The following is a 144,179-nucleotide window of genomic DNA, read 5'->3' as shown; positions in this document are numbered from 1 at the left end:
CTCAATTTCTTTTCCTGTTAAATGAGCATAATGGACTAGATGAATACTAAGGTTCCTTTTAGCTCTAACATTTCATGATTATACAAGTTAAAGATGGTAATTGATGTTCTCTTTGTAAATGTTAAAAGAGGATATAGGGAAGAAAGCTGACCAGGGAGTGGTGGTGGGGAGGAATATGGGGGTTCAAATCCCATCTTTGATACATACTTTCTGTGTGCAAGTCACTTAGTCTTTAGTGCTCCAGAGAACCCTCAGAAACATTAAGTTACAGAGATGGTGCCAACGTGCATAAGTAGAGGTTCAGGAGCTTCCTATACCGGTGAAATCAAAGGTTTTGTGCATATGCTTGTACACACATATATACATACACATATACATGTATACATGTGTGTCTGAACATGCATACATATACACATGGTGTTCCGAAATTCTTAGTGCTGTTTTAAGTCAAATATACTCAAAAGTCAGGGCAGTTTTAAACTTCAATAGCTTAAAACTGAACTGAGACTTTTGGGACATTGTATATACTTGTGATTATAATACTGTGCAGAATCTCCCTTAAGAACAGCAAGTATGTTGTGGATGATACCCCTGTCCTCTCAGGCTTTCACTTCTATGTTGTTGTTTTTTTCCTCCAAGCAACCAAATTAAACCAAGTCATCCTGTAGAAGATTAAAAAGGATATGCTCATTGGCTTAACCATTCCACTTCCTTAGAGTAAGCAAGCCTTTACTTGCATAAAATGATCTTTCAGTTCCTTCACTGATACCATTGGAAGATATCAGATCTCTTCCTGCTCCCTGAGAGTAGTAGTTGGCATTAAATAAGTTGGGCATGAAAAACCCTCCCTTTTTTTTTATTTAAATTTGAGTCTTATTTGATAAAATGTGACTATTGCTCTAGACTGCTACATGGTTCTTAGAATTGGCCCTTCAAAGTATGTTGACTAAATTTTCTGCCATTTCGAATGGAAAAATCTTTCATTTTTATGCATAAGAATCCTTGGTGGTTGAAAGCAGGACTAAAACTATGAACTGCTTACCCCACCAGATCAGAAAAAGCATTTTTTTTAATAAAAAAAGACAGCAACCAATTATCATCTTAAATGATGTCTGAGTAATGATTCTAATCTGTTTCACCAAGGAATACTGAAGGACTTTTTGGAGCACCCTCTTTTGTCCTTCTGCTTATGTTTTACTGCCTTAAGTATTCCACTGATTGTTAGATTTGTTGACTGACCACATGCAGATTGTGGACTGTCTTATTGTTGGTGGTATTTTAATTGTGCAGGGAAAGGTAATGTCATTCTGTGCAGAAAGACTAGTCGAGCTAAGAGCTGTGTGTGTGTGTGTGTGTGTGTGTGTGTGTGTGTGTGTGTGTGTGTGTGTGTGTGCCAAGACAGCTGAGAAATCATATAGGCTCTTCTTAAAACTAAAGCTGAATCTAAATCCAAAGCTACTTCATTGAAGATAATAAGAAACACTTTTAGGAAGAAGAAGATTTGGCAGAAACAAAATTATGGATGCTGATATTGACAGGGAGTCTTTTTAAGTACCAGCAGAGGAGGAATTAAATTGTTCTGTTCAAAATTTTGAAAAGATATGTTATTTAATTATGTTTTAGGGAGATTGGGGTTTCCTTAGCGCTGGGCTGCTGCTGATGCTAGTGGCTGTTGAGGTGGAAAAACTAGGCTGCTAACTCAGGCCCAAGCTTCTGATGAGTAAGCCAGAACCTAGGCCTAACTGAGGAAAAGGTCCCCTGGAAATGGTGAAATTGGCGTTTTTGTTTATAACCCAGGAACATCTATTCCCTCTTTACTCACTGTCTCCTAACCTGGCAAGGGAAAAGAGAAATAACTTTGTTGTCTATTAAATTATGTGAACAAAATAGAATATTACTGTACCGTAAGAAATAACGCATATACAGAATTCAGAAAAGTGTGGGAAGATGTATATGAACTGATGCAAAGTGAAGTAAGCTGAACTAGATAACAATATTAAAAAATTGCTATAATGAAGATTTAAAGAATAAATAACTAATAAAACTGAATACTATATAATTCTAAAAACTAATCTTAATGCAAGAGAATATATGAGAAAATGCTCCTCTCTTCACACTGGAGATGGAAACAGGTGGGGAATATTGGATATAATTTCAGATATGGCTCATGAGTTAGTTTTACTGAACTTTAAAAATAGTTCTTTTATAGCTATTTGTTAATCTTTTATAATGGAGGCAATATGGAACAGTGAATGGAGCTGTGGTTTTGCATCCAAAAATAACTGAATTTTTCCCCTTAACTCCCATGCAAATTCAATTCAATTTAATAAGTATTTATTAAGCTCCTTTTATATACCAGGTACTATCTCTAGATTCTGAGGCTATAAGACATAAAGATACAATATAAAAATAAGAGTTGATGTCTTGAAGGAGTTTACATATATTTAAATGGTGTTTGAGGGACATCATATGACATGAACCCACTACATATAAAATACGATATAGTGAGGGCAAAGCAAAGAGGCAGTGTTGAGGTCCTCTTTGGCCTGTATATCAAGAATCATTTCTCTTAGCTTAAATGAAGAAAGTGAGCCTGATACATGCATTTACTTGCATTAGCATGGTTATCCACACAACATAGTAGATTAATGGAATTGAATGAAGAAGTCAGACTACTCCTTAAGTGTGGGCACTGTCATTTCCAATTGAGGTATTCAACATTCAGCTAGGGAAGTTGAGAAAATCAGAAAAAAAGTTTGTACCTATGCCTATGTATGTGAGTTGATCACACTTTCAGCATTATTATCCCTCTTTTAGAAGTGTGATAGGCAGCTCCAGGCCATATTTCAGTCTGTGGTGATGTATAGATAATATTTTTTGGGAAAGCTGGAATTTTCTCTCTACCATTTTGAATGGAAAAATCTTTCATTTTTATGCATAAGAATCCTTGGTGGTTGAAAGCAGGACTAAACTATGAACTGCTTACCCCACCAGATCAGAAAAAGCATTTTTTTAAATAAAAAAAGACAGCAACCAATTATCATCTTAAATGATGTCTGAGTAATGATTCTAATGTATTTGTGCTTCCCCATCCATTGAGCAGAACATACACTGTGGTTGGCCTTAGTATATGACACTGAAATCAGGGTTATTTCTATTGTATAAGAGACCATGGTGAGCCTGAAAATGAGATTCAGCAGCAGGCTGAGTAAATGCTCTAAGGCCCTCCCTATCCCTAGCCCTGCTTCCATCTACAACCTGTCCCTATCCCCTAGTGGTATGGAGCCTCAAATATATCCATCTGGTAACCACTTGTAGTCATGCTCCCAACTGCTTGGTAATTAGTAATTACATTTACTTTAATTCATTCATTCATTCATTAATTTGACAGCTATTTATTAAGCACCTACTATATGCCAGTTATTCTGCTAGATGTTGATGAGACCAAATAAAACATGAAACAGTACTCACCCTCAAGGAACTTATAGTCTAATGAAGGGCACACAGATGAACAAAAATGAAAGAAATACAAAGTATTACAAATTAGACACAAAGTAAATACAAATTAAATGCAAAACAATTTTTATATTTCAGGATGGATACTAACAGCTATTGTTGTGGGGAAGATTGGAATTGGGAATAAGAGAAACTGCTGAGAATATTGCCAGGGATTCATCATAAAAGTCTGTCCCCTTCATCCAAGTATTATGACAAATCACTTTCCCATAGCCACACTGCACCTCTATCACATTTAGTACTACATTTCTCAAAACCATCCTGGGGTAGGATTGAGTTTTCTATGGTCGCACAGATGTTAATATGCCCAGGGTCTTTATCTTGTATAACACATATTAATTGCTTATGTTTATGTTTAGCATTTTACCACTTACAAAGCACTTTCCTAGGAACAGGAAGTAGAGGATAGCAGAGTATGAGACCTTGAATCCAAAGATCCGTATTTGAATCTCAACTCTTACACTTACTAAATTTGTGACTATGGAAAAAACACAGAGATTCTCTGAGTCTCAAACCCCTCGTCTATGGATGGTGAATGGATGATATACTATATAATTCACAGTATTGTAATGGGAATTATTTGTTGAAACTTAAGCATTGCAGATATCTGAATTGTCATTTAACAAGTGGGGGAAAAACTCAAGGACATTAAGTGACATACTTATGGTTACATGGCCTTAAGTGGTAGAACTAGGACCTAAACTTGTATCTTCTAATAACAGGATTAGTGTTTTGTTTTACTTTGTTTTTCCACTGTTCCACACAAATTCAATGTGCAGTTCCCTCAGTTCCATAGGGTAAATATGGAGAACTGGGCCTCATTTTCCTCTTCAAGAAGTAAAAGCAAAACAAAGCAAGAAAAGCCAAGAAATGATTGTTTCTTTTTTCCCATGACCAGTATCTATGTTGAGGAATTCTTGGGATCTGTCAAAAGAGGAAGAGTGAGAATGCCTAGAAATATATTGCTTAAAGATAACCAGGCTAGAACTATGCATCGGAGGTCACGCTTCACTAATCTGTTCGAGCTCTTTGCCGATATTACTGCCATGATAGATAAGGGAAATGCAGTGGAAGTGCTATACTTAGATTTTCAAAAAGCATTTGACAAGGTTTCACATCGGAGATGAATATCTAAAGCAGACCCATGGAATAAGAGGCAAAATAACAGGTTGGGCAAAAAAACTAATTTAAGAACCGTAGACAAAAGGCAGCCATAGAACGAAAGCTTCCAGGTTCAAAGGGGTTAGTAATAGAGTACTTTCAGGGGCTCTGAGAATAATGCTTACGTATTTGGGGACACATATAGAGAACAGAAGATCATTGAGTTTGTTGGTGATGCTAAAATTGAAGTCTTAGCAAATAATATGCACAATATTATCAGATTGAAAAGGATTTGAATTGTTGGGTGATTAAGGAAGAAGATGCCAAATGCAGTTCAGGTGCAAAGATACAAAACAATCAGTATAGGCTCAAGGAGGCAATTATGCAGAACATACACCCAGGAAAGGATTTGGAGGATGTTGTGGACAAATCTGCAAAACCATCAGCACGGTGCACAGCTGCATTAGGGGGAGCAACCTAGATTTAGGAGATTATCTTCAAAGGGGACAAATATGAAGAAAGTGAGTGATACTATAGATTTGTAAGGTATTTATTTGATTCCGTCTTAGATATCCTGTCCACTATTGGACTGTAGGCAATAGGAAAGATAAAAGGCTTTGGGAAGGATGCATCAAAGGAAAATACTGTAATTGGGAATAGACAGGAGTTTAGTCTCACTGGGAACCAGGGGGCTTTAAAATGGAGTTTTCAACTCCAAAAAGGATTCGTAAAGCTGGAAGAGAAACTAGTTAGTCTATGACAGTTCTTAAGGAAAATTTTGAAATTAAAAAGTTGGACAACTGACAGCTATAACTTTCCTCAACTTAAATCTCCCTTAAAGTATTGTATTTAGTGTTCAACATTCAAATAGTAGCTTAGTGCTTGCATATGAAGGTATGAAGTCTAATCCCAGTGCAGAAAACAACTCTTGTGGAAGCATTTAATGTTACATACATGGAGGGTGGGAAAGAGGACAAGACCTTCCAGGAAAAGCTGCCAGAAGCAAAGTGTGCAAATGGATCAAATTGTACTTGGACTTATTTTGGGAGAAGTCAACTGAAAGCCATTGTAAAAGCACATCCACCCAGGAAAGAGAAAAGTAAAATATTTTTCAAATGACCAGATGTAACAGAACATCTGCGCCAGCTTTCCTGATTACATAGCATTTTAAGATAGAAATTCAACAAGAAGCTTGTATCAATATACCTTGAAGTTGTTTGTTTGTTTGTTTATGGATGTGTGTATGTATGTATGTGTGTGTGTGTGTGTGTGTGTGTGTGTGTGTGTGTGTGTGACTTCAGGATTTTGCCTTAGGAAATATGGGTGTGTATTAATATAAGCAGCCCAAGTTCATCCAGCTAAACTTATAATCCTTTCTAACAGATTGATTCTGCTGACTGGAGGGGCATAAATGGGCAGAAAATAAAGTTCTGGCTGTGTTTATTCATGGTAAAGAGGAGAATTCAGGCAATTTTATAGGTGACAGAGGCTAAATTGCCCCCAGCCAATTTGCCTGAAATATCCACAGGATTGAGACAAAATATGAAATGGCTAGAAAATTTTAATTCTCCATTTCACTTTGCATACTAAAGCAAGGTAGGTCAGGAATTGCAAAGTAGGGGAGGGGGAAGCTCTGAACTTGGAGTCACAGGATCTAAGGGACAGGATGCCACATATTACTGGGGTGTCCTTGGGCAAGACATTGAACTTCCATGGCCCTCAGTTCCTTCAACTCTACAATGAGGGGTTGGATTAGCTAGCATGTGAGTTTTCTTCCTGTCCTAAATCTCTGTTCCTATTATCTTAAAGATCAACTAGCTCATCCCCTTAATTTTACTGATGAGTAAGAAAAGGTCCAGGGATGTTCAGTGACTTTTACTAGGCCAAATAACTGGTTAATGCAGAAGCAAGATTAGAACCTGAGATTATCCTTTCGCCCCAATTCAATCCAGCATATTTTGAACCAATTCATACCACCTATGAGCTCCATTTTGTTCAGCATAAAGACCGAGGCTACTCATTTAATGTTGACTGTATCCATCCAGTTACCTTTTTCTTCATATCTCAATTCACACCATTCTCATAGCAGTAAAAAGACATAGGAAGCAAGTCACTGTTGATTATGGGTGAAGACAGGATGGTCTTTATTCATTCTGAGCTGTATCTATGATAATTGTTGTCTTTGTTCAGTTGTTTCAGTCACATTTGACTCTTCATGCTTTCTTTTTCTTGGCAAAGTTGGAGTGGTGTGTCATTTCCTTCTCCAGCTCATTTTACAGATGAGGAAACTGAGGCAAACAGTATCAAGTGACTTGCCCAGGGTTACACAGCTAGTGTCTAAGGCTACATTTGAACATAGGTCTTCCTGACTCCAGACCTGGCATGCTATCCACTGCACCACCTAATTGCCTCTCTAGAGCATCACAGCAAAAAACATTGGACTGTGATTGAAAAGATTTGGATTCTCATTCTGGCTCTGCTGCTGACTTAGGCAAGTCATTTCATCTCTGTGGGCCTTGGTTTCCTCATTTGTAGAATAAGAGTGTTGAGAAAAAGGATTTCTAATGTAACTTTCAGATCCACGGAGTGAGGTGGATAGACCTTTATTATATTTATTTTATTAGGGACATATATTATAGACATTACGGGGACTAATCTTGAGTAAACATATTCTTAGTAGAAGCACCTCCCAGATTGCATCCTTCAAAGTATATTTCCTTGAGGAAACATAGTATAACAGATAGGGAGGCAAACTTAGAATAGGGAAGACTTGGGTTTAAATCACACCTTGGAAATTTGCTACTATGGCCCTAGGTAAATCACTTAGTTTCTCTTTTTCTCCATTTCCTCATTGGTAAAATGGGCAACTTGGACTTGACCTTTAAGAACCCAAGTAGCTCTAACTCTATAATCCTATGAATTTTTGAGGTGGAGCCTTGTATAGCTGGGTCCCAATTCTTACAATTAGTGAATCCCCTGAATTGGTCATATTATTTAACTTAATACTGCATGTTTCCATTGTACTGAAATAAGTTGTTATATTTTGCATAAGTATAACTTTAAATAGTGAAAATTATAATACAGGCAACCACTTGAGGGGATTCATTGTTTACACTAATTGGGCCTAGACATGTGGTAGAAAGAACACTGGCTAGGAGACATGGCTTCCATTCATAATTCTTATGGAGGGTATCCCCAAATTTTAATGCAATTTTAAGCTATAAACGCTCAAGACTTGTGGAACACTCTTTTTTTTTTGCTGTCTAGGTGTCCCTAGGCAAAATAGTATAATGAGACTCAGCTTTTGCAGCTCTAAAATGGAGACATGTACATACACATATATACATATATGTAAATAATTCATTTCAACAGACACGTTTATTAATTACTTGCTATATGCAAGATAATATGTTGCACACAAGAAAGCTTTTTAAACTGTAAAGTAGTATGTATGTAAATTATTGTTTTTATTCATAACAATAACTTGTATTGTTAGTAGTAGTAGTGCCAGTTGTTTTGAGGTGCCTAGATAGAGCTAATGTCAATTTTTAGATTTGAAAGTCCATTTGGGTCTCTAAGAAATAAAAATATCAATGTTAATGCAAATATAAAAGGTAGACTTAAGAAAACAACTACTATTACTTTTAGCATAGTACTATAACTATCATTTTTTTTTCTCTTACAGATTCTTTAAATGTTCTGCCAGTAGGACTTTGCTTTTGCTAATGAAGATCTGTTCAATTATTCAAATAACAGATTTGGAGAGATTTTCAAAGCATGAGGGAAGGAGTAGAAGCTTACAAATGAAATCTCATTATTTGTTACTGGAATGTGTGCAACTACAACCTCTGCATCACTTTGAACTTCACCCCATTATGACTTGTCCTCTTTCCCATCTGGGCAGCTTGAAAGAGATCATGATAAGATGAGCAGCAAAGTCATGTGGAATTCTCTTGTGCTAACAAGCTGTCTACATTTGGGACTGAGTCTACCACTGGGTACATAAGAATGAATGGCACAATTTATCCTGTAACATTTTTGAAGACTGCTAAAGGATTTCACAAAATATTTAGGGATTTATGCCTCTTGGACAACGTAATCTGAAATTAAATAGGGACTATTATAAGGCCTCACAGAAACCACTGTAATAATTTTTTCTCTAGTTTTAGGAATTTAAGCGTCAAATCTTGCAGTAGCCACTGCTGCTAATGACAACATAAAAGTTATTGGACATTCTCCTTTATTTTCACACAATATTTCTTCCCTTTTAACCTATGTTACTAGAGATGATGTTTCAGATATCACCTGAGGGAATTTGTCACATACTTTATGTGTGCATGGGCTTGTATTTACCATGCCTACATGAAGAAAATTGTCCCAGGACCAATTCAATTCAATTCAGTGCAACTCTCTTATATTACAATTAGTTCATGATGTCATAGACAAAGAAATGGAAAAGAACTAGTTTATGTCTAGGCCAACCCTCTCATTTTACAAACCAGAGTCATTAAGTGACTTGTGTGAAGTTACATAGGTAATATGTGGCAGATCAGGAATTTGAACGAAGCTCTTTTACTTCAAAAACAATACTCTTTCTACTATACTACACAACTCCCTTGTTTTGTAAATAAAGAATACCAGGCCCAGAGAAGTTCAGTGACATACTCAAGGTCATGTAGGTATTAATCAGATCAACCAAGATTCCAACTTAGGTACTCAAGTTATAAATCTTCAACTTTTTCATCAAAATCAATTTTTCTCCAATTAAATTTAAAAAAACCCATATATTGAATATAAGATAAGGGTAGGAGGTTTATATCTCTACCACAATTAATGTAAGCACCAAAAGCCCAGTCAAAGACAGAACAATTTTTTAATCAGTTGGGGAAGAGTGAAGTACTTGGATGAAAACAAACGACACTATACAGGACATATTTTATCACTGGTTGAAAAAATCAGACACATTTCTGGGTCTATGTACAATTCAAAAAGCCACCTTTGCAGTTTTCAGTCCAGCACTGAAGTAGTAAGGCTTTGGGAGCTTTGAGGCTCAGGAGCATCTTGAAGAGATTGACCCTTGTATCTGTACCAAAGGACAGTTCAGGGAGATGGGAATGAGTGAGCCTAGTGAGAAGTACTCTCCCTTCCCCATCGACAATGTCATCAGACTACACCGTGAGAGACAGTGTATAAAACTGAGAACACAGAGATACTGAGGAAAAACTAAACACAATAATAGGGGTAGTTTTAGGAGTTTCCACAGGACCACCTCTCAGAACCCAGCAGAGAGCTACAACTAACTGTAACTTTATTTATGTAAGGTTTCCATAAAGGGATAGAATAACTTCCAGTATTCTGGAGCTATAAATTACTGTTTTGCCACATATGTATCCCACATATGTCATTTACCATTATTTTGCTCTAAGTTTGAGACCACTCTTCCTGAGCATCTCTGTATACTTAAGAAATAATGATCTAGATTTCTGGGAGGAGGTGCTATTGTTATATCAATTGCTCTTACTACAGCACCTGACTAAATACCCCTTACTAAGTGCTAATTAACTAACTGATAGCAACAATGGTGTGCCAGTGACCCTTTAGGGTTACCTCTAATACCTGATAGGAATGTCATCTTCCTAATGGAGATGCCACCTTCTAGTGACCATAAGAATTGGGAAGACTGAGCCAGAATTAATACAATTCCTATTAAGAGCAAAACTAGGGGACTTCCAGGAGCCAAGATAGCAGAGTAATCAGTAAATCACTGTAGCTCTTCCTCATTCTCCTCCAAACAACCATAAAATAGTGTCCTAGGACAAATCCTGGAAGAGTGGAGCCAGAAGAAAGACCACATGGAGTAGTCTTTTAGCCCTGCAGATTTGGAGGATTGGCAAGAAGGGTCCATTTCATTAAGGTAAAAGGGAAGCACATTCTCAGACAGGAAGCATCCCAGCAAGCCAGCAGAAAGCCCCATCTCAGCAAACCAATGGGAGATCCTAAACCCCAGTGCAGTGGAGCAGGCAAAATGCTTTTTTTTCCCTTTTGATCTTTTCTTCTTCCACAACTGTGATGGATATGGAACTATGTTTTACATAATAGCATATGTATAAACTATATCAAACAGCTTACCATTTTCAGAAGAGGGGAGGGGAAGGAAGGAGAAAAATTTGGAACTCAAAATTTTCTAAAAATCAGTGCTAAAATTCTTCTTGATGTGTAATTGTGGGGCAAAAATACTATTTAAAGCAAAAAAAAAAGGAAAGAGAGAGAGAGAGAGAGAGAGAGAGAGAGAGAGAGAGAGAGAGAGACAGACCCTGGGGATGAACAATAAAAGTGAGGTAAACTCTTCCTTTTAGAAATTTATTATCTACTAGATGGAATAATATATGTTTTCAAATAGATCTAATATTGTTAAAAATTAAAAAGAGTAACTTACAATAATTAAAAAAAGAAATGAAGGAAATTATTAGAAACATATTTGCCCAATAATAGGTTGAGAAAACTGATAACTTATAGAAAATTGATGAATACTTATAAAATATAGACTACCAGATTAGTAAAAGAAAAAATAAATTATTTAAATAACGCAATATCATAAAAATAAATTGAATAAGCTATGAATGATTTTCCAAAAGAGAAAAAAAATGTAAAGACTAAATGAATAAATTCTATCAAATATTCAAATAGGAATTAGTTCTTATACTACACAACTTGTCTACAATAATAAAAAATAGAAGCTGCCATTTCAATCTCTGTCTATAATGCAAATATATTCTTGATTCCTCGACCGGAGAGAGACAAAGCTGAGAAAGAAAACTGCGCAACGATATTCTTAGTGAACATTGATGCAAAAGTGTTAAATAAAAGTGTCTACAACAACATACTAAAAATTATACACTGTGAATAGTTTGAGTTTATACCAGGAATACAGGATTTGTTCAACATAAGGAAGTATATAAATATAATTAGCAATGTTAACAATATAAACAATGAAAACTACATGATTACCTCAATAGATCTTTAAAAGGGTTTAGACCAAATCCAATATTCAATTCTATTAAATTCTTTAGGAATCATAGGAATAAATGGATCTTTCCTTATGTAGCAAATCATATTTATATAAACTCAAGAACAAACATTTTTGTAATGAAGAAAAGTTAAAGTGCTTTCCAATAAGATCAGGGAAAAAGGTCATATATTCATTGTCACCACTAGTATTTAATATAGTGCTAGGTGTACTAGCTCTAGTAATACAAAAGAAACAGAGGAAATTGAAGAAATAAACATGTTATCAAATTTTCAAATGATATGATGAGACACGTAGAGATCCCTGAAGATTCAACTAAAAGTATACAACAGCATATATATACATATATACATATATATGTATATGTATATATACATATATACATATACATATATATACATATATATATATATGTATATATACATATATACTATATATGTATATATACATATATACATATATACATATATACTATATACGTATATATGTGTGTGTGTGTGTGTGTATATATATATATATATATATATATATATATATATATAAAACAGCATTTCTGTGCCTTACCAACAAAACCTAGCAAAAAGAGAAAAAAGATAAATTCCATTAAATGAAACTTTAGAACCAATAAAATTCTTGGAAGCATACAAGGAGAATGTGAATCTAACTACAAAATGCACTTTACAAAAATAAATTCACCTAAATAATTAATGAAAGGCTAACTGCTTATGGATAAGTTATGTCAACATAAGAAGAATGCCAATATAACTAAATTAATTTAATTATTCACTTGTCAAAATCCCTTGAGAATATTTTATAGAGCTAGAAAAAGTAATATGAAGGAATAAAAGGTCTAGAATGTCCAGGATAACAATGAAAAAAGTGTGAAGGAAGGGGATCCATCAGTACCAGTTCTCAAACTGTAAAAAAGCAGGAATCTCTAAAACTCTGGTACTGGCTAAAAAAAAAAGTTGGAGAAGAAATCAGTAGAACAGATTAAGCACATAAGATTCACATGCAAACAAATATTGTAGCATAGTGTTATAACTAAACACCCCAGTTATGGGGAAGGATGCACTCTTTGCCAAAAACTTCTGTGGAAACTAAATATTAGCCTTACATAGTCCAGCAGAATTTAGATTTAGACAGCCTTTCATACTATAGGACAAGTTTAGTTCTAAATGAATACAGAACCTTGATATAAAAAAAGCATATTGTAAAAATTAGAGAAGTAAGGAAGAAGTTACCTTTCATATCTATGGATAAAAGAAGTGATAGAGAGGATCATGACAAAATGAATAATTTTGATTATTTAAAATAAAAAGGTTTTCACAAAGTAAATAAAATATATTAAATTTAGAAAGGAAGTAGGTAATTGGGGAAACTAATTATTGCAACAGGATTCTCTAATAAAGATCTCATTTGTTGTATATGTGACAGAGGCTGCATTTAAACTCAGATCTTCCTAACTCTAGGCCTACCTAGCACTCTATCCACTATGCCACCTTTCTGTTTCTATAATGGAATGCTATCATAAAAGTCCAAATGTGACTACTGTAAACATGTTCTGGTCACAATTCGTATTAACCAGATTGACCAAGGAACTGTTCTATTTTAGAAGAATAACAGAAGGGGCAGAGCCAAGACAGCAAAGTCAAAGCAGGGACTGGCTTAAGCTCTCCCCCAAACCCCTCCAAATGTCTGTAAAAAAGGACACTAAACAAATTCTAGAGCATCAGAACCCACAAAGAGACAGAGTGAAACAAATTTCCAGCCCAGGACAACCTGGATGGTCGAAGGGAAAGGTCTATTGCTCTGGGCTAGAAGAGGAACACAATTCATCATGGGCTGTTCTATCATAGACCTAGCCCCAGCAAACCCAGAGCAGGCCTCAGGGGACTGAATCACTGGCATCTGTGGCAGTTCCCAGACTTCTCAACACACAAATGCCAAAGAAAACTTAGAATGTCAGTGGGAAAAGTCTGTTGAACCGGGGTGAGAGAGGAGTGCATCCCAACCTCAGTCTCAGCACAGCCCCAGGGCAGCAACAATGGCTGCACCAGTAGCTGCTTGCAGAGCTCTCAGTCCACAGAAGGTAAGGAGCTAGAACCACTGATCAGGAGGATATTACAGGGATCACTTTGCTGGCACTGAGACTTGTCTTCTGTTGCTTTGCCCATACTTCAATCTGGGTTGCAATCCTGGGTGGCAGTCCTGGGGTGAGGAGGAGCATTGCTGTGGAAGAGCTTCTGGTGGCAGTGTAAAGAAAACCCTCCTCACAGTTCTAAGGCAGAAAAGAGTGCTTGAGGTCACTTACTGACCAGAGCACAGGCCAGGAAAAGAGTAAACACTGAAAATTTACAGGTCCCTAGAAGTATCTCTGAAAACAGCTGCACAAAACCCCTGAAGTTTGGGGCAGTGTATTCTCCACACTGGAAGCAGAACCCTACCTTAACAAAGTTAAAAAGTCAAGTAATTGGCTGGAAAAATGAGCAAACAGCAGAAAAAAACTAAGAATATGGAATCTTCCTTGGTGACAAGGAAGATCAAAACATACAACCAGAAGACAACAAAGTCAAAGCTCCTATATTGAAAGCCTCCAAGAAAAATACCAATTGGTCTCAGGCCGTGGAAGAGCTTAAAAAGGATTTTGAAAAGCAAGTAAAAGAAGTAGAGGAAAAATTGGGAAGAGAAATGAGAGTGATGCAAGAAAATCATGAAAAATGAGGCAACAGCTTGCTAAAGGAGAACCCTCCCAAATACTGAAGAAGCTAACACCTTAAAAATAGACTAGATCAAATGGAAAAAGAGGTCCAAAAAGCCAAAGTGGAGAAGAATGCCTTAAAAAACAGAATAGGACAAATGGAAAAGTAGGTCCAAAGGCTCACCAAAGAAAATAATTCCTTAAAATTAGAGTGGAGCAAATGGAAGCTAATGACTCTATGAGAAACCAATAAATTATAAAACAAAACCAAAAGAATAAGGAAAAATAGAAGACAATGTGCAATATCTCATTGGAAAAACAACTGACCAAGAATATAGATCCAAGAGAGATCATTTAAAAATTATTAGACTACCTGAAAGCCATGATCAAAGGAAAAGCCTAGACATCATCTTTCAAGAAATTATCAAGGAAAACTGCCTTGATATTCTAAAACTAGAGAGTAAAATAGAGATTGAAAGAATCCACCAATCGCCTCCTAAAAGTGATTCGAAAAGGAAAACTCCTAAAAATATTATAACCAAATTCCAGAGTCTCCAGGTCAAGGAAAACATGTTGCAAGCAGCCAGAAAAATAATTCAAGTATTGTGCAAACACAATCAGGATAACACAAGATTTAGCAGCTTCTACATTAAGGGATCAGAGGGCTTTCAATATGATATTCTGGAGGTCAAAGGAGCTAGGATTAAAACCAAGAATCACCCACCCAGCAAAACTGAGTATAATCCTTCAGGGTGAAAAATAAACATTCAATGAGTTAGAGGACTTTCATGCATTCTTGGTGAAAAGACCAGAGCTGAATAGAAAATTTGACTTTAAAATCCAATATTCAAGAGAAGCATAAAAAGGTAAACAGGAAAGAGAACTCATAAGGGACTTATTAAAGTTGAACTGTTTACATTTGTATATGGAAAGATGATATTTGTGACTCATGAGACCTTTCTCAGTATTAGGGTAGTTGGAGGGAATATAATGTATATGTATGTCTGTATTGCACATGCATGTATACATATACATATATGTATATATGCATATATGTATACACATATATATATATATACATATACACACACATATACATATATATATGTATGTATATACAGAAGGCACAGGGTGTGTTGAAAATGAAGGGATGGTATCTAAAAAGTAAAATTAAGGGGTGAGAGAGGATCATACAGAGAGAAGGAGAAAGGGAAGGTAGAATGGGATAAATTATTTCTCATAAAAGGCAAGAAAAAGTTTTTACAGAGGAGGGGAAGAGAGGGGAGATGAGAGGGAATGAGTGAATCTTACTCTCATTGGATTTGGCTTAAGGAGGGAATAACATACACATTCAATTTGGTATGGAAATCTATCTTACCCTATAGGAAAAAAAGAGGAGGAAAGGGATAAGGAAGGGAGGATGATTGAAGGGAGACCAGATTGGTGGAGGGAGCAATCAGAAGGAAATACTTTTGAGGAGGGACAGGGTCAAAGGAGAGAACAGAATAAACAGAGGGTGGGATAGGATGGAGGGAAGTAAAGTTAGTCTTTCACAGCATGACAATTTTGGAGGTGTTTTGCATGAGTACACTTATATAACCTATATCAAATTGCTTGCCCTCTCAATGAGGGTGGGTGGAGTGGGAGGAAGGGAGAGAATTTGGAACTCCAAGTTTTAAAACAAATGTTGGAAATTGTTTTGCATGCAACTGGGAAATAAGATACAGAAGCAATAGGGTATAGAAATCTATCTTACCCTACAGGAAAATAGAAGTGGATAAGAGAAGGGGGTGGTGGTAATAGAAGGGAGGGCAGATTGGGAGAAGGGGTAATCAGAATGCAGGTTGTCATGGTAAGGGGGGAAGAGAGAGATGTGGAGAAAATTTGCAACTCAAAATCCTGTGGAAGTGAATGTTGAAAACTAAAAATAAATAAAGAAATTGAAAAAAAAAAGAATGACAGGAATTTCCCACAAGTATCTCTAAATTAGCAATGAAGCTGACCAATTTTATTCATTTCACATATGGGTCATATTTTGAAAACTCTAACTAGTAAGTGCATTCACTCTCTGTTCTATGACATTATTCAGCCAATATTAGCATTGAGTATAACTGAGACTTTAGCTATACTTCATTCATCAAACTGCAGAGTGCTCTTTGAAACATGCAAGTGGTACAACCCAGTGAAATAATTATTTGCCATGCAAAATGGGAAAGAAGTAAGCAATAACTATTATTTTTACCAGAAATTTTTCCCAAGTTTAGACCACCCTTTCCTAGGTTTCTGTTAATATTTTTTTTTTTACTAGAAACTATGGGACCAAATATAACCTACAAGAATAACAGTTTTGCTTCAGTTGCTTCACCTACACTGCCAGGGGGATGGATTTAATGATCTCAGAGGCCTTTTCAACCTTTGCAATATTTGTGAAATGGCAACTGTCAATGTTGAGCCAGAAATTGCTGAAATAGCACAACTTTTTTAAATGGGTAATATCTCCTAGGACAGGAGAAAACAGAAACACAAACTGCCGCAAATCTCATTGGAGTTTATATCTATAAAATGAGTTCTAACACCACCCACCAGTTAATAAACTAATGCCAGCCCAAAGAAAATTTAACTGTGAGTATTCTCAGACACAAACATTTGAAAATCATGCTTTCCCACACTTCCACTTTTTAATAACTTAGGTGTAGTTAATATTGGACTCACGTGTTGTTCTGTCAGCTGACATCATGAACAAAACCTATTGCCATCAGATTATTTCCCATCCATTACAACCAATTACTTGAGTAGAAGGACACTAACATGATCTAGGATAACTATAGAGTAAGTATAACTAAAACTGGTAGCAACATCCTTTTTTCAATCTCACACTAGTTTCATCTTAATTTTTCATTGTTCTTCAACTGACTGTGACTATTGACTGCTCATACTAACATTAATTTTCTTTGCTACCCAAATCTCTTGTCAATAAGTTACTTATATGTAATTAATACCTAAACAGGCAAGTTCACTCTTCAAACAAATTCTCTGGGGACTCCTTTTGTAAAACGAAGTTCATTCATGATACTAGCCATTATGTTGCCTCACCCAAGCTTTTCCCTGAAACAAAGATTCATCTTTCAAATGCTAAATTCTGTTGATTTGTTTTTTGGGTTTTTTTTTTTTGTATATCAACATTTAATGAATTAGCATTGGGGATCACTCAAAGAGCAATGAAGAAGTCCATGGTAGTTGTGAAGAGACTCCAACATATTTCAAATGAGGAATTAGGTATGGTAAAGCATATAGAATATCATTAGCAAAATGTACCACTGAAAAATAAAGGTAAACCTCTCATGTAACTAGAATGAGTGATCAGTTAATCAACAAGCATCTATTAAGCCCTGACTATTCTAGGCACTGTGGTAGACAGTGTATTAGTACAATATGGGAAAAGTATAATGCTAAGAGAGAGAATATTGAGTGGACCTCATAGAGCAAATGGGTGGAAGCACTTGGAAAACTGTTAGGATAAGCACTCACGGAGAGATTGCTGTCTGCACCATTGGAAAGAATGACCACATTGATGAGATCCAATATTTTGGGGGATGTATTTGGATTGGTGTATATTGAATTTGTTTAAGTCAATGTAAACCTGTGTTAGGGCAGCTAGGTTACACAGTAGATAGAGCACTGGGCCTGGAGTCAGAAGTCTCAACTTCATGAGTTCAAATCTGGCCTCAGACACTTCCTAGCTGTGTGACCCTGAGCAATTCACTTAACTTTATTTGCCTCAATTTCCTCATCTGTAAAAGGAGCTGGGAAAGGAAACGGCAAACCGTTCCAGTATCCCTGCCAAGAAAATTGCAAATGAGGTCACAGCTTCAGACATGGCTGAAATGACTGAACAACAACAATAAACTTGTTTCTGAGTGCAATATCTGTTTTTATCCAACTTTGACAATGAAAGTTACCTGTTTGTATCATTTGCTTTGTTTTTTTCCTTTGGCACATGCTTTCTGATCTTCTCTCATCATTAGTTAGAGCCTGAGGCACTTACTAGAAGGAATTAAATTGAATTCCTTTTGTTAATAGCAGTGATTTTGTGAGTCAGATTACTGCTTCTCAGTCAATTGATGAAGGAGACCATTATTTTAAGTAGAAATGTGAGTACTATTTAGGATAAAATGAGCCATATGTTTTCTTCAGTTTACTTCTGGCTCCCAGAAAATTTAAGAAATGACAAGATAGACTGGAGAGGCACAGGAATGGAGAGTTTGTGTAGAGATTTGAGGACTAAGATTCAGTTGGAGTATGGTTAGTGCTAAAGGGTAGGAAAGAAGGTTCTTGAATTTTGTGATATTAACCATAATTTCTTTTCCCTTATTTTGAGTGTTGCTCCTTACATTTCATCATGATCGAGGTCAGGACTAATGTAGAAAAAACTAGAATTTAACTGAATTCTTTATTGGTCTTGATACCTTCAGTGAGCAGCTGTTGAGACCAATATCACAGTGCACTGCTTAAATAAAAATACAACTTTTCCCAGAAAAAGATTTCATATTCACTGAGACCAATGGGTCTCTTTTCCCATATTGATAACTCATATAAGCATCACTTCTTCCTCATCTTCCCTAAATGCCAAAAAGGGCCCAAGATGTTCCTCGATTGTTGTGGTTCTTCTTATTATAAAATTGATGGCAAAATTGACACTTTGAGGAACAGATTGCCTTGTTGTCTGGGCAAAAAATTTCCCAATTTTTGCTTCATTTGGCCATTGTTATTCTGAGAGGAGGCCTTGAATTGGCAGTGCCATGGCCTTCTCAATTCCAGCTTCATTTTGATGCATCTCAAGTCTTTGAATACCAATGTCATTTGTCTTAGTATTTCTTAAGATGAAATCTTTGCCAAAATAATGAGGGTATAGACAGTCCTCAAGATTAGAGAAGCTAAACAAGAGCAAGTCCTCAAACTCTAGAGCATCATCCTTTCTCGGGGCCAGCTCTCTACCTACTCTAACTCTTCTCATTTGCTCCTTTTCTTCTGACAGCTTCTTCTGTACTTTAGCCCCCTTGCTTTCCATGACAATGACACTGAAATCTCCCAGTGGATTTGTGCTGCTGTGAGATTAACTATTGTGCCAATCACAAATATAAAATTCTTCATTCTCTTTGATAGCTCTGTGGCCTTTGACACTGTTGTTCACCCTCTCCTTATTAATACTGTATTTTCTCTAGGTTTTCAAAACATCACTCTTTCCTAATTCTCCTCCTGCCTATCTGACTGTTATTCAGTCTTCTTTGTTGGATCCTCATCTAGATCACATCTTCTAACTGTAGGCATCCCTCAGGCATCTGTCTTGTGCCCTCTTCTCTTCTCCCTCTATACTATTTCACTTGGTGTTTTCATCTCCTACCATAGATTCAATTACTATCTCTATGATGATGATTCTAAATCTGCCTCTCCTGCCCTAACCTTTCTGCTGGTCTCCAATCTTGTTTCTCCAACAGCTATCAGATATCTAGAACTAGATGTCCAGTAAACATCTTAAACTTAACATGTCCAAGACTGAACTGGTTATATCCTTCTTGTATCTGCTTTCCTAAATAGTTTAAATTCCATGGAACAAGATGCCTCCACATCAGATGACCCTTGGTGTTTCAGTCTTCTTAAATCTTACTTGCCAGATACTATCTGATCCAGTGCTATTGACCTCCTGGCTCTTTCAGAGATAAGACATGCTATTTTGAGGCTCCAGGTATATTCTTTTACTGTTCTCCATGTTCCTCCTCAATCCTTGTTTTGTACTTCCCTAGATTCCTTTAAGTTGAAAATAAAATCTCCTCTCTTAAAGGAAAGCTTTATCAACCCCCTCTTAATTCTAGTGCCTTCCCTTTGTTAAGTATTTCCTCTTTACTCTGTGTACAGTCTGATTTGTATATATTTGTTTCTATGTTGTCTACCCCATTAGATTGTAAGCTCCTTGAAGGTAGAAGCTATCTTTTGCCTCTTCCTTTATCCCCAGCATTTAGCATAGTGCCTTGGCACATAGTAGGCAGTTAATAACTATTTTTATTTATTGATCAATCACGAATAAACATCAAAGTTCAAACTTCAAATAGGTTTCTTTGACCCAGTACCTACATTGTTGAACAAAGAATGATTAGTTTGTCTTCAGTTCTATTAGTTGAACATTTATGAATTTGTCTCTGGAGTCATAGATGGTTAAGAAAGTTTTAAACAAGTAACACTATTGAAGAAACCATTGACATTAGCAGATGTCTCACTAAGCAATACTCAAATTTATAATTTTACAGTTTTTAGCAAAAGTGTTAGAAAAATTGGTCTATAATCAATGACATGTTTATGTGATACAGCCAGAGAAACTTCAGACCAGATACAACATATGTGAGAAATACTAAAAGTAGGTTTGAATGCATTTGGGGAAGGAATAGGGAGCATAGATTCATCTTGGAAAAGGAAAACAATTAAAAGAATGCATTATTTCCTATTCTTTTAGCCACATTTTATTCCTTGCTTTTTTCAGAGAAAAAATGTTTTTCAAAGTGTAAGCTGAGCTAGCAGACATAGTTTAGAGAATTGAACTGCCATGTAAGATAATTATTCTTGAAATGTCATAGAATCATAAAATTTGAGAGCCGGAAGGAATCTTAGAAGTTCCAACTCTAAGAAACATGTGGTTCTTTTTTATAATATCCACAACATCCCCAGCATGTGGTCATCTAGCTTAGGTTTGAAGATCTCCAGTGAAAATAATTAACTATTTCTCAGTGTAGTTCTAATTGCTGGCAGCTCTAATTGTGAGATTTATTTTTATAGTAAGTAAATGTCTGCTTCTCTATAATTCCCACATTTGGTCCTAGTTCTTTGATTCATTCTTTCATTCCTTCTTTCATTATTTCTTTCTTGCCTTTTTCACTCATTCATTCACTTACTCATTTATCAACCCATGATTTAATTCATCAAACAAATATTAAGTACAAGTATATAAATATACAATATGCAACATGTAGTAGGAAACATCCAATATGCTTATAACTATAGCAAATAAAACTTTAGATATGACCTAGTGCCTGCCCTAATGGAGTTTATGGCCTACATGTATAAAACTGACACAGAGATGAAAATAATCCACAATATTATACGCGTGTCATCCCCAATAAAGACATATACCAATCAAACTGATATTGTCCGCAACACTCTTTTCTTGTGGTAGTTTTCAATATTAATTGAACAGAAATGCACACAAACATTAAAGAAGGGGTAAGGTAACATTAGACTTAACATAAATATTCCAGATGAGGGTGAGGAGGGAGGCAGGAAAAGTACATGAGTAGATCAACAGTATCAGTCCCCTTGGTTGAAAAACTCAGTACCAGCTAGTCCACTCAGACAAACCTCTTGCCATTGGCCTCAAGCTTGTTCTTCTACCCAGGGTAGGTCTGGGTGGCAGCATCCGTGGCCAAGATCCAGTGACTGTCCAAATGCCAACAGCACTACCCTTATCTTTACCCTCTCCAGGTTTTCTCAAAACTTCTGTGCAGAGCACTTGACATCACCCTTGAGCCCCCCACATCTCCCTTTTTCATGAGAACTCTTTGACAGGAAGAGGAAAGTCATATTTTCTTTAAGTCCTCCTGCCTCTTTAGACAGTAAATCAAAATCAAACTAGATTTATGCTCTCCTAAACCAGCTGACTTCATCACAGCTGCTCCAAATCTTTCTGTAAAGGTTGTGGGGAAAAAAAGTTGGGGGCATACCAGGAAAGTAAATGTGAACTATATTCAAGACTTAGGTAATATAATATATATTTTAATATATAAAGGGGTATGAGACAGGGATTGTATTTTTTTAAATTCTGGTTGGCAATTTTCTCTTCTTCTCTCACAACCAAAGAATTTGCATCCAGAATTTAGCTCAGTGTCTATCATACAGCAGGTGATTGATAATGTTTATGGATTGATTGATTCCAGGTAAAAATGATAATATTTTGAATTCATATAGTTCTTTAACTTTAGGGGGCAGCTAGGTGACGTAGCTCTATCGAGCCCCAGATATGGAGTCAAAGGACCTGAGTCCAAACCCAGCCTCAGACACATAAAAATCTCTAGCTGTGTGACCCTGGACAAGTCACTTAGTCCCAATTGCCTCACCAAAAAACAAACAAACAAACAAACAGCAACAACAACAAAAACCTTTTGAAAAGAACTTTATATGTCTTATCTCATTAGAGCATTTCAACAACTGTGCAAGGGAGGTACATTTACAGCTAAAGAAATGGAGGCTTAGAGAAGTTGTATTGTTTGCCCAGGGTTGCACAGCTGGGCAGTATCTGAGGTGGGTTTTCAATTTTCAATGAGCTATGCCATGAATTGTACACTAACTGTTTTCAAGGAGAGGAGTAATAGAAACTGATCAATGTGTAAGAATGATTATTTTCCCACTGTTATGAAAAACAGATTAGACAAAGAACAAAAGTAGCAGTGGTAAGATGGGGAAGAGGCAACGATAATAGAGCAGGCAAGCAATAATGAGAGTCCTTAATAGGGTGGCAGAGGTAAGGACAGAGAGAAGGAAATAATGTGAGAGATGTAGAAATGAGATTGACAGGATTTCATACCTTACTGAATATGAGAGATGAGGGAAGGGGAAGAATTAGGAAGATTCCAGGACTATGAATAGCAGAGTCAGGGTGGTACTATAAACAGAGGTTTAGAGGGAGAGATAATAAGCTAGCTCAGTTTTGGATATGTTGAATTTGAAGCTGCCCAAGGGGAATTAAGGTGGAAATGTCCTGTAAGTAATTAGAGGTGGAAATGTCCTGTAAGTAATTAGAGATGTCTAATAAGTAATTGGAGAAACACGTCTGAGGTTGAGATGTGAAATGCAGAGTGGATTTAGAGTTTTAGAAAGCATTTGTATATAGGTAATATTTGAAAAATTGGGAATGAATATGATTCCCAATGGAAAAAAATATATCTCTATGTATCTTTCTGTTTGTCTGTCTATCAATCTATCTATCTATCTAGAGAGAAAAAAAATGGGCACTGAGGAATATCCACATTAAGGTGATGGGCAGATGAGGAGACACTGAAAAAAAGAAGCAGTTAATAGTGTAGCAGTAGAATCATGAGGTTGTACATGTTTTGAAAGTGAGGTAGGTAGGTAGTAACCAACAGTGGAAAAAAGTGTCAGGATAATCAAGGAAGAAAAGAACTGAAAAAAATCATGCCCCATGGCGTTATGAAAACAGACATGGTACTTTAGACATAATCACAGAACCAGAAGATTTCAAAATTGAAAGGAACCTAAATGATCATCTAATGCCAACCGCATTATGAAAAGAATCCTCCCCTAGAATTACCTAACAAGTATTAATCCATCGGTCACCTTTTTAGAATATAGTTTCGTTGGAATAGTGGAGCTGGGGTTGGGGTCAAAGTCATAGGGGTTAAGCAGCCTCTGCCCTTAGCCCTTGCAAAAGGCCAAGCAAAGGATGGATGGTGAGGAATATAAAAGCAGTGGGGCCTTACAACTTTTTCATTAAGCTTCTTAGTGACAGGGATGAGACACATGACATTATCACTAGAAAAGGATGACAGAGGGGAGAGAAGGATTTTGGAAGATAGATGAGATTTGAGAATATTTTAGATGTTGGGAGGAAGTAAGAGGAAGAACACAGTTGAGAGGGTGAGAACGACTGCTGGAGCTATGTCCTTGAGGAAGCAGTAAAGAATGGTAACTAGGACCTGGATGCAAGTGGACATATTGAGTCAATTAATTAGCATTTATTGGGCACCTATTACATGTCAGGCACTGTGCTAAACTCTGGATGTAAATTCTTTGGTTGTTAGAGGAGAGGAGAAAATTGCCAATCAGAACTTAATATATAATCATTGTCTCGTACTCCTTCATATATTAAAATATGTATTCTATTCCCTAAGTTTTCTTTTCTCTAAGTTAAATGCCTCCAATGACTTCAACCAATTTTTGTATGACTTGGCTTTGAGGCCTCAGCATCTGTATTGCACTCTTGAAAACATTTTCTAACATCTCAATAATTCTTCCAAAACATGGTAACATCAAAATGGACATGATTCTTTAGATGTAATCACAGAACCACAGGATTTCAAAATTGAAAGGGATCTCAAAGGTCATCTAATGTCAACCACATTATGAAAAGAATCCTCCCCTAGAATTACCTGACAAGTATTAATCCAGCCTTTCCTTTAAAATCTCCAAGGAGGAGGGAATCATTCAACTTTTGGGACAATTTATTAAGCTTTTGGAGAGATTTAATTGTTAGAATCCCAGCCCTTCCCCACATACACACACATCTTCTTCCTTTGCAAATTGTGCATGCTAGTTCTTTCATCAGGGACCAAATAGAAATAAATCCATTCCCTCTTCCACATGATGAGTTTTCGAATGTTTGAAGAGAGCTTTAATGTCCTCCTGAATCTTCTCTTCTGGATAAAAATTCTTAACCATTTAAATTGCTCTTCATAGTGAAATACAGCAAGATCCCTTCACCATTGTGGTGACAATTACTTTCTCTGTCTTAATAATTCTTTCTACAGTTTGGCGCCCAGAACTGAACACAATATTTCAGATGTGATCTCACTAGTACAAATATGGCACAATGTGGCTATCACCTTACTCCTGGAAGCTATGCTTTCAACAAAGCGCAGGATTGCATTAACTGTTTGGGATTTCATATCATACTATTGAACTAGCATTTCACTAAAACCTATAGATTTTTTCAGACAAAATGCTTTATTACCATGCTTACCTCCATTAAAAAAACCTAAGATTTTACATTTATCCACATCATTTTCAAAACTCTTTTTTATTCTGAATGGATTTAGCATTGTTGTATATGAACATCTATCTGTAACACTAATTTAAACATCTCTTTCAACAGCGTTATATCATATTGTATAAGAAATTCAAAATTTATCCATGACCTTAATATTAAAAGCTGTAACACAAAAATCACAAGAGAAACAGATCATCTAACGTTCAAAGCTGTTGGTAGGTGTCTTCTTAAACAAACAAGGGATAGAAGCTAATACAAAAGATTAAATAGATAATTTTGACTATATTAAACCAAAAAGCTTCTGCACACACACAAATTAAATACATTTTGGATAGGAAGGGACACAGTTCAAAGGGGGAATTTTTTTTTTTATCAAATTTCTCAGATAACACTTTGGTATTGAAGATATATAGACAAACAACATATCTATGTATCTCTAACTATCTATCATCTACCTTTCTATATATAAGCTAAATACATTGTGCAGTAAATAAGTGCTAAATGGATATAAACAAATAGTTCTCAAAAGAAAAATTTCAAGCTATTGAAAACCATATAGAAAAAAAGTTCCAAAACACTAAAAAAACTGCAAATTAAAAGAGGTTTTAATTCATACTCTGCAAGTTAAAGATGACAAAAGATTTGATATCAATATTGGAGAGTAAGTGTTGGAGAGATTATGGAAAAATAAGCACATTGATACATTGTTGGAGCTGTGAATCAATGAGACTGTTTTAGAAAAAAAGATTTGGAATTATGTAAATAAAGTAACTAAAATGTCCATAATATTTAACACAGAGTTTCTATTTTTGGACTTATACCACAAGTAGGTTGGTGATAAGAAGAAAGTTCCCATATAGACCAAAATATGCATAATAGCACTTTTTGTGGTAAGAAAGAATTAGAAACAAAGGAGATGCCCATTGTTTGGGGAATGGCTAAACAAATTTGGTACATGATGTAATGGAACACTATGGAACTATAAGAAACAAAGAATACTACTCAATAAACTCCTTGTTCAGTCCTTTCAGTCATGTTCAACTCTTCATGACCCCATTTGGGTTTTCTTGGCAAAGATACTAGAAGTCATTTGCCATTTCCTTCTCCAGCTCATTGTGCAGATGAAGAACTGAGGCAAATAGCATTAAATGACTTTCCCAGTGTCACACAACTAGTGTCTGCGACCAGCTTTGAACTCATGAAGATGAATCTTCCTGTCTCTAAGCTTAGCACATCGGAGGTTGGATTTGAACTCAGGTCTACCTGTTTCTAGTCCCAGCCCTCTATTTATTGTACCACCAGCTGCCTCCAAGGAAGTCCAGTGACTTCCTATTGCCTCCAGGAGCAAATACAAAATGCTCTGTTTGGCACTCAAAACCTTTCATAACCTAGCCCTCTCCTGCCTTTCCTGTCTTTTCACACCTTACTCCCTAATATATACTCTTTGTTACAATGACACTGACTTTCTAGCTGTTCCAACTAATAAGACACTATCTCATTGCTTGAGGTATTTTCTTTGAATATTCCTCATGACTAGAATGTTCTCTCCCCTCACTCTGCCTAATGGTTTCTCTAATTTCTTGTAAGTTCTGACTAAAATTTCATCTTCTACAGGAAGCTTTTCCCAAACCCTCTTAATACTAGTGTCTTCTCTCTGTCAATTATTTCCTATCCATTCTGCATGTAGCTTGCTCTCGTATATATTTGTTTCCATGTTGTCTTACCCATTAGATTGTAAGCTCCTTGAGGCCAGAGACTATCTTTTGTCTGTTTTGTATCCTCAACACTTAGCATAGTGCCTAGATCCTAGGCCCTACCACATAGTAGGTGCTTAATAAAAGTTTATTGATTGATATAATGAATACAGAGAACCATGAAAAGGTTTACATGATTTGATACAGAATCAAATAAGAATAGCCAAAAAAAAAAATCCATATGACATGAATTAATATAAATAGGAAAAAAATGCTGTCAAAAGTGAATGCTGTAAAATTACTAAGAACAATCAGGACTCCAAAGAAGATATGTGAGAAGACACCCTCCTCCGCCACACATACACACACACACACACACACACACACACACACACACACACACACACCACCCCACACTTGTTTGTACAGGTGAGAGTTCTATGGTTACTGTATATTACATATACATATAAACTTTTCTCAATGTAATTATTAGTTTTATTGGTTTTCGCCTGTTCCTCTTTTTCTTTAAAAATAGTATTTATTAAAAAGAATGGCTTTGGAGGACAGGTAAGGGAGGGGATCCTGGGAGAAATTATGGTGATATAAAATCCAGAAAGTAGCAAATTATTTTAAGACAAAAATCTAACTATAAGTCTTTACATTTATTCACATACTTTAAAATATTTTTATTAACAGTTTAATGAACATTCACAAATATTAACATTTATATGTGACACCAGATTTATATGTGACACCTTTCCTTCAGAGACTGTAGAAAGTCCTATTATCTTTTAACATGGACTTAGGAATCCTGAAGAGTCATTTTGGAGAGACAAGGAATGTTGATTACTTGAAGAAAACCTCTGAGAAGGCAGAGAAAAAGCTGATAAAGAGAAAGTTTTCCTAGAAAGAATTATTTTAAAGTTTGACTTGCAAAGATGATGAAGAGAATTATTGTGGACAGTTGTCTTGAGTGAGCCAAATATTGTGACTGTTGTTTCTGGAGTGACAGTTAGCTATGACTCTGTGATCTTTCACCCAGGTAAAACATTGTGAATAATCATTTATATTTGTGTTATTTATTTCATTCTTAATAAATTGTATAGTCAGTATGTTTGATACTTAAATCTAGGAAATTAGGGGATACACATATATACATACCTACATATGTATACACCCATACTATACACACACATGTGTGTGTGTGTGTGTGTGAGTGTGTGAATGTAGAGAGAAAGAGTGCTTATGGGAAAAGTGGTTCATCTCATTTATTAAATAAAACTATTTAATAATACCTCATAGGAGTTACCTATTTAATTATAGGGAAAGATATTGCAGTTGCAATTTTAATTGTTAATAAGAAAATCTCCAAACATATCCCTAGAACATACTTTAGAGCTTGATGTGATGAGAATGTATATTTCAGTGAATCAAGTAACAGGCTAAAGGTGACTGAGGTTACCAGCTATTTTAATCTATAAGTGTGATTGTTGGTACCAAAACTTTATGGTTAGCGATATTCAAAGAACACAAAAAGGATTATATATTTAGTTGTAAAATCATATTATTTTTGTTTAAATGTATATTAATGCAACATGATAATAATAAGACTCTCTTGCTTCCCTGTGCCTTCTTCTAAACTGCCTTGCTTCCTTCTCTCCATTTTTAAAATGTCATAGATGATTTTTTTCCTTCTCCCTTTTTTCTTTTGTTTTATCATCTATCACTATCCATTGATTTCAATTGACCTATATATACGTGTCATGAGGCAGCTAAATGGCTCAGTGGATAGAGACCTGGGCCCAGAATCAGGAAGACCCGAGCTCGAATTGAGCCTCAGACATTTACTAGCTACATAACACTGGACAAGTCATTTAACCTCTCTTTACCTTAATCCACTGGAGAAGGACAGAAGAAATCACTCTATATTTGCCAAGAAAAACTCATGGACATTTTTGATGTGTTATGGTCACAGAGTCTCAAAGAGTTGAACACTACTGAACAACCACAATACCTCTAATAGCTAGCATTTATATATTGCCTTTCAGGTTTGCAAAAGGGTTTATAAATATTATCTCACTTTATCCTCACAATATCCCTGAAAGGTATGTGCTATTATTATTCTCATTTTACAGTTAAGAAAACTGAGGCAGACACATATTAAGTGTCTTGCTTAGAGTCACACAAGTAGTAAATGTCTGAGGCTGGATATGAATTCAGGTCTTCCTGACTCTAGGTCTAGGTCTTTAGCCACTGAGCCACCAAGCTTAGTCAAGAGGTGGGAAGTATGTTTCATCATCATTCCTTTGAAGACACTATTATTTGATGCATTTATTAGAGTTCTCAGCTCTTTCAAAGACTATTTTCTTTACGTTATTATTGTCATCATGTAAATTGTTTTCCCATTTCTGCAAAATTCACTCTGCATCATTTTGTACAAGTTTTCCCATATTTCTCATATATGTAATATTCTTCATTTCTTATGTTACAACAATATGCCATTAAATGAATAAATCACAATTTCCCAGTCATTACAAAATTGTTGTGTACCTGTTTTATTTCCTGTTCTTCGTTATTATAAAAAAGCACATATATGTGTATATACATTTATATATGTATGCATGTGTGTATATAAACATATATTTTTTCACTCTGCTGTTTGTCTCCTTGGAATATATGTATGTCTAATAGATATATGAACCATATGAAGAAATATATAAAATAATTAATAATTAAATAAATGCAAATTCAAACAATTTTGAGGCCCTAATTCCCATTCATCAGATTGGCAAAGATGACTAAAATGGAAAACAGCAATTGCTTCAGGTATTGTATGTGGATGGGCACATTAATGTGCCATTGGTGGAGATTAGAATTGGTTCAACAATTCTAGAAAACAATTTGCAACTCTACCCACTAAGTCATACTTACTGACTTAATGATTGTTTAGGTATAGCTCAAACTAGATAGTCTCCAAATTCCCCTACAAATTGGAATCTATTAACTTATAGTCATTTCCTTCTCTTCTGAAGATAACTATATAAAATAAACACAATAACTATACAATGGCCACAGGCAGACTATAAATAAGAATCAAAATGAAATAATATGTGTTAGTATATATCTATATGCAATAAGTTCTGTATATATGTATGTGCATACAGGTTGTCTCCAACTTAAAATGTAAGCTCCTTGAGGGAAGGGTCTCTTTCATGTTTTTATTTTTCCTCGACTTGTTGGCAGTGTCGTAGAGAGGATTCTTGTTCAAGTAAATGTTGCATTGTAGGAAAAACTTAAGTCCTTTCCAGCTCTGAAACTCAAGGAAGTTCACTTGTGAGACAGGTTTCTGTGTGGTAGTTGATGGAATGCAGGACTTTTGAATTGGAAGAGGTCTGGGTTCAAATTCAGCTGCTTGTGATTAATTTCTTTTGTGTCCATTGACAAGTCACCTGACTTCTCTGAACTTTTGTTTCCTCATCTTTTAAGTGGGGGGACTACTACCTGTTGTATCTTTAAGCAATCAAAAAGTTACTTTCTGGAGAAAATATAATAATGCACGTAACAATTTTTTTTTCTAATCTGAGGGCATCATAAATTCTACTTATGGTTATTTTTCTGAGAAAAAGACTGGCAGATAAGTCAAGACCTTAGGGAGTTATAATCAGAACAACCATCCAAGTTATTTTTTTTTTTTAGGCAATTGGGGTTAAGTGACTTGCCCAGGGTCACACAGCTAGTAAGTGTCAAGTGTTGGTCTGAGGCCGAATTTGAACTCAGGTTCTCCTGACTTCAGGGCCACCTAGCTGGCCCTCATCCAAGTTTTTTGTCCTTTTAAGTTTGCCCACTAGCTGCAGTGCCACTTTCTGGAGCTTATTGGAACCAGAGAAAAAGCTACTAAAGCTGCAGTTGTTCGATCTTGAGGATTGTTTCTATGGCTTTTCTCACTATTCCATTAACACTCTGTAATGCCATTCATTACATTTGACTTGAGGCAGTCTTTTCCTAGCCTGCTCCTAGGCAACCCTGAATCCATCACTGTCATCACTGGTCATCTGAGCGTGAGGCTGTCCCCATTACTGTTCATGTGGAAAGGGACTGTCTCCCATTTTATAGACTTGCTTGAGACCATCTCTTATGACTCAGGGGAATACAATGGAGAGGTTTTTTTTTAGCAAAAAGCCCACAAGTCACAGAGTCCCTAACTACTTGCAGTTTCCCAAACAGCCAAGCAGGTGACAGCCCAAACTGGGTCTTTTTTGCAATGTATCCATTCTCTTACTTCTCAGTTACCCCCCTTGAACTTCGAAAAACCTCAAAATTGAAATCCAGGAAGGAGATATTTGAGAGATTGACCATTGATCATTATCTAGAAAGAGAAGGGGATGGGATGACACCTTATCATGCAGAGTGCTAAGCACAGTTTATGAAGAACTTTGGCTCAAGTTCAAAACAACAGAAATAGCATAGACAGAAATTGCTTTTAGGGATTTGCAGACCAAAAGATTTTGGTGGGAAGGCTGCTTCTGGAATTATTATCCAATATGACTTTTCTAATATTATTGAAGAGTGTCCATAGATAGATAACATATTGCACGGCACTTAAAATCCTGTGAGCACAAATCTCTATACTGACCTTACAAAGACTATCAGGAAACCCTCACGCACTTTGGATTCAATCTAAAATGTATTTAGAGTGTGGAACTTCCAAACCTTTGAAAATTGGTCCCCCAGCCTCCTTTGTCTCCCTCTTCATTAATACACCTTCAAATAGCTGCCAAAATAGACTAAGAGGGTATGATCATGACACTTTCCTGCTCAAATATCATCATTGGTACCCTACTATCTTCAAGATAAAATATATATTCCTTAACCTGGCATTCAGAGCCCTCCACAATCTGTCTCCAATCTAATTTCCTAGTTTTATTTCCTATTACTCCCTTCACACACTCTTATTTTCTAGCTCTCTGATTAGAGTTCCCTTTGAACTCTGATCCTACAGCATGAAGAGAGTTTAGTTACAATAAAATAAACTAAAACAAAGTTGATCTGACATATATCTAATGATATGCATAGAAGAGTGGGAGAGCAGGCAAGTTGTTGTAGTTACTATTACCTTCACAGCCAACCCAAACATCCCTTTGGTCAGCTGGAAGGATCAGAAAAGAGGGGAAATAGTAGCGTAGGAAGCTTCTCTGAGAACCTTTTGAAGATCCCTGCATCTATAAACCAAAATGAGATCATTTATGTGTAAAAGGGTGGACTGGCCTAAGTGAGCTGGTCCTTAAAGTGTTTGCAGATATTCCCTTCCTCATTCCAATCTAAGATACCTCATTCAAACTGGGGGGCGAAACTATTTCTGGCCATGTGTAACTGAGTGATTGGCGTTGTATGATAATGAAAAGTCTTCTCATTGACTGAAGAACTCAAAGGACTAGTGACTTGGAGGTTGCTGAACCAGAAATGAGTGCATATACAAAATCAGTGACCCATTTTTTAAAATCACATTCTTTTGTTTTCATCTGTGAGGAGTCAGGAGTATTTTGAGACATTTTTATCCCCAACAATTAGCACAGTGCCTGTTACATAGTAGGTGCTAAATAAATGCTTTTTAACTTGAGTTGGATGTATTTGACATGATCTGCCTTCTAGATCTAGGAAGAAAGAAGGGTGGTAGCCCAAGTTTCCTATGGACCATGGCAGGTATGAGCACATGCCTGCCTCAGTTCTTTATGCTAATACTTTTCTGATCTCAAGCAAATAAGTGCTCCAAAATGGAAGTACCCAGGTAAGCTTATATGTCCAGGAGATCCAAAGTTTCTCTCACAAGAAGGATCCCGAATGGTAGCTAAGGTGTCTATCCACAAGAGAACTAGTGGCCAAGGTCAGCAACTCAGCAGCTACATCCACTGAGGACAAAAGAACATCGACTGATGGTCACCAGAGAAAAGACAGCTTTATCCCTCCTGCTGGGAAGAAGAGTTGACTATAGACTTAATGAAGGCCTGGATCTATGAGGCTTAGCTGGGCTATCTTCCCAATAGGGAGTTCTACCTAAGGGTACTTTCATGAGGACATGGTAAAGGACGAAAAGGACTTCTAGTAATTAGGACTTATGAGTTATACCTTTGCCACATGTGGTCTCCACACATGTGCCTCACTAGCTCTGTATTGCAAGTTTGAACTCATTCTGTGCAGAGACCTTGTATACATGAGGGGAGAGGGCATACCTGGCTGGTGGAGAGGATGGTATTTTGTACCAACTGTTCTTACTATATCTGCTTAGTCAAATACCTTCTGTAAAAAACTTATTAAATCTGACTGGCAAATCATTAATGGGAAACCTGCTAGGGTTAGAGGATACTTGTGAGTTACAACCTTAGAAGTATATCCTTCCCCTAGCCTTACTCTTAGCACCCTTAGAGTAGTATCAGATGTCCCTCTGGGGATTCCAACTTGTGAGCTGGCAGAGTGAGCCTCAAAAAGGAATGGTATGCAATGATAAACTATGAGCTGGACAACGAATAAGCCCCCTCAAAAAAACCCAAAGAAATTCTATGTCAAATTCTTTCCTCAGTCAATGACAGTATCGCCAACAAATTTAGACTCCATCATTAGAACTACAATCAGCCAAAAGAGTTTAGTCTATCTATTCCCTAAGAAAAAAAGGAAAACGATACATATTTTCCATACTATACTATGAATTTGGATGTATAATCTAATAAAGACCACCTATAAATACAAAAATACAGATCTGTGTGTATATATGTGTGTGTGAAATACTATAGATAATAACAATACCAGTCCTAGCACTAGATAATTAATGCCAATTCTCAATCGCATTTGTAAAGTACTTGAGATTTTCAAAGTTCTTTACAAATGTTATTTCATCTAATATTCCAGATATACAGTGAACCAGGCCTGAAACTAAACAGGCATTGGGGAATGGTCTGGAGTGTCTTTGGGAAACATTCCAATGTTGTTAATGACCCTAAGATTCTTCATGAAATAAAGGCCCATCTTTGCTTTGATTTTTTTTTTTAAACATAGTGATTCTTCTAGGGATGCTTTGCATTGTCAACAGAGCATCATGGTCTCTCTGGAGATGGTAAAAGAACAGTAGAAAGGTTCATGGTAGAGTATATGTAGCTAAAACATAGTACAAGTAAATTTTATTTAAGGAGTGATCAAATGGAGATCACCAGTATAACCAGAAAAATAGGTGGGAACAGGTAATAGCAACAGAAAGGATAAATAATGAATAGCCCAAGTTCCCCACTGACATCTCCACAGTGAGACAGAGTTTAGGGGATGGACCTCAAGAAGAACCTCAGAGGGCTCCCCATGATGACTTTAAATGGAAATGGAGAAGAATCTCATAGGATGAGAGGACATTGGAAGGGTTGTAATATGTATCACTAGAAAGAATACCTACATCAATAAGATCAAAACTCATTAAGTTATACAGGTTCTGAATATTTCCTTTTTCTTTTTTTAATTTCATCATTCCAACCTGTCAAAATGATTTTGGATTGTCCCTCTACTTGAATATCTTTCCATTTCCATGATAAGCGTGCCATCTCTGTCTACATTCAAATCTTTGAACAATGTCAAAGATAGATCATTGGGGCACTCCACTGAAGACCTCCAAGTTGACACTGATCTATTTCATCAGTATTTTTTTTTTGTACACATAGTTACTGGGTAGAATCAGTTTCTTATTAGGAGCTATGGGGAATAGATCATGCTTTTACATTTTTTCCCAGATACAGTTATCTTCTGAGGTAAAAACTATTTTGTATGTTACAGTCAAAATAACAGTGATTTGCTGGCTATGTGAAGGAACTCTGTTCTAATGGAAACATATAAATTGTCTTAATTACACATGTTAGGATTTGTTTGTTTTTAATAGAAGTCCTACTCCAATGTCTTACCAGGAGTTGGAGGGGACCCTGTGGCCATAATAATCTTTCCTGATGAGCATCTAAAGAACCCAGTGTACCTGCCCTCATTTGACCCAGAGAGACCCCATTGCGGTCCCATTCTATTTTAATAAGTTTATAAATGAATTAGGAATTCAATCCCTGATAATGCAATGACCAATCATGATTCCAGTGGACTGATAATGATAATCCATGCTACACACCTTCTGACAGAATAGTGATGGCTTCAAGATACAGAATGGGATGTACATTTTTGGATATAGACAATATGGCACTTTCTTTTTCTTGACTATGCCTATTTACTGTGAGCTTCTTTTTTATTTTCTTTTTAAATGTAAGGGGAAGAGAGAGAGAGAGAAATATACACTTGTTAACTGAAAAATAAAATAAAATTTACAGAAGAAAGAACCCTGACTTTTTTAAACATTTTTTTCTTTTGTTTACACAATTCCTAGAAGTCCTCTGAAAGTGGTTTTATTTGTTCTTTTAAATATTTTAAAACATAATTGAAAATAATTGTTTTTAAAACAAAATTATATGGATATTTCTCCACAGCTACTCTAAATGCTACTATCTCAACCCTAAACTTTACTCTGTCTACTCTCCCTAAACCACTTCTTTTATAATATGAATAACTCCTCTCTGAGAATAACTTCATTTACATTGTGGACTTCACCTTCTTTTGCCTATTTAATTATAATGCTTAGTCTGTCTTTTAAGTAAACATGTATCCTAGCCTGAAAGTTCACTTACTTCAAGACTATAAATTTGGAAAACTTATAATTTGTCTACTTTGTAGATTTAGTTAATTTAAAGTTCTGTGTTTTGATTTTTCTTAGCATGGACACTCTCTAAGTAGTTCCTATTATATCTAGCTATCTACCGAAGATGCCATGTGCATAGAAGAAGAAAATGGGCCATTGGATGGAGGTGGGAGGAGAGGGAAACCTAAGGGAACCAACAGATCTCAAAAGTCAAGACAGGAAAGAGTCTGGAATGCAGACACAGGTAATTTAGGGCAGAAAATGCTGCAACCAAACATGCCAAAATGAATCAACTCTGATTGTGGGCTAGAGACTGTTTGCCCTCTTCCATTTTTCATTCTTCCTGCTGGATGTTAAAGGCCCTGGATATTTAAATGCATAACCATAGCAAAGAGGGACATTCATGTGACTACCATATTTTGTCAGGATAAGAAGCAAATAGCCTAGGATGGTGAAAAGATCCTAACATTGAATCAGAATCTCTCAATATATACAATTCTGCCTGGGACACTTATAAAAAGCATATTAAATTTTTTTAGGCCATTCTCATATCACTGAGTGCTTCCAGGAATAGGTATTCTGGAAGATTTGAACTCTCCCTCTCTCTCTCTCTACACACACACACACACACACACACACACACACACACACACACACGCATGCACGCACATATATAAACACACATATACATACATACATATATACACACATACACACATGCACATATGTGTATATATGTGTATGTATATATGCACACATACATATATAGGTATGTATGTATGCATGTATGTATATTTGACCTTCATGTGGCACCTACCTACATACAAGAGGAATAAGGCAACATTAGACTTGGGACCCTACTTAGCTTCTTTGGTTTTCCTTATGAGTCATTTCGCAGAAGAGAGCAAAATCAGGTCACCTGAAGGAAATGACATAATCTTTTTTTAAGAGACACTTAAACAGAATATATTATCACCACTCACTGCAAATTAATAAAGTGCTACAGTTTACAACACTTCTCTCAGTATAAATTCAAATAGCAAGTGATATTCAGTTATTTTGGGAAACTCTGCTCCAGCTAAAAAATGTGATTGGTGTTAATATATGAGTGCATTATCTGTGTTAAATTAGCTTTCAGAATTTCTTGTATTTGAGTATTAGCTGAAAGAGTAGTGAGAAGGGCACTAGAATCATGTAGTTCTGACTTCACCACTAACTGGCTGTGTGGTTTGGACAAGTTCCTTGAACTCTTGGGGCTAGTTTAAGATAGGCTGTTTGGATGAGAGGAGCCTTAAAATACTTAGTTCCCTGGAAATTCTAAAAGGTCAATAATTCTATGCATAACTGCCCCCATTTTTCAGCTTAATATTGTACATAGAGACATTTGGAAAATTCATTTAGTGGATTTATTTAATCTAAACTAGGTGACATTGTGAATAGCACGATGGACTTGGAGTGAGGAGATCATGAGTTCAGATCCTGACACAGACATATGCTCAGCAAGTAGCTTAACCTTTCTCAAAGATCAAGATAGGTAAAAGTCTCATGATTCTCAGCGACAATTTCTTCATCTATAAAATAGAGACCTGTAAAATAGCACCCCCCTGACAAGGTTGTTGTGACAATCAAATGAGATAATATATGTAAAGTGCCTTGACCTTAATCCACCAGAGAAATGTTAGCTATCATTACTATTAGTAATAAAAAGGGGACCACAAATTATTATTTAGCTATAGGTCTGCTAAATATAAAATTCTGAAATTAGAGTTCATGTGAAATGTCAAATAGATAAAGTTTAGAAACTACATTTGAAGTCATTGGTTTGTTTGAAAATAATAATATGGCCAACATTTATAACATTCCATTTTACAAAGGGTTTTCCTCACAGCTTGTCTTTGAGGTACATAGTTAACTCTTCCAATGTGCATAGCTTTTTAAGGTTTGCAAATTATTTTCGATGCCACAATAATGGTATGAGGGATATAGTGTGCTATTCTCATTTCCATTTTATAACTGAAGTTCAGCAAGATTAAGCAAATTGTTCAATATCATATAGCTACTAAGTAAAACTTACAATTGCTGCTACTAATATAGTATTTAAAAGTTTGCAAAACACTTCTAATTTGATCTTCACAATAACCCTATATGATGGGTTATTATCCCCATTTTACAATTGAAGGAACTGAGGCTGATAAATTACTCACCAAGGATCATACATCTAGTGAGTGTCTGAGGCAAGATTTGCACTCAGATCTTCTTGACTCCAGGTCTGGTACACTATTCCTCACAATACCTAACCACTTTCCAAATGCCAGAGCAGAGAATCAGATGCATGTCTTCTATTCCAATGTGATTTTTACACATAGGAAATTTACTTGTTCACTGCAACATGGCTAGTCAGTGCCAAAGCTTGGATTAAAATTCTTCTGACTCCATTCAACATTGTCAGACTAGGTGAGGAAATGCTAATTTTTACTTAGGTAAGTCTTGAGGTTGTTGTTGTGTATTTTAAGAGTAAATGTTTAAAGGAGAAAGTAATAGAAGGGTCTGAGAAAATAGTAACAACACATATACATATACAGATTAAACATTGTGCTTGAAAAATCCTGGAGCTTATCCTATATAGAAAAACACAATCAGAAAAATAGCAATAATGAAATGGCCCCAGCTCTGCATTAGAGGACACTAGAGGCAACCTATATATTCTCGTACCAGAAGAAATTTTACTTAACTTAGCAGCAAGCATTGATTGTGATGCTAGGTGTATGGGACCTGGAAAGTCTTTACAAAGAAGTGTTCTCCATAGATTCAGGTGAAAAATTTGGTCGTAAATAATCTTTGTCTCAAGGTTGTCAACACCTCCCAGTATCTAAAAGTAGTTTTCATTAGAGATTTGTTTCATCATAGATTTAGTTTTCTTTGATGTAATATGGTATGCAAGTGATCCTATCTCCCAGTTTGAGTAGCATATTGTATTCAGAATCAAAATGCGCTGCATTAAATATTTATGTAGGCAGCATGGTGAGGTGGATAAAGCTTCAGACTTAATGTCAAGAAATCCTCAGACCCTTACTAGCTGTGTGACCCTGGGCAAGTCACTTTAACCTCTATTAGTTTCAGTTTACTCATGTATAAAACAGTGCTAATAATAGCACCTACCTCATATGATTTTTGAGAGGACCAAGTGAAGTAATACATATATAATGAGCTTTGCAAACCTTAAAGGACTATATAAATGCTTATTATAATTAATGGCCACATTATTAATTTCAGGTAGGGATTGTAAAGGAAATACAGATCATATGCAACATAGAGAGTAAGTATTAATTGACTAATGGCCTGAAGTACTAACATGCCAATGATCCCCAAGAGGTGAAGCTGTTCACATCTTCTCTGTCCAAAATTCTCAGTCCTTGTATCCAAATATTCCAGGGTAGCTTAGAGGTGAATGGGAATCTGCCACAATTCTGGTATCTGAATCCTTCACCATGCAGGGCAGTAATCAGAGATTTGGGTACTTGGGATAAATAGGAGTAAGAAGGTGGAAGGGACACGAAGCACAGAAGGGAAAGACTCTAAAGCCACTTCTTGAGATTCTACTTCCAGGAAAAGGAGCTGGGCTGTGCAGGACTAAGGAAGAACATGAGGTATGGGGAAAATAAGTGCCTTTCATACATACTAAGTTCTAAGCAAGCTGAATAGATAGCTATTCCTCAAATTGGTCACACCCTCTCTCATCTCTTTATATTTTGTAGTCATCCCTTTGTGCCCAATAACCATTCTCTACTAATTCCTGCCCTTTCAGAGTTATTAGCTCCTCTTAATGCTCAGTTTAGGATTCACTTTCACAACCTTTATTGACTCTTAGAGAGTCTTTCTGGAATAATATTTCCTATAGATCAATTTGAAACAACATTCGTTCCATTGTCTTTAAAATTGGAAATAAGTGATCATTTAGAATCTGGCCTCAGACACTTGACACTTACTAGCTGTGTGACCCTAAGTAAGTCACTTCTCCCCATTGTCTTGCCCCCGCCAAAAAAAGAGAAAATGAATTTATCCCAACTTCCATTAATGTAAATAATGTAGGTGCTGTGGAACACTTACAGCTTGGTCAGACATCAAAGATGCCAAGGTCTTCCACTGTATCTCATGCCATTGCCAATCATCCTGACTTTTGTCTTACCATTGAACTTTAATTACTGTGGAACAGAGAGTGAGGCTGACAACTTTGTGCAACTCTGCCTCACTTAAATCCAATTCATGTGCAAGTCAAGATATCACTCTATAATGTCATCAGTCCTCTTTGGAAATGAAGAATGAACAACATTTGTATCATTATTGATTCTTAGAGAATCTTTCTGGAATACTATTTCCTACAGATCAATTTGAAACAACCTTCATTCCATTGTCTTTAAAACTGGAAATAAGGGATCATTTAGAATCCAGAACTTGAGAGCTGAGAGAGACATCAAAGACTATCTAATGCAAACCCAATATGAACATAAGATATCCAATAAATCACCAAGTAACTTCTGCATGAAATGCAGAATTTGGCATAAAAATCTCCAAGAAATGGGACTTCACCACCTCCCAAGGAAGTCCATTGCATATTTAAATGGCTCAAATTGTGGGGAAGAATTTCTTACCATTCAGTCTAAATTTGACTCTGCAACTGTTATGGGTTGTTCCTGAATCTGCCCTCTGGAAGCAAACGGAACAGTTTGAATCCCCTTTCTACATGACATACTTCCAAACACTGAAACACAACTCTTATGTCTATTCTGAGTTTACTCTTCTCCAGGGCAAACATTTCTACTTCCTTTAACTTATCTTCATATGGCATGTACTAATGGCCCTTCACCATCCTTGTTGCCACCCTTGGGATGCTGTCCAATTTATCAATTTCCTTTTAAACTATGTTGCCCAGAATTGAAGATATTCTAACAAGGTAAGGGTACAGAGGTACCATGATTTCCTTATTTCTGGAAGTCATGCCTCTCTTAATGTACCCCAAGATCACATTAGCTCTTTTGGCTACCATATCACACTGCTGAATCATACTAAGCTAGTAGTAGAGTAAAAGCTTTCAGACATGCTACAGTCTACCATGACTGCCTAGCCATATCACAATTTTTTGCTGGTGATGTTGATGGTTTGCATGCAGGAATAAGACTTTACATTGGGGGGGGCAAGATGGTGGAGTAAAAGCAGTGACTTCTTTGAGCTCTCCCCCAAACCCCTTCAAATACCTGTAAAAATGGCTCCAAACAAATTCCTTTCCCATCTTTGCCCATTTTCCTTTATAATATTTCTGAACCCAGCTCTCTCTCTCTGTCTCTGTGCCTGTGTGTGTGTGTGTGTGTGTGTGTGTTTTCTTCTTTTGTCTGACCAACTCAAAAGAAATATAAGGTGTACAAATTGAGAGACATCTGTACTCCAAACATTCATATGGACTCTTTTGGGTTGAACTGTGGTAAGGCATTCTGAGCTTCTTTTGGTCTGATCAGCCACAGTCAGACACACTGTACCTTGACCCCAACATAGTGATGTCATTTTGGTACTTTTTGAGTACAAAGGATAACAGCCGATCAACTCAGATGACAGTGAGGCTCATATGTCAGTTGGTTACCCTTTTTCCCCTCCTTGTTTATATAGACTTCTACTTTTGCACCCTGATGCTCTGAGATAATTTTCCTTAACTTTCAGGTCCATTGCCCTTTGTAGTACCCAAGTATGAATCTGGATTCTCTTCTTGCATTGTTGCACATTCTCTCCCTAAACTTGAATGCTTCACATAATCTGCTCCTGGCTATCCTAAGGATCTACAGGCTTCTAAGTCTGTTGCTGTAAAACAATCTAAAGTGGAAAAAAATTCACTCTATGTGACTTTTCTTGGATTTCCCTATCAAGATTTTGTCTGGGGCATTTTCTAGATCTTTTTTTGGAAGAGTTTTCTTTTTTGGAGTGTGTGTGTTTGGACTTCTTCATACAATTCTATCTTGAATCCCTCTATTCCCTTTAAAAATGGTACATCTTTTGTACTTCTTCACCCTCATGCTACCTCTCCCATTTCCCATGATACTCAAACTGTTACTGATAATGACTGAACACACACATCCACAAGTACATTCAGGCCTTGAAGATACAGTACAGCCAAGAAAGTTAAATTGACTAATGGCAATTAAGTGCTCTCTCTATTTTGTCATCTCTTCAGACATCCCCTCCCTCTTGGCCAAACATCTTCTGTATGCTATTATCAACTCCCTTATCTTTCTCTGACTCAATGTGCAAGCATTATACTTTTTCAAAGCATATGATAAAATTCTGATAAAATTAAATGTTATCCACCACATGGATAAATAAAACTCATTTATGAAGGATTCAATGAACTACAACAACAAAACATGAAGATACAAAATCAGTTCTGGGACTATGTAACAAAGCAGAAGGATTCAGGAGATAGGCCACAAGTGTCATGGTATAGCCTAGATATGGTAGACTTCATTAAACAGTTATCTAATATATCTCTTTCTCTGATAAAACAAAGCAGTGGATAAATTCTTTTCTTTCCTTAATGACCATTTTATCCCTTAAAATGAAGAAAGGAAACAAGCATTTATTAACCATCCACTATGTGCCAGGCATTGTACTTTACCAATATTATCTCACTACAACAACTCTGTGAGGTAAGTACCATTATTAACTTTTTACAACTGAGGAAATAGGAAAGATTAAGTGACTTGTCCAGGGCCACACAGAGTATAAGTGCAGGAGGCCAGATTTGAATGCATATCTTCCTGACTCCTGGCCCAGTGCACATTTTTTCACTCTGCTACCTAGCTACCTACTTCTCAATCTAATTTTCAATGCGGAATAGCTGCTAGAGTAAAAATGATGAGAAATCTAAGTTCAAGCATACACATCCTGATTTTTGGAAAGCAGATGTCAAAGGTTTCAGAGAAAAGGAAACTAGTATTATGGCTATTTGAATGGGGAAAAGAGAGGATATGATTGAAAAGACTTTGCAAGTCCTTGGAAAAGAAAAATGAAGAAGCAAAAATGATTCCATGGTTTTAAACCTTGGGAGACCAGAAGACTGGAAGTGTTCTTACCAGAAATAAGGAATCTATATAAAGGCATAAAACTGAGGGAAAATATAATGAGTTTTAATGATAATGTTATTATTATAAGGATATTCTTAAAGGAGGTCTGAAAGGCCAAGAAGCCTATAGAAATCTCAAAAACATCTTTGAAATATACAGTGTGAAAAATTATTTTTTAACTTTCATTCTATTTTTCAATGAACTAATATTTATTGAAGGGAAGGCAGATGGGGGAGAGGATAATTAGAAGCAAAACACTTTTGAGGAGGGACAGGGTGAAAGAAGAGAAAAAATAAAATAGGAGAGAAATATAATTAGCAATAGGGACTGTGAAAAAAATTTTGAACAACTTTCTCTGATAAATCCACATTTCTCAAACATGTAGAGAACTAAGTCAAATTCATAAAAATAAGAACAATTTCCCAACTGACAAATGATCAAATGATGAAGTAATCAAAGCTATCTATTGTCATGTGAAGAAATGCTCTAACTCTTTATTGATTGGATAAATGAAAATTCAAATAATTCTGAGGTACTACCTCATAACTATTAGATTGTCTAATAGGGCATAAAAGGAAAATGACAAATTCTGGAGGGGACATGAGAAAAATGAGGTATTAATGCTCCGTTGATGGAGTTGTGAACTGATTCAACCATCCTGTACAGCCATTTGGAACTATGCCCAAAGGGCTATAAAACCATACATACCTTTTGACATAGCAATACCACTGCTAGGTCAGTATCCCAAAAGAGATTTTTTAAAAAAGAAAAGGGCTTATATGTACAAAAATACTTATAGTAGCCTTTTTTATGGAGACAAATAATTGGAAATTGAGGGGATGCCTATCAATTGGGGAATGGCTGAACAAATTGTGGTATGTGATTAGGATGGAAAAATATTGTGCTATAAGAAATGATAGGCAGGATGTTCTCACAAAAACACAGAAAGAGTTACATGAGCTGATTCAAAGTGAAATGTACTGTGTACAAAGTAATAGTAATATTATAAGATGATTAGCTGTGAATGACTTAGCTATTCTCAGCTATACAATGATCCAAGAAAACTCTGAAGGACTTATGGTGAAAAATGCTATCCATCCCCAGAGAAAGAACTCATGGCATCTGAATACAGATTGAAGCATTAAAAAACAAGCAAACAAACAATAACAACAACAACAACAAAACCTAGTATTTATTTTCTCTTACTACCACTCTATCCCCAAATGAAAAAACAAAACAAAACAAAAATAAAACCCTTGAAACATATGTGTATAGTCAAGAAAAATGAATTCCCACATTGGTTGTGTCCAAAAATGTATGTTTCAATTCTGTTCAATAAAATAAAAATGTAGTAAGTGCTTACTATATATTGAGTTCATTTCCTTTGTCAGGAGGTGAGTAGCATAAGTGCACTAAAATTTACATTCGCCTTTGTGTTGATCAGAGTTAGTAAGTTTCTAAAGTTGTTTGTCTTTATAGTAATATTATTATATGATTTTTCCTCTTAATTCTGCTCACTTTACTTCATATAAGCTCGTATAAGACTGCCCAGGTGTATCTGAAACAATCCCTTTCATTATTTCCTATTATTTGTTTAGCCACTCCCTCATTCTTTTAGATTCTGCTTTTCTGTGGTTAAAAAAATGAAAAGAACATCATGATGATGAGTAACAATAAAATACTTCTTTTTTGTTGTGGTTTTTTGTTTGTTTTTGTTTTTTTAGGCAATTGGGGTTAAGTGACTTGTCCAGGTCACACAGCTAGTTAAGTGTCAAGTGTTTGGTCTGAGGCCAGATTTGAACTCAGGTCCTCCTGAGTTCAGGGCCAGGTGGCTGAGCCACCTAGCTACCCAAACAAGAAAATATTTCAGTACTTATTGGTCCTTTTCTACTTTCTTTGACATCTTTGGGGTATAGACCTGAGAGAGCTATTACTGAATCAAAGTCTAGTAGCACACAGTTTAGTAACTTTGGGGGCATAGTTCCAAATTGCTCTACAGAATGGCTGTGTCAATCCACAGTTTTACTAAAAATAAATTAATGTCCTGTTTCTTCCAGCCCTGTTAACATTTGTCATTTCCTTTTTTTTGTCATCTTTGCTAATCTGATGTGTGTAAGTTGTAACCTCCGAGTTGCTTTAATTTGCATTTCTCTAATTATTAATGATTTAAATAATTTTTTATATGACTACTAAAAGTTTAGATTTCTTCTTATAAGAATGTCTGGTTGTGTGAATTGGATACTTATTAATTCAGGAATATCTCATATTCTTATTCATTTGAATCAATTCCTTGTATATTTTAGAAATGGGAAATTCTTATCAAAGAAAATTGAGGCAAATATTTTCTCATTTAACTATTTACCTTCTAATTTTAGCTTCATTGACCTTGTGTAAAAACTTAAAAAAAATTTTTTTGTAACCAAAATTAGCCATTTTATCTTCTATGATCTTCTCTATCTCTTGTTTGTTCATAAACTCCTCTCCTATCCATAGATCTGAAAGGAAATGCCTTCCTCATTTCGTTAGTTTATTTATGATGTGACTTTTTATGTTTGTCTTCTGTTCATCTGGAAGATAATTTTGCTTTTTGAAGTGAGTTGTTGGTCTAAACCTAATTTTTACCAAACTGTTTTATAGATTTTCAGCAGGTTTTATCAAATAATGAAACCTTTCTCCAGTAGCTGTAGGGCTTTGGATATATATACACAAGTCTAGAAGGTAGAAAGTGAGAAAAAGAGAGACAGACACAGAGCCATAGAGAACCATAGACAGAGAGAGACAGAGACAATGAGATAGAGAAAGTCAGAAAGAGAGATACAGAGAAAGACATAGTAAGAGTAAAAGACAGAGACAGATATTTTGATTTAAAAAAATTTTGTCCCCTCTCAAATCAATTTGAGTTCATATAGTTGAAGATATATAACATGCAATAATGTATAACTGAAATCCATTCCAAAGTTTAGCATCTAAAAAGAAGGGCATTTTTCCTAAGGAAAGAGCTATTTGAGCTCTGAGAAATGGCCTTAATTGCATATATGCTTTATCCAAGCTTTAACACTGGCACTCTGAGTAAGCTGCCAACTCCTAATCTTGGTCCAGCAACTGTTGCCTGTCCTGATGCAGGTAGCCTTTTAACGGCCTTCTAGGTAAAGATAATTGGCTATTTGCATGCTTCTAAAGCATTCTGTTAAAAAGTATCTCAAGGAATAAACCCCATGTATCTTGGAGTGAATACATTATGGATGCAGATTAACTGTCACATAAGCTCCCATATTAATGAAACTCTGAATGTCCTGACCTGTGAATATGCCAGGTGAATACACTATTTCCCCAAAGCCTTTAATAAGAAATCCCAAGTTTAGGCAGGCCTAATTTGCCAATGGGGAAGTCACAAAAGCTGTAACACAGGTAAAAGTGAGCCTGACATCTATATTTCTTCAGTTGAATACCATGACCTCCAAACCATATTCTCCACTCCCCCCCGCCCATTTTCAAGAAAAAGAATGCAAGGCATTGTGAGGAAGTCAGAAAAGCTATAATATAGGTAAATGTGAGTCTGACACTTATATTTCCTTTTGGAAACTATCACAAACTCCAAACAAAAATTTTTGGCCTATTTTCAAGAAAAAAAAATGCAAGGCAGTTGAATGAATCTATTCTTTTTGCATAACATTGGTTATTAACCCTTGGGCACATCAGTCATCATTTAATATCTATGTGTGGCAAAGCTCAATGTGAACCCCTCACTTTCCCTGATTGGGTTATTTTAGAACCTCTAACAGAACCAACAGCAAGTAGTGAAGGCTACAATTAGAATGAGAGAGGATTTGGGAGGATTTTTCTGGTGGGCGCCCCCTCTGGTATCTTTCTGCATCCATATCTCTATGATATGGTAAATGGTGATTATATTGCTGCTGAATACCTCTGAGAAGAAAGAAAGGGCATGTTAGGGTAATCAAGGGCCTGGGACACTCGGTCTCTAACACTCATTTCACCAGAAAGTGAGCAACAGAAGACTGAGTGTAACATCCTTATCTACTGTTTGTCATTTCAGTGGCAGTGAACACAGATGAACACAGGCCACTAATGCCAATATATCAGCAATGAAATTGATGATCTGACCAGCAATCAAACATTATTACAGTAACACAAGGGAAGCATCTATATTTGTTTCCTAAATGAAGCACAGAATACTATTATTTAGACCATCTCTAAGAGTCCTGACACAAAATAACAGCAAGGAAAGAACATAATTTTTGCTCAAATCTAAATCAAATAGACTAAGGTCTCATAACAAGTAGTGATGAAGCTGACATTTCCCCCCCCCCCAAGTTCTCCTGGAGCTATATTTATCATAATGTAAATGCTTAATAAACATTTCTTAAATTACTTGCCAAATGTCAAATAACTCAGAAGAACTTGCACTAGAATTAGTGGTGTGCTGTAACCAACTTGTAAAAGCTAGAAAAAGTTGATTATTAAATTTCTAGTGTGAGCATTTACACCTCAGAAAACAACAAATGCTATAAATGAGGGTGTAGTTTATTGTTTTGTTGATTGTCTATACTTAAAAGTGATGGGAAAATTTTAATAATGCAGATAAAACTTAAAAGACTTTCATTCATACATCCTTCCCTCCTCAAACCCTCCCAGTTGTAAAATATTTACCAACACATCCCTGATTAGAATTTAGGACTTCTTGCTTCCAGCTGCTTATTCTTTCTACTACACCACACTAACTCTTTGGATTCTGTGATGTATATACCACACATACAACTGCTTGAGTGTAAACATTCACTAAGCAATCAAATGTTCCTTTTTAAGAACAAATGTCTCTCAGTTGATTCCAAAGTTGATAATACTGTCAGGACTTTTACAATTGTCAGGTATTTTTTGCAAACTTGGCTACTTGTTATTTCAAGAGGGAAAGTTCATTTCAGTAGAAAGATTCACGCTAAGCATTTGTTCTAAGGAATGAAGTTATGTTTAAAGCATGATGTATTTAAAAAAAAAACACTGAAGGTACCTACGCAAATCATTCTTTGGAAATCTTTATTAGTTTTCCCTATTAGAAGATCTAATTTAAAACTACTAATTTTGCATATAATGACCAAGGGAGCAGGGCAGGGAAGATAGTTGGAAAGGTAAATAATGCACACTATGACTGTAAATATGCTGTTGAATTTGGTCATTTTTTTTCACCTGGTTTTACTGAGTTCTTTGTTATAGCAGAATGTTTGATGAGGGGGTGTGAGTGATGATTTCTGAGGTTCCTTAGTCACAAAACCTAAGATCTTTTGTTTTTAGACAGCATCTAGTGAGGTCTAGTGTCAAGAACAAGGGAGGTGGATAGAGTTACTATGTTCTGTCATGGTCAGGTTATATTTGGTCTATTGTGCATTTATGGAATGTCTCAATATAGCTGTGATGACAAAAGTATCATGAAACTTAAAAAAAAATTGAATGGCATTTTGACTCATGATGCTAATGCCATCAAATAAAACATTTAAAAATAAGACAATTGTAAAGAAAAAAATAGTAAAATACTTCAGCTTCCTGTAAAGTCAATTTATTTTTAATATCTTGAAGGAAAGACAGTTTGCTATAATAGAGAAAGCACCATGTTAATCAATTAATAAACATTTATTAAGAACTTACTATGCCAGGCACTGTGCAAAGTATTGGGACTGCAAAAAAGAGTCAAAAGTAGGCTCTTCTTGGTTTCCATCCCATGGAGCATCATTGTTCCTGCAGGATAATCTATTCATCCAAAATCTTAGCACGATACAGATTGACTCAAGTTTTAATACTCAATACTTCTCAGCTTTCTTGATTGCCTATCACGTATAGTTATATACAGGATAAATGGGAAATCTTTAACAAAGGGAAGGCATTGGAATTAAAGGGGGTTGGGAGAGGCTTTCTATAGAAGATGGGGTTTTACTTGGGACTTAAAGGAAGCCAGGGATTCCAGGAAGTAGAGAAGAGGAGGGAGAGTATTTCAACCATGAAGGATGGAGAGCTCAGAGCTGAGAAATGAAGTATCTTATACACAGAACAGAAGGACAGAACAATGTCACTGGGCAGAAGAATATTTGTTGGGGAGTAAAGTCAAAGAAGACAAGAAAGTTGGGGGGGCAGATTATGAAGTATTTTGAATGTCAAGCAGGTGATTTTGTATTTGATCCTGGAAGTGATAGGAAGCCACTACAGTTTATTGAGTGGGGGAGAGTGGGCAAGTGATATGATCAGACCTGCACTTTAGGAAAATCATTTTAGTGAATGAATGGAGGATGGATTGGAGTAGGGAGAATTAAGGCAGGCAGAACCATCAGCAGGATATTTCAATATTCTAGGCAAGAGGTGATGAGGCCCCACTAGCACTGTCAAAAGAGAGGGGGTATGTTCAAGTGATGTTGCAAAGGTGTAATCTATAGGTCTTGGCAGTGATTTGGATATGGAATTGAGATAGTGAGGAGTTGGAGATGATTCCTGGGTTTTAAACCTGAGGAAGTAAGAGGATGGTGTTGCCCTTTACTGAAATAGTGAAGGTAGTAGGAGATGTGTGATTTGAGGTCTTCAGAAAGGTTGGGGCAGGATAAGCAGATTTGATAATCATCATCATTGAAATGGTCATTAAATTCGTGGGAGTAGATGAGATTGCCAATTGAGGTAATAATGAGGGAGAAAACAAAAATGTATTTAACAAAATCCTGTGGGACATCTGCAGCTAGAAGAAGTAATCTGGATGAGGATGAAACAAAGGAAACCGAGGAATAGTCATATAGGCAGAGAGGTCCCAAAAACTTAGAGAGAAGAGAGTGTCAAGGAAGACAAGGTAATCAACAGTGTCAAAGGCTACATAGAGGTAGAGGAGAACGAAGATTGAGAAAAGGCTTTTGGATTTGGCAATTAAGAGATCATTGTTAACTTTGGAGAAGGGGCTTCAGTGGAATGATAAAGTATGATAATAATGATAAGGTATGATAATAGTGATAAGGTTGGAAGTAAGATTCTAAAGGGTTAAGAAGAGAATGAGAGGAGATGAAGTGGAGGCATCTATTGTAGAAAGACTTTTCAAGGAATTTAGCTACAAAGGGCAGAAGAAATATAAGACAATCGTTAGTGGAGATAGAAGGATCAAGTGAGGGGCTTTTTGTCTGTTTTAAGAAATACTAGACACGGGCATGTTTATAAGCAGTAGGAAATGAGCCAGGAAATAGGGATAGATTGAAAGTAAGTGATACAGTGATAAGACAAAGGCGGTATCTGTTGTAAGAGACAGGAAGGAATGTGGTTACTTGAGCAGGTAGATGGGTTAACCTTGGTAAGGAGTAAGGCCACGTCATCATGTGAGATGAGGTGAAGAAGATAGTGGCAGAAAACATATGAGTGATATGAGATGAGAGGAGGAGGGAAGAGGGAACTCAAAGCAAATGATATCATATTTTTTCTGTAAAATAGGAGGCAAGGTTCTCAGCTGAGAGGGTGAAGAAGGGGGAGGCATGAGATATTTGGGAAAAGATGAAAAGTTTTGGAAGAACCACTGTGGAGAGTGGGATAGTACTTTGATAAGGCAGGTATAGAAGAATTTCCTAGCAGCAGTAAAAGCCAAGCTGAGGTTGAATAACATGAATTTTTAGTGGATGAATTAAGAATGATACATGATGTTCTCCACCTTCATTCAGCAGTACTTGTGTAGAAGGGAAGGTGGTAAATGGTGGGAGTGATTCACAGGCGAGGCTTGTCAGGGTGTAATTAGCAAAATGACAAAGTGACTAGGGCTTCAGAAGAGTAGGTAAGTGTAGAAATTAATTGATTTACCAAGGGATGAAGATGGGGGAAAAAGATAGTAGCTAGTATAGGGGAAATGGTGTGAAAGACAATTAAGGGATTAAGGGGCTGAAAGTCAATGTGTAGATGAGGAGTAAGGTTTTGTAAGGGAGAGGTGAAAAGTCAATAGATGATGAGGAGATTTTTAAATTTTTAAATGTAGAGGATGTACATTTGTGAGTGATGACAAGATCAAGGATATGACCATATGTTTGTGGTGAAGGTAGAATAGAGGAGTAGATCCTAGAAAGTGAATAGGTTGAAGAACTGTGCAATTAGGGTGTTTGAGGGAGAATCAATACACGTGTTGAAATCACCTAGTATGAAGGAAAGAGTTGGGGAGGAAAGAAAAATTGTGAGCCGTGTACTTCACTAATTGAGAAAGGACAGAGCAATGACCTGTAAACAACAGTCACCAAGATTTTAATTGGGTGATAGTTATGAATAGCATGAACCTCAAAAAAAGGAGGGATTATTGCATAATGGAGGTAGAGGGAGAAACTGGAAATGGCAATAGGGAGGAACCTCAACCTCAATAAGTGAGTTGAGGGGAATGGGTGAAGGTACAGCCAGGTACTAAAAAGGATGGCCAGGGAAGATAGGTTATCAGAGTAGGGTCTCATATCTATCCTCCTATGCAGTCTGAGATTTGCAACAGAAGACCACTTTGGCAATTATATAAGGGGGAGACTGGTGAGGGGAGAGAATTGAGGCAGAGCTATTGAGAGTCTAGAGGTTATTATGATAGTTCAAGATAGAGTCTGGAAAGGACCTGTATTAGACTGGTGAGTGTTTGAGTAGAGAGAAGGGGGACAGATGTAAGTAACAGGTTGAATTGACAAAATCTAGTGATTGATTGGAAGTGGGAGAGGGAGCTTAATATTCCAGAAGTCAAAAGATATAGGCTTACAGTCAAGGAAACTTACCCGGAAAAACTGACTATAATGCTATGAGGAAAATGTGTGACTTTAATGAAATAGAGAACTTCCAAGAATTTCTTAAGAAAAGAACAGAGATGAGTATAAACTTTGAAATTCAAGTACAAGAGTGAAGAGAAACATTAAAAGGTAAATACAAGGAAGCACAAGTAAGTGGATAAAATTATGTACTCTTTACTTTCTGATATGGGGAGATGATACATATATTTCCTCAGAATATTATTATCATTGGGGTCACAGAGTCTATTAGGACAATGGGCCTGGGAATAAATTTTGTATGCTGTGATGATCTTAAGAGAAGAAAATAAAGAGAGGGAAAAAGGAATACTCTGATGATGGATCGGAGAAAAAGGACAAGGAAATTATATCACATAATTAGGGTGTGCAAGTAGAAGACTATTGTAAGAATGAGGAAAATATGGGAAGGAGCACATAATACTTAAACCTCACTTTCATCTGAATTAGTCAAAAGAGGGAAGAATACACAAGTATCGTTTTAAGCAGAAATATAGTTTACTGTAAAGGGAGAAAAGAGCGAAAGAGAGAGAGGGAAATAAGATGGAAGACAGAGTAAAGCAGCCAGGTAGCACATCAGATAGAGGGCTGGGCCTGGAGTTAGGGAAATTTGAGTTCAAATCCAGCCTCAGATGCTTACTGGCTGTGTGACCATGGGCAAGTCACAGCCTCTGTCCACTTTAATTTCCTCAAATATAAAATGAGGATATTAATAACACCTGCTTCCTAATGTTGTTATGAAGACATGTTGAGGTAATATTTGTAAAGTGTTTGCAAACCTAAAAATGCTATATACATGATAGATATAATTAGCAAAATCATTAAAATTTAATTACCTTATAATAAAAGAATTAAAATTATATTAATAATGTAAATTTGACAGTAAATATCAATAAATGTAATAATTAAGTTTTGATTATAAGAATTAAAGCTGAAATTAAATTACATTTTATACAATTATTAAATGTTTTTAGCATTTAAACAAATTATTAATTATAAAAATTAAAATTTAGCCAGTCCATGACCTGTTCCTTCTAGTATTTAATGATGATAATGATGATTGATAATGGTGATGACAATGATGATGAATACTAGAGGGACTAGCCAGGAACTGACCTGAAATTTTTAGACATTCAAAATTTGAAAAAGCTTTCTATGTCATACTTTAGTTACTTTTTCCGTATCTTTGCTATCATTTGCTATATTCCTTAACATTCTAAAAACTGCAGATTACAAAATAAATAAAATATACTGAATTGACTTGGACTTAGGAATATCATTATGAGGGCTATACAAAGAGATCAAAAATATGTTAAGGACCCATATGTAGAGAAGTAAAGCAACTATTTTTGTGGTGGCAAGGCAAAGAACTGAAAATCAAGTGGGTGTCTATCAATTGGGAAATTGATAAATAGATTATTTTATGCAGAAGTGATGAAATACTATTGTCTACAAGGAAATAATGAAGAGATTTGATTGGTCCTGGGCTGCTATAGCTCCTCTCTACCTCCTTGGACACTGCTCTTTTAAGACTACCAGGGTAGAGTGAGTTGTATTTGTGAGCTTTCACTTCACTGTTGACTCATATTGAATTTATAATATATTAAAACTCTATCTTTTTTTAAAGATAAAACATTATTCAACCATACCTCTTCTACTTTACATTTGTTCAACTGATTTTTGAACCCAAAGGTAGGGTTTTAGTCTTTTTCCCTTTCCTTCCCTCCCTCCTTTTGTGTCCCTCCCTCTTTATACTCTCACTAAGTACAAATACATGTCCAACCCCACATGGATTTACATACACATGCACTCACACATACATATATACATAATTATTTCCTTGAAATGTTCAGGTAAGTTGCTCACTTTTCCAATAAAATGAACATCTTCTAATGTGCTCTATGATACTTTCTGGTATTCATTGATAATTGAAAGTATTATTGTAAAACAAAAATAAACCAAAAAAAAAATCCAACCTTTCACTGGGTAAATGTGAAGTTTACTTTAAAGATTTCCTTTAAAGACTCCCCAGGTCTTTTCAACTACTGAATTCATGTGATATAAAGAACATGATTCTTGCCAACAGTAGAAGTGTTTAAGATGCAATCAGTTAATTTTTATAAGGCACTTTGAAGATGAAGTTTCTACACAAATGCTAAACCTTATTATTATTATTATTATCTTACAGTGCTAAATATATGAGCTATGCTTCCCTCTGAATAGTTAATTTGCACATATTTTTCTGGAAATCATGTAAAAAATGGTCCAGTTGTTGAAAGCTTATTAAACTTTGGCAAAAGGTTACATATAAAATAAATTTTACAACCATCAGAAATGAAATTTTATATATATAAAAAAACACTTCAGAATTCCAAACAAACCATGGGAGATATAAATAAGCAAAATAATTTCTTAACAAGTGCATTTTATCAAATAAAACATGAGCATGGTAGGCACATTTACGTCCCTCATTCAAAGAGATACAATCTTCAATGGAAAATGGTTTACATCCTTTGAAGGCTTTAGCTTTCTTACCATCGTCTATATTTTTCTGCTTATAAAATTTTCTGTGTGCTAACATATTTAAAGCTACTTGGCTACATTCTGAAGTTTCTGCCACAAAAGCCTAGTGCTGATTTGTGCCTGGCTGATTCCATGGTACATTTTCGAGGTGTTCTAGGAGAAATACCAACACAAATCCTGTTAGCCCTTACAGATTTTGTTGGGTATTCCTCCTGTATATCTCCATGACAATAACCCTCAGAATTGTGCCTCCTTTTTCAAAAGAAATTGCCATGAAGGAAATTGAGTTGGCTTCCCCCTCCCCACCAAATAGTCATATTCTTCATTCATGTGGATCTAATGAATTTCAGTCACATTCTACTTGGCTGGTTCCATATATTAACTCATTGGCAATGAAATGAGGGTAGATCAACTTTTCATTATATAATGTGTTTATTATACAATAAATATCAGCATCTAACCTACCTTTCCTTCCAAGATGAAATATTTCTTCTTGATCAATTAACCAATAAATGCTTATTGGTCACCTGCCATGCAAGGTATTATGATGGACATTTAAAACCTAGTATTAAATCTGGTCTTTGACCTTTAGGATAAGCAGGGAAACAATGCATTACAAGTTAAAGAGCAACACAGGGAAACAGTACAAGAACTGTGACAAGGCAGTACATGATTCAATAAACACTTACCAGACTTGCTTTTGCACTGGCCATTCCTTAACCATGGAATGTACTATCTCCCTGCCTACAACTCAGAGAGTCCCTGTCTTCCTTTAAGATACATCTTAAGCACTATTTTCTACATTCCTTATCTTTCCAACTTGTTGTGCCCTTCTTCCAAATGGCTTGGTATCAAACTAATTACTGTGATTTTATTCTGATTTATTCATTCCATATTTATGTTGTATACATTAACGTATATATACACTCATTTTCCACTAGAATATAAGCTCCTTGTGAGTGGAGATTGTGTCCTTTTTTCTACTTTTTCTCCAGGACCTAGAACAGTGAGTGGCATGTAAAACCATAAATACTTATGAATTGATGGCCAGAATCTCCTAGTTCTAAGTATTTTTTTCAAACACTTCACTTATTTCTTGCAATTAGGCTAAGCATTGATTTATTATTTCATTTCTACTGAAAATAATCCTGTAGTTTCTTCTTCACTACATGATGAAATCTTGGCCATGGAAATCCACAAAACAAAACAAAAAAAAGCATAAAAGGACTGCTAGTCTTGTTACAACCTTTTACCCCGTCTATAATAATAGTGGTAGAGTGATGGCAAAGAAGACAGGGAATGCTAAGAATCAGTGACAAGGCCATTTATAAGATTAGCTTAAATACTGGCACAAATTGGGTGTCTATTAATTGGGAAAGGCTGAACAAATTATGGCAAATGAATATAATGGAAGAAAATTGAGTAATAGGAAATGACAAATATGAAGAACACAGAAAAGCTTCGAAAGATTTGTATAGACTGATGGTGAATGAATTAAGGAGAAGAAAGGGAAAAATCTTGAAAGACAACAAAACTCTGATCAATGTAGTGAAGAACTTTGAATGTGAAAGCTAACAGTGACTCAGGTGTGGAATGAGGCACAATTTATCAGGCACGTTTTGATAAAGTACATTACTTTATTTTAAGAGAGAGTTCTTCAGAGAGTACAGTGAAGATGTATTAGAAAATAATATAGATGTACAGAAGAAGAAAAATCAATACAACACAAAATGTGAAGAAGAGGGTCGGAAGGCTGTGTACATGGAAAGTATCAAATTATATTCTGAAAATTAAATAGCTCATATATGTATGTAAGATGGGTGTCCTATATTCCTCAACCCCAATTACTGTAACTAACAAGGTGCTATGTGCCCTAATATATCTATCTGGTAAAAATGGCTCTTTGATTGAATAACTTAATCAATCAACTGTGTAAACAAGTCTTGAGCAGGCCCAGATTTTTCAAGTGAATCAATCAATCCGAAGGTGTACTAAGTATGAACAAGTCCTTAATCAGCTGGGAGGAATGAAGTGCTTTTGAACCATTGCATGAAATCAGATGATGAAACATAAGAATTACATTTGGACTTGATGATTAGTTACAAGAATCAGACATATCCCTAGGTCCGCTAAGGCCCAAAGTCCTGCTTCCCATCTGAGCTTTTTCTAATGTACTATCTTGTCTCTAAACCAAGACCCACTGAAGTTAAGCTGATCAAACAGCTATGATTTTAAAGGTCTAACCTTCAAAATAACAAAGTAACAACTAATTTTGCATAGAACTAAGGATGTGGGGCATCTTAAGAATCCCAAATGGCTCCAAACCTAAAAGGAGACGAGGGAAGGGAGGAGAGGACAGAAGAGAGAGACAGAAAGAAAGATTCAGACAGACACAGACAGACAGAGAGAAACAGTCAGAAAGAGGGAGAGAGAAAGACCAAGAGATAGAGCTCTCCATTTTCCTCTACACACTTGCTGCTTTGGGACTTCTTAGGACTCTTCACCATACTTTCCTTCCCTAGGAAAATCATCATTGGGAAATCTCATCATTCTACAAGAATGAAAGTGTGGTATTCTTGTCTCATCAATACCTTCTTCCCCTTCTTTTGCCTGGGGGCATAGGGATAGGGCCTATGGCTCCTGGACCTTGATTTAAAGAGGAAACTGGGCACAGTTTTTCTCCCCATTTCCCACAGCTATATTGCTTTTGGATTTCTTTAGAACTCTCCACCATGCCCCCAGGCTGGGTGCCTTCTCACCCTTTTCCCAGTTTTCTGTTTCCTTTTGGTGTTTTCCCTCATTAAATTTTAAGTTCCTTAGGGCAAGAATTTATCTATATCTAATCCATATCCATATCCATATCCATATCCATATCCGTATCCGTATCCGTATCTGTATCCGTATCTATATCTGTATCCGTATCTGTATCCGTATCTATATCTGTATCCGTATCTGTATCCGTATCTGTATCTGTATCTGTATCTGTACCTGTATCTATATCTATCTATATCTATATCTATATCTATATCTATATCTATATCTATATCTATATCTATATCTATATCTATATCTATATCTATATCTATATCTATATCTATATCTATATCTATATCTATATCTATATCTATATCTATATCTATATCTATATCTATATCTATATCTGTAGCTATATCTGTATCTATATCTCTATATATCTATATATCTATATCTATATCTACATCCATATCTATATCTTCACACACACATATATATATACACATACATACATACATACATATATATATATGTGTGTGTGTGTGTATTATATTTTGTTTATTTTCATTTTTATCCCTAGTACTTAGCACAGTACCTGGCACACAGTAAGTACTAAATAATGTTTATTGATGGAGACAGACAGACAGATAATCTTTCCAGGGTTGTTCCACACCATTCCTTTTAAGGAATGCTACAATCTAGCTAAATTGTTCTACTTGTTGATCCCCAAACTTGCCACCCCATATTCCTTTGCACATATGGTCCCCTATAATGTATGACTAGAACATACCCTTTTTACTTTTTCCTATTAGAATACTTACTCACCTTTTGTGTCACCTCCTATGGGAAGCTTTTCCTGATCCCAGTCCTTGTTAGTGTTCTTTCTTGTCAGTAATGAGCTTGAATATACCAATCTTTATAAATACTGTATTGCTTGAACACAATAAAGTTCCTTGAGGTCAGAGACTGATTTCAATTTGTTTTTAATTTTTTGTATTTGTAACCTCTAGCACATTGCTTTGCATGTAGCAGGCAATTAATAAATAAGTTGGATTGAATAATAAATATGAATGAATTGAAATCCAGCTTTAACACTTGATATTTGTGTCATCATGGGCAAGTCACATAATTTTCTTGAGTATATTTTCTCATCTGTAAAAAGGGAGGTAATAATTCTTTTATTACCTAATTCAAAGAATTTTTGTGAGGAAAGTATTTTGGAAAACATAAATGCTAGAAGGATGTGAATTTTTAATAAAACAAACTTCTAGTCTTACTAATGTGTTATAGAATATGTGAATCTAAACCAAAATTGTTTCAATCTAGAAATATATAATTTATTTATTTTTCATATTCTATATATAATTACTTTGTTAAATATTACTCGATTACATATATTTTAACATTTATTTTAACATTTTTATTCCAAATTCTCCCCCTCTTCCAACCCCCCTCTCCTTCTTAAGAAGGCAAACAATTTGATATTGATTATACGTGAAGTCACGCAAAACATATTTCCATATTAGCCATGTTGCAAAAAAGAAAATAAAACAAACAAGAAAAATAAAGAAAGCCAAAAAAAAAAAAAGATGCTTCTATTTGCACTCAAAGTTAATCAGTTCTCTCTTTGGAGGTGGATAGCATTTTTCTTCATGAGTCCTTTTGAATTATCTTGAATCATTGTCTTGATCAGAGTAGCTAAGAATTTCACATTTGATCATCTTTACATTATTGCCATTACTGTATAAGTACAATATTCTTCTGGTTCTGCTCACTTCACTTTGCAAGAGTTGATTTAAGTCTTCCTGGGTTTTTTTTCTGAAACCATTACGTTCATCATTTCTTATAGCACAATAGTATTCCACCACAATCATATACAGTGTGCCACAAATATTTCAGCCATTCTCCTCAATTAAATTCTTTGCCACCACAAAAAGAGCTGCTATAAATATTTTTGCACAAATAGGACCTTTACCACGATCTCTTTGGGTTATAGATCTACTAGTGGTGTTGTTGGGTCAAAAAGTATGTACAGTGTAGCCTTTTGGGCATAGTTCCAAATTGTTCTCCATAATGTTTGGATCAATTTACAACTCCACCAACACTGTGCTAGTGTAACAATTTTTCCACATCCCCTCTAGCATTTATCATTTTTTCCTAACATATTAGCCAATCTGATAGGTGTGAGGCGGTACCTTAGAGTTATTTTAATTTGCATTTGTGTAATAAGTAGTGATTTAGAGCATGATTTAATGAGACTATTGATAGCTTTGATTTCTTCTCCTGAAAACTGCCTGTTCATATCCTTTATCAACTGGAGAATGGCTTTTATTTTTATAAATTTGGCTCAATTCCCTATATACTTGGGAAACAAGCCCTTTCACAGATTTCTGTAAAAAAAAAAATCTCCCAGTTTCCTGTTTTCCTTTTAAGTTTGGCTACATTCATTTTGTTTATGCAAAAGCTTTTTTAATTTCATGTAATCAAAATTAACTATTTTACTTCCCATGATCTTCTTCCTTTATCTATAAACCTAGCAGGTACATTTTCCATGTTCCCCTAATTTACTTGTGATATCACTCCTTATGTCAAAATAATTTATCCATTTTGACCTTATCTTGGTATGTAATGTGAGATATTGGTCTTTGCCTAGTTTCCTCCAAGCTATTGTTCAGTTTTTCCAGCAATTTTTATCAAATGGTGAATTTTTACCCCCAAGGCTTAGATCTTTGGGTTTATTAAACACTAAATTACTATGGTCATTTTCTATAATGTATTGTGTACGTAATCAATTCCACTGATCCATAACTCTATTTCATAGCCAGTACCAATTTTTTTTTTTATAATTTCTACTTTGTAATATAGTTTAAAATCTGGTACTGCTAAGCCACCTTCTTTCACACTTTTTCCACATTGATTTCCTTGATATGCTTAAACTTTTGATTTTCCAGATAAATTTTGTTACTATTTTTCTAACTCTGCAAAATAATTATTTGGTAGTTTAGTATGGACAATATATAATTTATACAAATTTCACTCAATTCAAATATTTATTAAAAATCTTCTATGGTCAGGGTACTGGGCTTGGAAATAGGGTTAACAAAACGAAAATTAAATAAACTCAACCCTTAGGGACATTCTACAAACCACCACTTGTTATATCAAACATGTAGATAGATAAATAAATAAAAGAGAATTAGAAAGTGAGACAATCCTGTTGACTGAAGGGAGATGAGGAAAAATGTCACATAGGAGATGGCTCCTGAGTGGAACATTGAATCCAGCTAGTTATTTTCAGAGATAAAGTTGGGGAGGGAGTATATTTTTAGGTATGAGGTACAACCTATACAAATACATGGAGTCAGGAGATTGGAGGCTGACTTTAGGGACCTTCAGGATGTTCAGTTTGATAGGAATATAGAATATTATGAAGGGTTATTATCTTAAATATCTAGAAATATAGGTTAGAATGGAGAACTACAAATGTGAGGCTGGCCAATTAGGAGGCTATTGTAATAGTCTAGGAGAGAGGTGATGAAGGTTTGAAAATGAATAATGGCTATACTATTGGAGTGAATTAAACAGATTCTAGAGATGTTGTGGAATCAGCATGATGTGGTAAATGATTAGTCATGATGGTGTGAGGGAAAGGAAAGATTCAAGTATTAATCCAAGGTTGAAAAGCTAGGTAGCTAAAAGAAAAGAGATGGGGTTAAAGAAGGAATTCAGTAAGCTTTATTTTGGAAAAGTAGAATTTGGGATGCTGATAGGAAATTTGTGTGAAATGTGCAGTTTATAGTATAGGATAATATTTCAGGTGAGATTTGGAATCATTTGCAGAGAGATGATAATTGAAGCCATAGGAGAAAATGAGACCATAGAAAAAGTATATAAAGAGAAGAAACCCTAATCCATATTCTTGAGAGATACCCTCTCTGAGGGAATGGGAGACCACTGATAATTCATTTTAGGAGGCTAATAGATACTGCTCAAGCAGATAAAAGAACCAGAAGGGATAGTAGTCACAGAAATCAAAGTAAATATATATTTCTCAGGAGGAGATGGTTATTAGCATCAAAAATTAGGAGAAGGATTGAGAAAGCACCACTCGATTTAGCACTTAATCAATCTAGTGGGAACAACATCCAGATTAAATGGAGTTTGAGAAATGAGTAGGAGGCCAGGAAGTAGAAACCGTAAGTGTAGATTACTTTTCTAGAAGTTTAGTTGTGAAAGGGAAAAGAGTTATTGTTCAATATCTTGGGGGGTTAGAGGATCAATGTAAGTTTTTATAGTTTTTTGTGTAAACTTTTGTTTCTAAGAAAGGAGCTAGTAAATAAAAAGAGAACAATGCTGAGAGAAAAACAGAATAAGTGGGTATAGACTAAGGAAGGCCTGAGTTTAAATCTGGCCTTAGACATGTACTAGTTGGGTGACCTTGGGCAAATCACTTAACCTATTTGCTATAGTTTCTTCATCTGTAAATGAGCTGGAGAAAGAAATGGCAAACCACTCCAGTATCTTTGCCAAGAAAAACCAAAATGGAGTCACAGAGAGTTAGACACAACTAATCAATAAAGTACTTCAAGGAAATAGGAGGGAGTAGCATGAGATCAAAGATATAAGTAAACACCTGTTATCACTTGGTCTACCTCTTCTTTAGAGACTAATGCAAAGATAAGGGGAATAAGGAACAATGTAAAAGAGTTCTGAGGTATGGAGCATGGGAATGTGGCAGATGATCTCAATCTACTAAAACTAAAGTCATCTGTTGAAAGGTACTGATGGTGGGGAAGGAAACCAATCCTCAAATTCCAATGCAATTCCTGTGTTTCATCATCTAATTTCATGCAACAGCTCAAAAGCACCACATTTGTCTCAGTTGATTAACCATGTTTGCATTCCTGTTGTCCAGTTTGCATTTGGCATAAAGGGGACATCTAATATTGGGGAGGGTAGACATCAATGCTCTAACTTCTGGAGAAAGCAGTCTATATGAGTTGATGATGGAAAGAGTATAAGTAGAAGAGTATGAAGACTTTATTTAGAATAGAAGAGGGATTGCAGAGGGCACAATGGAAGGAAAACACAGAGATTAATATGGACAAAGGAGAAATAGGATAAGGTTAATGGGAATGAAAAAGAAGAGAATACTGCCAAAGGAAGTGATACCTTGAAAGACATCTCTGAATCACAGGGAAGTACTAGAAGTTTACCAAACCCATCTGCTTTCTATTTGTCACATTCAATATTCTGTTTTCTACCTTCCTATCTTTTTGTAGGCTGTCACTATGCCTGAAATGTTCTCTCTCCTCTTCATCTCATTTCATTTGCTACCTTTCATGCACGAGGGCTCCAGGTGTTCTTGATCCCTCCAGGCATTAATGCTGTCCCCTGCTCCTTGGTATTTACTTATTTGTATATATGATGATTCCTCCTACTAGAATGCAAATTTCTTGAGCATAAGAGAGTATTTCATTTTTTATCATTTTATCCCCAATGACTAGTACAGTGTCTGGTATATAGTACATGCTTAATAAATAGCTAACAATAATAATGATGATGATGAAGGTGATGATGATTTATATAGTACTTTCAATGGTGATTTTAAATATATGTATATATACATACATATATACATATATTTGTGTGTGTGTGTGTATATATATATATATATATATATATATATATATATATATATATATGTGCATAGATAGATAGATAGATAGATAGATAGATAGATCGATCATAGTGGGCAGGCCCTAAACAGAAGTTATCTTATATGTGAAGTATTCACTAGACTTCTGGGTGGGCCAGTGTTCAAGTCTTTGGTTATAGACTAATACCTACCACTAAGATGACAACTCTCTAGGAATTTTATTATTATGCTGTATTGAGTCATTGTTACTTCTCTTAGATAATTTATTGTAATGGGTAAACATAGGTAGAGTTTCTACACATGCCAGTAATCAGGAGTTGAGAAAACCCTCATATCTAGTTCCTTAGGCAGTTACATGGCATGATGAATAGAGTACTGTGTCTGGAGTCAGGAAGACCTGAGTTCACCCAGCCTCGGTTGCTGATTACCTGCGTGACCCTGGGCAGGTCACTTAACCTCTGCCTGCCTCAATTTTCTCAGCTGTAAAATAAAAAGAATAATAGCACTTACATCTCAGGGTTGTTGTGAAGATCAAATGAGATAATATTTGTAAAGTGCTTAGCACAGTGCTTGGTAAATAGAAGGTGCTTAAAATGTTTGTCTTCTTTGTCCTTCCTTTTCTCCCTCCCTACCTCCCTCTTTCCATCCATCCATCCATCCATCCATTCATCCATCCATCCTTCCTTCCTTCCTTCCTTCCTTCCTTCCTTCCTTCCTTCCTTCCTTCCAACCAACCAGCCCTTGTCTACCAGCTCTAATGATGGAAAAAGGAGGAGAAAGCTCTGGGCAGGAGTTTAATGTCAGTAGTGACCTTCATATATCTGGGTGTTCAACAGTAATAGAAGGCTACACTGGCATTTGTCATTGTGGTGATAAAGGACAGAGTAGGTAGAGCTTCTGGATCATATCCTTAAAAGGCATTGAGCATCTATCTAGTCAAACCTGATAATTTTTTTTTAAAAATTAAATTAAATTAAATTTTACCTTTTTTAAAAGTCTAGAAATCTCCTTATCTCACCAAGACTAGAAGTATAGAGACCAGTGGACCATTTACCTCTCCATAGGCAGACTGGTGGCCTCCCACTCACCATATTGTTGCTGTATTGAATGCAGACCCCTGTTTGGCTTAGTCTACTGCAGCTCATACAACATCAGGCCAATACTCTGATTTTTAGATTGAGAACTGAAGGACAAAGAAGTTAAATGACTTGCCCAAGGTCATACAACTAGTAAGTGTCAGAAGCAGTATGTGAATTCAGATCTTCTGACTCCAGAGCTCCTACTCTTTCCGCTGTACCACTGGGCCTTTAGGTTGACTAGCTGGGCCTCAAACTCAGATCATCTTTCATTCCTTGACTTCTGGTTGGGTGGACAGCTCTACAGCAGTCAAGTAATAGAGTTTTCCTATGTTCAGTGTGATGACCCATGGCTTGCTACCAGAAAAGTATTTATCCTTGGCCCTTGCTACACATGGTGCTAATGCCATTATAGTTCACACCAATAGAGAGGGAAGGGCCATTTCATCACAGCTTGCCAAATTCTTTTCAGAGTCTGAATAAATTAAAATTAAGGCAACACAGTTGCCTTACTCTCAGTAAGCTGAGAGTCCCCAGGTTTCATTGGAATAAGTATTTCTAATGAACACTTTCTTTCAAATTGTCAAGATTAAGATAAAGTGGCCAAGCCTAGCATTATGGTTAACTGTTGGATGCTGACATTCTTACATATGATTATGTTCTAAACTCCCATTAAAATAGTTGATGAGTGGAGAATGGAACTTTCTAGAGCTTTCAAAAGTATTTGGAGCTGGTAAGTGCCTTAGAGGTCATTTTTCAAACCCCTTCATTTTATAGATGAGGAAACAAAGGAGTAAGTTGATGAAATAACTTGTCCAGGGTCATACAGCTAGGTAATGTCTTAGGCAGACTTCAAACCTCAATTTTCTTGACTCTAAATCCACTAGATCTGTGGGGTCAAACTCAGAAAAGGGAACCACTAAACAATACTGCTGAGCCATCTATTGACTTAGAAATCCATACATTAACATTATCTACATCAGGCCTGTACAACCTGCAGCCCATGGGCTGCTTTACTGCACACCAAAAATTTCGGGCGGCCCGCCAAAAATGTAGAGGAAAGCAAAACCTGCAGGCCACAGGTTGTGCAGGCCTGATCTATATCCTTTTGTATTTTTGTTTGTTTTATTAAATATTTCCCAATTACATTTTAATTTTGTTTTCACAGAAGTGGGTCTGCTGCTGGTGCTCATCACCTTTACACTATACATTAATGCCTCATATCTGCTGCTTTGTTGTTTGTTGCTCTTCTTTCATGTTTTTAAAGATTACCAATGATATCATAGGGTGATCAGCCTCACTCTGTCTTTCAGAATCAATTGAAATCCAATGGCAAGACAAAAGTCAAGAAAACTGGCAATGGCACAGCATGCAGTGGATGACCTTGGTGTCTTTGATGTCTGACCAGGCTCTAAATGCCTGCTTTAGCCACCTTTGTGGCCATTGGAACAAATTGTTTTCATCTGCCCATCTTCACATGTTTGGGGTAGACATCCTCCTAACTCATTGATGGGTTTGAGGCCTGTTGGTTACTTACAACCTTGTTTAGCTCATTGCCAAGACAGTTTTACCAGGGTGTAGCATGCTATAGCTTCTTAGAGTCATAGGTGTGAGTTGGGTGGATTAGCAGCACTCACCTCATACCAGAGGTGCTGGTCCTCTCTGAACACCCTATATACCTCATCAAAACAGATATCATCATTTTATTGCAATTCCAAACCACCCCTCTTCAAAACTTCTCTATTTAGGACACGTGCATTGTTAGAACTAGCTCAGTATTTGAGAGACTCTGAAGGAAAGTGTGGGAGAAAAGAAGCATTAGACTGACTACCCCAACTGAAGGTCTATAGAGTAATTGTTCTGACCTTATAAGCCTTTGAAACATGGACAGTATACCAATACTATGTCAGGTAACTGAATTATTCCCATTCTAATTGTCTTAGGAAGATTTCAAAGATCACCTGGAAGGATAAGATACCAGACACTGAGATCCTTTCTCAAACCAAACTGCCAAACATTCAAAATCTACTGCAGAGAGCACAATTTAGATGTGTTGGCCACGTTGTTCTAATGCCAAATGTACACTTGCCAAAAAGACTATTTTATAAAGAGCTCATACAGGGTAAGTGCTCACATGGTGGTCAGAAAAAAGTGATACAAGAACACCCTCAAGGTCTCTCTTGAAAACTCTGGAATTGATTGTGTGATGTGAGAGACATTGGCAAAGGTCCTCCCAGCATGGTGTGCCCTCATCAGAGAAGATGCTTTGCTATGAGCAAAGCAGTATTGAAGTGGCTCAAAAGAAATGAGATGAGAAAATTTAGAGAATCCACCTCACATGTTTACATGGACTATTTGTGCCTGACCTGTGGTACAGCATTCTGAACTCCTGTTGGTCTGATCAGCCATAGTCAGGAACACTGTAACTTGACTCTAACATAGTGTTGTCATTTTGGTCCCCTTGGAGAAAAAAAGGACAACCATCATCATTGAGGGAATCACCATTCTTCCAGTAACTCAGGTTCCTGCAACCTCTTTGTCATCTTCAAGTCCTCATTTTCCTTCACTCTTTTGTCCTATTTCCCATCAATTGCCAAGTTTTGTCACTTCTAAATCCACATTTCTTACATCTGCCTCTGTTCTCTCTATTCAAACATTCACCAGTCTAACTCAGACTCTTTTCAGCCTCTCTCTTGAACTATAACAGTAATCTCTATAATCTCAATAGCTCTTTTCTCGATTCTCTCCCCTTGCCAATCTTTTCCCTATAGAGTTGTCAAAGTGGATTTCCTGAAACACAGGCTTGACCATGTCATTTTGCCACTCAGTAAACACTAGTGGCTTCCTATTGTTTCCAAAATTAAATATTACTTAATCTTTATTCTTTTTTAAAAAATATGTTTTCATGTAAGTTTTTGAGTCTACATAATTGTAATGAGGTTATTCATGAATATAACTTGTAAATATACATATATTAAAGAAGATACTCATTTTTCCTCCAACAGATTGAGCATAAAAAAGGAAATCATGTGATTTTAATTAAAGTTCATCTAATTTTGTTCTTTTTCAAAATGAATAAATTGATTCCCAAAGAAGTAGACTTTTCTGAGACCACAGAGGAAATCACTTCCAGAACCAGAGCAAAAACTCAGACTCGTGACTCCTAATGCAGCCCTTTTCCAAAATGAAATTTCTCCATTTCTTTATTAAGTATTTTTTTTACTTCTGCATTTATTATGTATGTATATATCAAAGGTACTGTGGTAAATGTTTAATATCTAAATCTCAAAAAAAAAGGAACAAGAGATAAGCTTTCAAGTTCAATCAGAATTACTAATTTTTTCCCCCAATATTTTCTTAAGTGCTGATAATCAACAAAATAATAAATTCAACCCTGATTTGTAGCTGGCTTCCTGATTTCCAAGGTATAAGTGCTGACACTGAAAATTCAACAATTAGTTTACTAGCCTTTTGAATCTCGCTGTAGCACACCCCTGTATTTATGCATGTATGTATTTTGCCCTTGCTGCTTCTTTGAGCTTTTGGAGGTTTTCAACCTGAATTATCAATATAATTGTAAATTAAGTAACAAAGCCTATTAATATGGAAGTCTCTCCTTATTGGTGGATCAGAGTTAGATAGAAATGGACAAATATGAGTTCTGCCCTCTTCAGACTTTCTTTGTGTCTCTTCAGTCTCTTCTCAGTCTCTTCAAGTAACTTTGGGTTCTTCTGGGTGAAAGCTGCTGGAGGAAATATGACTCTGGGAAGAAGATGACCCAAAAGGAGCTGGCAGTCTCCATCATATCCTTATCCCGAATTTGCTGCAATAGAGACTTTGGGCGACTTCCCCCTGGGTGAGACATAAGACTCTTTCTCCGGTTAAACTGAATTACCTCACTTACAGTGAGTGACTCTGTATTGTCAAGTGCATATTCTCCCATGTATACTTTCTCTAATTTCTGTTTTGCCATCTGTTTGGATAAACATATTTCTTTGCTAATTGTTATGTGTGTTCATTGTTCAACTGGTATTTGGTGGGCATTGAGTTGAGCCTAGGATATAAAGCTTGAGGTCCCTCTTTCTCCATTAATAAACAGAGATCAGAAGTTCAGCTTGAACTTGAAAATCACATTCCCTAGATTAACAAAATTTAAGGTAGCTTATAAGTATAATTCTATTCTGGTGCTCCTTCTCTCTGAGTGAAATCCAAGTGGCCAAGCTTCTGGCCCCAAATTCTTCCTTCCTCTCCTTGTAGGAATTAACTTCTCCCTTGGAGCAAGATAGAGGGAGAAGAGACTAGAGAAATCTATTCTGACTCTGTTCAAGCTACACAATGACACACATATACTACATGTTGGAGATGCCCCCGGCTACCTAATGTTTTGTTTGTTTGTTTGTTTTTTTGGTGGGGCGGCTGACATGGAGGAGGCAGAAACTAGAGATTACTTACGGAAAGGCTATGAAACAGTACAATTCACAGATAACTAATCATCATCATCGTCACCACCACCATCATCTTCATCACTTATATGTGTGTAATACTTTACACTAAACAAATATCTATTTACATGTATGATCTCATTGGATATTGTTAGGCAAGTAGGGCATGTATTAATATTTCATCGTACTTTTGAGATTTAAATCATTAATTGTGAATAGGAATGGAAATGTATTATGAGTCCCATTGTATTTTCAACTCTTTTCCTACCTTTTTTTAGAATTATAGAATTTGAATGCTATAGACTTTAAGGCTTAGCAGATACCATACAAAGCAGATTGTGACACTGATAATTTATTTTCTATGAATTACATACAGCATTACATAAATGATAAAGGGTTAGCCTTAAAGTCAGAAAATCTTGGGCTTGGGTTCTGCCTCTGAAAATCTCTGTCACTAAACAAGTCTTCATTAATTTTTTATTAGATCCTAAGCACTGTACATAGGATATAAATAAAACCCCATGAATTATAATAGCTGTTTTAACCATGATCAAGTCACTTAACCACTTCGATGCCTTAGACCAATGGCCTCCAAAGTTTGGAGGCTCCTGGGAGGACGTAGTATGGGGAGTGGTATGATGTGATTTCAAGAGGTGTATAAAAAACAAATCAGGCTGAGAAAATAGGTTGAAGTCTACCGTCCTTGTAATAGCCAATTGTGAAGCTTATTTCCAACCTAATCATGTTCATCTTTCAAACATTATACCCCCAAACTGCCAAATTTCTCCCTCCCACTGATAGACAAACTGCCAACCTCCCTTCTGTCTGCCTTTCTTATCCTAACCATCACCTACCTCACACTATAACAGCAGATGTACAAATGCCATCTGAAAAATTTCCCCTTTCCATTGTAGTCCCCTGGACCTCCAGATCATCTTATGGCTACAGGTACCCTTTTGAGGGAAGGCTCAGAGTTTTGAGGCAGTGACCAAACTCTTTCTTCCTCTTACAGTTTTGGGTGGGAATGGAAGGAGTCACATAGGAGTGCATCACATAATTTATACATATGTATGCATTTCAAGTTAAGACATCACCCTTCTGATGTCATTGATCCTCTCTGAGAACAAAGTACAAACAGCAATGACAACAACACATGTATGTATACACACACACACACACACACATATGTGTGTATATTAACCCCACAGTAGTCTAAATTTGATATTTCAATGAAACAATACACTCATAAGTCAGCCAACAATTAATGAAGATATTTCCTTAGTCATAGCAGGTGAAGACAGATTCGGAGGACACCTGAGTTGATTCCGATAAGTGAATTTGGCTATTTTACTCATTATGACCCACCAGCCAAACTTCCTAGCACGCTTTGACCTCCTCATGGCTGCTTTCTACTTAGACTATGGTTAACAGTCTAAACCTTTAGTCTATCAGAACAACCAAGTCTTAAGGAATGTCTCATGTCTTTTAAGAAAACACTAAGCTCATTAAAATATGGAATTCTTCTTTTAAGAACTCTGCTTATATTGCTAAGTTCTCCTAGTAGACCTCTCCTTCCTCTTGCCAGAGAGACGGACCATATAAAATAGTCTTTTTTTTTTAAGATGGAAAAATGAGTATCATTGAACAATACTTTTTGATTGACTGGTAAAAAGTAAAGAGCACTGGGTGCAATGACATGGATTCTAGTTCTTGTCATGTCACTAATTGAGTGTTCCCAGGTGGTCATTTGATCTCTGTGAATCTGTTTCTTTATCTTAAAGTGAGGGGGGTGGATAACATGACTATTAAGGTCTCTTCCAACTCTGTGAATACTGCATCATTTTGGGAATACAACTGTCAACAACAAGAAAATGGATATTGTTTTTAAGTACAGCCCCCAAACTCCTCCAGATTGTCAAGTTTAAGACAAAAGAATAGAGCTGTGAATTTGAATGAAGATTTGAAAGTGAAAAAAGTGTCAAAATAAATCCTTTGCTAAAGGTGTAAATTGCAAATTTGACACAACTGCCATTCTGAACTACTCTGTTTAATAATGAGTTTAAATAGAAAAAAAAATTGTACCAGAAGGCCAAAAAGCAGATGGGCCATCAACTCTTAGATTTGGGAGCCCACTGAATGATTTGCTAAGACAGGACATTTTTGTCTTAGTATCAGTTGCAAAACTGGGGGAGAAATGTTCAGGAAGTTGTCAGTCAGCAGTAGGTTATGCGACTTTTTCACAAACTAAAGTGTATTGAACAGTCCTTGTATATCTTTGTAGGTAATTGTACTAGAAAATACTTCTCTTGATAAAACATGCAAAATAACTTTTGTATGTGTTTTTGAAGTTCACCCAAATCATCTCATAGTGATTATTTACTCTACCTGACATAGATATGGGTGGTTTATAATAACTTAACAAACTTTTCATGCACATAGAGGATATTAGGATTCATAGACCTGTAACTACCAGCTAAAATCTGAAGGCAAGAGGGAAGGTTTTACAACTGAAAATTGAAACAAAGTGGAAAGAATGCTAGATTGAGAGTCTGAAAACCTGGCCTGAGTGATATTCTCACTCTAGGTAGCCCTCAATAGCTTTTTTTTTTTTTTAACCTTTGATAAGTCATTTATCCTTCCATTTAGCCTTTGTCTCACCATCTGGAAAATGGGGTATCCTGGCCTAGATGAGCTATCTGGAAGGTACTTGGAAGACTAAAACATGCAATAATTCTGTTTTTTTCTGTATTAGAAAAGAGCTATTTTGCTGTGCAGCATAGAAGATGAGTAGGATTCAACAGACAGGAAAAATAAACTTTGAAGTACTCCAGTATTGCAACTGCCAATTAACCAAGAATAGGGAAAAAATCTTATGCAATAAAAAATTGAGGAGTTTCCTATGCCCAGTTACAGTAGAAATTAACTGAAAAATAAAGTTAAGTTATGTCTTGGTCATTTTGCATGGGCACTCGCAATACACATATATTCTTGTCTGTTAAAAATATATCATCATCAATCCCGTGGAAATCATAGTTGAATTTTTCCTTGATCATGGTTCACAAGTCTTTCAAAGTTGATTTTCTTTATACTGTGGTTATATATGTATATATAAACACAATATATATTGTTTGCCTCATTGTGCTTACTTCAATTTGCATCAGTTCATATAGGTTTTGCCATTTTTCTCTGTGTAATGATGACTATCCCAGAGCAAAGCGTAATTGTCCTCCCGAGGTTTTTGGGTGGTCTTCAGGGATTGATGGTTTTATCTATCTATCTATCTATCTATCTATCTATCTATCTATCTATCTACCTATCTATCTATCTATTATATAATGAGTCCCTGTTCTGGTATGTTTCTCCACCCCAACCCCACTGCTAGCTGCCAGTGATTAACGGTCCTTTTAACCAATTAAGATTCTTTTCCTTTTACAAGCTGGTATTTAATTTAAAGGCAAGTTTATTTATTTTATTTCTTTTCTTTTCTTTTTATTACATTAATACATACTTATGAAGGTAAAGACCTACAAACAGCTCCTCCCAACAACGTGAACCTACATAACCCCATACCACCTCAATCCTTGAAGACAGTAGACTCAGAAAAAGTTTCTATATATGATGGGGGTTTGGCTGCGAAACCCAAATACACACACAAACACACACTAACACAAACACACACACACATATATGTATATATATACACATACATATACATATATAATACATACATATATACATACACACACACACACACACATATATATATATATATATATATACATATACATATATATATATACATATATATATATATGTGTATATATATATATATATATACATATATAATTAGTACCAACAATTTCACATCCAAAAGTGGCATAGCCGTTGGATGAGTCTACATCTCAGGCAACACTGGGCTGGGTCCAGTAGGTCATTGCTCAGACTCAGTTCTGAACTTCCTTGCTGTAAAACTCTGTGTGGATTCTGTTTCCATACTTCTTGGTGGCTCAGTTTCCTGATCTGCTTAAGTTCACAAAGTCTTGGGCAAAGAACAGATGCTCCATATTCATAAGCCATATGTTGGTCTCAGATGTAAAGGGCCTGAAGCCTCTCCCCTTACATCCTTTTTCATTAGTATTAAACCAAGGAGGAAAAAAAGACTGACCAAAGACAATGCCTGGAATAACTAGTGCCTTTTTAATACAACCTTATTCTGGCTAGAAAGTCAACCAAAAAGGTTTTTTTTTTCATTATCTGTCTAGCAGACTAGAAACAGTTAAGAGAGTCTTTGAAAGCTATCCAAAAGCAGGGCAGTTCCATTATATATATTTGATGTAGTGGACTGCCCTAGTCTTCCTACTCCATTACTTCAGAAACCATCTGCTTTATCAATTCTTATAATATTCCATTACATGAGTATAGCCTAATTTCTTTAGTCATTCCTCATGAAATGGTTATAGCATTAGTATTCAATTCTTTAATACTGCAAAATGAGTTGTTAAAAGTATTGGTATACACATGGATCCATTTCCTCTTTCTTTGACATGTTTTGCATATATTGACAAGGAAACTGAGGCAGAAAAAGTTTAAATTAGTTGCCCAGGGTCACACAAAAACTAAATTCTAATAATGAATTTGAACTCATATCTTCTGGGAATTCTAGTTCCAGCAATCTATGCCCTATAGGGTTCTGTTCTGTTTTGTCAGAGAGATTATTGATGGTTTTATTTTTTTTTAACATTATATCCTTTTTTTGTCAGATATCTTTTTTCCTTTTTTTTTTAAATTGGAAAAAGGAGGTGCATTTTAATAGGCAAATAACATCTTAGCATTGTTATGAAAATATTTTTCATATCATGGATCCACTGGCAGGATCTCAGGGATCCCCAGGACCTTGTAGACTCCTTTGAGAACTGCTGGTTTAGTCTATTCTCCACATAGTTGCCAAATTAAAGTCTAATCATGTCAAAGAAGCTTCAGTGGCTCCTCATAAAGTACTCTACTTGGCATTTAAAGCCCATTATTCACAATTTTGCTTTGACTTATCTTTCTAGACTAATGTCACACACTCTTCCTTTTCTTTTCTTCTTTGTTGTTGTTTTTTAATTAATTTGTTCATTTTTAGTTTTCAATATTCAACATTCACTTCCACAAGGTTTTCAATTCCATCTTTAAGAAACTTCACTACCAACTTCTCAAGCTATGATTCCACACCTATTGTCCCTTTTTCAATGCAACTCCTAGGAGAAAGAAGTTGTTTACATTCATTGCTTCAACTTACTCTCCTCTCACTAACTTCTCAACCTATTTAATTTGGCTTCTGACTCCATGAGACAATAAGGCTGTTCTTTTCATAAGTTCCAAACTTTTAATTGCTGAATTGGATGGTTTTGATTTTTTTTTTTTAGTCTTCATCTTTCTTGACTCCTCTGATACATTTGACATTCATAAGCATACTTTTTTGATACTCTGTCCTCTCTGGATTTTTATAACACTATTCTTTCTTGGTTCTCTAGAAGAATTGCTTCTTAACTTCCTTTACTGTCTGATGATTCATATTATACCCTTGACTTTGGGTGTATTTAAAGGCCCTCTCCTAGATTCTCTTGTCTCTCTATACACATCCACTCTTGGTGACCTCATTAGATCTCATGTTTTATTATTCATCACTATGATGATTCCAGCATTGATCCCTATTCTCTCTCTTGAATTACAATCCCCTATTACCACTTGCTCAATGGTCATCTCAAAATGGATATCTCAACGATTCAATATTTTCAAACAGAACTCACTTTCTTTCTCAACAAACTCAATATTTTTCTTTTGAGTTTTCAACCATTTTCTACTGTCCCTGGTTCATGAGCTCAGTAGGATGCTCACATTCTCATTTGCCCTCATCTCACATATCTATCCATTTGTGAAATCTTTCCTTCTATACTTCCATAAAATCTCTCAATCCTATTCTTTCTCTTTACTTCCATGGCTATTACTTTAGTTCAGACCCTCATCATTCCTCTTCTGGAATCTCTGGAACAGTAGCTCCTAATTTATTAACTTGCTTCAAGTCTCTCTCCACTTCATTTATTTCCACAAAGATGACAAAATTATTTTACTTAAGTCCAGTTTTGTCCAAGTCACTGTCTTACTCAGCATTCTCCAGTTGCTTCCTATTGCCTCTAGGATAAAATATAAACTAGGCTTTATTTTGGCTTTTGAATTTCTTTAAAATATAGCCAAATATATGTTTCTGTATTCAACATATATTACTACTGTTCTCATATTTTTATATTTCTTTATGCTAGCCTTCTCTCTACTTCTCACATGTGGAATTCTATCTTCTATTTCCTTACATTTTCATGGATCATCCGCAATGCCTCAAATATTTCTTCTTTATATAATTCCCAATTTCTTTTGAAATGCAGCTCAAAACACCTTCTGCAAAAGCCATTCTGATCCCTCCTCCAACTGCTAGTACCACCCTCCACACCTATCTTGTGTTTGTTTTGTATTTTCTCTATAAATGCTTATATTTCTACATGATGTCTTTCCTAACAGGAAATTCATTGAGATTGCTCTGGTAAGATCACATTTAGAATACCATGCTCTTTTCTGTGTGCCATATTTTAGGAAGGTTGTTGATGATCAGAAGATGGCTAGGATGATGAAGGTTCTTGAGTTTGTGTCCTATAAAGATTAATTGATGGAATAGGGGATGTTTATGTTGAAGAAGAGAATAGTTAAAGAGAACCTGCTAGTTGTATTTAAATATTTGAAGGGTTGACATATGGACAAAGGATTAGACTTATTTTTTAACCCCATATCACAAAATTAGTTGCAAAGAAGTAAATTTAAGCTTGCTTTCAGGGGAAAAATCTTCTTACCAATTATTGCTATCCAAAAGGAGAATGAGTTGCTTTTAGTAATAGTAGTTTTTTATTCACAAGAGATCTTCAAATAGATGTCAGATGGCTGTTTGATGGGAATATATTAAAGAGCTTCTTCTTTTAGGTTTTGGTAGAAGATTACATAAGTTTCCCAAACTCACTAACATTGTGTGATTAGTAAAAATATCTATTTTATAAATTAAGAAATTAGGACTCAAAAAGCTTAAGTGAGTTCTAGTGAAATGAAATGAATCATTCAGAGATGAACTTGAGTCATTAACAAGTAGTAGAAACTCCATTAAAACCAAGGTCTTCTTTTTAAAAAATTAATTTATTTATTTTTAGTTTTCAACATTCACTTTCACAAGATTCTGAGTTCCAAATTTTCTCCCCATCTTGTCCCTCTTCCCACCCCAACATGGCATGCATTCTGAATACCCTAATCTGCCCTCCCATCTATCTCTTCCTCGCTTCTCTTTTTCCCTTCCCCTTCGATTTTCCTGTAGGACAGGATGGATTTCTATACCCCATTTCCTATACATATTATTTCTCAGTTGTATGTGAAAACATTTTTTTTAACTATTGTTTTTAAAATTTTAAGTTCCAAATTTTCTCCCTTCCTCCCTCCTCACCCACCCTCATTGAGAAGGCAAGCAACTCAATATAGGTTATAAAGGTGCAGTTATGCAAAACACTTCCATAACAGTCATGTTGTGAAAAACGAACACGATTTCCCTTAATCCTATCCCACCCCACCCCCATTTATTCTATTCTTTCTTTTAACACTGTCCCTCCTCAGAAGTGTTTGCTTCTGATTACCACCTTTCCCCATCTGCCCTCCTTTCTATCATTCCTCTGCTCTCTTGTCCCCTTTCCCCCATATTTTCCTATAGGGTAATATAGATTTCCATACCCAATTAAATATGTATGCTATTCCCTCCTTAAGTCAAATTGGATGAGAATAAGATTCACTCATTCCCTGTCACCTTCTCCTGTTTCCCCTCCACAGTAAAAGCCTTTTCTTGTCTGTTTTATGTGAGATAACTTACCCCATTCTACCTCTCCCTTTCTCCTTCTCCCAGTATAATCCTCTCTCACCCCTTAATTTTATTCTCCAGATATCAACCCTTCATCTTCAACTCATCCTGTGCCCTCTATCTATCAGTCTGTCTATCTATCTATCTATCTATCTATCTATCTATCTATCTATCTATCTATGTACATACATATATTTTTCCCCCTCCAGCTACTCTAATACTGACAAAGGACACGAGTTACAAATATCATCTTTCCATGCAGAATGTAAACAGTTCAACCTAATAATTCTCTTATGACATTCCTTTCCTGTTTACCTTTTTATTGTCTCTTGAGTCTTGTATCTAAAAGTCAAATTTTCTATTCAGCTCTGGTCTTTTCATCAAGAATGCTTGAAAGCCCTCTATTTCACTGAATTTCCATTTTTTCCCCCTGAAGGATTATGCTCAGTTTTGCTGAGTAGGTGATTCTTGGTTGTAATCCTATCTCCTTTGCCTTCCAGAAGATCATCTTCCAAGCTCTGCAGTCCCTTAATATAGAAGCTGCTAAATCTTGTGTTATCTTGTGTTATCCTGATTGTATTTCCAAAATACTTGAATTGTTTCTTTGTGGCTGCTTGCAATATTTTCTCCTTGACCTGTGAACTCTGGAATTTGGCTACAATATTCCTAGGAGTTTTCCTTTGGGGATCTCCTTCAGGAAGTGATTGGTGGATTCTTTCAATTTCTATTTTGCTCTCTGATTCTAAAATATCAGGGCAATGTTCCTTGATAATTTATTGAAAGATGAAATTTAGGCTCTTTTTTTGATCATGGCTTTCAGATAGTCCAATAATTTTAAAATTCTCTCTCCTGGATCTATTTTCCAGGTCAGTTGGTTTTCCAATGAGATCTTCCACATTGTCTTCTATTTTCATTCTTTTGAATTTGTTTTACAGTGTCTTAATTTCTCATAAAGTCACTGGCTTCCAATTGCTCCATTCTAATTTTTAAGGAAGTATTTTTCTTCAGTAAGCTTTTGGACTTCCTTTTCCATTTGGCCAATTTTGCTTTTTGAGGCATTCTTCTCCTCATCAGCTTTTTGGACCTCTTTTGCCATTTGGGTAAGGATTTTTTTTAAGGTGTTATTTTCCTCAGTATTTTTTGGGGTCTCCTTTAGCAAGCTGTTCACTTGTTTTCCATGATTTTCTTGCATCACTCTCATTTCTCTTCCCAGTTTTTCCTCTACTTCTCTTACTTGCTTCTCAAAGTCCCTTTTGAGCTCTTCCATGGCTTATGACCAATTCATATTTTTCTTGGAGGCTTTGGATGTAGGAGCTTTGGCTTTGTTGTCTTCTTCTGGTTGTATGTTTTAATCTTCTTTGTCACCAAAGTAAGGTAATAGACTCTTTTGCAATGCTTGCTCATGATCCCAGCCAATTACTTGAGTTATAAACTCTTTGTGAAGGTAGGAGTCTGCTTCCAGTGTGGATAATGTATTGTGACAAGTTTAGGGGGTTTTTTGCAGATGTTTTCAGAGATTCTTCTAGGGACTTGTAAATTTTCAGTTGTTCTGCCCCAAAACCTAGGTCTTATAAATGAAAATCTGATGCTATTTAACATACACTAGGTGCTGTCTAAATCCTTACTGAAACTTAAGTTTTAAAGTAAGTAAACCTTAAGACTACTAAACAACTCCTGGCTAAATCCAATATACAGTTTACATACAATGGTGATTTGCATCCATGAAGGACAAAAGTTATGTGGACAAATAAAAATAAGATGGAACCACAAAGATAATAATAAAAAAAAACCAGTCATTAAAAGGGGAATAGAGTAGTGGAGAAAAATGATGATCCCTCAACCTTAGGCAGAGCAATATAATAATATTTCACTGGGTCAAACACAAATTGGAACAAGTGTAAAGAAGGAACATAAGTAAAATTTCACATCTAAAGTTATCTTTTTAAACATGGTGAAACATTTGTTGTCTTCAGAAAGATTCTTCATGTTCTAGTGCATGCCCCTATTTAGGTTTTTGGTGCTGAAAGAGCTAATTAAAACATACCTCCTCCCTGAACGGAACTGATGCATGTGTGCTCCACGATGAATGTGCTGTGCACCCAGAATTGTCATTATTTTCAAACTCCAAAAGAGTAAAGATTCAAAATTTTGCATTCTAGATGCAATCCCAAAATGACAAAATGAGTAAATTAAAATGCAGACTTATATGCTAAAATCAAGAAGGAGATGTCAGGAAACCAAAACTTACCAATGTCCGCACTGTCAAGTAATTTTAGTAAACAGCAAGTGGCCTTTACAGTTTTAATGTCTTCTTATTTTCACTGATATAACAGAATCTCTTCATTGTAAGGGAACTGAGAAGCCATCTAGTCCAAGCCTTACCTGACTAAGAATTTCCTCTACTGAATCTTTGACAAGTGAGTCATCTAGCCTCTGCTTAAAAACACCTAGTGATGAAAACCCCATTTCCTATCAAAGCAGCTCATTAAAATTTTGTAGAGTTTTAATTGTAAGAACATTTTATATCAAGCCCAAATCTAGGTCTCTACAGCTTATATTATTGCTCCTACTTCTTTATTCTTTAGCCAATTAAACAGGAAATAATTGAAGACAGCAAACATGTTCGCTCTTCCTCCCACTGCCCCTCTCCCTAATTCTTTTCTCCAAGCTAAAAATCTCTTGCTTCCTTAATCCTTACAGTATGGTATAGAAGATAGAGGGCCGGTATTAGAATTAGGAAAAGAGGGGTTGAATTCCTGCCTCTGAAACAAGGCATGTGTGTGACTAAGGACAGTCCCTTAGCTTCTCTTATATCTCCATGTTTAGCAAATCCCTCAGCGTATAAAATAAAATTGTCAATCTGAATTTCCAACTGAGGAATTTTCTGTACCAATGAAATGATAGGTATAAACCCCTATAAAAGAGGGTTTAGAATTCAGACGTTTGAGTCTATATACTGTCTTAGTTTTCAAATAATAAATTAAAGTTGATTCTTATGTCTATTCAAGCCATTCCATGTGGATGAATCATGGTAGGAAATCATTCTATTTCACAGCCTGAGGATAGGCAGTCCTTGAAGACTTAAGGGGAACAATCTTTTCCACATCCCTTTCCTTATTTTATTCTGGATCCAAGCTTGATGTTGGTGATGCATTAGGTATAAGTAAAATGGGAAAGGGATGAGTCAGCATTCAATGTGATAGTATTTTCCTTGCATGAAACAAACCTTCATATAGAAAGTACCACAACACAAAACTGAAAGTTACCAAAATGTCTTTGCCCTGTAGCTTTTAAGCCACCAGTCATTATAAACTCAACAATAGTATTAGGTATTGGTATAGCTATCCACAGTGAGGGGAATTCTAATTTAATTGAACCATTTTGGAAAGTAATAAGCGATTGCCTAGGAAAGGTTACAAATTGATTGATACTTTGTGACCCAGAAATCTCACTATTAGGGATTTACCCCAAAGAGGTTATTTGTAGGAAGAAAATATCTATTTGTACAAAATACTCAAAACAGTATTTTTAAAAAATATTTATTGATTTTTAAAAATTTTTACATCACAGTTTCTCTAAGTATCCTTTCTACTCCTCCAAGATAATCATCCCAAATAACAAATAATATTTCAAAGAAAAAGAAAAGAAATAAGGTTTTAAAAATTGACCATTTAACATATATGAAATATATATGTATATGTATGTATGTAAACATGTGTGTATGTGTGTAAAATGGACCATACTTATGGAGCTCTCACCTCTGTATGTGGTGTTTTATGTGTGTATGATGGTATGCAGCATCAGGATGTTTTCTCATATCTTTTTTTAAAGGTCATTTTTATTCTTTATACTTCCATACAATTCATTTTGATTATCTTTTTTTAACTTACTTACATTGTTGAGGTCATTGTGCATATTGTTTTCTTGTTCTGTTTACTTCACTATGAATTAGATCATGTCAATATTTCCATAAATCCCTGTATTCATCATAATTGCATATTCAGGTTTCACAGTTTGATTAGCAATTATCTCATCTAAAAAATGTTCATCTACCTTGCTTCCAGTTCTTTGCTCTCAAAAAAGTGCTGCTATGTTTTGGTATATATGGGTCTTTTTATAATCAAAGTTATTTAATTGCCAGTATTCTTTGTTTTGTTAAGAATGTATTTGTTACCTATTGATGAAAAGGAATTGATTGGGAGGAAAAGAGAGTCCTAGCCTCAGTACTTATAGTCATGTCAAGAACAGACTAGATAATAGCAGAGCCAAAGTTGTTCAAAGAGCCCATTGAAAAAGTGTACATTGACTAAGAATTGAAGAATCCAAAAAATATGCTTCCAAGAGTTACATCTTTGCCACATGTGTTATTTAAGTCTGTGTCTCATTCCATCAAACTTACTCTGTATATAATTGTGAGAGAAGGTATAACAGGCTTTTCAGAGGATGTTTCTGTCAATGGTTCTTACTCTAGGATGTTAGTAAAATTTCCTTGTAGAAGATAATTAATTCTTATTGACACCAACTGATAATCACGTCAGAAAGCAACACAAATAGGACTTATGAGATATTGTATTAGAAAGATGACTGCGAATCCATTAGGTCTTTACTTTTCATCCTGAGGAACCCTGGTACCCATTCTATGGGGACCTAACTTTTTAGTGTGACTAATAGTTGGAATAGTAGTTCTTAAGTTTATAAGCACCTATGTCAAATTGCTTACTGTCCCAGGAAGGAAAGGAAAGGAGAAAATTTGTAATTTGAGTTTTTAAACAAATGTTACAAAAATTTTAGATGTAATTGGGAGAAACAAAATAATTTTTTAAGTTTATAGGCATTGTTATGAGAAAGAATGGGATAAAGTGAAGAACAGAACCTTGAGATTATCCAGGAAAGAATAAGAGTGAATATATGGAAAGTTAGGAGAAATAAGAAAGATCAATTTCACATGAACCCAAAGAGGAAAACATGATCAGAAATTTCTAATTCCTCAGAGAGGTCAAGAAGAATCTTACCTGAGAAAAAGTGATTGGATTTGATGATAAAGTAATGATAGTCAAGAGAGAAGAAAGAACTGTGCCAATGTTTAGGGCCAGAATTTTGCTTTAGAAAAGATGAGAAGATATATAGACTTGACATTTAAGGTCAAAATTTAGCAATTTGATTCTTGTCTAGGAAGAGAGGGGTGATGGTGGTTGGAGAAAAGACTGAATTCAGATTGTTTCAAATCAGCCAAATAATGTGGAAATAGTAGTTTTTTTCTCTTTAGTAAGAGAAAGCTGATATAATAAGATTTGGTGAAAAACAAAAACACTTTACAATTATTCCACTGAAAATTAATGGATTAAACTTACCCATAAAAAGAAAGAGTGATAAAAATAGCAAACTTGCAGCCTACAAAACCCCTGATAGTGTCCTGAACCAGATTAAAATACAGTTGGGAAATTTGTAACAAAATAAATTAAAACACAAAATAACATAGGTAATATTACTTTGTCATGTTCTAAGTCAAAATGTAGCTTACACAGATCCTTGTTCTATTTGTGTTTGATACCACTGAGTTAGAAAACCAGAAAATACTGCATGAAGCGTTTCAATCCAAGAATACATCACAGAAATACGTGATGCTTAGAATCCTAAAAATTCCAGTTTTCATGAGGCCCTGGAATATATCCAAAACAGAAAACAAAAAGTCTAAATTGGAGGTCTTGACTCGGAATTCTTCCAAATGGATCATAATTGTTTGATCACCTGTTTCATCTATAACTAGTTCTTCGTAAACTTGGAGAATGCTTTGCTTACAACTCTGTTTTCCCTTAAAATACAATATTCTCTCAAGGTTGTTCTTCTTAGAAAATATATATTCTGCATCCTTGAGGTTGCACAAAAATTTCTGATGCATCTCATGGTAGCCTGAACAGTAATAAGTATGGACTCATCTGCAGATCTTTTCAAGTTTTAACTTCCTGCTTTTTACTTCACTTTTGAGAATGACCGCTAGATTCCTGATATAGATAACACTTACATTGGCTGATACTCCTTTGATTTCTGTGGCATGTGAAGATGTAAACCTCTCAACGTAGAGCTATATTTTCGGGTGTTTTAAATCTAAATTATTGTTTAATGAAAAGATACCATTGGATACTTCATTAGTCTATCCACATAAAAGGAAACATGTCATCTAGGAAATCCTATAGTTCCTAATGTTAAGACAGATGGTATAGTTCTGCAATATAGGTCAAAATGTCTTCACCAGGAAGCTAATTGGTTTTTTTTGAGTAATTTAATTTCCTAGACAATTATTAATGATACTAATTATGCCTCCTACTGCTATTGGAGACAGTGCTAGACTTGGAGGGAGGAAGACTTCAGTTAGACTCCTGCTTTAGACACTCAATAGCTATATGGCCCTGGTGAAGTCATTTAACCTCTCTAGGATTCAGTTTCCTTATCTGTAAAACAATGGGGCTGGACTCTATTGCCTTTAAGGTCCAATCCTACTAAATTTATAATTCTATTTTCTAGTCTTCCAGACCAGCAAGGGAAAAGAATTAGATTAAATAATTAGTATTGTGATTGGGTATAGATAATTCATTCAACAAGCTTTTATTTAATACCTATTATATGCCCAATATTGTGCTGGGAATTGCAATAAAGGACAAAAATGAAACACTTCCTCCTCTCAAGGAAATTAAGTTTTGTAGACAGAGATCACAGAAAAAAGTGGAATCTCAATTATTTTCTTTATCATGAGAGACAACATAATATAGTGAGTAGAAAGGAAACTGGATTTTGAGTCGAATAGCTCAGGTTCTTTCTAAACTTAATTTAGAATTTAACTTTCCAAATTTAGAAAGCTAACTTTCTAAAACTTAATTTCTTTATGTGAAGAAGTTAGGTTGCCCAATAAAAAGTATGAAAAGTTCTCCAAAGAAGAACCTTAATTAATAGCCATAAGAAAAAAATGCTACAAATGACTAATAGTATAAATGAAAATCAAAACAGCCCTTACTTAAACTTATTAATTTAATCCTTCATTTTCAAAGATTACCAATGACATAGGGCGTGATATCTTGACTTGCATATGAATTAGATTTAAGTGAGGCAGAGTTGTGCAAAATCCTCAGATTCACCCTCTCTTCCAAAGTCATCAAAATCCAGTAGCAAGGCAAAAGTTAAAATGATTGGTGATGCCTGAGATGCAGTTGATGACCTTGGCAACTTCAGTGTCTGATCAAACTCCAAGCACTCCACAGCACCTACTTAAGCCACCTTCATAGCCATTGGAAGAAATTGTTCTCACTCACTCATTCCACTGGAGAAAATCTTCACATGTTTGAAGCAGACATCTCTCTAACTCACTGACAAAGTAGATATCTTATAATTAGGGCACAGCTAAACAAAGCATGCTTTCACACTTTTATACATGAGTGTAATGGAATATTATTGTTCTATATGAAATTGTGATAGATGAATACAGAAAAACATAAAAATTTCAATAAACTAATACAGAATAAAGTATGTGGAGACAGTAAAACTGTGCATATGTGGTTGTATTATATAGTTGTATCTCTATATATGTGTACCTATTTATACATATAGAGATATAAAAATATGGAAAGAAAAACATTTTAAAAAGCACAAATGAATTTTGTGAAATTATAAATGACAAACAGCCTCAAAAAAGAAATTGAAAGCAATTTTGAAGAAGTTGGGGTCCATGTGTGTAGAACTTTACACATAATATCTGTTTTTAATGAGTTCATCAGTTTTCAATGATATTTGTCTCTTCTTCCTTTTCCTTTCTTTGTAAAAATGTCTTTGCTATAAGAGATTACCCTTAAAGGGAAAAGGAGAGAGAGAATACATGGAAGAAATTTAGGTGATAGAAAACCAAAAGTTATGAGTAAAATAAAAATAGCTAGCAAATATAGCAAAATTTGCATTATTCAAAACACTTTTCATGTTTTCTCATTTGATTGTCACAACAATCCAACAAGGTAGGTGCTTTCATTATCCACATTTTACAGACAAGAAAACTAAGACACAGAGAAGTTAAATGACTTGCCCAAGGTCACACAGAGAATAAATGGCTGAGGCAGGATTTTAGCTTGGATCTTACTGACACCAAATCTTAAACTCCATTCACTGAAATACCTAGTTATATACCTATATCTATATATCAGTTTATCAATAGATGGATTTGCTTCTTGCTAACTCTGTAATGCCTAGTCAATCAGACAATAATATCTGTGATTACAGATATTCATACATGTATATGCATACATGTATATATGTATATGTATGTATATATGCATAGATTGATATAGGTATTTAAGTGTCAATATTTAGGGATATGTAGAGATACATCCCACTTAAATATTCATATTTTATATACAATCGTATTAGTATGCGAGATGATAGTTAAAGTCTCCAAACTCTAGATCATACCTCTAACCAACCCTGAATCTCGCTAATATGAAATCTTGATTATAGCCTACAATGATTCTCTTTGCAACAAAGACTCAGCTTAAGTCATATCGTCTTCCTCAGAATTAGAAATAACTTCCTAGTTTCCCTCTCTTAACCTACTCAACATCCACAATAGATGAATTCAAGTCAAATATTCTTACTGTTAAAACTATATCTTAAGGAAGCCATATTTTAACATTGACATAATATGAAGGACTAATTATTTCACTGCCCAAGCCCCTAAGAAATACAGGATATTGTGGCCAAGTATAGCAATTTTCCCTTTTTTCCCACTGAAGAGTTTCTTTCAGGGTGGTTCACTTGAGGGCTGCTCCTTGAAGATCTTTTTTTTTCTTCTTCTAAAAGAGTTAGTACATTGCCCAATGGCTCAGTCCCATTGCCAGGTCCTGAGGACTGCTGCTCCTACACCATTGCAAATAGCCCCATATATCACAGTGTCACAGCAGAAGAGCAGAAAGCAATAACAAATTCCATGGAGTGGTAGGGCTTCTAAAGTTTTCAACATAATGAAGGGCCACCCTAAGAGAATAATGAAAAAAAGGGGGAGTTGAGCAGGCCAAGACCTAATACATCTATATTAGCCTCCTCTTCATAAAGGAAAAACTCAGCTTTCTATAGGTTTGCTATTCTAAATTTCTGCATTATCCAAGTTTCTACCATGGCATAATGGAAAGAAAGTTCCACTTTAAATCAAGAAGTTTTTAATCCCTTCTCAGACACTTATAGATTTTTTAAAGATTTTAATATATATTTTATTAATTTCATTAAATATTTCCCAACTACAGGAAAAAATGACATTCATTTTGGAAAAAAAATGAGCTTTAAATTCTCTCTCTCCACCAGAAAACCACCTCCTTTGAGAAAATAAGCATTACGATATTGATTATGCATGTAAATTCAGACAAAACATTTTACCATATTAGTCATGATGCAACCAACCCCCCCAAAAAAAAAACAACAACAACAAGAAAAAGCAAAAAAAAATATGCTTCAGTATGCACTCAGAGTTCATCAGTTTTCTCTGGGGGTGGATAATTTTTTCATCATGCATCCTTTTGATTGTTTTGGATCATTATCTTGATCAGATTAGCTAAGTCTATCATAGTTGATTGTCCTTACAATATTGCTATAACTGTGTCCAGTGTTCTTGCTCTGTTCACTTCACTTTGGATGAGTTGATATAAATCTTCCCAGGTTTTACTGAAACCATTCTGTTAATCATTTCTTATAAGACAACAGTATTCCATCCCAATCATACACCACAACTTGTTCATCCATTCCCCAATTAAAGGGCAGTCCCTCAGTTTCCAATTCTTTGCCACCACAAAAGGAGCTACTATAAATATTTTTGTACAAATAGGCCCTTTTTCCTTTTGTAAAATCTCTTTGGCATATATACCTAGAAGGAGTATTGCTGAGTCAATGGGTTATATAGATCTTTGAGTGTAGTTCCAAAGTGTTGTCCAGAATGGTTGGAACTGTTCACAAATACCAATGAGTAGTGAATATTTCTCCAGTTGTTTAGATCTGTCTTCATTTGTGTAAAGTGTTTTGTAACTATGTTCGCACAATCCCTGGGTTTGTCTTGGCAGGTAAATACCTAAGCATTTTACATTGTCTTCAGTTATTTTTGATGAAATTTCTCTATTGCTTCCTGCTCAGTTTTGTTGGTATTATATAGAAATGCTGGTGATTTATGCAAGTTGATTTTATATCCTTTAACTTTGCTGAAATTGCTCATTCATTCAGTTGGTCTTTCTACATTCTAAATGAATTAAGCAATGGTTTATCTATTTTTTTTTCACCATAAAACCAACTCCTGGTTTTATTTCTTAATTTGTTTTTTTTTTTACTTAGATTGTTATTAATCTCTTATTTGATTTTCAGGATTTCCATTTTGGTGTTTAATGAGGATTTTTAATTTGTACTTTTTTTATTTGCTTATTTGCTGTTCTATTTGCTGTTCTTTCTTCCTTTTGTTGACATACATGTTTAGAAATATGTGTTCCCCTAAGAACTTTTTTGGCTGCATGCCATAAATTTTGGTATATTATCTCATTTTCATCATTCTCTTTATTGAAATTATTTGTTTCTACGATTGTTCTTTTACTCACTCCTTCTTTAGGATTAAATTATTTAGTTTCCAATTAATCATGACTTATGCTCCCTATACCCTTCACTGAATGTAATTTTTATTACATTTTGATCTGAAAAGAGTGCATTTAATATTTCTGCTTTTCTGCATTTGGTTATGAGGTTTTTATGTCCTAATACAGGTCAATTTTTGTGAAGGTATCATGTACAGCTGAGGAAAAAAAAGGTATAATCCTTTCTATTTCCATTCAGTTTTCTCTAGAGGTCTATCATATCTAACTTTTCTAAGAGTCTGTCCTCCTTTCCTTTTTTCTTATTTGTTTTAAGGTTAGATTTCTCTATCTCTGATAGGGAAAAGCAGATATCTCCCACTAGCATAGCTTTACTGTCTATTTCCCACTGTAATTCATTCAAATTTTATTTTAAGAATTTTGATGCTATGCCATTTGGTGTGTGTATGTTTAATATTAATATTGCTTTCTTGTATATTGTGCCTTTTAGCAAGATGCTGTTTCCCTGCTTATCTCCTTTACTTAAGTCTATTTTTTTCTTTTACTTTGTCTGAGATCATGATTACTGCTCCTGACTTTTTCATTTAAGCTGAAGCATAATAAATTCTGCTCCAGTTACTTATTTTGACTCTGTGTGTGCCTCTCTATTTCAAATGTGTTTCTTGTCAACAATATATTGTCAGATTCTGGTTTCTAGTCATTCTGCTATCTGCTCACATTTTATCAATAAGTTTATCCCACTCACATTCACAGTTATGATTACTAACTGTGTATTTCCTTCTATCTTATTTTCTTCTATTTATAGTTCTCTCTTTTTGTACTATTGTTCCTATAAAATCTGTTTTGCTTTTGACCACTGTCTTCCTTTATGTACCCTTCCTTTTATCACTCCCACTTTCTATTATCCCCTCCCCTCCTACTTCCCTGTTATGTAATACAGATTTCTATACTCAGTTGTGTGTTTGTGTGTTCCTTCTTTGAACCAATCAAATAAGAGTAACATTCAAGTATTGCCCATCCCCCTCCATTTTCCCTTCCAGTATAAAAACCCCTTCCTTGTGCATCTCTTTTATGTGAGATAATTTCCCCCATTTTTCCTCTCCCTTGCCCCTTCTCCCAGGGCATCCCTCTTTCTCACTCATCCATTTTTTACACCATCCCAACATAATATACTCACTCTTGCACCTTCAGTATTCATAGAATCCATCTAATTGCCCTAATAATGATAAAAATCTTAGTTACATGTTTCATCCTCCCATTTGGAAATGTAAACAATTTTACCTTACTGAGTCCCTTATGGATTCTTTTTCATATTTTACTTTGTATGTTTCTCTTGAGTTTTATGTTGAAAGTCAAATTTTCTATTCAGCTTTATTCTTTTGATCAGGAATGCTTGAAAGTCTTCTATTTCATTAAATTTCCATTTTTTTCCTTGAAGCATTATACTCACTTTTGCTGGGTAGGTTATTCTTGATTGTAACCCCAGATCTTTTGCCTTCTGGAACATCACATCCACTCCCTTAACACAGTAGCTGCTGAATCTTGTGTGATCTTGACTTTAATACATGATATTTGAATGGTTTCTTTCTGGCTATTAGAAATATTTTCTCTGATCTGAGAGCTGTGGAATTTGGCTATGACATTCCTAGGAGTTTTCATTTGGGATCTTTTTCAGGTGATGACCAGTGAATTCTTTCAACTTCTATTTTACCCTTCCATTCTATGGTATTGGGACAGTTCTCCTTTGCAATATCTTGAAATGTGATGTCTAGGCTCTTTCTTTGATCATGATTTTCAGATAGTCTAATAATTCCTAAGTTATTTCTCCTCAATCTACTTTCCAGGTGAGTTATTTTTCCAATTAGATATTTCACATTTTCCTCATTCCTCTTATTTTGTTTTATTGTTTCTTGAAGTCTCATGGAGTCTGATTTTTAAGGAATTATTTTCTTCAGTGAGCTTTTGAACCTCTTTTTCCACTTGGCCAATTATATTTTTTTAAGTTGTTATTTTCTTTAGTATTTTTGGTGCCTCTTTTAGCAAGCTATTATTCATTTTCCCCATAATTTTCTTCCCTTGTTCTTATTTCTTTACCTGTTTTTACCTCTTCCAATCTTGATTTTAAAAATCACTCTTTAGCTCTTCCAGGAATCCAATTCAAATATATTTTTTTCCTCTTTATGGTTTTGATTGTAATTGTTTTGACTTCATTGTCTTCTGAATTTATGTCTTGATTTTTCTTGTTACCATATCTTTTTATGGTCAAGTTTCTATTGTTATTGTGTGCTCATTTTTCTACCCTATGTCTAGATTTTGAACTTTATGTTAAATTTGGCTTAGGACACTGACCTAAGCTTCAGACTTTTTTGCACTGCTGTTTTCAGAATTATTTTTGTGGGTTGAGAAGTTTTCAGTGCTTCTAAACTGGTATGATCTGGGGAGAGGTATGGTCACCATTCTCCTGGTCTCTGTTCTGATCCTTACCCCAAACCCTTGGGATAGCAATCAATGGGACCAGACATGATATTTTTCCTCAGGTAGCCTGCTTTCTCTTAACTAAAAGTCTTCTTCTCTGCTATTGAACTGTAACCCAGAATTGAATATATATTCAATGGAATTGTCAAATAGCACCAATTTCTGCACCTAGTGCTAGAACAGGGATCCCCTGTAATCTCTTTCTGACAAGTTACTAGGTACCCTTACCATCTCTTAACTTGATGGCTCCTGAAGCTGCTATTGTTTTTTGTCACCTAGGCCCACCATTGATATTTCATCTATGTGGGCCCTGAGTAAGCATCCACTCATGTCATAGATCTCTCCTTTCAATCTCCTAAGTTCTCTTGGGTTGGAAGAATGTCTCACTGTGACCTTTTGATGTCTCTGTCATTCCAGAATTTGATTTGAGGCATTATTTTAAAGTTATTTGGAGGGGAATGTTGGGAGAGTTTAGCTGAATGATTCTTCTACTCAGCAATCTACCTTTGCTGGTTTTCTGCAAGTTGCTTAAGTAACCACACTTAGTCACTTACAGCCTCAATTTCCTCATCTGTAAAGTAGTGTTTATAATACTTGCAGTACCTTTTTCATAATTGTGGATAAACTATGGAAATGTTATTAACTGGCCATGAATCTCTAGTTTCATTTAAGGCTAATTTCATGCATTGTTTTCTGTATGAAGCTTTTCTTGATCTCCAGCTGCTAGTTCCCTCTCCCCAAAATTATATTTCTATTTCTCATAGAATTATATATGTAGATATTTTCTCTCCTGGATATATATGCACATGCTGTCTCTCTTTGCTAGACTGTAAAGTCCTTGAAGGCAGGTACAACTTCACTGTTGTCCCTGTATCCCCAGTGTCTAGCACAAGGTATGTAACATAGAAAACAATGAATCCTTTTTATTTGACTAAATGCCTTACTATTTTTGTGTGGTCGAGGCTCGTTTTAACTAAATGGAAAAATCACAATTATCTTCCAAATCTATCATTTTAATAGCATGTTTCTGTATAATTCTTCTTCATTATCTATCTATCTATCTATCTATCTATCTATCTATCTATCTATCTACCTATCTATCTATATGAAATTTTTTTGTCAACAAGACTTCACTATAGATACATGACCCATATTTTGTGGAGGCTTATATTTGGCCCAAAACAGTATGAACTGTTGTCATTTGCTCTGTCCGGTACAATGTTCCACAGTCCAGCTAAGATGGGGTCTCCTTTCCTCTTCCTAGGTCCTTCCCCCTCCTATTTATTTCTTTTAGTAAGTCTCTCCTATAACACATTAATCATCATGTTTGACTGTTCCAGTCTCTTCCTTATTGTACATTCTTCTTTTATTTGTAGTGAAGATGCTTTTCCTGCACCTGAAATATTTGCATGTTTTCCCTGTTTTTTACTGGTCTTCTTTTGAATTGAGAGTATGGTAAAAACTAGTAAGGGCCAAAATTTACTTTATGTTGTCTTAGCTGCCTAAGTCCTTTTCTTTCTTAGCAGAATCTGTATCATAATTATTTTAAATTGCTGCAAGAAAGCCAAGTAGATACCTTCCACATTCTTACCTATTTTTACTCTCACCCAAAGATCTTATATTTATTTCTTGTCAATCATAATGGGATCCTGATAAATAAAACAATTTGGAAAATAGCAGGTATAGGGAATGTGCTCTCAAGTTTTGGTGGTAACAGTTCCTCACTGGAAACTAAGCAGACCTTGTTCTTAGAACAGCTGCTTTGGGGCATACTGTTGAGCTTGATGTTAGCCAGATGCCTAGCATTAATATACCGTGAGACTTTCATCCTACCTTAGAATGAACAAAACTTTGGGCAAACAAAACACAGACTGTGATTTGTTCCTTGAGTTCCTATGGGCCTGAAATGTTTCCTCACTACCTTGCTTCACAGGATATGGTCACTTAGTAAATCCATGGAGCTTTCAAATGTATAATTCTCTTCTCTGATGACTTTCCAACATTTTCACCCTTTTACCCAGAACATAGCAGCCAGAAAGAATAATGAGGCAGTTGCTATGTGTCAAGCCTTCTCTGCTTCTCTCCTTTCTTGAGCCTTCCAAAGCAGATTAGAATACACTGACGCACCATTTATGAGACCATTTTCATGGGAGCAACTGAGAGTGCTAGCAGTGAATGGACAGTGGTAGGAATAGGGGAAATAAAGATTCATGGGCTAGGCATGGGACTCTAATGGATCAAGGTGTGGAGAAACACAGAGGACAGAAAGAATAACAGGATGCTTTATGTTCATGTGCTCCTTTTTGCAATCCACCCTTCAGAGACGGTCACATGCCAGGGAGTGGCTAGCATTATCAGAATATCTTGATCTGAGAGGTTGAGATTGAATCACATTTATGGTCTATGTGTATTTGGGAATAAACAGTAGCAACACCTATTCAAAGACACAAGCCACTTTTTTGGCTGTCTCTGAGGACTGTTAGTAACTCCTCTAAAAGTCCCATTTCTACCTAATGCCAAGTGGGAAATAAAATATGTGGTGAGAGAACAAACAGTATAACTTCAAGGGTCATAAGGAGCATAGAAATATACCCTTCCTACATCATCAATTTCTGTTTAAAAGCTTCACTATCAGAAATGGCAGTAATGGTAGAAAGTCACATTTAGAGAGGGCTTTGTGCTTACAAAACACATTAAAGAATAAAAGCATCTGTCATTTACAAAGCCTTCAAAATTTGGCATGTTCTATTATTTTTTCCTTATAACAGCCCTGTGAATTGCTTTTTTTTTTTTTAATGAGGAGATTAAGAAGTTAAATGACTTGTCCTGGGTCACACAGACTGTGATTTATAGAGCCAGAAATCACCTCCTAGCCCCCTTACTTTGATTATAATGCACTTTCTTTGCTACTAGGCTGTGATCTATATTTAGCATTAGAGTTAGAAATTATACTCATTATTTCATTATTGTCCAGTGTCACACAACTAGTATGTGACAGTCATGATTCAAAGCCAGGTTTCCTTATCCATTGTACTAAGCATCTGTCATCCACAAAAGTGAAACTTCTTGCCCATATGTTGACCTGGATATAAGATGTGCCATGTGAGAAGCAGGCACCGAGTGAAGAATATTTCAATAGGAATTGTGTGGGGATGCCTAGAGTCACTTATACCATGAGACCCTAAAGCAAAGTATGAGTACCAAATCTCATTAGGTTTATAGAAATTTGTGCTTCCAGCAATTCAACTTTATGCATCAACATCTTTATATAGGACTCTGAACATGGTCTGGGACCTAGTTCTACTGGGTCATTTTCAAGCTAATCTCTGCAAAGTATTGCATGGAGCTCATGCAATAAACCTTGGCTTGAAGACATGGAAGAGAGGAAAAACTATTGAACAGGGGTCATAACATAGTAAATTTGGATACAAACTGTGCTTTCCACTTTGAAATCACTTAAAAGGTAGTGAAAAACTGTCTGATATGCCTTCTCAGGGAAGATAATGAAAATCTAACTAGGCACACTTGCTTCCATGTCTTTGAAATTTTTCATGCTTTTCCTGTGTTCAATCCCTAGAACATCATTAGCCTTATTTTAGGTAGAATTATCTTGCAGAAAAAGCTGTAGACATGTTATTTATCAGACATGACCACACATCTTGAAAACCAGTGTCTATCACAGTTAGCACTGGGATTTTTTTGTATTATTTTTAAATTATAGAGGATTAAAATTTTCTTCAAATACTAATCTAGAAGGTTATCACTTCCATGAGAATCCTGTAAAATGTTCATAGGATAGCTTTCAAAGGACATTTATTTGAAAGGCAGATAGGTGGCATAGTAGATAGAGCACTGGCCCTGGAGTCAGGAGGACCTGAGTTCAAATCTGACCTCAGACACATGATATTTACTAGCTGTGTGACTCTGGGCAAGTTTCTTAACCCCAACAGCCTCACCAAAAAAAAAAAAAAAGGACATTTATTTGAGGGAGAAAATACAGCGTTATTGGAAACCTATGTGTGCCTGTGTGTATATGCGTATATGTACATATCTTCTACATGTTCACAGATTTATCCCATGAGAATTCCCTGAAATGAAAATTTTAAAAAAGTCTCTAGTTTTTCACAAACTATAATTACTTTAATTACAGGATAATTATATAAATAATGCATTTGAATGTAGGTTTCATTTTTTTCTTTGTTTTCTAAATATTATCATCTTTCAGTGTTTTCAGTCATGTAAACAGGAAACATTTAAGTTTAGATGAAGAGCAGGTGAACTGCCATGATACAAGTAGAGACAATCAAAAGATGATTAGGCTATTGAAAAATGCCTAACTAGGCACTAATTTTTAAGTAAGCAGGTGTACTTAGTCATTATAACTTTAAAACGAAAAATATATTGGAATTAAACTCAACCCCCAATCCTGACATTCAAAAAACATTAGAGGTCTGGTTGGCACTAACTTCATTAAAGCAGGAGGGAGGTAGCAATTCACTGTTCAGAAAACACAGGCTCATCATTGAGCAAAGGATAAGAGAAGCCTTAGCTATAGGCCCCAAAAGCAATACTGGACGAATAAGACAACAGGCTGCTGACTTGCTTTAAACAACAACCCAAAAATCATTAACATGGTTAGCATGTTAATATTTTGGCCATTGTTCAAGGATGATTGCATTTGAGAAGAAATTGCACAAAGTAGTAAAAAATTGCATAATTACCCTCCTCCGAAAAAATCAATTGATGCCTTTTACTTCCTCAGTTGAGTTGTTTTCTTGTTGGAGCTTAAATGCCTCAATGTACATCTATCTGCTCACACAGAACACACAAAGGACTTGCTTCTAAGGCAAACAAAAACAGTAGAATTGTGTCTAAAGTGCAAACAACCAATTACAAAATGGTGGGGTACACATTATACTAATTTAATTCACATAAGATTTCACCTGAAGTCAAAACCTAACTCTCATCAGAATTAATGCAACTATTTCTATACTACAGAGTATCTTTAAACTGATAACACCTAATATAGTATCTGGCTGGTGGCTACTAAAGAAAATGTAATATTTCACAATATTTCTAGGTAGTACATTGTAGTCAGGACTGCTAACAGAGTGTAAGTCTGTGTTTTAGTGCCTACAGCAGTCAACTCAAGTGACCCAATAGAGCCCACACTAAAAGTAGCTGATATATTCTTATAAAGAAATACTTTTTCTTGAAGAATGTGACTAAATAACATTAAAATAAAACAGTAAAGAACTTGTATGACCCAGGATTTTGATTCTACTGAGACTGTGATGTTCTTTGGCTCACAATCTTATTCCTTCCCATTATCAATAGAATATTGGTGTTAAAAGTACAGATAAGCCAAAGATCAATGGAAAGATATTTGGTGGATATACGTAGGGTACAATATATTGTCAAAAATTTTAAAGTGGCAATCTTAAAATATATAAAATGTAATTTATTTATCAGTTATATGTTTTTCATCCAAAGACCAGTCTAGGTAATTAGGAGAAGTTTATCACCAGTTTGACAAGAAAGTGATTTATTTTTATCCTTGTGTTATGGATCAAGGCTATGTTATGGTATTCTATATTTATTTATGCATTTTTATAATTCTAAAGCAATTCTATTTCTCCTATCTATATATCCAGATAGACAAATAGTTATCAGAGTTTTTAATTCTCCTAATGGAGTAAGAGATCAGGGCCCACTGGAAGAAAAAAAACACTCCCTTAATTGTGTTGGTGGGATAAGGGGGATTGAAGACAGTGAAATCTTACAGGCTCACTTAGACTTCTAACAAGAATTCTGGTATAGTATTGAATGAAAATGGAGTTTAATCAATAAAACATTACCTTTTTCCAAAATTCAATACTCCAGTCTTCGTATTGTGTTGCGTATGGCAAATTTTATTTTTCTTGGTAGCAACAATTGCTAGATATGTTTACTTTATCTTTTTGTCATTATTTCATCTACAAGAAGATCTATACCACATTGTAATAGATAACAACCTTTCTAGACGCCATATCTCTTTGAAGGCTTTTATCTATTTTCTAAGGATTAATTCAATTCTCTCCCAGTAATAGTTAACCAGTTCTTGCATTTATTTATTTGTTCATTTGTTTATTGCTTTCAACCACAATTCTGTGGTGCTTCAGCACAACTGATCAAGTTTCATTGTAAGTTCGTATTATACTTAAAATTCTTGACTTTGCCAAACCAACAACTGCTGAAATACCTGGAACATCGAAGTATATTTTTAAGAGCTGCAACTTTTGCACATTTGTTTGAAATAATATTTTATTCTTCAAAACTGTAAACTGAAAACATAAGAAAAGAGAGTAATGGAACATGTGTGTGACAGAAATTGTAACATTCAACTGACAAAGAACTGAAGTGGGAATACCAATTCAATTCAGTTTCATCTAGTCGAGGTTATACATTGTGAGTCCGGCCAATGACAGCAGAATCACACATACATGGCTCTTGCTGTTATAAAATGAAATAATATCAAAATTATTATATCACCCAAGTGATTAACACATCATTGAGAGAACACCTCATCCTAGCACCAATTTTTTTTTCATTGACAAAGGGGAAATATGATATAGAATTCTATCATTTAGACTCTTTAACATTTCCTTGCTGACCAAGTTAAGAACTCAGTTGAGAAGATCTTTGGTAGATTAGGAAAGAAAAAGTAGATGTAGACTGAATTACATTTCTTCAACTCTGTGGCCAAATTCAGTCTTCTATCAGGCTATGAAATGTGGATTGGCTGGCGATATTCCCACCACACCTTGTTAAATCCCTTTATCAGCAACACTAGAAAGCTATTTTAAGCTATCATACAGCATTACAAAAGACATCAGGGAGGGCCTAAAACTGGGCCCATTGACCACCATTAAATGTATGCTTGTTTTAATTTAACTATATTTGGATAGAATAGACCTAATGGAGAATGGTTCCACAAAAAGACACTGAACGGTAACAATAATAATAGAGCTTAAGTGGATGCAATGCACTTTATGTACACTGCCTCATTTGATAATTATAATAACTCTGTGAAATAGGTGAGGTTATCTTTATTTTAGAGATGAGAAAAGTAAGACTCATAGAATGACTTGACCAGGGACACACAGTTAAGTGCTCATTATATGATTGAATTTAAATATTCCTGATGCCACACTCAGCTCTTTATCCATGGTGCTAAACTTTCTCTATAGTAAAATGAAATGAGGCAACCACAAGTAGTATGGGAATAAGAAACAGTGAAATGCCAGTGTAGTTTTTCTGTGAAACAAAATCAGCAGACACACCTACCCACATTAGTGAACCATTAGTAATAAATAGGTCAGCTCAATTTCTTCCAGGCCACTGTGCAGCCCACAAGGTGAAGAACCATAGTGACTAGCAGTGAGTGTAGAACAAAAGTGGTTGCAGTAGCAAATCAAAAGCTATTCTTTACACATATACAGTGAAGAAAGGGCTGCTAGTCACGCATCATTTAATCTACACAATCACACAAGAAAGCAATATATCAGAAACATCATACTCCAACCTAAAAGATCATTTTTGTATACACACATAGCTCATCATACCTATAACAATATGTCTGAGGGATATGTAAGTTGTGCTCTGGCATGTCCACAAAAAATCCTCAGGGAGTGAGTGTTTTCACTGCTTTTTTGTTTAAATAGTGATTCTTGATCTTTGGATTTCTTCTTCTACTCTGCTTCTGCAGAATGCACTCAGTTCTAGCCAGATGTCTCTTACTTTAATACCAGAGGCAGAGGGCCTAGTTGTTGTTGTTGTTTTCATTTTAAAGTTATATTTATACAGTACTTTATAAGTTGTATAATTCACATGCATTATCTCTTCACTCATAGCACTATGAGGGTAGGCCAAATACATAGCATGCCATTTTTCCAAGGTAAAAATGAGTTTCAGAGCAGTTAAAGAATTTTACTGATGTCAAATTGGTTTTAGCAGTAAAACTGGAAAGATGTTTCAGCTGTGCTGCTCATGTCCCTTTCCCACACACTCTCTGGTCTGCTTTAGTTCCACAGTTCAGTTCAGTTCCACTCCCCTGAGGATAAGCATCTGATGATCTACACAGCTCCACCATCACCCTCTTTTTATCCATACACCACTCCCTGCTGCCCTAGTGTGATTCCACACTGAGATCAACTCAATCATTGGTGGGTCCTTTCCTGGAACTTTTCCATGGTGAGAAGCACTTTAGTCACAAACACAGAACCACCCCACCCGCCGATCCTCTTCTACTCTGCTGTTTACTTCCCCCTCCTGGCTTATTCTCCAGGTTTCTCTACATCTACACAGACTGCTTGGCTCACTAGGGACTCTAATCTTCCTGAACTCATTCCTCAAGAGCTTCTTCCCTCTTGTGTTTTCTTCAGCCTAGTGATTCTGATTCTTACTCATATCATGTATAAATCTCTTCTGACTTCTACTCAAGCCTCCTCCTGTGCTGTCTCTGGAATATCTGTTCCTTAGGTAATAAATCTGAATTTATCTTGAAACTGCTGTTTTCTCACTTCTTTCATCTTTCAGCACTCTCTGAAACCTGGTTCCCTCTTGATGATACTGCATCCATGACCAACCTTTTTGGCACTGGTTGTGCTTTCACTCACATTGCCCTGAATCAATGGCCATGGTGAGAGACTCAGAATACTTGGAATGTTCACATTTGCCACTTCCATACTCTTTCTCTGCCATCATCATTCCAAACATCTCCTTTGAGGTTCATTAAATCTACATTTGTCATCAGATCAAGATTCTGGTAGCTGCATCTACTTACTGAAGGCATTCTCCTTTTTTCCTCAATGATTTCATTACCTGGTTAACAGTCTTTCTCTCTTCTCAAACTCTTTCCCTTATAGTAAGGACTTCAACATACTTATTGATACTCCCTCAAATACCCTAACTTCTCAGTTCTTTAACTTACTGATTTCTTGTGACCTACTCCTCCAACCCACCTCAGCTACACACACAGATGGCTCCATTTTTGATCTTGCCATGACCAGTATAATCTATTTCAACAATTGTGAATTGTGACATTTCTATATCTGAAGATAGTTTTTTCTTGTCATTCCATCTTTCCCTCTGCCTCACAACCCTAATCCTGTTTTTCTTCCATTCCTTGACCTTCAATCCCTCTATCTATCAGTCCTTTCTCAAACCATCATCCTTGCAATGGTTTCTTCCTCTTACCATCCTGACCCTTTGGTTAATCGGTTCAATTCCAAACTTTTCTTTATTCTTCAATTTAGTGCCTCTTTATCCTATCACTATTCTTGCTCTACCGAGTCCCAGACTTACATTATTCCCACCATTCACAGTTCTCACTACTGGACTTTTTCAACTCATTACAGTGGTTCTTCCAAACTGTTTCATCTTCTCTAAAATATCCAATGGCTCCTCATCCCAACTGATAATCTTACCTCATATCTCACTGAAAATGAGGTAATTCACAAGGAACACCATCTATTCCCCTTCTCTGCATCTCACAAAATTCAGACACTGCCTTGCAGTACTCATTCTTCCCTCCTATCTTACATGAAGAGGTGACCATTTTCCTTACCAAGGTATACCTCTTCTTCATGCACAAGTGATTCCATTCCATCCTTTTATCTCAAGTACATTGCCCTTCTTGTCTGCCCACTATCTGACTATCTTTGATCTCTTCCTATTTAATGGCTGTTTCTTTGCTGACAACAAACATGCCCATGTTGCCTCCATTCTTAGGAAATTTTTCCTTCATCCATCCATCTCCAAAAACTATTATCTTATATCTCTCTGTTCTTTCATGACTAAATTTCTTGAGAGAATTGTGAGTAATTGGTATTTTCATATTCTTTCATCCGTTCTCTTCTTAGCTCTCTTGTCTGACTTCCAACTTCATTTGACTTTCACTACTATCTCCAAAGTTACCTATAATCTCTTTTTTTCCATGCAAACATATTTCCGTGTTAGTCATGTTGCAAAAGAAAACACACACAAAAAAATAAGAAACATAAAGGAAGTAAAATAGCATGTTTCAATCTTTACTGTGAGTTCATCTGTCCTCTCTCTGGCAGTAGATAACATTTTTCATCATGGTTCCTCTGAAATCAACCTGGATCATTGTCTTGAAGAGATCAGCTAAGTCTTTCATAGTTGATGATTCTTACCATATTGTTGTCACCATGCACAATGCACTCCTTATTCTGTTCACTTTGTTTCACTTTGCAATTGTTTTCATGTGATTTCAAGTAGAGAGTGTCTAGGGTCAGGGAGGTATGTTGAAAAAAAATGTGTTGAAGATGTCAAGATATGTGAAAAACACTGAGCATATAAAATAAGATGGTGGCCATAGAAGTGCAGAGAAGTCACTGAAGTGACATATGTGGAAGGCAATATAAATGAGCTAGGAATTAGTATTTGAGTTTATTGACCAAAATGATAGTCTTGGCAAGGGGGTACCAGATGAGGCAGCTTTGAGGTGTGGGAAATGGAAGAGGATTTACTACTGATCATGATAATTCTAAGGAAAATAAATAGACATTTTGTACTTAATAAGTGTGTCAAGTATTCTTTCTAATGTAGGGGAAAAAAGACAAAAACAAAAGTACAATGTAACGTAATTCAAAATGTGCATCCTGACTGTTCATGCTTAAATGTCACTTGTGTTGAGCTGCCAAACATGTTAAATTTTAAAGAATCCATAAAAGAGAGAACTGATGAACTCAGACTACAGATTGAAGCATATTGTTTTTCACTTTCTTTTTCTTTCTTTTTTGAGTGTCTATTATCTAAATATGTTTTGCTTGACTTCACATGTTTAATGCATATAATGTTACTTGTCTTCAACAGGCAGGGTTGGGACTGGAGAGAGGTATAGAATTTGGGACTCAATAAAAGAACATCAAAAATAAATAAGTAAAGATTTGAAAAAAGAATGCACAGAAATCTAGAAGTAAATATTTTACACTATGAAGATATTTACTCCACAGAAATGTGAACTAGTTAGACTTACATAGAAAAAATACTGTTACATATATAACAGTAAATAATGATTTAGAAGCTGCATGGCATATGGCAGAGAATGCTTAGCTTGAAGTCAGGAAGAAGACCAGCGTTCAAATCCTGACTCTGAAACTTACTAACTTGATCACCCTGGGCCTTGCACATGCTGTCTCCTCTAGTTGAATGTAAGCTCCTTGAGTGAGGGCAGATGTTGTTTCATTATTGTTTTTCTATCTCTAGCACCTAGCAGCTTCTTATACATAGTAGATGTTTAATACGTGTTTGTTAATCCATTGGTTGCTTAAGCATCTGCTGTATGCAGGGCATTGAGGGCATTTTAATGTATGCCCTCATAGAATTTGTAGTCACTATGGCAGTGTCCCCTGCAACAGACACTTGATCTGAGATCCTTGAATTAAAAGCCTAATGCTCTGCCATTTAGTTCACTTGGGCTCCAAGGAAAGAATATTTCTAACCAACATTTTTTTTGGAGGCACACAACTTCCAATTAAAAAAAATATTAAATGGAAAATAGGATTGACTAATTCACTTTTGGAAATCTTTCTTCAGGACCATAAATTGTGGAACACAAAATCTGGATTTCAATAGAATTTCAGTCAAACAAATGTATAGGTCATGGCCATTTAAGAAATCCCATTATTTCTCATGCCTAATCACAGAATCATAATTTATGATTCATACCAAGTCTTATGTTTATACCCTTTCTTCCTATATGGTACTTTCACTGTGCTTATTTATTAAAAAGGAAATAGGTATTTTCTGAAACATCTCACACAGCCTCAAAATTTAAAAAAAATGGAGTGGATTTGATTGCATGGGGACTGCAGATATTTGGTTTGCCCTTTGCAAACAGATTGGGGAAAGATGTTTGCTTGCATATTGTTTAGATGTATGGAAAATGGTGCTCTGGGGCCTTTGGGTATCCCTGGGAGCCTCCCATGTGCCCGAGACTTTGGCTCAATGTGACTATGAAACCTCCCCAAGTTAAACATCTATCACCCTAAGTGGCAAACTTCAGCTGGCACTGGGGTTTGAATGCTCATGCACTCTTGCTCTTGCTATTTTTCTTGGTCCACAACTTCCCAATGCCTGCATGGTTAAATCCTGACACGATGCTTGAGACAAACAGGGAAAATCAGCAACAACAAAAGGCAGGATCTGTATTAATTGCTTGCTTCTGATCTTCCTGCTGTGCATTCACACAGTTGGCAACTTGAGAATGGGTCTGATTCTATTACTCCTGAGGAATTACTTTTTTTTCTGCTAATGACATAGCTGGAAAGGAAAGAGAAAGCCCCTTTCTTTGCTAATAAAGCATTGCTGATCCACAGCTGATTTTGTTTGGATTACATTTTTAGCATTGCACGAAGCACAACTTGGATATTACAGGGCATTATAATGGCATTCATTCCTGAGGAGAAGAATGGAAGCCTGGTTCTTTTTCCACAGACAGAGAAAGCCTTACCAGCTCTCACTGCTGGGCAGAGAAGCCTTGCCAGGCATAACCTACCTTTTCAAGCATCTATGCCAACTTCCCATGCCAAATCATTCGCTGTCTCAGCAGATGCCTACCAGCGACCAATTTTGATACAGATTCTAGCTACCCTGATTGGTGAGAAACCTTCCCTCTGGCTTAGAAGATACAGTCTCAGTGGATTTGTATTGTGAGCTAGTTGTTTAGAACCTGGGATTGCTTTCTCTATAGAAACACTACTGTAAATGTTATGAGGTTCCCAGGCAAGTCCCCAGAAATATTTAGCCTATACTATATGGCAAGCATATTGTTAATAGTATAATAGAAGCTAACCACTATTTATAACCAAAAAAGATTGAGCAATAGAAGTCGATTCCAGCACAGGATATCAAGAAAAAAAAAATTTACAGTGATGGAGCCATGGACAGAAAGAAGACTGAGGATTTCATCTCCCCACTGGTTAGGATGGTAGGAATTAAATTCTCCCAGCTTAAAGGCACATTGTAGCTTCTGGGGCCTGGGGAAGGGGACTTTAATATTACAGGCAATTTCTGAAGCTCCCCAATGTAGACCTGGAGCAATGGCATTGAGGGCGAGATTGTGGAAAATGGAACAATAGAAGGAGAAGATTCAGATTTAAGGGATGGCTCTGCTACTCCGTGTACCCTCAATACTTAATACAGTACCTGGGACATAAAAAAAATGGCCTGGTAAGCATTGAGTAAATGTTTCTTGACTGACTGAATAACTGACCTTGAACAAATCACCTCCTCTCACAAGGTATCAGTTTTGTTCTTGGTCAGTCATTTTTCAGTGGCGTCCAACTCTTCATGACCTCATTTAAGTTTTCTTGGCAAAGATACTGGAGTGGTTTGCCATTTCCCTCTTCAGCCACTTTTGCAGATGAGGAAACTGAGGCAAACAGGTTTAAGTGATTTGCCCAGGGCACTGAGCTGGTAAGTATCTGGGGCCAGATTTTAACTCAGGAAAAATGAGTCTTCCTGACTTTAGTACCAGCACTGTAGTTCACTGAACTACCTAGCTGCACTAGGTATTAGTTTACTTATCAGTAAAATGAGGTGGATTGGATTAGATCAGAGCCTCACAAATTTATGTGGCCTACTGCCCACTTTTCAAAAAAAATTACTTAGTGCCCAGCCCACAAATAAAATTACTTTCTTTTACCTTTTAATTTTTTCTTAATTTGCATGATTTTAAAAAGAATAATTTTTTTTAAATGATGCATCTTAATGTATTGTAAATTTGTGGGGGGGGTTTCTTGCATTGAAATTTTGATGAAGCAATATTACATCACATAACCCTATAATATAATATTGTAAATAAGTCATTACATGCACATATTCCTGCTGATGTATGCTGGACTTCCTGACAATGCATAGGATGCTTGCCCGCCAACAATATTTTGTTAAGACCTGTCGGCAGACTTGACCACTGATTGGTTATAACTTGTATTTTGTGTATTTATTTGGAAAATAATGTAATCACTAAGATTTTAACTCTGTTTCTTACACAACAGATGAAACATGTCTGAATGGTTTTCTTTTAAAATTTTCTTCTCTTCTCTTCTTTCCTTATGTTTCCACCATCTCCTTACTTTTATTCAATGCCCCCAATTGTACCCAAGGCTATTACTGCCCCCCTGGATTATTCCAGTGCTCCCCAGGAGGCATTGGGAACATACTTTGGGAACCTATGGATTCGTTAATTTCTGAAATCACTTCTGATTCTAACATTGAGTTGTTTTGTGGGTTGGGAGAAGAGTATAAGAATGAGAAGCTATGGAAGGGGCTAGAAAATACATGCAGAAGAAAGAGCTGGGGACTCTTGAGTATGGGAGGAGATAAGAATTTAGAGACTGGAAATGAGTAGCATCAATCAATTTCTCTCACAGTCATCTCATTGTTTCATCTCCTTCCTTTTTGCTATAGGTCCCAACTGTAGATAAGTTAAACAAAGAAAGAAATAAAAAAGCAAGAGGTAGAAGAAGCAGTTGATTCTTCATATTTTCATTCCCCTTCACTCTTCTAGGGGATGGGATGGATGGGACAGAGTTTGTTAGTATGGAAATGACTATATAAGTTGAGTTGGGAACTGCCTATGTTTATGTTTACAATTTGAGCTATATTGCCATGCTTTAGCTAGTGCTTTTCATTTCATATATTTTAAGTTGATTGATGAATTTAGGTCACATTCTCTGCTTCTTTGGCATCTCCCAAAGCTTACAGAATAGAGGTATATATAGTAGCTTCCCATTAATTATGACAGGATGAAAGAAAAGGCAAGGAAAGGAGCATTTATATAGTCCCTCTTGTTTACCAGGTACTGTGCTAAGTGCTTTTTTACAGACACTTACAAATATTTTGATCCTCAAAATAACCTTGGGAAGTAGCTGTTATCAAGATCCCCAGTTTGCAATTGAAGAAACTGAGGTAAATAGAGGTTATTTGACTTGACCAGGGTCATACAGCAGGTTAAGTGTCTAAGGCCAGATTCTAATTTAGGACTTCCTGACTCCAGGCTCAGCACTTTAGCCACTGTTCCACCAGCTGCCTCAAAGGAATGGAAAAGCAGAGAGAGGAAGGAAGGAAAGAAACTATAAAGGAAGAAAGAGAGGAAGAAGGGAATGAGGTAAGGATGAGAGAGAGGGAGAGAAGATGTGAAAGGGATGAAGCAAGAGGGGAGTGATGGAAGAAAAAAAGAGATAAAAGGCAATGGAATGGCAAGGTTTTTTTTTTTGTTTGTTTGTTTGCTTTTACTTCATTGAAGTTAGTTTTTTGGAAGCCAAAGTGTCTTAACACTGCTCTTTCTACCTATTAAGATTGGAATACTCACTAGCAATGCCCAGTATGATCCAATACTTAAGAGAATAGGCCATTCACAAATAAATATCTTTTTAAATGAAATAAGCCACAAAAGTTCCCCAGAACTTCTCCCAGCTGCTTAAACTCTCAGCAGCAATGTGCTATTATCAAGGAGAGTAAAAACGCTGACAACCATTTCCAAGAGATGAGACATTTCTTTGGCCATGGAGCAACACACTTGTGTGGGACATGAGACCAGGATACCATCCCTTTCCTAACCCTCACCTAACCTTGGCCCTCCCTAGATTCCAAAGCAACACTAAATATTAGTTTCAGTGGAATAGCTTCTCAACCTATCAAGAAAAGGATGCATCTGAGAATAACTGAAGTGCCATAAAGCCGTCTAAATAGACAAGTCATAGATGTAAACCTTCAATGTGATGACATTAGCTCAAAGCTGCACAATTATTCCAATTCAAGTACATTTTGACTGGAAACAGAGAGTGTAACATTCACAGCATCATTCTGTTTTCCTGTGAGGCCAACTTTAGTGGAAGGTGAACTGAACAAATCCATGTCTATGCAGCATCGATGTTGCAAAGTACCTCAATGACAACGCAATCATGCCATTCATTGTGTCTTGCCATATCAATGATGTTATTGTACATAACAGAAAGCTCTCTTTACTTTGGAAAAATGCTTTATTTTTCCCCCTTTCCCACACCGTCAATGTTGACAGACAGCAAATAGAAATGTGCTTTAATGTGTTTTCTTCCAAAGGGCCAATAAAGTCTGTTGAGATTGAGTGGGTGGCTCTTGGAGGACCTGAGCATAGAGCTCCTGATAGTTCCAATTTTAAACAGAAGCTACTCTGTTCTTTGCTTGCTGCTCTTTGTTGGTGCACAGTGACAATGGCAGTGCTTAGCCATTTAAATGTTGTATAGTTCATTAAACATTTTAAGCCGTTGTTCTAGAGTTTCTCCTTTTTGTGTGTATGTTTTCCATCTGTTTGCCTTTGCTGTCAGCTGAAGCCATGCAACACAATTAAAATAGAAGGCTTCAGATGTACAAATTTTTGTGGATAATCAGAAAGGTTAACAGCCATATAAGAACTGGAGAAGATATGCTCTCTAATGTTAGATTGAGAAAACGTTTCCTTTTCTTCTGACTGTTCAGACCTTGATATAAATGAGCATTTATGTCATTTTTAAAAGTCATAGCTTTGCTCCTTAAACTTAAAGACTGTAGCAAAAAGGGCACATTAAGCAGCCTTATGATATGATACACAGTATAACAATTGACTATTGGGAAGCTGCCTTTTCCTATCCTATCACAGTGGGAGGTGATGGTAATTGCTCCAATGAATGACCCACTAGGATGATATTATCATTCAAAGGAAGAAAAATTTGTTAGCAATAAGATTGCTTGAAAGTATGCAGGAATGCAGCACACACAGCATTTGTGCAGGAAGGAGGCTGCTGGTTTCCATAGCATTATGTGCCTGCACGGTAACTGTTCCTTTATCATGTTGGCCTCTTGCCTCTCATTTAGGTGAGTTACTACCAGGACACCATCACAAAAGGATTTTATAGTCTTTCAGTGAAGAAATGGAGGTTAGATTTGGGGTTTTTACACTTTTCTATTCAAGCCAGATGGAAATACATCCCACATCATATTAATTTCTGAAGCAAAGCCATCTTATACACCATCAATATTTATTGAGCACTCACAGGACGCATGGCACTGTATTAGATGCGATAGCAATTTATACAGGAACCAAATTTAAAACACAGAAACAAGAAAAGGTCTGATAAAATTTCAAGAGGTAAGGATTTTCGTTGGTGGTGGTGGCTTGGTTGGTTTTGTTGTTATTTTTGTTTCTTGATTAAACTTTCAATTTATTAGGTACAAGAATTGTCAAATACTTGTTTTATATTAAAAACATCAACTTTTTTTTTAATTTGGAGAGATTTCAGAGCACTACCTTAAACAAACTTAAAGCAGGGAGATTGATCAATGACATCTCATGCTCTGTTCCAGAGATTTTAGGGAAATGCAACCTATTTTATTTGTGTAATTCTTTTCTGTTGAGACTTTAAAATTTCTCCCTTTCTACAAAGAGATAAAGTGGGACAACATATGCATGCATGGAGTAAATTATAAATTACCTTAAAGTTGTTTTTATCATAAACTATTAATGTATTCTTCTAAGTATTGCTTTTTTGCAGAATTTATAACCTCAAAATTGGAATAAATGCCAGTAATCATGTAGTCTGGCCTGTACCTCTACAGAAATTCCCTCTATAAGATATCCAATGAATATTCATCCGATCTTCCTTCTTGAAGACATCCAGTAGCAAGTAGACCCCTGCCTCTGAATTAGCCCATCCCACTTTTGGAAGCTTCTCCATATATTAAGGTGAAATCTGTCTCTTTTCATCTTTTGCCCATTTGGCTTCTACATCTGCACTGTCAAGCTAAACAAGTATTGACTTTTTCCATATGACATCTGTTCAAAATTGTGTTGTGAGACAGCAAGATTTTGTACCACTATTATATAGTACAGCTAGGTGGCACAGTAGATAGAATGCCAGGCCTGAAGCCAAGAAGACTCATCTTGAATTCAAATCTGGCATCACACTTAATAGCTGTGTGACCCTAGGCAAGTCCCTTAACCCTGTTTGCCTCAGTAAAATGAGCTGGAGAAGGAAATGGCAAACCACTCCACTCTCTCTGCCAAGAAAACCCCAAATAAGTTCACAAAGCATTGTATATGACTAGAAACTACTGAACAACAATAAACAATATAATACAAAAGTCAATGGATCTTTTTTTTTTTGCAGATCAATAATACACTAAAGGCAAGAAAGTGGGTCAGAAAGGTGGAGTACAATGAGCAAGCTTTCTTCGTGTAACTGATTTCATTTCTTGGATTCATTTATATACCATTTTTGTTTTCTAATTTTTTAGTTGCATGCTTAATTTGTTGATCTGCTCTTTCTCTTTTTCATTGATGAAGGCATTTAGAGGCCTAGATTGCCCCCCCTACTGCTTTGGATGTATTCCACAAATTGTGGTAGGTTGTTTCATTATTATTGATATCATTATTGAAATTATTGTTTCAATAATTCATAATTTGATTATTCATTGCTTTTTTAAAAACAAATTTTATTGATACTTGTCTGTTTCTTACATCTCCACAGTATCCCATGTATTCCTCATTTTCCTATTCCAAAGAACCATCCTTTATGGCAAATAGTATTTTGGGGGAGGCAAAAAAATGTCAGTACAACTGACTTTGAAAAAGTTTGAAAACATGTGCAACACGTAACAGCTGTGTATCTCCTGCCTCTCCAAAGGGGTAGATTGGGAGTATCTTTTCATATCTCTTCATTTGAGTCTCAGTTGATGCTTAAAATTTTGTTGCATTTAGTCAAATTGCTATCACTTATTTTTACTTTCTGTTGAGTTTTGTTTCATCTTTCTGATGGTTCCTCCTATTGGTTTTAATTTTTACTTACAACTTCACTAATGTGAAAATATGTTTAATGGGTATGTAAATGTAAAGCCTATATCAGATTGTGCGCCATCTAGGGGAGGGTGGGGGGGAGGAAAAGGGAGAAAAATTTTTCAACTCAAAAGCATATGGAAAAAAAATAAAAAAATTATTAAAAAAATTTTGTTGCATTTACATTTCATTTTTCATGTGTCATTTTTCTTTCAATTTACATGTTATATTTCTTGACTTTGCTTACTTTATTCTGCATCAGGTCATATAGTTATTTCCATGCTACTGTGCACCTGTTTTTTTTTTTCTTACACCATAGCAATACCCCATTTCAAACATGTACCTGTATTTAGTCATTCTGTAGTTGATAGGCATTTACTTTTTTCCAACATTTACTTGTTACAATAAGTACTGCTATAAATATTTAGAATATATGGAGACTTTCTTTTTTCTTGACAATGGCTTCCTTCCTACATATAATGAACAAAAAATATGAGTATGAAAAGGTAGGAATATTTTAGTCACTTTATTTGCATAATTCCAAATTGCTTTTCAAAATGTACCATTTCACAGCTTCACCAACAATGCATCAGTGTGCTTCTTTCCTTAACTCCTCCAGCATTGACTATTGCCATTTTTGTAATTTTTGTCAATTTACAAGGTGTGAGGTGAAATATCAGGGTTTGTTTTTGTTCACAGTTCTCTTTTGTTTAGTGATTTGGATAATTTTTTTTTCATGTAGTTGGGAATATCTTGCAGGTCTTTTGAGAACTATATGTTCATTTTTTTTTTTACAATTTGTCTATTGGGGAATGGTTATTAGTATACATACACACATATGTTTATATGTATAGTTTATTAAAAGATTTCCCATTTCTATTTCCATCTTCTCCTATAAATACTACCATATATATATATGTATATATATATATATATATATATATATATATATATATGTCTCCTCCCCTTCAAGTAGTCCACTTAGTTTTTTTATTTCATTTTTACAACACCTTCCAAAAAAAGGATTTTTCTCATTCTCTTCATTATGCATTTTTTCTTTCTAGACTCTCATTATCTAATTAGCTAATTCAGGGCCCCTGTAATTACATGTTCTGCCTCTTTTTTCCTGAATTCTTCATTCAGTCAGAGCTTCCAAAATATCAAGTGTAAGCTCTTCCCTCTAGGCACTTTCTGCCATTGCCTCATATGGACTGCCTCATGGAGTCCCCTTTCAGCTGTATTTTATCTCCAGAATAATGTCGATGACTGAAGGTGTCAGAGAAGAAACTACTCAATGCTTTAGGCTCTCTCCTACCATATCCCTGATTCTGCAAGATATTATGCACTGATCTACATTCTCTCTTGTTGACTATTTTTCTACATTTGCCTAGAAATCTCTTTCTTATGTCCATGTTCTCCCACTCCTCCAGGTGTCAATTGCCCTCAAGGGTTGCAAGTCCCCTCTCCTAGGTAAATAGACTTTTTTAAGCACCAAAATACCAAATCCTAATCTAGTGTAAAATCCTCTTCTCGTTTCACCAACCATCTCTCTTTACTTACGTGAGCATTCATCAGTGAAACTCCTATCTCCAGAGAAGACCTCCTTCCTGTCCTTCCCCTTTTTAATCTTTCCCTCCTACTCTTTTTCTTTTTCCTCTTCACCCACTCCCCTAAAGTCTCCTTTCTTTCTGAGACTACAGAGGTCACTTTCTCCTCATTTGCTAGCCCTTTATTTGACCCTGGTACATCACTCACTCCTCTCTATTCCCTTGTTCCCCCTCTCCCCTGCCCTTTTGCACCCTCCCGCATTGTTATGAAATGTATTTCTGGACCTAATGTTCAGATATCTTTTGGTATTTCTTTCTGCCATGTTTCCTCCCTCCTGGGTATACTGTCTTGGCCATTTTTTAGTGGCTGGGAATACTGGAATGTTCCTTGGTGCTCTGCATCTTCCTGACTAGGCCCTATCCCTAGTGTCCTTAGACCATTCTTTCTGTTTCCTTAAGCTGCTCTAAGCTGGAAAAAAAAAATAACATGACTTACTATAACTTTTTCTTGCCTTTTCTAATCAGAATTTGGTTGGGTGCATTGTCTAGATATTTATCAAGGAAGTTTGGGGTGATCTAGGTTAAACTAATCTCTCTATATGTCAATCTGAACAGAATTTTGGATATGAAGTACTGTTCACAAACCTAGGCATAATGAAAATCCTGTAGGTTTACTTTGGCATCAAATGGGTTTTAGAGAAAAGGGATATGATTAAGGAATTATATATGAGTTATAGGAATTTGCTAACCATAAGTCTGATTGTCTAACCTGAGATAGAAGCTATCCATAGAAAGATTTATCTTAGCCTAGGATCACTATGTCTGGATTTGTTGTTACTGATGCTGCTGCTGCTGGCTTTATGATTAAGGAGCTTTTCATTTTTCTTAAGGAGAAACTTTCTATGCCTTTTTAGCCCTAAGCAAGATAGATCCACGTTAGTTCAAATAATGAATCCCTTTACCTGGTTATATTTTTTTTTCTAATTCACACTGCATATTTCTACTGACCTAGAATCAATTGCCATAGTTTACATAATTAGAATAATCATAATTATAACTAGTGAATTGAAATACATGCAACTATTTCATAGGATTCATTATTCGCACTAATCAAGACCTAGCTGTGTTGGGGAGCTGATATAGCTTGTGAGTGGTACTAAAGATATGATATCAGCCCAGAAGCTTATAGTAGAGAAAATCTCAGTGCCTAAGAGATTAATGGAAACAACCAGCAGTGACTATGAGGTGGAAAGAATTTACATTATGCTTATAGAATTAAATGTGATCAGCACTGAGACAACTCATCCAGCAAAGATTAGCAGAAACAGTAATGATATCACCATAATACATTAGTGGACCTGTAGCATCAGAAGTATTCTCTGGCTACAGTGGCCTCATCTTATAAGTATAAAAATCATTTTTATAAATCTGTGTGTGCTACTTTATATTTAACCTTATTAAATTTAATCTCATTAGACTGTTCCATTGTTCTAACTTATTAAGATGTTTTTAGTTCCTGAGTATATTAACCAATGTATTAATATTTCCCAGGTTCTCATCATCTGCTCATTTGTTAGGCATGTTATCTATGTCTTCATCCAAATTACTGATAAAAATGTTAAATAGCAAAATGTCAAATAGTTGTTTCACTAGGGACATTCTTCCAAGTTAATATCACTGAGACATCAATCACTGATTTTGAGACTGAAACATTCTACCAGAAGTAGAATCACTAAGAACCTAACACTGATTGGCTATAAAAATGTGAAAGAGATAAACCAGGTATTAAGAATATGGGAGATCATGGGAGTGGTGCCACAGAAGGGGTAACATAGGAATGAGATTTCAGAAGAGTTGTAGGAAAAACAAACAAACAACAACATTACAATGAGTTCACTTTTGCAAATGTTGAATTCGAGGTGCTAGCACTTAGCACAATGTGTATAGCACGTGATAGGAATGAAGTTGATACAAAATTTAAATGAATAAATGTACAAACAAATGAACAAAGGAACAATAAATAAAACTGTACAGCAATATACCTTAAAAATGCTAAAAGATAAGTTCCTTAAACAATGGTAATTAAGCAGACCAATGAACATATTAAATGAATGTAAAAATAACACTTGGATAAGAAAAATATCTGGTTATCATGGCTATGAAATGGAAAATGCCTAATATTAAAAGTTTGGATTTATGAAATGATTTCCTATAAAAGTTTAAAGTGATAAATGATAAACTGATTCATTTAAAAAGTCAGGACTAGGTATATTAAACTGAAGATGCGTTGCTGTGCAACATTATAGAAATGCGCAGATGATTTCTGACCAAAAAAGTCAATATTCAATGATGGAGGGGTTGTGTGTGGGATGATTGGCACACTAATACATTGTTGGTGAAGCTGTGAATTGGTATAACCACCTTGGAAATCAATTTGGAATTCACCCAAATAAAGTGACAAAATTAAATGTTCATATGCCTTAACTCAGAGAATGCGTTACTGGACCTGTATATCAAGGAAGCCATTGATAGGAAGGAAGTCCTCATATAGCAACACTTTTTGCGATAGTAAAGAATTGGAAACAGAGTAGATGCCCATCAATTGACACATATAAACAGAATGGACAATCACACACATTAAATAAACAAAATTGAATGTAGCAAAATGTTTAAGACCAAGTATGTTTATTTTAATTTTTTCCAGCAAGTTAGAGTTAAGTGACTTGCCCAGGGTCACACAGCTCGTAAGCGTCAAGCGTTTGGTCTGAGGCCGGATTTGAACTCAGGTCCTCCTGACTTCAGGGCTGGTGCTGTATCCACTGTGCCACCTAGCTGCCCCAAAGATCGAGTATATAAAGAAGATATCCACAACTCATCTCTTTTTTGGAAGTAGGTAATCCACAAGCATTAAGCATTGCACATATTTTGTTTTTTTTTCCATACAATGACCAGTTTTACTGATTTTCTCCTCTTCTTTTTCTCTTACTTTTTTTGGGGGGAGGAGTTCTTTAGAAAACACCATTTCTTACATAGGATGGATCTTTGGGAGGAAGAGAGATATTGGGGAAAACTATGATGATATCAAAAACATCAATAGAAATTTATTTTTAAAAAGGAAAATATAGATCTGAACTAGAAAAACCTCCTGATTTAAAAATATCATGTAAAACCAAAATGAAAAGAGGAAAACTTTTTGCTGTCCATCTTCTTTTCATTTTTATCCCATGACTATGAGAGTACTTATTTTTCCTATCTGCTTTCCTATCTTCAATCTAGGAAATTCTTCTTTATCCTCATTCTAGGTCTTATTAACATCAGTTATTTTGAATGAAATGGAGTACATAATCTTATGACTCATCTTTCCTCATATGTCTATCATTTTTATGTTCCCTTGCACTGTGAAGCCTACAAGAAAAGAGCAAAATACTTGCTAGTATTTTGATTAGGATGGATTACTTTGTGAATTAAAGTAGAGGGAAAATAGATCACTATAAAATCCACAATAATTTTAAAGACTATTTTTAAAAAGTTGTCTATAAGTCATGTTTCTCACTCCAAGTGTTTTTTTTCCAAAAGACATTCACAAAAAATAATTAATTTCTTTTCCCAAGTTCCACTTTTTTTCTGAAATAATTCATGTTTTCCATGTTCTAATTTTGCAGGGTAAACAATAACTTTCAATAGGTCACATGTCCATATATATGAACATAGTTTCATTTCTGCCTTCAAAAATAGCAAATGTGGGGGCAGCTAGGTGGCACAGTGGATACAGCATCAGCCCTGAAGTCAGGAGGACCTGAGGTCAAATCTGACCTCAGATCAAACCCTTGATACTTACTAGCTGTGTGACCTCGGGCAAGTCACTTAACCTCAAATGCCTAAAAACAAAAAATAACAAATATCTTTAGTGGGAATTTTGCTACAACTTGTAAGAGTAATTCATCATTATTTTGAGGTGGTCTTTATGATGCAAAATAGAAAGCCTTCCTTGAAATCAAGGAAACCTGAATTCAAATCTGCAAGGTCACATATGGGCTTTGCTACTATAGACAATACTCTCTCCCTTGCTTCCATTTTCACCTGAAAATGTCAAAAAATCAATCAGCATGACAGGGTGGGGTGGTATAAATGGGCTTCAAACATTCCAAGTCTCAGAGGCCCTGACTAAATGTGAGCGAGACTTTGTAAGCCCTTTAATGATGAGGAAATGATGGAAAGGGTCAATCAAGGTAATTTTTATTAAAAACTAATCCTGTTGTGGGTGGTAGGACTCCTGATAAATATTGGTGTTATCATAAGTGCCTACTATGTTCCAGGTACTGTGCTGGGTGCCTGTATATCCTGCTAGGATATAAATACAAAGGGGGGGGGGCAGAGCCAAGATGGTGGAGTGAAAGCACTGATATGCTTGAACTGTCCCCACAAACCCCTTCAAATACCTATAAAAAATGACTCTAAACAAATTCTAAAGCAGCAGAACACACAAAAAGACAGAGTGAAACAAATTTCTAGTCCAAGATTACCTGGATGGTTGACCAGAAAGGTATATCATGCAAGGCTAGGAGAGGAGCACAGTTCCACGTGGGGGCACAGGCCACAGTGAACCTGTAGCAGGCCTCAGAGGACTGAATCATGGGCAGCTGTGGTGGTTTCCAGACCTCTCAACCCACATACACCAAAGACAACTTAGAAGGTCAGTGGGAAAAGTCTGTTTCTGCAATTAGAGAGAAGCTAGGTCTCAGCCCCAGTTCCCTAGTGTGGCCCCAGGGTGGTGGCTGCCTCCTGAGCTTCCAGCCCACAGACTGAGGGGGAATAATGTGGCTGATCAGAGGGGGATTGCAGGGGTCTCTTTCCCAGTGCCGAGGCAGGAATCTCTTGCTTTGCCCTTGCTTGGATCTGGGCCACAGTTTTGAGGAGTGGTCCTGGGGCTAGGAGGAGCCCTGGCATGGTGCAGCTTGTAGTGGTGGTAGGGAGAAAATCCTCCTCATGGTTCCAAGACAGAAAGAGTACTTGTGGTCACTGATAGACCAGAGCACAGGGCAGGAAAGGAGTAAACACCTCGCCTCTTCTCATACCACCTTGGAAGAACTGAAAATTTAGAGGTCCCTAGAAGTATCTCTGAAAACAGCTGTACAACTCCCTGAGCATGGGACAGTACATTCTCCACATTGGAAGCAGAATTCTACCTTAATAAAGAGTTCATAATTTAAGTACTTGGTTGGCATCATGAGCAAACCTCACAAGAAGTGTCAGACCACAGAATCTTTTTTTTGGTAACAAAGAAGATCAAAACATACAACCAGAAGAAGAAAACAAAGTCAAAGCTCCTACATCCAAAGCCTCCAAGAAAAAGATGAATCAGTCCCAGGCCTTGGAAGAACTCAAAAAGAATTCTGAGAAGCAAGAGAAATAGAGAAAAAACTGAGAGTGATGCTAAAAGAGACCCAAGAAAATACTGAAGAAAAATAACACCTTAAAAAATAGCCTAACCCAAATGGCAAAACAGGTCCAAAAAATCCTAAAAAGCAAAATTGGCCAAATGGAAAAGGAAGTCCAAAAGCTTACTGAAGAAAATACTTCCTTAAAAATTAAAATACAGCTGGAAGCCAGTGACTTTATGAGAAATTAAGACACTGTAAAACAAATTCAAAAGAATGAAAAATTAGAAAACAATGTGAAATATCTCATTGGAAAAACAACTGACCTGGAAAATAGATCCAGGAGAGAGAATTTAAAAATTATTGGACTATCTGAAAGCCATGATCAAAAAAAAAGCCTAGACATCATCTTTGAAGAAATTATCAAGGAAAACTGACCTTATATTTTAGAACCAAAGGGCAAAATAGAAATTGAAAGAATCCACCAATTACTTCCTGAAAGAGATCCCCAAAGGAAAACTCCTAGGAATATTGTAGCCAAATTCCAGAGTTCACAGGTCAAGGAGAAAATATTGCAAGCAGCCAGAAAGAAACAATTCAAGTATTTTGGAAACACAATCAGGACAACACAAGATAACACAAGATTTAGCAGCTTCTACATTAAGGGACTGCAGAGCTTGGAAGATGATCTTCCGGAAGGCAAAGGAGATAGGATTACAACCAAGAATCACCTACCCAGCAAAACTGAGTATAATCCTTCAGGGGAAAAAAATGAATATTCAGTGAAATAGAGGACTTTCAAGCATTCTTGATGAAAAGACAAGAATTGAATAGAAAATTTGACTTTCAAATACAAGACTCAAGTGGAACATGAAGAGGTAAATAGGAAAGAGAAATCATAAAGAACTTATTAAGGTTGAACTGTTTATATTCCTGCATGGAAAGATGATATTTATAACTCATGAGACCTTTGTCTGTATTAGGGTAGTTGGAGGGAAAAAATATATATGTGTATGTATGTATGTATGTATGCATATAAATAGATAGATAGATAGATAGATAGATAGATAGATAGACAGATAGATAGATAGATAGACAGGTGGCACAGGGTGAGTTGAAGATGAAGGAGTCATATCTGGAGAATAAAATTAAGGGGTGAGAGAGGATTATACTGGGAGAAGGAGAAAGGGAGACAGAATGGGGTAAATTATCTCACAAAAAAACAGAAAAGAAAAGGTTCTTACAGTGGAGGGGAAACAGGGGAATGTGACAGGGAATGAGTGAATCTTATTCTCATCCAATTTGGCTTGAGGAGGGAATAACATACACACTCAATTGGGTATGGAAATCTATTTTACCCTACAAGAAAATAGGGGGGAAAGGGGATAAGAGAGCAGAGGAATGATAGAGAGGAGGGCAGATGGGGAAAGGTGGTAATCAGAAGCAAACACTTCTGAGGAGGGACAGTGTCAAAAGAAAGAATAGAATAAATGGGGGTGGGGTGGGATAGGATTAAGGGAAATAGAGTTAGTTTTTCACAACATGACTACTATGGAAGTGTTTTGCATAACTGCACATGTATAACCTATTTGGAGTTTCCTGTCTTTTCAATGAGGGTGGGTCAGGAGGAAGGTAGAAAATTTGGAACCCAACGTTTTAAAAACACATGTTTAAAAAAATATTTTCATGTGTAACTGGGAAATAAGAAATACAGGAAATGGGGTGCAGAAATCTATTCTGCCCTATAGGAAAGTAGAAGGGGAAGGGGATAAGAGGAGGGAGGTAAGAGATAGAAGGAAGGGCTGACTAGGGGAAGGGATATTCAGAATGCATGCCATCTTGGGCTGGGGGGTGAAAATTTGGAACTCAAAATCTTGTGGAAATGTTGAAAACTAAAAATAAAAAAGATAAATACGATAAAAACAAAAAACAAAAACAAAAAATTAATAAATACAAAGAAAGAAAAAAATCTATAACTATATTTACACATACATATATATGTATTTGTAAGCATAAGCACAAGCATGGTATAGATACAGCATAAAGAGAAAGTAAGCAAATACAAATATATAGGAAGAAGTTAAATAAAAGGTATTGGAAGGCATTAGTAGTTGAAGGGATCAGGAAAGACTTCATGTGGAAGACGGTTCTGGAGGGGCACTTAAAGAAAAGTAGAAATAACATTCCAGACATATGGGATAATCAGAGACAAAGAAAGGGGAGATGGGGTGTTTGTGTGTGAGGAACAGAGGCCAGTTTGGTTGGATGGCAGAATTCAAGAGAGGAAGTAATGCACAAAGAGGCTTGAAACATGGACTGTGACCAGGTTGTGGTCTTAAGAGGTAAAAACAAAACAAACAAAACAAACTAAAAAAAACCCAGTTGATATTTGATTGAAAACACAATAGGAAACTATGAGTTTATTGAGTAGGAGAAGCACACAGTCAGATCTGAGCTTGAAGAAAATTGACTTGGCAGCCTTGTTCAGGGTAGACTGGTGTGGAAACAGACTTAAGGCAAGGAGACCAATTCAGAGGCTGTTGCAATAACCTAGGTGAGAGGAATGAGGGCCTGAAATAAAATAATAGATCAATACACTTGGTGTATCAGTATCTATATCTCAGGCACTGCAAAAGATGATTAAACAGGAAGAGGAGCAAGGTTTGAAACATCTTTGGGAAATTGCATAGATCTTAACCTGTACAAGCTCCTCCTTGAAACAAAGGGTTTTGGTTTTTTACAGCAATATTCTTTGAATGATTTTGCTTGTCATGGTATAACCTGTGCTCAAAAAAAAAAAAAAACCTGCCCCAAAGTTAAGAATCACCCAAAGGAAAATGGAAAGGCATGTGATAAATATAATTGCAAAAGGGAATCTGTGTAAAGGATATCATCAAATAGATGCAAGAACAGGAAAAAATGAGCTTGAAATGTTGTAAGAATAGAGAAATATCAATGCAAACCCACATAATCCTTTCATAGCTAAACAATGTCGTTGAATATAAAACAAGTGCCCTCTCAAGTACATTGATTAGAATTCCCTACTTACTCATTTCTGCAGTAGACTTATGGAAAGACATGAAGAATAGTTCTACAATATGGACAAGTATGAGTGAGTTATTACCAATATGATTATTAGAAATACTTTTATTGATGAGATCATGGACTTACCCAAATATCAAAGTAATTCTTTATGAAGCTAGATTATTAAAACATATAAAACATGTTTCATTTATTAACTCTTTAATATGGTGGTGGAGCTATTTAGCAAAATCTCATTTCTGAGCACTAAATTATATGGATTGGAAAAAATGAAATAATATTCTAAACATTCCAAATGTAAGTAATGCCCAAGGAGTAAGCTCAGCAAATGGCAAAATACCATGCCATTGTAAAATTGATTGAGTCCCACAATTTCTGTGTAATATCATCCTGGGGATAAAGGCCCCTTAGGAAACCTCAGTACCTCTTTCATACCACCAATATGTCCTTGGTATTATAGTTCTGTGTTTGCCTAAAATCTATTTGGTATCCACTGTATCATTTTTTATTCTAGTCTTTCATGCTTTTGAATATATCAACCACTTTTTTTTATCTGTTTTCCTACAATCTTGACAAATACTGTGGATTCATTGGCCAGGAGATGTTAATACCTGTTCCCTGTTTATGCTGTCATTTCCCCCCGGTGATTTCTTTTGCAGAATATTTTAAACTTTTAATAGCATATGCACATATGGATATTGTAATACATTGTTCCATATTTGACATATTGATAAAATATTAGATTGCTGAGAAATATAATCCGTGTTTTAAGGATGCTATTGATCTCATTAAGTCAATTCAGTTAATATTTATTCCAAAATCATTTAGGGTATGGAACATTGCCCTTAATGAGACAACACTTTTGTGCAGTTGACCCATAAGACAGCTATCCATTATAGGGAACAAGCCACTTACCCCTAATTAGAGCTCATGACACTCCCTTCTTCCTGTGAATCAGGTTTTTGAAAAAGTTCAATGAAGCTCTTCCTTCAAAAAATCACTGGTAGACTTCTGCCTTGGATACAGATGGCAATGAATATGCTTTATTGCCAAGGATACTGAGGTATGCATGGCAGAGGTGTTGCAGAAGTTGAATCACCAAAGCTTTAAGACTTATTGGGTTTATGAGGTGAAGGAGGTAAATCCAATACTATGAAAGGAAGTGAGTAATAGAGTAAAGCTGGAAGGAGATTTTAGAAGGAACATAAAGGGGGAAAAGTTCAGTTTTTCACATATTGATTTTTGAGGTGCAAATGTTCTTAACATATAGTAGGAGCATAATAAATGTTTATTGACTGACTGAGAAGTGGATATTCATGGGAATATAATAATAGCTAGCATTTATAAAGCACTTTAAAGTTTTGCAAGACATTTTATATATATTTTATCTTCATAGCAACCTAGAATATAGGTGCTGTTATTATCCCCATTTTACAGATGAGGAAACTGAAGCAGAGAGAGATTAAGTGACAAATCCAGAATAATACAATTAATGTGTTTGAGGCTAAATTTGAACTCAGATCTTCCTGATTCCAGCACTCTGTCATCCACTGTGCTACACACATGACCTAAAAGCAGTTGCAAATGCAGATTTGGAGCTCAGAAGACAGGATCAGACCAGAGTTATAGGCTTAAAGCTCTTAGAGATATAAGCTAAAGTTATGGAGATAAATGAGATTGTCAGGGGAGGGATTGTAGAGAGTTAAAGTGGAGCATGGACAGATCTTTGGGGAAATACCGTTGTTAAAGGGTTGATAAAAGTTTGAATATACAGGGAAGGAGACAAAAAAAAATCCCTGTGCCAGTGACTTTAACGTTAGTGAATATGTTAGTGGTGATTGCAACTCTTTTTTTTAAAATCAATATAGCTCATACAAAATGCTTTTGTATGAGAGCAGAAGGCCTTAGAAGAATAGCTAATTGGGTTTTTACAAAGTAGTCTTGATTTCTATTTTAACTTTAATACTCATGCACTGAACATTCATAGAGATGGATAAATAAAACACAATCTTTGCCCTCATTAAGTTTAAGGTCTGGCAAAGAAAGAAGGTAAGAACACAAATAGCAATAGTACATTTTTAAAAGTATAGAAAAGATGCAACCAAAGAACTTTGAAATTTCAGAAGTGAGAGATTACTTCCATATTGTATAAAGCAAGTTTTGTTTGAGAAGGGCTTTGAAGGATGGGTAGGATTTGGAAGTTGCCAAATAGGAAATTCCAAGGATGAAGAATGGAATAGGAAAGGGTATTTAAGTGGGAAATTTCAAAGTATGCTGAGAGAATAACTAATAGAGCAATTTGGTTCCATAATAGGGCCCACATATAATCTAATTCAATTTAACTTACTACATGCAAATCATCTGCAAATAAAACAATGAGGAAGACAACAAATCGATGCAAGATGGGAGAGATTTGTCAGCAATTCTATATTTTTTATTATTTTGTTACTATCTATAAATACAGTGGCAAATTTCTTCTATTTTCTATTTGTTGAAGGCACACAAGGATCTCAAAGAAGCAAAGTTTGTAACCAACTGAGAAAGATCACAGGTAGTATTATTAACCAAAATGTGACAACGTGTTAGCAACTATCAATCAATATTCTGACTTTCTCATCCCTATAAAATCTACAAGGGAACAGTGTATAAAAATATCAAAGGTATCCTTCATGAAAATATGAAAGGGAATTAAAAGGCTTTTACAAATAATTTTCTACAGCTGACCATATCTGTACTCCTTGAATTGGAGACTCCATCAAGTCTCAACTGAAGTCAAAACTGGAAAACTTTCCCCAGAACTCCATAACCTTAGTGCTTCCCTCTTAGGTCACCTTCAATTTATCCTGTTTTTGCAATCTTTTTGCATATTGTCTCCTCCATTAAACTATGAGCTCTTTGAGAGTAGGAACTGTTTTTTTCAGGACACAGTAGAGTACATGACATATGCTCAATAAATGCTAGTTGACTGACTGTAATACAATTGACTGAAAGGCATAGAGAATACAAGATTTTGTTGTGCCCATTGATTATCAATAATAAATAAAAATATTATGATTCAGGAGAGTGTTAATTCAAACTTAATACTTTTCCTAAAATAATCTCAAATGAATATTTTGTATTGTATAAGATAGATATTAATATATAATACATATAATTTTTTCAATAGTCAAAATTATATCAATCAAGCAATAAAACAATAATCGTCAGTGTTATATAGGATGAATGTAGAGATGATAGAGTTGAACTCAATACTAATCAATAAGTCTAAAACTGAACTCATTATAATCTCTCTGAAGCCCATCACTCTTCCAAAATTCTTTATTTCTGTTGATAGCACAACCATTCTTCCAGTAAGATACTGATAATCTTGGCAGCATTGTTGACTCTTCCCTCTTCCTCAACCCCCATATTCAATAAATTGTTAATCTTATTCATTCTACCTCTACCTCCACCTCCACATAGCTTTTATATATCATTCACCCAGTATCTATCTTTGTTCAGATCTTAATTACCTCCCACCTGGACTTTTGCAATACTCTCCTAATTGGTCTTCCTACTTGTGGCCTCTCTCCTTTTTGAGTTATCCTCTACATAGCTGCCAAATTAAGATTCTTAAATCATAGGTTTGACCATGTAACCCCTCCTCCCACTACAAATTTCTCAATGACCACTTGTTGCATCTAATATAAAATTTAAAAAATTCTTAGCACTTCACAATCTGACCTGTATCTACCTTCCCCATCTCAATTCGCATATTCTCCTTACTCACTCCAACTAAGTTGGAACTGTTTTATGAACAGAGCATTGTGTTTTCCACCTTTCTGCTCCAGCCAGTTCCATGTGTCTGGAATGACTTCTTTACGCATCACATAGAATCAGTAATTTCCTTTAAATCACAAATGATATCTTATCAATTATTCAATTGTTTCTCCCAGTTATTTGTGCTTTCACCACCTCAGAATGAGTTGCCTGCACCTTGCTTATTTGTTTATGTGTTGTCTCTCTTTTAAAGGTGGGACTTTTTTCCTTTTTTTGTCTTTTTGACTTCCATATCTAAAACCATGTTTTACACATAGTAGTTTCATCATAAATGTGTTAAACTGGAAACAGGTGTACAGGAAGAAAGAAAGAATAGTAAAAAAATAAGTTATAGGTTTTGAACATGGAAGATTGTAAATGGTACCATTAAAAGGAAAAGGGAAGTTAAAAGAAAGCTCTGAGAGAAAGAGCTGGTTTAGGAAAAAAGATGGTGACAGTGTACACATTGTGTAGTTCTATGTACTAGAACTGAATAGAAATATTTTTTTAAAAGACCTCGATTCACATCCTGGATGATCTGTTTGGTTTTGAACAAAATATGCAATCATTCTGGATCTCAGAGGATGTAATTGATGTAAAGTATTCTGTAAGCATAAAGCGCTATAAAATGAAAACCATATTTATCAGATTTTGGATATGATGAATGTAATGTGTTTATAGGACATCTACATAGACCTGTCCAGGAGAGGATTGGAAAGGTACTGTTTAAACAACAGGTTTGAGTTAACAGGGTTTGCTAATTAACAAAGAGAGGTAAGGCAGAAGATAAAGGGAGGATACCCATAACAGCAGTTGGGAGATTCAGGGTAAATGGGAGGTGAATCTTCCATTGGAGAGAGCTACAAGGGATGTGATATCATAGAATATATGTTTCTAAATAGTCCAATGAAGATAATTTGGCTAGAAGTTTGGAGATATGTGGATATGTGGAAGTTTGTTTATAATTAAAGGGAAATGCAAAAGGGAACAGTGGATGAACCAAAATATAGGAGTGTAGTGGGTCTAGGAAAGAGGAGAGAAGGATTTAATTAAATAGGATGGGATATGAGTAGTAGTTAGAAGGGATTGTATCTAGTAATTCAGGATAATAAGGAACATTTTGCTTCACTAATTGACTTAATCCTGAGTGACTTTTGTGTTCTTTTATGTTCACTAGGGAGAACCTGTGTTTTCAAAACAGAAATAACATATTTTTTCCCCTATATTGCATTTTAAAATCTATAAGTATGAATTTATAGGAATTTCTTCGGGCAATTATTTGCAACTCTTTAAGGGGGCCATAAGAGTTTGGAAAGAATTCAAAAACAATTCTACTCAAAACATGCTTTCTTGAAGCTTCCAGAATGCCCAGACAAAATTCAGACTGCTTTTGGGTCAAACACTTTCTCCAGACACTTAGTCACCTTTGTGAAATGATATTGACAGCTATACATAGCTTATCATCTGAGAATTCACACCTATTCAATTCTGTATCCAGGTAATGAAAAGCATCTTCCCTAAGGACAAAAAAGTGTAAAACCAATTTGAAATGAGGTGAGAAAACAGCTTGCCAGGGTTTTATTTCAAGAATGGCAGAAAACCACAGAAACTCTCTTAAGAAGCAATTTGATGTTTATATAAGTGGAATATTTGAAGGCAAAAATGTGACCCTGGATGCTGCTAGTCCCCAAAATGCAACACGTACTGTTTACCAAATGCCAGAAAGACAAGAAATTAAAGATTTCATTAATTTATCTAAGGCTGCTTGTCCTTGAAAAACATTAACCTTCCTAAAGTATAGAAGCACATGTATATTTAAGGGCAGCTAAGTAGTGCAGTTGTTAGAGTGCTAGGCCTGAAGTCAGGACAACTCAATCTTCCTGAGTTCAAATCTAGCCTCAGACACTTATGCTGGAAAAGTCCCTTCACCATGTTTTCCTCAGTTCCTCATCTGTAAAATGAGCTGGAGAGGAAATGGCAAACCACTCCAGTATCTTTGACAAGAAAACCCCAAATGAGGTCACAAAGAATATGAAATGATTGAACAAATACATATTTCCAGGTATTTTTACCTTTTTTCTTTTACTGTTTTCTTTAGCTTTTTTCAAACTTCATTTTCCCCCTTTTTCCCCATACTATATTTTATTTCAACATATCAAGAACTTTCCAAAGAATGGTCTCCCCATAATAATTGCCAATTAGAAGTTTAATATGGTGATTGCAATTAATAACAATATAACTTTCTACACTTATAATTTACCATTTCTTAACAAAGGAAGATGCATGTTTAAAGTTCAATAATCTAGACCCATAATTGGTCATTATATTTGAATTGAATTCACTTGCTTTTGGGGCAATTAGGTTGTGCAGTGGATAGAGCACTGGCCCTGAAGTCAGTAGGACCTGAGTTCAAATCTGGCCTCAGACCAAACACTTGATATTTACTAGCTATGTGACCCTGGGCAAGTCATTTAACCCAAATTGTCTGAAAAAAAGAAAAGAAATGAATTCACTTGATTTTTACAGTTGTCTTCATTTATATTATTGTGGTCATTGTATAAATTGTTCTTTTAGCCTTACTTTCTTCACTATGCATCAGTTCATATAAATCTTCTCATGTTCCTCTTAATATTTAATGTTTGTTATTGCTTTTGTCATAATAACCCATTACCTTCATAAAACACAATTTGCTTAGCCCTTTCCAATCATTAAACATAATTTATTTTGAGCTTTTTATTATTACAAATAATGTTGCTATAAATGGTTTAGTTCAAATATAGGTGTATTCTTTCTGTTATCTCTTCCACTTCCAGTATTGAGTTTATTTTGGCTAGGTGGCCTAGAGGTAACGAACAGTTTAGTGATTTTTATTGTATAGTTCTGTTGTGGTCTGAGAGGTTGTGACCCCTCAAAGATGGGGTTGTCTGGAATGAATTCATAGCCTCAAGCATTCTTTAAGTCAAGTTGGCAAAAAGTTTATTGTTACGCTTTTCATTGGGCAAGGATTCTTAAGGAACCTGCCACCTTAGAGGGGTACAGTTAAAGTTTATATAGGATAAAATACAATAAAACATGTGCCAAATATGCTAACTAGGTGATTCAGGGTGGGATTAGGGAGTGGTTAGTTCTTTTTTTTTGTATATAAATTTATTTATTTTTACCACAAGATTTTGAATTCCATATTTTCACCCCATCTTCCCCTCCCCCACCCAAGATGGCATGCATTCTGAATACCCTTTCCCCTAGTCTGTCCTCCCTTCTATCTTTCCCCACCCTTCTCTTATCCCCTTCCCTTTCTATTTTCCTGTAGGGCAGGATAGATTTCTATGCCTCATTTCCTGTATTTCTTATTTCCCAGTTGCATGTGGAAACATTTTTTTTAAACATGTGTTTTTGAAACTTTGGGTTCCAAATTTTCTCCCTTCCTCCCACCCCACCCCCCATTGAAAAGGCAAGCAAGTCAATAGAGGCCATACATGTGCAGTTATGCAAAACACTTCCATAGTAGATGTGTTGTGAAAAACTTAGCTCTATTTCCCTTAATCCTATCCTGCCCCCCCATTTTTTCTATTCTTTCTTTTGACCCTGTCCCTCCTCAGAAGTATTTCCTTCTGATTACCCCTTTTGCAATCTGCCCTTCTCTCTATCATCCCCCTGCTCTCTTGTTTTCTTCCTCCCCTATTTTCCTGTAGGGTAAGATAGATTTCCATACCCAATTAAGTGTGTATGTTATTCCCTCCTTAAGCCAAATCCTATGAGAATAAGATTCCCTCATTTCCTCTCACCTTCCCCTGTTTCCACACCACTGTAAGAACCTTTTCTTGTCTGTTTTGTGCAAGGTAATGTACCCCATTCTACCTCTCCCTTTCTCCTTCTCCTAGTATAATCCTCTCTCACCCCTCGATTTTAATCTCCAGATATCACTCCTTCATCTTCAACTCACCCTGTGCCCTCTATCTATCTATCTATCTATCTATCTATCTATCTATCTATCTATACATACATACATACAAATAATTTTCCCCTCCCACTACTCTAATACTGACAAAGGTCTCATGAGTTATAAATATCATCTTTCCATGCAGGAATGTAAACAGTTCAGCCTTAATATGTCTCTTACGATTTCTCTTTCCTGTTTACCTCTTCATGTTCCACTTAAGGCTTGTACTTGAAAGCCACATTTTCTATTCAGCTCTGGTCTTTTCATCAAGAATGCTTGAAAGTCCTCTATTTCACTAAATGACCATTTTTTCCCCTGAAGGATTATACTCAGTTTTGCTGGGTAGGTGAGTCTTAGTTGTAATCCTATCTCCTTTGCCCTCTGGAATATTATATTCCATGCCCTCCGGTCCCTTAATGTAGAAGCTGCTAAATCTTGTGTTATCCTGATTGTGTTTTCACCATACTTGAATTGTTTCTTTCTGGCTGCTTGTTAATAATATAATATAATACTTCAATAAAATTTGAGGCCACCCATAACAAATTACATCTCTTCCCTAATTCAAAGTTTCAGTGACCTCAGCATCATTCTTAACCACTTTCTACATTTGTTCTGATATTGAAGGATAAAGTGGCTCTTGTCCTTATCAACTCCTCTACTTGTGCCCTTAATCCTATGTCACCAAGTTTCTTCTAGCAGATTATCCTTTACTGCCTCCTCTACCTTACTGTAAGTTTCCCCTTACCCACTCTCTTCTCTCCTGCCTTTAAGAATGATTATTTTTTCCATCCTTGGAAAAATATTTTCACTTTGCCCTACCATCCCCAGAGCCTGTCATAATTTATTCTCCTTTCCTTTCACAACTAAATTCTAGGAAAAAAGAAATTTGTCTACATTTGTCTACATTCATTGTCTATATATATATTTCTCACCTCCACTCACTTTTTAATTCTTTTCCATCTGGCTTCCATTCCCTTTACTTGAATGAAAGTGTGCACTCCAAGGTCACTAATGATCTCTTTAATGCTTATTCTAATAATCCTTTTGGACATTATCTCTCTTCCAAGTGCTTTTGTAATGCTGCTTTGCTCTGGGTCTGTTCTTATCTGTCAAACAGATTTTCTCAGGCTCTTGGTATGCTCATTATTCATATTTTGACCCTTATGTGTTCCTATATCCCAGGTCTCTATCCCAGGTTTTATACTCTCTACTTTCTTTCTTGACAAACTCGTCAGTTCCTATAGATTGAATTATTGTGTTAATTTAAATGACTACAAAAATACATAAATTCAGCCTTTACTCTTCCCCTGAGTATCAGTCTCACATCTTCAATTGTTTGTTTTACATTTCCATCTATATTTCCCATAGGCACTTCAAATTCAACATAACCACAAAAGAATTTATTATTGTCCTCATCCCCTCCCCCATTACTAATTTCTCACTTTCATTTAGTGACTCTTCAAGTCACCCAGTGTCATAACCCAGGAGTGATTCCAGAATCTTCAAACTCATTTATACCCCCTTTCCCATTTGCAACACTTTTCAAAGTCTTGTTAATTCCCTCTCCTCAACATCTGTTATAATTATCCTCTTCTTTCCTCTCAGAACACAATTACCTTTGTTGAGGCTTTTATCACTTGTCTCCTGTACCATTGCAATAGCTCCTGTTTTGTCTCTCTACTTGACCCTCCACATAGCTGCTAAACTGATATTTTTAAGATTTAGGGATGATCATTAAGAAGCCATGGAGGCCCTCCATTGCCTTTAGTGTGATGCATTGATCTGTCTCTGTTCTATTGTTTCAGTATTTTATATTACCTTCTTCATGTGTTCTATGATGCCTCCCAACTGGCTTATTTGCTAAGACATTCAAAATTCCTTTTCTGAAATCCAACTTCAAATTTTATCACAAGCTTTGGCATAAGCTTACCCCCAGAATTGGAATGCTTTCCTTATAAGGAAGGGAATCATTGGCTCCTTAAAGACCCAGCTCAAATGTTATCGCCTTCAAGGATCCTTTTCTGATTCTTCTAATTATTAGTGCTCCCTTCCCAATAACTGGATGTTTATTTTTAAGTCTATTATATTATTTATATTATTATTATTATTCTAAGTATATTATATTATTTTTGAATATATGAAGAACGTAAGCTCCTAAGGGACAGAGCAGTTTTTGCCACCAAAATCCTTGGCACTATCAAATGGCTCAAAATCAGAAACTGGTATGATTTTACCAGTGGAAATGATGTTAAATAGGTATTACCATCTATTTGGCACTCAAACCCAAAGGTCCATGAGAACTTCACTTCTGACTTGAAGTTGAAATGTTCCATATTTATTGTCTCCTCCATTAGAATGTGAGCTCCTTGAAAGCAGGGACCATCTGACTCTTTTATTTATATCCACAACACTTAGCACAGTGCTTGGCACATAGTAGGTGCTTAATAATGTATGTATTTGTATCCTTAGTACCTATCACAATGCTTTGCCCATAGTAGTCCAACTCATGCATCAATAATGATCTACCCTGTAACATGAACAGCAAATAGCCATTCAGTCATCTGGTCAAGGCCTCTGATGAGGGAGAACTCATTACTTCCTCAATCAGTCCATTTCATTTTGCAACAGATCCAACTAAAAGTCTATGTGACTCTACATTAAGCCTTAACTCTCCCTCTCTTCAACTTGTATCTATTCCTTCTTGGGGTAACATAGATTAAATATAATGTCAAATATATATATATACTCTACCCCTCCTCCCCTTCAACCCAAGTCTCTTCTTCTTGGAGGTAAACATCCTCATTTCCTTTAACAGATCAAGCCTATTTGCATGTTCTTTCTAAAATCCTTTCTAGTCGTCTGCTGGTAGGTTGTCCTGCCTCAAGTCTCTCCTCATTCCAATCCATCTTCCGGTTAGCTACCAAGGTAATCTTACTAAAGCACAGGTCTGACTGTATCACTCTTTCACTCAATCAACTTAAATGGCTCCCAGTCAACTTCAGGATCAAATACAAAATGCTCTGTTTGGCATCCAAAGCCTTTTATGACCTAGTCCCTCCTACTCATCCAGTATTCTTTTAACTTACTTCCTGCCTTGTACTGGCCTTGTGGTTGTTCCATGAACAAGACACTCCATGTTTCAGCTCAGAACCCTGTACTTGGAACAGTTTCCCTCTTCATCTCTGTCTATGACTTCCCTGGCTCCTTTTAAGAACCAATTAAAATCTTATTTTTACAGGAAGCTTTTCTCAATCTCTCTTAATTCTAGCACTGTCCTAGGTATTACTTCCTGTTTATCCTATATATAGCTTGATTATATACATTTGTTTACTTGTTATCTTTCTGATTAGATTGTAAGCTCCTTGAGGCCAAGGACTATCTTTTACCTCTTTTTGTATCCCCAATGCTTAGCACAGTGCCTGGAATATATAGGCATTTAATGATTGTTTATAGATTTATTGATTGGCTGAATTATAATGACTCTAAAGATGAACAAGGGACCCCCACCCAAATCATATGAATTATACTTATGAGTATGCATATGAATTATGCATATGAATATATACTTATTTTCAATATAGTTTGGAAAATTAAACTCAATTTTAAAATAGCTATCACAGACATACTACCTCTTTATTTACTATGCTCTGTTAAGCATATTTGCTTCATTTCTACCTTTTATATAATATTTAGAACTTCTAGAGTATAGATTTTTTTCATTCAGATGGAAAGGTAATTCATGAATAACTTGTACTGACTTCAAAGGAGTAGGGCTATGAAAAATACTCACAATATTTTGAGTCCTTTTATTCTGGCAGTCTGGTGTCAGAGAGAGATGCTTTTAGAAAACCTTGCGGGAAAAGGCCAAAGATCAAAGTGGATATCCTAGACTTTGAAAATTTAATCCTGGATACAAATGCATACAAATAGTAGAGGGAAGTGACAGTGGAGAGGGAGAAGAAGACTTATATGACAGGATGCCTTTTCTTTGAAAATAAGATTGAGCAAATTTATTTATTCAGAAAATCTGGAATTGAGGAAAGTCATTTCACTGGTGATTTAATTAAAATAATATTTTATTTTAAGGAACATACTCACCTTTTGATAAAGATGCTCTCAGCCTAGCCTTCAAAGCCATCATCAAAGGAAGTAACTCCCATAAAGAAAGTTCTAGCCATCCCCACCAACTTCCAAACAAATGCCATCTACAGGAGCAGGTAAGGGAGCCTGAGTGAAGAAGCATTGTACCTTGTAGGAACAATAAGCAGCAGCATGAGACAGGCAAACAAATCAAATCACTACCATCTCCTTGACAACCATCTCTTCTCCGTCCAGATGGAGGCAGACTAGGACCCTAAACCTAAGAGCTTTGGGAATAGCAGTGTCCCTCCTCCTCATTATTCTGGGAATCCACCCATGTGGCAATGCACCCTGACAACTGCCCCTGCAAGTGCTACAGTCACAACTGCTAAAGACCCAGAGAAGAAAGTTTTTGCCACCAAAGTCCTTGGTACTATCAAATAGTTCAACATCAGAAACTGGTGTGATTTTACCAGTGAAAATAAAGTTAAAAGAGGTATTATCATCTATTTTGCCCCCATACCCAAAGGTATATGAGACCTGCTCATCTGACTTGAAGCTGAAATGTTCCATATTTTATCATGTCCTCCATTAGAATGTGAGCTCCTTGAAAGCAGGGACCATCTTAATTTTTATCTTACTTATCTCCAAAACTTAGCACAGTGCTTAGCACATAGTAGACACTTAATAATTTATTTTAATTTATAAAATCATTGATGTATTTTTTGTATGAATTAGTAAAGCAAAATTAGTCATTTGGTCAATAAGCATTTTTTTTAAACAATTACTATGTACCAGACATTGTGCTACATAGTGGGGGAAGAAAGACAAAAGCAATCTCTGACCTCACGTAACTCATGTTCTAACATGTAAAATATAGGTACATATGGATATATATGAATATATAGGTATATACACATATATACATATATGCACATACATATAACACACACATTACACACACATATCTTCAGCATATATAAACACATATTTATAGTGGCCAAGAATACATTTAAATTCAGAAACATTCAAATACATTCAACCCCCTCCCCAAAAACAAAACCTCAGCAAAAAAAAAATTGTTCATTGTAGAGTAGATCATTTCATCTTGCATTCCATCTATTTTGGGGAATGCTTTTTGTCTCTTTTTGTGTATTTTAAGTACAGACCTTTTATTTCATAGGTATATTATTTCATAGGCATAGGGTGCTTCCAAGGAGGGAATTCCATCTGCCAGTACAGAGGCAAGAATGCATTTCAGCTTAATTTCAGAGAGTTTCTTGGGGCCACTGAGAGAATAAAAAAGTTACTCTGGGTGATTCAGCCAATATATGTCAAAGGCAAGACTTGAACCAAATTTTTCCTGACTCTGAGGCTGGTCATTTATCTTTTTTTTTCAAATTCTGAACCTAACAACACCAAATAAAATGAGCATTTTCATGTTCATGGTATAATAGAATTGTGAATAAAACAGAAATTCACATACATCTTGCTTTGCTTTTAAATATAATAAATCCAACCTATAACTTTCAAAGCTATTCTATTTGTCAGTGATTGTTTCTAGCATGCTTTTGTTCTCTGTGCATTAAATTTTTTTTTCAATTAGTCTGTTTTTTTTTTTTTTCCTACCCTATCCATTTTCTCCTTCTTCTTCCTACCTCCTTCAGAGAAACTAAACCTTTATAATGAATATACATAGTCAAGCAAACAAATTTCTACCTAAGGTCAATGTACCTCTTATGTTGTATGTTGGGTTCATCATTACCCACCAATACATGGGTAGTGTTCATCTGGAGTACTGGTCGCTGAACTTATCAGTTTTCTTAAGTTTTTCAAATCTGTCCTTACTATTTTATAGCTATTTCATGCATTATTCTCTGGTTCTGCTCATTTTCTTCCATGTCAGTTTCACAGAGGTTTTCTCAATTTCCTCTACAACTGTCCATGTCATCATTTCTTATAGATTAATATTATCCCATTAATATACTATTAATGTATTGTACCCTGCTCTACCATTCATTTTATCTTCTTTTACTCCTGAGCTTCCAAGTACTGTTGAAAAAAATCACAAAAAAGTGTGATTTGGCATCCACTAAGAATTCATGTTGTCTGAGTACTGCATTGAGGGAGGAGGAATAATTCACTACTGCATTGGTGATCTATTGGCAATCTAGGTACCATTGAAAGACTTCTTATCACACTCCCTACTCTCTAGTAATTAGTAACTCTCCAATTTTCCCCTATTAGCAAGACTCTAAGTCCACTCTAGCTACCTCTCTCCCTGCAGATGACTTTGTCTCCTACTTTCTTAAAAAAAACTTAAATACTAAATTTTAGCTCCCTTATCTCCCTTTCTTCATTTTTCAGAAATTTTCTATGCTTTTACGACCTTCCTTTCAAAGACCATCCTCTCCACTTGAACCTTGCATCATATGTCTTCTAGTCTGCTCTAGGAAATTACTATAAGGAACAGCCTCACTATGTCTCATTTCCATTCTTTTTTCTTTATTGGCTTCAATTTAATTCAACACAGTTCAATAGAATCCAATCCAATTCAATTCAAATCAAACATTTATTAAGTACTTGTTATATATCCAGATACTTATACACAATTATGTAGGATCCCAAAACCATACCTTTCCTTGATGTTGCTACCCTCTCAAGCCATAGTTTTAATGTGTCTTCCTTTTCACTGCTAAAACTCTAGGAGGAAGATTCTACTTCTTTTGTCTAAGCTTTTTTAATCTCCTGCAGCCATATTTCCTTCCCTGCCTTTTGAGGAAAATGTAGATAGGCCTTTACCTAGCCTTAGCTCACACCCTGAGAGGACCTCTGAGGCTAAATCCCCTAGGATTATTAATATGCTGCTGAATTCATTCTTCAGTGATTAAGGGAGGAGGAGAGGGAATAAACAACTACCGTGTGCTGAGTAGTGTGCTAAATGCTTGTGTGAGGTCAATGCTGTAATTATCTCCATTTTGCAGGTGAGGAAACTGTGACTTTCCCAGTATCACATAGTTAGCAATTTTCTGAGGCCAGATGCGAACCCAGATCTACTTGACTTCAGGTTCAGAGCTCTATCTGACCACTATCTAATGTCATTCTACCTCTCCCTGTGCCTTATATCCCCACATCCCTTTACTTCCTGCAAACATTCTCATGTCTCCCTCATTCTCAAAATATCCTCACTTGATCCATCCATCTTGAATAGGTATCATCCTATATCTCTTCCCTTTTGTGGCCAAATTCCTTGAGAAGGGCATTTCCAATTGATACTTCCACTTTTTCCTCTCTCTATCAATTTTCTACAGTCTTTTTCTTTTGACTTCATCCTTCAATTTACACTACTCTTTTCAAAGTTACTAATGAACTTTTAATTGCCAAGTCTAATGAAATTCTCTCAACCCTCATCCCTCTTGACCTCTCTGAAGTCTGTGACACAGTTAACCATCTTCTTCTCTTTGACAGCATCTTTTCTTAAGATTTCTGTAACACTCCTCTATCCCGGTTCTCTTCTTATTTGATGAATTTTCAATCTCTTTGTTTGGTCTTCATCCAGATGACACCTGTTAATTGGGCATGTCAGGCAGGATTCTTTCCTGAGCCCTCTTTCCTTCTCTCTATAAACTACTTCCTCTAGTAGTCTCATCAGCTTCCATGGATACAATTATCATCTCTATGCTGATAAATCTCAGCTTTACTTGTTAAATTTTAACCTCTCTTTTAACCACCATACTGGATATCCAAAGTAGCTCAAAAACTCAAAATGTAATCATCTTTTTTATTATACTATGTTATGAAATGCTTGTTTTGTTCCATAAATTAAAACTATAATAAATGAAAAAACTCAACATGTCTAAAAGTAAACTAATTTCTTCCCTCCCAACCCTTCCCCCTTTCCAAACTTACCTATTATTTTCAAGAGTACCACCATCCTTCCAGCCTCCCAGACTTGAAACTGAAGTGTCCTTCTTCTAAATCTCTCTTACTCACTCTCTCTTTATAACACCTCTTTCATATACACCCTTCTTTCCTTTAACTCTGCCACCACTTTGAAGCAGGCCCTTATCGCCTCAAGTCTGGACTACTGCAGCAGCCTATTGGTTTGGCTCACTGCCTCCCTTTCCCACATCAGTTCATACTCCACTCAACTGTCAAATTCATCTTCCTAAACTGCAAATCTTTCATGTCACTCCCATATTAAATAAACTCCAGTGGTTTCATATCTGTGATCATATATAAAATCTACTTATATCCTCTAGGCTCCAAAGCCCCTCATAACTGCCACAACCCACATTTCCAGGTTTCTTATATCTTATTCTCTTATCTCCAGACTCTGTGATCTAGTGATACTGACCTCCTTTTTCTTCCTTGAGTAACATATTCCATCTCCCCTCTCAATGGCTGTTACCCATGCCTAGAGTTCTCTACCTCTTCTTCCTGGTTTCCATGTACCTATCTTATTTATATATAATTTTTTGCATACTGCTTTCCCCATTAGTCTGTGAGATCCTTGAGACCTAAGATTATCTTTTGCCTTTGTTTCACCAGCACAGTGTCTGGTACACAGTAGGTGCTTCATAAATGTGTTGTTATTTCTAATCTTCCTTTCACCTCTCAGATCCACAACTCTTTCTCTGTTTTTTTTTTCTTTTTGAACTTTCTGCAGCAAGTTATTCTGTTGATCAGTCTCTCCTCAATAATCTCACCTCCCTCAAATTCAATATGAAGTTTCACTCCATGTTCTTTCCCTTCTTATGTAACTCTTCATCTTAGTCTCTTCACTGGTTCACTATCATGCTACTAAGCCTAAGTATAAGTGCCTTCAATGATTTGTCCTACATGCTCATCTTTTCTTTGAATATACTCTCCCATTTGGTAATCTCACCCACTTGCACTTCTTACCTTTATTCAAATGACTAAAAGTTCATTCATTCCCTTCTCTTCTTTAAACTCCAATCCCAGATTTCTATCTGCTAGCTTAACCTCCACTGAGATACTGTGCTATCCCTTCAAACTCAATGAGTCAATAATCATTTCTCCACTCAAACCTATCCCTTTTTCTCAACTTCTTTATTTATGTTCAAGGCTCTACCTAGTACTTAGGCTCATTGTTTTAGAGTTCCATTTGGTTTTTCCCTTTTCATACTCCCTCATATCCAATAAGTTGCCAAGTCCTGTTTACTCTGTCTCCCAAATATCTCTCACATCCACATTACCGGGACCTTAGTTCAGGCTCCTATCACCTATTTCCTTGATTTTTGTCATAACTTAACATAGCATTATGTGAACCTAGGCAAGTCCTTTGAGTTCCAGTATCATCTCTACATATATGATTCTCAGATATTTTTGTTCAGCCATACTTTGTCTCCTGATCTCCAGCCTCCCATCACCAAATGACATTTGGGCATCTTAAATCAGATGTTCTGTAGACTTTGCAAACTTGATATATTCAAAATGGAACTCATTATCTTCCTTCCCTTTCAAATTCCTCCCCTCCCCAAACTTCCCTATTGCTGTCTAGGGTACTATCATCTCCCCAATGACCCAGGATCCTAAGTTCAACCTCATCCTCTACTCTTCACTCATCATATATATCCAAACTGTTGTCAAGTCTTGTCATTTCTACCTTCTCTCCTCTGACAATGACACCCCTCTGAGTCAGGTTCTCATGATCTCATACCTACATTATTACAATAGTCTGATGGTAATTCTCCCTGATCAACCTTGATGGTTGATCTCTCATGTCTCCTCACTCTAATTCTCCCACTCAGCTACCAAAGTAATCTTCCTAAAATCTAATCATGTCACACACACACACACACACACACACACACACACCAATTCAATAGAATTCAGTGGCTCCCAGTTTAAGGCCCTTAACAACCTAGTCTCTTCCTGTCTTTTCAGCCTTCTTATACTTTACACAGTCTGTAATGCATCTACACTGACCTTCTTACTTTAACTCACAGATAGCACTACATCCTCTGACTCTGAATCTTTTTATCTGCCTTTGCCTCATGGATGGAATGCTCTCTTTCCTCATCTCTGCCTCCTGGATTCCTTGGCTTCCTTCAGTACTCAGCTCAGATCACAACTTCTAAAGGAGACATTTCTCTTTCCCCCACCTCAACACTCCTGCCCTCTTACTACTAGCACCTTCCCTTTGAGATTCCATTTATAATGCCTTGTATATACATAGCAAGTTGTCTCCCAATTACATTATGAACTCACATTTCATGAAATATCCAGTGCTTAGTATAGTTTTTGGCACATTGGAAGCTTGTTGACTGATAGACTAACTTTAATCTCATCATTAAAATGAGGATCATAATTCCTTCTTAGTCTGCCTCACAACATCATAATGAAAATAGAAAAAGACAATACTCATAAAGTATTTTGAACGTAGAATTCTACATAAATTTGAGCTACTGTTTATCAGATGAAAAACCAAACCAAACAAAATTTAAAAAAAAAAACCCTCAGATTCCAAGAACATAGGTAGTTAGTGGAAAAGGTGAAATTTGGACCCAGGTCTTCTTTTCTCCAATCTATTCTGCTTACCCCAGCATCTTATCTATTGACTAAATCTAAAGCTAGATTTGAGTGAATGAAGACTATTGAATAAAATAGGCTATTGATTTGCTACTAAAATCTATGGCCATTATTGTTTTGTAAGTGGCATGGCTGATTGAATCCCATTGTCATAGAAGATTCTGTTTCTTGTCATGAGCCCCACCTTTCCCATTCCACCTCTTTATCCCCAGATATCCTCTATTCTCTCAAGTGTATATTATGTACCTATGCTGATAGTTAAGGTAACCAGTTTCACTTTCTATGTAGGTAGCAGAAATGATTTTACTTGGATTTCTCTACTTGACTACCATTATTTCTTTCTACACTGTTGGTCTGCATTATTTTATTATGAGAGAACTGAACTAGGTAGGGCTTGACTGGTGAATAATTTTCTTTAAGTGCCTTCTACAAATGATAGAGAACTGAATGCAATCCTATCTATTCTATTAATTTTATTAATTATGTTATTTCTTTGCTAGTACCAAGGTAGATTCCTGGTTGACCATTTGCATTGGCCCTTATTATTCTTATGTTTATGAATGGGAAAGATCTATGATATTTAATTGCTGGTAATTTTCCTTTAAAATGAAATGTAAATAGTAAGAGTTAATATTTTACACTTTAAATTTAAAAAGTATGTTTGAACATTATGTCATTTACTCCTTACAACAGCTCTAAAAAAAGGAGGCAGTACAAATAACATTACCCTCAATTTACAGATGAGTCTTGGAGAACATCAGTAACCTATCTAAGGCAACTAGCTAATAAGTAGCGAAGCCATGGATGGAACGCATGTCTTCAGTCTCTAAAACCAGAACACCACAATTCCTTTCTCTTTATCAATTAACCTTCTTCATACAAACACACAGATGTATATATGTGTGTGCATGTATGTAATAATTCATTGTCACAGTTCGCAAAATATTTAAAGATGCATTTAAAAAACAAAATATTTTTTAAAAGTAAAAATATGAATTTCTGAAGAAGTATCCAATGCTTTTGTAAGGGTATCCTTTTTATCTAAACATTTGGAACCCTTTCTTTCTTTATAGATAATCCTCAAAAGTTGATGTTGCTGAAAATGTGATTATCTTGCAGGCAACCTGGAAATGAGCATCTCCAGTGTTAACTAGGCTGATCCTTATGTGATAGATAGACAAGGGGACTTAAAAAGTCACAGGAATTATTAGATGAAAGAATCATTTTCATATATTTCATATATTTCTGGAACTGGAAGAGACCTTACAGATCATCTAACCCAACATTCTCATTTTAAAGATGAAGCAACTGAGGGAAAGAGATCAAGTGACTTCACCAAGGTCACAGAAGAAACAAGCATTTCCCCTAATCTTGGCATATATTCTTAGCTCTTTTATTTTTTAAAGTGAAGGAAGTGATGCCTTTTCTTTCAACTTTGAGTTTTTTGTTTAATTTTTAGTGATAATTTTGACTTTGCACAATAATTCTGAAAACACTTCTCTTTGCATAGTTAAAACAACAGAGGAGCTGGATATTTCCATATTGTTAGCCATAGATCCAGTTACTCTTGCATAAAGTGTTTGATATGTCCTTTAAAGTTAATAAACTTGTACTTTCCCCTTCACTGTAATTAAAATTTCTATTTATCTTTGTATCATTTTTTTTCTTGACAGGCAGATGGACTTAGTTTCCCTGTTGGCATTTTCGATTGCTAATATTTCTGATTCAACAATCAGTGCAATTACAAATCAATTCTAAACACTCTTCCACAGGCAGAACAGCAGGCCTGTTCCAACTACATTCTATTCATGGGTAAATAGGAATCACAGTGTTTTATAATGGGATCTTTCTATAAAAAGAGTCAAGATTGAAAGTAAACCACCAGTTAAGCCCTTTAAAGAAACCATCCTGTTTTACTAGACTAGTTCTACATATTGTGATTGTACAAACTTTATTTTTACTTAATTAACTATTCATTCATTCTAATAATTCAACTTAAAAAGAATCTAGTATGTGCTTCTTATGTTCCTGACACGTAGGAGGTACCTAATAATTTTTTTTAATTAATTGTAAAACATTGTGCTAAATAAAGCACAGTGAAATATAAGTTAGTGGATGAAACAAAGATTAATTAATAATCTAATGAGAATAAAGAATAACACATGGTCTACCTCAATGTAGGTATAGTACCCACAGAACATTAAAAGATCTATGAAATGGCTTTTAGCTTGTAAGGTAGATTTCCTAGGTAGGAGTTATGGGGAAAATGGATGAAATTTTCCCGGAATGAACAGTAATGAGTGTCTTGCAATTTGTATCATTGAAGGACTACCTACATAATGTGGGATAAGGGATTCACTCAAGAAGAAAAGTCAGTAGAAATGCAATTACCCAATACATAATGTTTCCTTTTATTGGCATGTTGGCAACCTACATTCAGAACCTCATAAATAAAGAATATTAGCATTGAACATAGGAGCACAGATTTCAAGCTGGAAGGTAGCTTTGAGGTCTTCTAGTCCAAGCTTCTCATTTTAGTACTGAGGATACTGAGATGCAAAGCAGTTCAGTTACTTGACAAAATTCATATAGTTGGTAAGCAACTGAAGTGGGAAATAAGATCAGACCCTCTGATTCAAAGACCATTGAATTCCCCATTCTACCATACTGTCTCTCTAAAGAATGCTAAAGCTTTTTACATGATAAAGCATCTGGAAAACATTCACCTTCTGGGACACCAAATGAAATGTAATAGGATTAGATATTGTCTTGCTCTTAGGTTAAAAACTTTAGTAACATATGGCAGAAACTAGGCATAGACCAATATCTCACACCATATACCAAAATAAAGTCAAAATGGGTTCATGATTTAGATAGAATATCTATAGCTACTATAAGCAAACTGGGAGAGCAAGGACTAGTTTATCTAACAGATTTATGGTGAACAGAAGAATTCATGATCAAACTGGGGATAGAGAACATTATGAAATGCAAAATAGATAATTTTGATTATATTAAATTGAAAAATTTTTGCACAAACAAAGCCAATGCAGCCAAGATTAGAAGGAAAATAGAAAATTGGGAAAGAATTTTTACAAGCAGTGTCTCTGATAAGGGCCTCATTTTTAAAATATATAGAGAATTAAGTCAAATTTATAAGAAGACAAGTCATTCCCAAAATGATAAATGGTCAAAGGATATGAACAGGCAGTTCTCAGATGAAGAAATTAAATCCATATATAGTCATATGAAAAAATGCTCTAAATCACTATTGATTAGAGAAATGCAAATCAAAACAGCTCTGAGGTACCACATCACACCTATCAGAATGGCCAACATGACAAAACAGGAAAATTACAAATATTGGAGATGTGGGAAAATTGGAATACCAATGCATTGTTGATGGAGTTGTGAAATGATCCAACCATTTTGAAGAACAATTTGGAGCTATGCCCAAAGGCTATAAAAATATGCATATCCTTTGACCCAGCAATAGCACTTCTAGGGCTATATCTGAAAGAAATCATGCAAATGGGAAAAGGACCCACATATGCAATAATATTTATAGCAACTCTTTTTGTGGTGCCAAAGAAATGGAAATTGAGGGAATACCCATCAATTGGGGAATGACTGAACAAGTTGTGGTATATGAATGTAATAGAATACTATTGTGCTATAAGAAATGATGAGCAGCCAGACTTCAGAAAAACCTAGAAAGACTTGTATGGACTGATGCTGAGTGAAGTGAGCAGAACCAGGAGAATGTTGTACACAGTAACAGCTATATTGTGCAATGACTAACATTGATAGACTTAGCCTTTCTCAGCAATGCTATCCACATCCAAAGAAAGAACTATGGAATTTGAATGCAGATTGAAGCATACTATTTGCTATTTTTTTCTACTGTTTTGTTTTGTTTCCTCTTTCTAATGGTTCATCCTATTGGTTCTAATTCTTCCTTACAACCTCACTAATGTGAAAATATGTTTAATAGGAATGCATATGTATAACCTATATCAGATTGTGTGCTGTCTTGGGGAGAGAGGGGGAGAAAAATTTGAAACTCAAAAGCTTATGGAAGTGATCCTTGATAAATCAAAATAAATTAATAAAAAAAAGAAATAAAAGAAAATAAGGGACAAACAACAACAATGCCTGGCACATAGTAAGTGCTTAATAAATGTGTATTGGATTCAATATAAAAAAAATTTAGTAGCACAAAATGTTGATGAGAGGTATAAACTAACAGCTTCTCAGGGAAAAGGAGTTAGGATTTTAGTGAACTGCAAACAATAGGATTCAACAATTTTGTGTCACTGGCAATAAAGGTAATAAAATCTTTATCTTCAAGAAAGAAGAGTAACTAAGCTGTTAGTGCCATTACTTTGTTTGTTATCCATTTAAAGTGTTGGGCCTAGGCTCAAAGAAAGGAAAAAGAAATATTACCAATTAATAATATTTGAAAGTGGAATGTAATGGATTGTCTTGATTTAGGGAATGAGCTTCCCCAGAGTGGAGGTTTTCAAATGTAAGTGGATAACCACTTATTGGGTTAGTCTATATAGTGGACACCTGTTCAGGCATGATTTGGCTTAAAAGACTTTAAAAGCCCTTCCAAATCTGTATTTTTCCATTTTTTGATTAGGTTATAGAATCAAGTAGTTACAGAATAGCCTATATGTTGAGTCCTTGTCCAGTGTTCCCAGAAGGAGCATTCAATACCCTCTTGTTTTTACTGAAGTCCCATCTTTTATTACTCATAGTCCTCACAAAGTCCTCCATTCCAATCCAGTCAATCTACTATTACTAAAAACCCTGCATACAACTTGCTTGAATGCAACCTACAAATTTGTGCATTTCTTTCTTCCACATAAAATGGTTTCTTTCCTCTCCTCTAGATCCTATTCTTTCATTCAAAAGACTTCTACAAATGTATTTTCTCCATGAAATTTTCCCTGATTAGTTACAATTACCTCTGATCATTCTTGGAATTCACCTTAGAATTACCATATTAATTTGTTATTATGATGTCTCATCTTGGTCATGAGCTGACTGTAAGTTCTTGAAGACTATGTTGGCAGAAGGAAAGTTCTGATAGATTCTATCATTTTGTCTTTGAATATTATCCTGGACTATATTGTCTGTCCAAGCACCTGCCTGGCTAAGCAGTGGAGAAGTTCATTACTAGCAGGTTGACAAGAGGTAAGCATAGTCATGGGGCTCTATGAAACAAATTAACCAGGGATGAATTTCAATGTGCACCAGTGGTTAGAATACCAACACAAATGGATTTATGGATCCATCTAGGTATAATAAATATGTATATGAAAGCAAAGACAAATTGATTTCCTCTACTTCTATCTTATTTAGCCTATTAATCTGTAAACTCCTCAAAGGCAAAGACTGTGTCTTTTATTTCTCTGAAATTCTCTCAAAGAGCCTAGTATAATGCTGGACACATGGCAGGCTCAATAAATGTTGATAGATTAGCTCCTGGTCACCTTTCAATAATTATTCTTCCTTGAATCATAGATGCTCAGAACTTAGCCCAAGCATGAGCTTCTTCTTTGAGATTAGCTCTGTTGTGCTCACTGATGTACTGATATATAATAAAGTGCCTTGCTTTGGTTCCATTATCCTTTCATCAAAACACTTTGAAAATATGATTGACACCACTGAGTCGATTCAGTTGAGGACAAGCAATCTTCAAAGCGGTAGTGTGTCTCCCTGAACTGGCTCAACTTGCAATATTAAATTTATAAATAAGATAAATAAATGACTAAATCACTTCTGCTTCAAGTCTGAGTTTTCTTGGAATCAAATCATATTCTTTTTTTTTTTTTTAACACAGCCAATCACTTGTAGTTGTAGGCAACACAGATCACTTGATATGGAGCAAGGTCTCTATAAAATTACAAATAGGTAAGGGCTTCAGGTTAGAATGCATAGGATGAATGCCTGTTACCATGACAAAATAATAGATTTATAAAGAATATTATTGCTTTGGGCAGCTGAGTTTCTGAGATCCAATTCAGTGGTCCTGAAAGATCAACTTTCCATAGTATACATCAGCCCCCACTGTGTGCATGTGCACCTGACTGAAGATTTCAAAGGTTGAGGAACACACTTACTGCCAATATTTCATAAAGATTTCATTCACAGCCATGACACTAAGTGTTTAGTCCAGTCTATTGTTACTTGGCCTATGAAGTTTGAGTTACCATAGGAGGTCACAGAGCATTTATTTCCTTTATCTAAGATGGTTTCTAAATAAATTTCTTGCCTCTTCTGATGGATCTAGGCAGACACAAAAACAAACAAACTAAAAAAAAATCTGCCACACTGAACTCTTGGAGTGATCCATGCTTTCCAATAACAATGGATTTCAGAGTTTTCTGTACTATAATGTGTATGGGTGTATGTACATACATACATGCATAGTACTATTTAGATCAATTATGACTATGGAACATAAATTCACTTTTTGAAAAGAGAAATCAAATACCAGTATTTGATACCAGCAATAGCTAGGCAAAGTGGAATATTTGTGGCCTGAGTGAACAGATTATTTTGAAAGCCTTGAATTTCCCACTAATCTTCAAAAAAGCCTATAAGATATTAGGAAACACTACAAAACACTAAAACTTTACATGTGTGACATGATTTCGCATAGCAAATTTACAGTGGAGTAAGAGTTGCAGGATAAGAGTGAAAAGTAAGGTTCTTGCTTAGATTAAACATATTAGAAAACATCTAGTAATTACCTGTCTTCGGCTGCTAGCTGCCCTCTGGTATTATGGCATCTATAACAACACAGAGTGAAATACCTCTGATAAATATCAATCACTAGTTCCTGTCTCCTGTGATCAGAAATATCCCAGACTTCTCCTCAAACCCTTGGGTCTGCTATCAGCTTTCTTTTTCTTCTTTTTCTTTTCTTCTACCTGCAAAGTTGAGATTAACTATTTTTTTTCTTTCACTACTTTTACCAAAGAAGAATGGACCAAATAAATTGAATTGACATATAAAGAAAGGAGTACATGAATAAATAAGGAAGTGCTCCCTCTTGTCACTATCCCCTCTTGAAGTGACATATTTACTACTGATCTCAAATCTGTCAAGTGAACTCTTTGAAATATCAGTGAAATGAAAACAAAGGTAAGAAGTCCTTGTGGCCTGGAAATAGAAAACAACATTACATCCCACAACTACATGTTTTGAGTCTCTTATGAGGAGTAATCTGAAGTTTTGGTTTTAGTGGTCTTCCTCCCCTCCTCTCCCTTCACATTCCCAATTGCTAATAACAAATAAAAATGTTCTAAATTTTCATATTGTTAAAAGTTCTTATAATGTTCTTATCAAGATTGCATAATATATTTGTTGTTGTTCAGTCATTCAGTTGTGTCTGACTCTTCATGACCCATGGATGCCAATCCTTCTTTCCTTCACTATTTCTCAAAGTCATCCAAGTTCATGTTCATTGGTTTCATGACACTATCTATCCATCTCATCCTCTGTGGTCCCCTTTTGTTTTCTCCTTCAATTTTTTTCAACATCAGGGTTTCTCCAATGAGTCCTGTCTTCTCATTATATGGCCAAAACACTTAAACTTCAGCTTCAGTATTTGACCTTCCAGTTCGTAGCCTGACTTGACTTGATCTCCTATAATTCATAAATAATTAGTAAGAGAAAATCATTGTGATTAAGGTTCTCCTCTACTTCCTTGCCTTTGCTTATACCATTCCTGATTAACAGGAATATCCTGGTAATCCTATTCTTTTACCCCATTCAATTGCTACTTATACTTTAAATCCAAATTCAACTGCCATCTTCTCTACAAAATAGTTCCCTTTTTGGTAACAATATCCCTCACCTCTCAGGCCTCATATAAGAGTTTGTCCTAACAGGATTGTCTTATGATCTTGTGTACTGTTGCTCTGCATGATGTCTTAACTACCTAATAGACTGTAAACACCTTGTGGGCAAGAACTACCAACATATTAAAATTTTTATCTCTCCCAAAGTCTAATAAATTGTCTTGTATACAGTAGGCACATGATAAAATATTTGTTGATTGA

This window comes from Phascolarctos cinereus, unplaced genomic scaffold, assembly GCF_003287225.1.
Source record: "Phascolarctos cinereus isolate Bilbo 61053 unplaced genomic scaffold, phaCin_HiC Scaffold_4;HRSCAF=312, whole genome shotgun sequence".
Lineage (NCBI taxonomy): Eukaryota > Metazoa > Chordata > Mammalia > Diprotodontia > Phascolarctidae > Phascolarctos > Phascolarctos cinereus.
The sequence above is the reverse complement of the archived record's forward strand: the minus strand, read 5'-3'. Positions refer to the sequence as shown.